Raw genomic sequence first — 135766 nt, forward strand, 5'->3', positions numbered from 1 at the left:
AAAGCATTGATTTTGGTGTCCGTGTCGTGGGATGCTGTTGTTGCCGCGATCAATAGTTCCCGAGGATCTGAGAAACTGAAGTTCGATGAAATTCGAGATGTAGTTCTCAACAAAAATATTCGCAAACGAGAAACTGGAGATTCATCTGGTAGTGCTCTCAGTGTTGACCAAAGGAGAAGAAGTAAATCGAATGACCCAAACAAAGATCGATCAAAATCAAAGAACCGTAAAAATTTTCTAAATAGACCAAACGTAATGTGTTGGAGTTGTGGAGAAAAATGTCATTTTCGGAAAGATTGTACAAGACCAAAGAGGAAACAGAATCACAAATAAAAGAGCTATTCCGAAATTTCAAGTCTAAAAATTTCGAGAAGACGTATCTTGCCGACACCAAAGCCTTGGAGATGGAAGGAAAGGGGATGTTTGCATAAAAATTCACGCAGGAAATCAGTGGACATTAAAGGATGTCAGATATATTCCTCATCTCAAGAAGAACCTGATATATATTGATCATTTAGATAGCACAGGTTATGCAACAAAGTTTGGAAAGAGTTCGTGGAAGGTTGTGAAAGATGCTATGGTGGTAGCACGTGACACAAAATCTAGAATCTTACACCACTGCTGAGTGTATGAACATGATTGTTATTGCTGAGAGTGCTCCAAATTCAATTCTATGGCATAATAGACTTGGACATATGAGCGTCAAAGAAATAAAGATGTTGGTTGCGAAATAATTTTAGAAGGTCTAAAATCTGTTGATATGAGTCCTTGTGAGAACTACGTTATGAGCAAACAGAAACAAGTTAGCTTCACAAATACTGCTAAAGAACTGAAGAAAGTGCGGTTGGAAATGGTCATTCAGACATTTAGGGACCATCTCCAGTTCCATCCCTTGGCGCATCAAAGTTCTATATCACTTTCATTGATGATTTTAGTCACCTTCAGACATGTTTATTTCCTGAAACACAAGTTAAACATGTTTGTCCCCTTCAAGAAGTGGAAAGCTAAAGTTGAAAATCAGATCGGTTTGAAGATCAAATGCTTGAGGTCTGACAATGGAGGAGGGTAAGACAAGTAAGAATTCAAGGCATTTTGTGTAGCTGAGGGAATTCCATTAATGAGAACAGCTCCTAGTAAAGCAAGACAAAATGATGTTGCTGAAAGGATAAACAGAACAATGAATGAGCGGACAAAGAGTATGAAGATTCATTCTGGATTACCAAAGAAAATATGTGTCAATGCTGTAAATTCAATAGCCTACTTGATCAATAGAGGATTGTCAGTACCCTTAGAGTTCAAGTTGATAGAAGAAGTATGGATAGAAAAGAACTCAAGTACTCTCACTTGAGAACTTTTGGTTGTACTGCGTATGTTCGTGTTGATCTAGAGAAGAGTGACATAGATAAGAAATAGAGAAAATCCGAACACTAGGGATGATGGAACGATGACGTCATCAATTTCAACGGTCAATAAAGTCAACCAATTTATAAAACAAAGCCACGTGGATCCCACTGGAACTATCTTTACCGCACAGAACACTCTCCTAACACGAGCCTCATATCCATCTGGCAACCACCCTGTCAGAACATAACGGTGACGTTTCTTCATTAATTACGGTCGAACGGTAATCCCATTGGATTTGCGGACGGCGTCAAAGCGCTGTTTGGGTGACGTCAGAAAAAGCTGAAACAACGTGTGTCCGAGGTGGAGGGGTCGAACGGAAGGCGCGTGTGTACTAACGAGAGAGCGCGTGGGGAACGCGACTTTGGATGTGTTATTCACGCCATTAATGGATGGTTATTATTATTATTATTATTTTTTTTTATTACAATAATTTTAAACTTTTACTATTATTGAATTCAATGTTTCCATTTTATTATTTAAGATTTTGGATTAGCTCGAGATCGTGCTCGTGGATTCGGTTTGACGGGTTATGACATATTTTAAACTCAATTCAATTGTTCGGGATGTAAATTTTTTTTAACTCTAACAACCTTCGTTAAATAACGAACCCAACTCATTTATTAATTCTTTTTAATAAAAAAATAAAATGTTACGGATCAAAGATCTATTTATTTATTTATAAATATTTAATTAAAATTTAAAATTTAATTTAAATATATATTTTTAAAAATTACTCTCCAAATTATTTCAAAATTAATTATAAGAAGGTAGGAGAAAAAAAAAAAAAAAAAAAAGATGTTTGTATATAATATATATTAAATACTAATTTTGATCAGTAAATTTTAAGACAAACACGTCAACGTTTAATTCTAAGGTTTTGAAGTGTTTCTATATATGGTAGATATCGAGACGTGACGAAGACATTGATAGAATGTTTGGAATATGATGGGTTGATTACAAAATGGGAGCTGGGTTGCACCAAAGATATGTTCCTACTTTTGGAGGTTCTTCATCCTCGAGGCCATTTGAATTTGATAAAACATTCTTGTTTTTGGCATCAATTTTATTGATATTTTTTATTTCCAAATCTCGAAAAGTGCCTCAACTTTTCAATATTCCAACCACGTCACTTCCATCCGTGATTTAATTATAATTAATTTAGACCGAGAAAGGAAAAACGCTAAAGAGTACCCATATAATATGGTACCTAATAAGAATAGTAATATGGTGTCGAACCACACGCTACTATTCTATGGAAAGTTGCTGAATTTCTATGTAACAACCCAAGCTCATCGCTAGGCAAATATTGTCCGTTTACCTTTGATAGAGAGAGGTTCTCACACCATTATTAGGTATGCAGTGTCATTAGTGCATCGCCGACTATAATATCATTTGTAACAGTACAAGCTTAATACTAATAGATATTTTGTTCACCTTGGTCCAACAGCCCAAGCACTGTGCTAGCGAGGACACTGAAACTCCAAGATGGGGTGAATTGTGAGATCCCACGTCGATTGGAGAGGAGAATGAAACATTCTTTAGAAGGGTGTGGAAACCTCTCCATAGTAGACGCGTTTTTTAAAACTGTGAAACTAATAGCGATACATAGCTAACCAAAGTGAAAAAAAATCTACTAGCGATGGGCTTGGGTAGTTATAAATGGTATCAGAGCCAGACACTAAGTAGTGTGCCAGTGAGGTGTTGGACTCCTAAGCGGGTGGATTGTGAGATCCCACGTCAGATGGAAAGGGGAACAAAACATTCTTTATAAGGGTGGGGAAAGCTCTCCCGAAACTGGATTTTAAAATCGTGAGGTCGAAGATGATAATTAATATATATAAAAAAAAAAAAAAAAAAAAAAAGTTTAGGGGTGGGGAAAAATCCAAAATTCCCTTATAAATATTCTAACACCTCATCGCACACATTTCACTTCCCCACTCTCTACTCCTTAAAACTCCCCTGCTTCAGTTTTCCAACACCAAAAACAGAGTCTCCTCTGTTTTCCCTCTTTAACGATCTTTCAATGTCCTCCAAAACCCCGCTCCACCCAGATTCCACCCCCGCCGACAAGTCCAATGACGGCGGTTCTCCGCCGTCAGAGGATCGGTGCTCGGTGGAGGAGGTGGCTCTGGTGGTGCCGGAGACTGACGACCCATCTCTTCCAGTGATGACTTTCCGTTCATGGGTTTTGGGGCTGACTTCTTGTTGCATTCTTATTTTCCTCAACACTTTCTTCACTTACCGCTCTCAACCGCTCGCCATCTCCGCCATTCTTATGCAGATCTCTGTTCTCCCAATTGGCCGCTTCATGGCCTCCACTCTTCCAAACAGAGACTTCCATTTTCTTCACTGGAAGTTCAGTCTCAACCCTGGCCCTTTCAATATGAAGGAGCATGTTATTATCACCATTTTTGCTAACTGTGGCATCTCCTATGGCGGCGGCGACGCCTATTCCATCGGCGCCATTACTGTCATGAAGGCTTATTATAAACAAAGCTTGAGTTTCCTCTTGGCCCTTCTCATCGTCTTAACTACCCAAGTTTTAGGATATGGATGGGCTGGTATGCTCCGAAGGTACTTGGTCGATCCCGTTGAAATGTGGTGGCCTGCAAATTTGGCTCAGGTTTCTCTGTTTAGGTACGATTTCTTCATCTTTGTACAGATTTGAAGCTCGATCAAGTCTCTGTTAAATTGGTCGGTGGATAATGATATTATGCGCTAACTCTGGTTTGCTCTGTTTTTTGTACTTCCCCTGTTTTAGAGCTCTTCATGAGAGCGAGGACAAATCAAAAGGGATGACAAGGATGAAATTCTTCTTAATCGCCATGGGAGGAAGCTTTGTGTACTACGTTTTTCCAGGTTACTTGTTCCAAATTTTATCATTCTTCTCGTGGGTTTGTTGGGTTTGGCCTCACAGCATCACGGCTCAGCAAATTGGGTCGAGCCAAAGTGGGCTTGGACTTGGAGCTTTCACCTTCGATTGGGCCGGCATTTCAGCGTATCATGGAAGCCCGCTCGTGTCGCCATGGTTCTCGATTCTGAATGTGGGTGTAGGGTTTGTTATGTTCATTTATATCATCGTCCCTGTTTGTTACTGGAAGTTCAACACCTTCGATGCTCGGAAATTTCCCATCTTCTCAAATCAGCTCTTCACAAGAACCGGCCAGAAATACGACACGACCAAGATTTTGACGGCGGATTTTGATCTCAATGTTGCTGCTTATAATAGCTATGGGAAGCTCTATCTTAGCCCTCTTTTTGCTCTCTCCATTGGATCTGGTTTCGCCAGGTTCACTGCCACCCTCACCCATGTTGCTCTGTTCAATGGCCGGTATGCTCTGTTTTTTGTCTCTTTTCTCACTTTCCTTCTACTGCCAACATTATATTTGAATTTGGTTGAGTTCTTGAAGTGATGATTGTGTTGAAGATGGTTGGGAGACCGTCAACGTTGGCTAATTTAAGAAATGATCATAAGACTATAGGTGAGCTTAGGTTCAAGGTGGACAATATCATCATGCCTTTAACCTAGCCATGTTAATAGAATCTTCAAATGTCGAACAAAGAAGTTGTGAGCTTTGAATGTGTAGTCAAGAGTGACTCAAGTGTCGAATAAAGGGTGTGTCTCACAGGGGCTAATTTAGAGGTTTTTCTTTATAAAATGAGGTCTCCCCATGGTAAAGTTATGAGAGTTTATGCTTAACGTGATAATATCATATCATTTTGGAGATTAGATTCGTGATTCTTACCCATTGTTACTTTAATTTGTAGGGAGATATGGAAGCAAAGCAGGGCAGCAATCAAGAGTGCAAAATTAGACATCCATGCAAAGCTGATGCAAAGATACAAACAGGTGCCAGAATGGTGGTTCTTGATCTTACTGTTCGGAAGCATTGCACTGTCTCTTTTGATGTCGTTCGTGTGGAAAGAGGACGTGCAACTACCGTGGTGGGGGATGCTATTTGCCTTTGCCATGGCTTGGATTGTCACCCTCCCGATTGGGGTCATTCAAGCAACAACTAACCAGGTAACTTTCGTTAGGAATAACGACTCTCACAATAGTATGATGTTGTCTACTTGAGCATAAACTCTCATTACTTTGGTTTGAACTGTCCAAAAGGCTTCATACCAATGGAGACACGTATAAACTCATGATCGTTCCTTAAATTAGCCAACGTAGGACTCCCTCCCAACAATCCTCCCCTCCAAAAAAGTACACTATAGAGCCTTTCTTGAGGCTTATGAAGCCCTCAAACAACCTTCTCTTAATCGAGGCTCGACTCCTTTCTCTAGAGCCCTCGAATCCCTCCCAACAGTCCTCAACAATCCTTCCCTCAAACAAAGTACACTATAGAGCCTTCTCTGAGGCTTATGGAACTCTCGAACAGCCTTCTCTTAATCGAGGCTTGACTCCTTCCTCTAGAACCCTTGAACAAAATACACCCTTTGTTCGAGCCTTTCCTAATGCCTCCATAGAGCCCTCGAATAGCCTCCTCTTAATCGAGGCTCAACTCATTTCTCTGAAACCCTCGAACAAAGTACACCCTTTGTTCGACACATGAGTCACTTTTAACTACACCTTCGAGGCTAGCAATTTCTTTGTTCGACACTTGAGTATTTTATCAACATGGAGAAATTAAGGGCATGACTTTAATACCGTGTCAGGAATCACAGATCTCCACAATAGTACGATATTGTCCACTTCGAGCATAAGCTCTCCTGATTTTGTTTTGGGTTTTCTTGAACATATTCCAAAACAAAAGACTTACAAATCCATATGAAATCTTATGCAGCAACCCGGATATGATATCATAGCACAGTTCATCATTGGTTACATTCTTCCTGGCAAGCCAATTGCAAATCTACTCTTCAAGATCTATGGAAGGATCAGTACAGTTCATGCTCTATCTTTCTTATCTGATCTTAAACTTGGGCATTATATGAAAATCCCACCACGATGCATGTACACAGCCCAGTTAGTCGGGACTCTAGTCGCCGGGACGGTCAACCTAGGCGTTGCATGGTGGATGCTGGACAGTATAGAGAACATCTGCGACGTGGATGCACTCCACCCTGATAGCCCATGGACATGTCCAAAATACAGAGTAACATTTGATGCTTCAGTGATATGGGGACTAATCGGACCAAAGCGATTGTTTGGACCTGGTGGGTTGTACCGCAACCTGGTGTGGCTATTCCTCGTTGGAGCTGTTCTTCCGGTGCCCATTTGGGCATTGAGCAAAGCGTTCCCAGAAAAGAAATGGATTCCGCTGATAAACATACCGGTTATATCGTATGGCTTTGCAGGGATGCCACCGGCAACTCCTACGAACATAGCGAGCTGGCTCATAACTGGAACGGTTTTCAATTACTTTGTGTTCCAATACAAGAGGCGGTGGTGGCAGAAGTATAACTACGTGCTGTCGGCTGCGCTTGATGCTGGGACGGCTTTCATGGGCGTGCTGCTTTTCTTTGCAGTGCAGAATGAGGGGCATCACTTGAGGTGGTGGGGATCACAACCGGACCATTGCCCTTTGGCGAAGTGTCCCACTGCTCCTGGGATTGCTGTGAAAGGGTGTCCGGTGTTCTAGGAGCCACCAAACTGTTTGATGATGGGAGGAACCACGAAAATGGTAACAAATATTTTTGAGAGCTGAACACTGAGTGAGTTCTTCATATTCTTGTTGTTCTTTGGTTGTTTGTTCAAGTTTACGTGGTACTAGCAGTTTGATTGTGGTATTCTCTATAATCTATAGCCTAATAGAATGTAGCTCCGAGGGACAACCTGCCCATTATAACCCATAGGGAAGACGACACTATTGACAAAGGTAAGTGAAAGAAGGTTCATGAGTTTACTGTGTTCAATAAAAAATAAGAGACCCATAGCAAAGAATCGAGACTTGAACAATGGGACCTCACCATGTCACTGACCCAAGAGGGACTTGCTTTATGGTTGGATCATTTGGATCATAAACAAATTGTTCATTACAAAATTAATGGTATTTACGATTAAATATGTGATAATATTGACCTAGTTGTAATTATAAATAACTCACGAAAAATCAATTTGCAATTCTAAGTTTTGCAATTCTAAGTTTATAGTGAAGTGATTAATAATTGAAAATTAATTAATTAAAGAGTTTAGTTAATTAATATTATGACATTCGAGCTTATAATCGGTAGGTCCCTGAGATCTCTATGTTAGTTCACGACAACATGAGAAGATAAATTTAGTTGAAGGAAAAGAATTTGAAATGTTCAAATTAATATTTAATATATTTGATATGTTAAATACATGGGAGAAAATATATATTTAGTTTAAAGTATTCAAATTAATATTTTGGAAGAAAAAATTGGAGATCCCACATAGGTGGGAGAAGGTAACGAAACATTCTTTATAACGTGTGAAAACCTCTCATAGCAAACGCATTTTGAAATCCGTGAGGGGAAGCTCAAAAGGAAAAGTACAAAGAGGATAATATCTGCTAAAGGGGATCAAAAGGAAAAGTACAAAGAGGATAATATCTGCTAAAGGGGATTTGGGCTGTTATAAATAGTATTAGAGCCAAACATGGGACAGTGGGCTAGTGAGGATGTTGAGCATTGAAGGGCGGTGGATATCGAGTAGTGTGCCAGTGAGGATGCTGAGCACCGAAAGGGGGTGGACACTGGGGAAAAGTCCAAAGAGGACAATATCGGCTAATAGTGGACTTGGGCTGTTACAAATAGTATTAGAGCTAAACATCGGACAGTGGGCCAGTGAGGATGTTGAGCATTGAAGGGGGATGGACATCGGGCGGTGTGTCAACGAGGACGCTGAGCACCGAAAGGGGGTGGACACTGGGCAGTGTGCCAACGAGAATACTGGGCCCCGAAGGGGATGGATTGTGAGATCCCACATCGATTGGAGTGGGGAACGAAAGTATTCTTTCTAAGGGTGTGGAAACCTCTCCGTAGCATACACGTTTTTAAAAACCTTTAGAGGAAGTTCGAAAGAAAAAACCCAAAAGAAACAATATATGCTAGCGATCGGTTATTACAACAAACATTTATTGTATTTTGATACATTAAATATTAAAATAAAATTATGTACACAAAATTTGAATGGATACTGAGCCTTGAAGGACGTTGAGCACTGAAGGGAGGTGGACATCAGACGGTGTGCTAGCGAGGATGATGACCCCGAATGGGGCGAATTGTGAGATCCCATATCGATTGGAGAGTGGAACGAGTGTCAACGCGGATGTTGGGCCCCAGAGGGGGTCGATTGTGAGACCCCACATCAGTTGGATAGGAAACTTCTTTCGTTCTAACACACATTTTAACAACCTCGAGAGAAAACCCAAAAGGGAAAGTCAATATTGTTGGATGATGGAAGTCCCACATCGACTAATTTAGGGAATGATCATGGGTTTATAAGTGAGGAAAACTAACTCCATTGGCATGAGGCCTTTTGGGGAAGCCCAAAGCAAAGCCATGAGAGCTTATGCTCAAAGTGGACAATATCATACTATTGTGGAGAGTCGTGTTTGTCTAACAAATATAACCTAGGAGTGAGCCGTAAAGGAATTGTCAAAAGTGGCTTCGAGAGAGTCGAAGATGGTAGAAAAGGATTGGAATCTATCAGACCCGAGCCAGATCTACGAGTCTCGAAAAGATTAAAAAATATCAAAATCGGGCCGAATCAGGTAAGAGGCAAGGCGAGGTATGTTCTGATAGTCATTTTATTTTTAAAAGAAAACATTAGAAAAAGTCCAAAATGAAAGTAAAACCGAATTGACGACGGTATCACAATGTTCTCAGAGCCAGAGCACTCCAAATCGAATTCACGACGGTATCACAATCGCAGTTCATACTTCAGCTTCTCTTTCCAGCAATTCGGCGGGCGCGACGCTCCGAATATGTCTACCAGTTCACATTACAGTAGCTGCAACTCTCGTCGGTAAATGAGGTTTCGCCTTTTTCTCTTTTTATGCTTTACTTTGTTGCAATTTTCCTCGTTCTTGCTTTTCCTTGCCAATTTTACATCTGCCTCGTATTCTAGTTTGCTAATATGCCAATTTCCCCACGATTTTGGGTAAAAATTCGTTGGTTTGTGAGGATCAAAGGTGAGGTACTTTTAGATGCTTTGTTTGTTTGGGGAATTTGTTTCGATTTTTTCCTTGGAAAAAAGATGTGGTCAACAGATTAGATCATTGGAAGTTGAATGATGGTTCTATGAATATCCCAACTGGGAGTTTCCGTGGTAATAGGGGTTGGCGTCTTAGATGGGACTTGGGAGTTCAGTTCTAGGTTTGGGTCTAAGCCTCCAAGTGGAATGTTTCTGAATGCTGGATCATTAAAAACTCTAATCCTCTGCTGGAGTTGATATTAGTTATCAAACTTGGAGATCTCTAAACTAGGCATTTAGACTTTAAAAATGCCTAGCCCAAAATTCATTGCTAGCACATATTGTCCGCTTTGGCCTGTTACATGTCGCCGTCAGCCTCATGGTTTTTAAAACGCCTCTAATAGGGAGAGGTTTCCACACCCTTATAAAGAATGCTTCGTTCACCTCTTCAATTGATGTGGTATCTCACAATCCACCCCCTTTAGGGCATAATGTCCTCACTGACACAGTGCCTGGTGTCTACCCCTTCGAGGCTCAACGTTCTCACTGGCACACCAGGCTTAGCGTCCTCGCTAGCACACCGCCTGGTGTCTGGCTCTGATACCATTTGTAACAACCTAAGCCTATGACTAGCAAATATTGTCCTCTTTGAGCTTTCCCTTACATACTTCCCTTCATGATTTTAAGATGCGTTTTAAAAACCTTGAGGGAAGACCGAAAGGGAAAGCCCAATGAAGACAATATCGTTAGCGGTGGGCTTCGGTCGTTACACAAGACAAGGATAAAATATATATAATACAAATGTACTACAAGAGATTAAAAGAACTACTTGACCATTAGTGGTCTCACAGATTTGATTCGTGAATATTTGTAAAGACCAATGATTAGGTTTTTTGTTCAACAAAACCACTTCCCTTTCTTCCAATTCTATGTGATTACCCCTTCGAAAGTTACTACATATTATTTTCAATGGGCAAATCTGTATTTCCCTTCAAGGACTCTGGTATGTTTATCTATTTCAGTAATTCTTGAAGTTCCATGTTTGAGAAAAGTTAGGTCTTGATAACTTGAAATGCACGTGTATATTTCTTTGTTCAACTCCCTCCACACACCAGGCACATTTCACATTCCAGCCTTCGATGATTTGTTTGTATGCGTATCTATGATTCAATTATTTGTCACCTGGACTGATGATGGTGCCTGTTCATTTCGGCTACTGTAAACGTGCAAAACAACAGAAATTCAATTCTGAAGCACGTAAAGATCAGAGGACCTACAACACAGTTGTTGATGAAGGATGAGAATGTAATGGAGAAACTAACTCACCATCTGTGTTCATCAACAGGTTCAAGTTCTGACGAAATAGTGATCGGGTGATTGGATTGGTTAAGAAATTCGATAGAGTCGATGCCTGTCAGGTAATTAGTCCATGGTCACCCCATCATCTCATCTTTATATTTTTATATCACTTGTCATGTCAGGATCTTGTAGATTCCTTCCTAATTATCATATCCTATTAAGTTCAGTATATATATTTGTTGAAATAAAGACATTTCTTAACGTTGGATGTTGTGTTGAGCCGAGCAGGTTACTGAAACGGCGGATTTCCAGGAAGACCTAACTCTGGACAGTTTGGACTTGGACAGGGTGGATGTAATGGCCCAGGCCCACCGCTAGCCGATATTGTCCTCTTTGGACTTTCCCTTTTGGGCTTCCCCTCAAGGTTTATAAAACGCGTCTGCTAGTGAGAGGTTCCACACCCTTATAAAGGGTGTTTCGTTCTCTTCCCCAACCGATGTGGGATCTCACAATCCACCTCATTTAGGGCCCAGCGAGTCTGCCCCCATTCAGGGCCCAACGTTCTCGCTGGTACTCGTTCCTTTCTCTAATTGATGTGGGACCATCGCTAAATCCACTCTTTCCCAACCGATGTGGGATCTCACAATCCACCCCCATTCAGGGCTCAATGTCCTCATGGGCACTCGTTCCTTTCTCCAATTGATGTGGGATCACCACTAAATCCATCCCCTTCAGGGCCCAGCGTCCTCGCTGACACTCGTTTCTTTCTCCAATTGATGTGGGACCACCATCAAATCTACCCCCCTTCGGGGCCAGCACCCTTATTGCACACCGCCTCGTGTCTACCTCCTTTTGGGGAACAACCTCCTCGTTGGCACATCACCCGATTTCTGGCTCTAATTCCATTTGTAACAGCCCAGGCCGGGCTTTCCCTTTCGGACTTTCCCTCAAGGTTTCTAAAATGCGTTTGCTAGGGAGAGGCTTCCACACCCTTATAAAGGTTGTTTCGTTCTCCTCCCCAACCGATGTAGGATCTCACTGTGGAGCTTGGAGCTTGTAATGGCTTTTGAACAAGATTTCTCCATTGAAATACCAGATGAAAATGCCTATAAGCTTACTTGCTGTGCCGATGTACAGGAGGACTCGATTCAGTCGACACTTCTGCCATATATGGTATGAAATAAATTGCTGTATTACATAAACATATCTGTGTTTATACACTAACAATACATATTTCTGCAAGCTCCATTTATCATTTTAACTACAAACCAACTCATCGTTGTGACTTCAGCGCCATCTACATGAGCCGTATATTATGGTCTACCATAAGGTCTGTTGATCACCAATTCCCTTATTTTTACAAGCTTGTAGGGGTTGAGATGTTTGGTGCTGCAACCTGAGGATACCAGAAGTATACATGCGGATGCCTCCTCCAAACGACGATAATTGCAGCTGTTTGCGACCTGCAAAATGAGCAGGTCGACAGCGTATGTTCTTTGGTGTGCGAAGAATCTTGATGGAACAGACCTTTTCAAAGCTCTGTGTTGCATGAAACCGGGATGGAATATCAATAATGAAGTCTCCAAATTCATCTGTGATTCCACGTACCCAATCAGAAGATTTGCTGTTTTTTCTAGAGTTGTGGCACCTCACACCCACCATGGCACCTGCAGTGATTGATATTCATCAGAAAGGTAAAAACCAAGCTTGATCTCATAGTTTTTCTTAAAGGCTAGCTGCAATTATAGTACCTTTTACAGGCCATGCATGAACTCGAGGTTCATCACCATGCAAACAAGCTTCACAAAGAAGAGAGCCTGTGACCAAAACTGTGGACAGTCTCTCCTCGCCATATCCTGCTGTCTGCCTCCATTCGTCTCGACTCAACAGATCGGATAACGGGGTCTCACGTTCCACAGATTCGACTACCGTCGGAAATCCATAGGCAAAAAGGAGGAAGAAGAAGAAGAAGAAGAAACAATGGTAGAAGCTGCAAACTCTGGTCAGCATCTTCTTTCTTTAGGCTTTAGGAAACTAATATGATCACACAAATCAATCTGACACCATATTAGATGCATATTCCTTGGGTTATATAATCTTTTTAGAACGAGACATCTTCCATTTTCTCGACACGTTGAAGTTACCGAAATACCCTTTCTGGGTTTGACATTGGTTACTTTATGTGTTGGATTTTGACCATCTTCCCCTCTTAGGGGTAGGCTTTTACCAGATGAAAAAGATGGGTTCTATTTTATGTGAATTTGACCAGAAGGCTGCTCCATTAAGATAGTATTTGATTCATACATCTTTGACCCACTTGGTAGTGTTATTGGTAGGAAAACAATATTGGGAAAAGGGAAGATTGGGGAAGGGGCAAAAGGGTCTTTTCAGTCATATGTTCATGAAGAAGTTGGGAATTGGATGGGGAAGTTGATAAAGTAGGTCAATATCCTTTATAGTTTGTCTCTAGAGAGCAAAATTGTGAAGTTGGTGAACAAAGGTTTAAGACAAAGATATATGGTGGAAGAGCACACACAAGGTTCCCTACCCACATCCAAAATTTCAAAGCTACTTCAACTACATGATATATATATATATATATATAGACGCTTGGGGGCTTTTTGATTGTTCTAAAAATGAAAGAAAACATTTAAAATACCCAACCACAGGAAGGCATAGTCTAGGGCCACGAATGCCTCAACCCGTCCAAAAAACAAGTAGACAAACGTAGCTTCATGTGTCCTTAGCCCAACATTCAGCCCGAAGCCCATGACACCTCTGCGAAACCTGTATTGCATGCTAGTACGTTCGAATGATTCTTATAATTATTACTTTTTAGAATTGGTTACTTATTTGAATGATGGGTGTCTTTTTGAACTGGTTTTACAATATGATAGGAACTCCAAAATTCTCAAAATTTCTTTGGTAGGTCATAGTTGAAGCAAAATTAAGGTTAGTATTAAAATTGAGAAGAAAACTAACAAACGTGCATTGAACGGGCATGAAACAGAGATCTAATGTGTCTCCACGCACGCTTGACTTGCGCACCACCACGCAGGGGTAGGTATACACTTCGAGTTTGGTAGACACAACTTACCCTCAAAATTATGTGGAGACAACACATGGCACGTGTGGAGTTGTGAGACATCATTCGAGTTGAACGCAGTTCGTCGGGTTGGACTGTCGGTTGAGTGCAGATTGGCGGTTTGAACTTGGACCTGGATGACGTGCCTCCATTGGCGAAATGACGGCTGCTCCAGTCGTTCATTAACATGTGTCCAGGGCCGACTAACACGTGCTTCCTACTCGGCTGGGCGACGCATGTTTGACAGCCAACGTGACCTGCGCAAAAATTTTCCAGATTATGATGAATTTGCACATTTCAACCTATTTTCGTAACATTTTTATAAATATTTGCTCATAACTTGGATCATATTTGCCCATAACTTGGATCATATTTGCTCATAACTTGGATCAACACGATTTTCACCGAAGTTGTAAATATCTAATCCATCTTTACGAACATATTTTTCTCGTAATTTATTTCCAATCACAACAACCAATTATTGAGTCGAAAGTTGATCTAAAATTGTTAAACTTACAATCTTGCAAATTCTTGACGTTCCCCGAAACACCGCCTTCCCGTCAGAATCAACTTTGACTTCTTTAAAAAAAAAAAAAACTTGTGTGAAATCCCTCCAATATGAACATACTAAAAATTTAGATATTAATTTAAAAAAAAAAAAAAAGTTTTGAATTCGATGAAAACGAAATAAAGAACTCAAAACGCTTACTTTCGAGTTTTCCTCGATTCTTGATGGAATTGAGTGATTCAAAAGCCCATGATAGTTACTCTCAACCTATTGAGCAAGTCTTCTAAAGAAACTCCGACAAAATTTCGACTCTAAATGACTGTTTGGATCGGATTTTGACTTTCTCTCGAGAACCATAAACCTCCATTTCATTTTATCTAATTAGGACTAATGCAGACCAATAATTAGGCAAAGGGTCGATTTACCCCTCGGGTTGATTTTAACAATTTTTCCAATTTTCACTATTTAGTTTTATAATTTTCTTGAATTCCCGGGATTTTTCTAAGAATTTTTCTCTTCTACTTCATCTTGAAATTCTGTCATTAAGGCCCTCAATAAATTCTCGAAAGTTTGACATTCTCTTGTCCACTTTTCTTACCCAAATTACTACATTGTCTCGACAAATAACTCAACTAACCCATGACTCGGACATTCACTCACTAAACTCTATGGATATTAAAGACATATCAAACCTCATAGTCCTCTTGTGAACACTTCCTCGAGTTCTCTGTCCATATACATGTTTCCAACTCTAAGGGTGCTCCTAGAGATACTTGCCTCTCGCTTGTGATGTTTCATCTCCCCTGGATTTAAGGTCACTACTAGGGCATAACCATCTATCACAGTGTGTTAACTGTTACCTAGGTTCTAAGGTTTTAATCCAAGTGCACATGTCCATCTTCCTAGCATCACATGTGCTTCTACATAAACTGAGGAGGCCTAGGTTATCTCAATCCCTAGATCTCGTACTTGGGATCTGCAATGAAGTTGTCCATCTTCATCATCTTTGTACTAACCAACTTTGGCGTTAACATTATCAGTCCGTTAGGCACTAAATCGTACTTGTTGACTATCTTCACATCCTATTTCAGTTCTAGGAAGGTTACCTAATTCTTGGGTCTGACTACCACTAGGTAGTACTTCATTAGATACACATTTGAATTGGTAGTATCTACGTCACTAAACCACTTGGTAGTACTTCAAGTTGCTTTTCTACTAAATTGTTTCATGCCTCTTAGCATGTATGTGTCACAATGACTAGATACTATATAAGTAGCTCAAATATTGGAAGGTCGTCTCTATACTCTTTATCCACGCTTATCCCGATTCCTGAACTTGATACCACATGACTAGAGAATGCCACTACGAACAACCAAACTCGTCACTTCGAGAACTTGGTGTACAACTAGTGAGCTTATAACACCATCACAACTCCCCTTAGGTGTTCTCAGTGAACTCCATCTTGGTGTGCACTGGTATATAGTCAAAGACGACTATGATGACAGTGTCAAGAAAGTCTCATCAATATTTAGTTAGTCTAAACCTAAAACTTGTAAGGCATTGATCAGATTGAAGGACTTAACAGTAATCTCTCCTTACTCATGACAACTTTTGAAAGCAGTCTTCGGTATGTCCCTCTCTTTGATTCTCATACAACGTTATCCTGACTTTGCCAAGACCTCACAGTCTTTACTGCCTCACCAAAAATAACCTTGTAGTTTCATCTCATGTGGCTAACATAGGTCTTTCCTCACAGTGAGACGGCCTGTCACATAGATCGCTTGAGTAATAATACTCACAAGTTAAGTACATACTTTTTGGGAGTAAATGATTCTTGCATAAGTCCTCTACGTCCACCTCGACCCGACCAAAAAGGGGGCCCAAGTGGTGTGCGAATCGAATGGTGGGTCCATACTGGCATGTGTGGACCATGTGTAGGAAAATTAAGTACACATCCCAATTTCCCATTAGGATAGCCGCTGTAGGAAAATAGACTGTTATGATAGGTCTCAATCATGAATTACATGTGTTTGCATTCAACCCCAATAGTGGGTCAATTAGTGAGTATTTCTCTAAATACTCAAGCCACATGCTACTTCTATTTCAGGTAAAGGCAAGGCATCCCTATACGTTTGACGATGACATCGCAACTCGAGACCATGACACATGCATAGGGTAGTCACATTTATTTTCTTAGACTTAGGCTAGAATATGATGTTTTTAATTTAAACGTTTATTTAGTATTTTATTGTGTAAAAAAAGTTTTTGAACACGTAAGTCCATGGTACTGTTTTGAAACAAAGTTTATGTTTTATGAAGAAGTTTAAACGTTATTTTCACATAGAAAGGATTACGCTATGATGATGGTAGGGACTCTAGGTAAGTAGAAATCTAAGGTCGTTATAATTGTTGCTAAGAGTGCTCCCAATTCAAGTTTATGACACAATAGACTTAGACATATTAGTGTCAAATGAATGAAGATGTTGGCTGCGAAAGAAGTTTTAGAAGACCTGAAATCTATTGATATGGGTCCTTATGTGAGCTGCGTATGGGCAAACAAAAACGAGTTAACTTCACAAAGGCTGTCAAAGAACTAAAAAAAGTGCGGTTGGAAATGGTTCATACAGACATTTGGAGACCATCTATAATTCCATCACTCGGTGGATCAAAGTTCTACGTCATCTTCATCAATGATTTCAGCAAGAAGGGAAGGATTTATTTCCTAAAACACAAGTCAGTTGTGTTCGACACCTTCAAGAAGTGGAAAGTTAAAGTTAAAAATCAAACCAGCTTGAAGATTAAATGTCTGAGGTGTGACAATGTAGGAGAGTACGACAAGTCAGAATTCAAAGTATTTGTGCAGATGAAGACATTAAATTAACAAAGACAATTCCTGATAAGGTAAGATAGAATGGTATCGTTGAAAGGATAAACAACATATTGAATGAGCGTGCAAGGAGTATGAGGATTTATTTTGGATTGCCAAAGGCATTCTAGGCTGATGATGTAAATAAAACAGCCTGCTTGATCAATAGAGGGTCGTCAGTGCCCTTGGAGTTTAACTGAGAACTTTTGATTGCACTATGTATGTTCATGTTGATCTAGAGAAGAGAGAACAACTTGACGTTGAGGCTGTGGAATTCTACTTCACAGGCTATGGTTCTAACACGTTTAGGTACAAATCATTTGGGATGACAAGAACAAAAAAGTTTCGAGACATTGTGACATGAATTTTGATAAAAATATCCGATATATGGACAAAGAGAAGAAAGGTTTCGAGACAACGAAGCAAGTGGTACTTGAGGTTGAGTTGCAGAAAAACTCACATAGTGATATTGTAATAGATACTCAAGAGACTTCTAAGGTTGTTGCTGAGGAACCAGAGGTGGAACAAATGACACTTGAGCAAGTGTTGAGAAGATCATCCATAACCATCAGAGTACCAAATAGACATCGACTGATTAAGAAGAACCAGAGTTCTTTGATGAGACCCTACAATTGGAGGATACATCTAAGTGGGAACAAGTCATGAATGATGGGATGAGTCGGGTGTCTAGATTTCAGAAACATGTTGCTCTTTCATCTAATGAGGCTAAGTACGTGACAATAACTGAAGCTGGAAAAGAGATGATATGGATGACAAACTATCTAGAAGAATTAGGCCAGAAACAGTGCAAAAAGATTCTTTGTATAAATAGTAGAGTGTCATACAATTGGTAAAAAACTCGGTATATCATTCAAAGACAAAACACATTAAAAGACAATACCATTTCACTCGAAGGTTATTGGAAGAAGGTGATATGTGGTTCGAGAAAAAAAATAGAGAGTACAAAAAATCCAACATAAATGTTGACAAAATATGTTGATGTTGGAAAATTAAGGTTGTCCAAAGCCTTAACGGGTCGGGTGGACTAATAAATGAATATAAATCTGGGAAGATATGGTAGATAGTTATATATAATACAGAACTATGTCTACTAAAACTATATATATAGTCTAGATTGTGCTTTAAAGAATGTCGGGTTTCTACATTATCTCTGTTCTCTATTATTGTAGAGTCATCCATATAAATTTTTAACCAATATTTCTCTTTTCATTTTCTCTCTCATGCTTTTTATGTTCATTTAGATTGAATGTGTTGTTGTCCGCTCCTAACAGCTTCTTTCAAAAGGGCTTCCGCTTCAGGGGTGAATGTCTTGGTGGAAGATATTATTTCTTGAAACCGAGGTTTATTCGTTTTTACGTAAGTACGTAACTCAACGATAAATTTTCTTACTTGTTCAATTTGTAATGAATCAAGATAACTATTCGTTCCAGTATAAATAGTCATTATTTGTTCTTCTACCATAAGAGGGGCTGATTGGTTGGGATTGTTTGAGCAACTCACATAATCGTTGACCTCTTGCCAATGGATTATGAGTGGCTTTATCGAGATTAGAAGCGAATTACTTTTAATTTGACACATTGAGCCAATTCCAATTTTGATTTGACGGCTATTTGTTTATGACTTTAATTTGAGCGGCAAATCCTACTCTAGAAACGTAAATACCCACATTAATAGCAAGTCTGATTTCAGCACTGAATAGGTACGCAGATAAGAATATTTGTCCATCGGTAATGGAAATTACATTAGTAGGAATATAAGCTAAAATATCTCCTAGACGTATTAATAAGTTGATTTCAAATAAACCGCTTAATAATTAATAATTTAATTATATTTAAAAATCAAATGGATAATAAAGAACAAAGGATCATTTTATTTGTTTATTTTTATTGATTACATTAAAGTTAAAAAATCTCACACTTCAATAATTGTATTACATTCAATATCCAATAATTGAGATAATAATTCTACTAAATTCCACGTTTAGAAAATAAAATTATTCAAAATTCCAGCTGTAAAATTGGACTTTCTTATCAATTTTTTTGAATTCGAAATAATATTAAAAACGACACCGTTCCTTCACCACTCATTTTCCCGCCAATTTAGTTTTATGATTATTTGAATTCAGACTACGCCGAACACAGAGCTGCAGAAGCTGCCACGTGTCAACTCTGAAGCAAATTCAAATCCTTCTCTTCGCTCCATCTTCTCCAATTCAAAAAAAAAAAAAGGAAAAACCCTAAAAATGCACTGAATCAATCTCTGCTCAATCTTAGTATCTTCCAAGTTCCGTGTGCAACTGATATCTTTCTTCTTCAAGGTCTCGAGCTTTTCATCCATGGCGAAAGTCATCAATCCTTCTTCGCGCTACAGTTCTTACGATGTGCGGTCTTCCAATTCCTCGCATTTCTCCGATCCTTCTTCTTCCTCTGAGTTCAAGCTCAAGTCTCCTATGAAGGCGGATTCGTCGTCTTCGCGCGCTATTGTTAAGAGCAAGGCGGCTGATCTGGCTAGGGCTAAGACGAAGCCGTCGGATCAGAATTTGACGGCGATGGTGAAAAAATTCATGGAGAAGCGATCTGGTTTGAAGCCGAAGACGGTGAAGCATGCGACTGGGTTGGTGATTCCGTCGGATTTGATTGCGGAGGATCTGAAGAAGACGGCGAGGAAGGGAACGAACTTCGGTGGGCTGCATAAGAAGCTGTTTGGGAAGGGAATGGTGGAGAAGAAGGAGAAGGAGAAGGAGGTGAAGGCGTTGACGGAGGTGAAAGGGAATACAAGGACATTGGCGATGGTGCTGAGGAGTGAAAGAGAGCTTTTGAGTTTGAATAAGGAACAAGAACTGGAGATCACCGAGCTCAAATTAGTCCTGGAGGAGAAGTATGGAGAGGTCAGAAGTAGGATTATCTCTGCTTTTTACATTAAACTTCCAATTCTACTCTATCATTTCTGCACTTTTTTGATGTCTTTAGCTAGATTTTGATGTTTTCATCATGAAGTTTGGATGTTTTTCAACCTGATTGATTTTATGCTGAGGATTGAATATTATAATGGTTGGATTCTTCTTAAAGATTTTTGAGCTGTGAATTATGGGGTAGTAATCTTCTACACATGGTTTGTTAACAGAACATTGTTGCTAATTGTTGTTATCAGATTGAGAAGTTGAAAGATTTATGTTTGAAGCAAAGAGAAGAAATAAAGTCACTGAAGAATGCAATATTGTTCCCAGATGTTATGAACTCTCAGCTTCAAGGCATCCTAGAGAAGCAGGACTCAGAGTTGAAGCAAGCCAAACAAATCATCCCCACTCTACAAAAGCAGGTCACTACTCTCACTGGCCAGCTTTATTCCCTTGCAGAGGACCTTGCCGAGGTATGAAAGAACGCTATGTTAAGTTGAACCTAATGCTTTTAACGGTAGATGTCACAACTTGTTAGGAATCACGACTCTTCATAATGGTATGATATTCTCCACTTTGAGCATAAGCTCTCATGGCTTTGCTTTGGGCTTCCCCAAAAGGCCTCGTACCAATGGAAATTTATTTTCCTAAATTAGCCAATGTGAGACTCCCTCCCAACAATCCTCGACACAACTTAGGTCTAGACCTTGAAAGCTTTCATTTCTTTGATATGAACTATGAAATTACAGCTTAAAACACAGCCTCAAATGAAATTTGGACACTCCGTGTTATGTTTCTGGTACCGACTAGCTTTTATTGAATAGGTATTCACTGCTATCTCGAAGGCGAGTTGATTGATTTAACTGATAGAACGACTGGCATTTTATTTTGGGCAGGTGAAGGCGGATAAGTATTCAGGAAAGGGCTGGTTACAAGGTAGCAGTTCTCCTCACACACCAACATATGATCACGAGGATGCTTCTAACCCTTTAGTAAGCACTGAAGATATCCTTGGATCTCATGTTCATCTTTTTAGTGTTGATATGTATTAATCCTGAATATAAGAGGTTAGAAAGACAACAAGGCGGGCCCTCATTATTAGAATCATCTAGGACTTTGCCTTACCAAAACAGTCAATTCATGAACTAGATGCAAATCACTCATCCAGCATTTATGTAATTCAGGAGTTCAGTGCCTGTGATCCAACGTCCCCTAGCCGTCCAGATGACTATTTGCTGAAGGATGTGAATCCCTGTCTAACACCCTATTATGCAACTAAATCCAAGGTATAACTGCCTATCTCTGCCATTAATTTCTCACTTCACGAGTGTTCATTCAGTAATGTAATTAATTGAACTCACTCCTACAGGACTTTGAGGCAATGGGATATGATTCTCCGCGAGATGAAATTTTATCCCATAACAGAATGGAATCTGGTTTTACATCATGTTCCAGGAAATTGTCCAAAAGTTCTGATTGCAGACAGAATTCCAACAAAGCAAAGACTACAAAAACAGCTCGAAGATCCGACGAGGCCAAGTACACGTATGGAAAGCCTATGCATAAATTTTACTGAACCTCTTTTTTTTTTCCAGTTGTAGTTCACATTCTTGATCCTTCTACATAATTTTTTTACCGTCACCTACTATCATTGTATGAACCAATAGAGCTTTAGGGGGGGAGTAATACCATTGTGTACATGCTACATTTGAAAAGCTCATCAATAATCGTAAATGGTTCTCGTTCTTTGAGAATGTTACTATTTTGCATTCAAGCTAAGATCTACACAGTAGCCTGTGTGCCTGAACCAATGTTCCATTGGTATTAAGATTGTGTGTTTTACTTTACTCCTTAATATTTTCTTAAAAGATGACACTAACAAGTGAATGAACAGCTTGAAAGATATTTCAGATTTGAAGGTGCATATCCCATTTCATAAAACCAGGAGGCGGTGACTTAGCCAGAAGCAACCGAATCAGGTTCTCATTTTCATCCAAGTAGTTGTATTGAAGTACTAGTGTGCCATATACATATCCCTACATGTTTTCTGGAAAACAATACTGGCAAACTTGTACAAAGTTGGGATTGGTTTTATTTTTTTAAGCAATCATACAGGCATTCTAAACTTTGATTTAGGACTTCCGTGTTGCCTACTAGGGGAGATTGAGGTTGTGCATAGTGGGGAGCCTGCCTTGGCGTAGGGATAGTCAGCTTGTTGGATGCCATTAGGGGAGCATCTGGCTAGTGCCTAGTAGTAGGCATGTGTGAAGTAACATGGTGACCTGAGAGGCTACCTATAGAGAGCACGGGCTTCTCCATACCTACTGGATCTACCCTAGAGCCCGAGATAGATGAGGGTGGTCTGACTCATCCACAGATGTTTGATGGAAGCAGAATGTGAAAATAGGTAGATTATGAAACCCTAAGTGGGTGAGCTTACCCCCTAGACTTGGTGTATTTAGGCTGAGACTTGATGAGCCCGACGAGACAAAACTTGAGAATTCTAATTAGAAGAAGATGCAATACTTGAGAATTCTAATTAGAAGAAGATGCAATGAGAGATTGTAAGTAGGTTGCTTACCGAGTAGTTTTATATTTTTGCTACTATTTGTTTTTAGGATGGTTCATAGATGGTTTTGTGGGTGAAAGCGTGCAGGCCGAGTGGCTGTAGTGGGGGACCCTTATAGATCCATGTTGAGTGTTAACTGTTTTGTTTTTATGACTTGCATAGAATATGTTTGTAAACTTTGATTTTGAATTATCTAACTGTGTTTGTTTGAAATTATTTCCATAAATCTACTTAACGATCTGTAATCAGGATTTGATTACTTAGAATTCATAAGATTATTGATTCGTATTCACAGTCCATGCAATAAGTGATAAGTATTTCTAACGTTCTCACCTTTGGTCACGTGATTCTTCCCAAACTTCTACTAACTAACATTCTAATTTCCATTGAACTGTTTTGTTTAAGAATTTTTAGTGTGCATTAGGTGATTATTATCTCTAATTTTCCCACTTTATTGGAAGATAAGCTTTGAAACAGTGTAGTTGTGATCAATGAGCACCCGATTATCTCTTCTTTCCTCCAAAATACAACAAAACATTGATTGTATTAGTTGTCCAGACGTAACATTAGCACTCCAAATCGATTCAAGTAGACAAAATGAGCACTCCCTAATAATGGCCTATCAATGGCCTATCAACAGAGACTTCACTATCGGTACAAAGAAATAAANAAAAAAAAAAAAAAAAAAAAAGGAGAGTGAGGAAAACTAGGGTTTGTAGGAGGATGAAGAAGAATTCAAATTCGTTTAATCCGACACGTGAAGAATGAATTTGGGTAAGGATTCTTCTCACGAGCAACTCATTGGATCAAGGAGAGTAGTTCTGGGCATTTGGATCGACAGATTCTACCAAGAAACAACCAAGAACTCAAGGTAAAACTGCAAGTGTTTCGGACTATCTTCAAGATCCTAGATGTATTTGTTGATATTAGGTTCTAATATTTGAATATGATAATCTAGAAGAAGATTCTCACAAGTTCAGAATCTCCTTGTTTTGCAACTGCTTGACATCACGTGCTATAATACTGTCAGGGATCTCTTCATAATATAGATTCTCTCGAAGTGGGATCGCCTCGTGCTCTATGACGTGGGTAGGATCCAAGATGTACTTCCGCAACATAAAAACATGAACACATTGTGCATAATAGCGAGGGTGGGTGGCAGCAGTAACCTGTACGCCACAGGTCCTATCCACTCGAGGATCTCGAAGGGACCTATGAACCTCGAACTTGACTTGCTCTTCTTTCCAAACCTCAGCACCCATGGCCACATTAGAGAAGATGTGATCACCCACAACAAATTTGAGATCCTTCTTGCAAGATTTTGCATAACTCTTTTGTTGGCTTTGTAGTCAGCATCTTCTGTTTGATCTTCTGCACTGATGAGTTTGTAACCTTAACTAATTTCAGCCCCATGAGCTGTTGTGTACCAACTTGTTCCCAAAACATTGGTGTCCAACACTTTCGCTCATACAAAGCCTCAAATGGAGTCATCTGCATCATCGCAGGTAGCTATAATTATAGGTGAGTTTATGAGTAGGTGCTCATCCCCCAACCCGTAAAATCCATTGCACAAGCTTTGGAAGGATGTAAAATCCATTGCACAAGCTTTAGAAGGATCTAATTCAACCTCTCAGTTTTTTCGTCTGTCTAGGGGTGGAAAACTATACTAAAATAGAGTTGCATACCCTACGCTTTCTATCGACTCTTCTAGAAATGAGAGGTGAATTTGATGTCCCAATCTGATACGATCTATACTGGCACCCCATGCAGACTGACTATCTCTCTAACTTACAACTAAGCTCAATAGTTCACACATAATGTGTCGTTGCTAGGAATAAGGTGAGTTGTCTTGGTGAGCCTATCCACAACAACCCAAATCACATCAGAACCCCACACGGTTCTAGATAAGCCAAATACAAAGTTTATGCTCACTTCCTCGCACTTCCACTAGGGTACATTCCGTGGTTGCAACAATCCAACAGGTCGTTGTTTTGGTGCCTTTAGCTGCTGATAGGCATAGGCAAATTACTTTTCCATTCTACATAACCATGTAACCCAATCCTTTTATCGAGGTTTCACTATACACCACGAGATTACCCATCACATCAAGCACAGTGAGAACTGGTGCTATCAATAACTTCTTCTTCAGTTCTTGGAAACTCTGTTTGCAGACCCGAGTCCAAACAAAGGGCTTGCTCTTCTTGGTCAACTGAGACATAGCTGTATATATTTTAGAGAAATGTCATACGAACCTTTTGTAATAGTCTGCCAACCGTAAAAAAATACACACCTTAGAGACTATAGTCGACCTTGGTCACCTCATAACTACTTTTATCTTAACTACTTTTATCTTAACTGGATTCGTAGTGAGTCCCCCTTTAGATGCCACGTGACCCACAAAAGTCACCTCATGCAAAACTCACACTTAGATGCCACGTGACCCACAAAAGTCACCTCATGCAAAACTCACACTTAGAAAAATTGGCAAATAATTGATAACCTCTCAACATCGACAAAATCTTCATTAAGTGGTCCTCATGCTTTGCTCTTAACTTAGAGTACACCAAGATGTCATCATCAAACACAGTGACAAAGGCATCAACATACTCCTTACTTACCATGTTCATCACTGCGGGAGCATTGATAAGATTGAAAGACATCACTGTAAACTCATAATGTCCCTAACGACTCCTAAAGTCTGTCTAGGGTATGTCCTCCTCCCTATTCCTCAACTGATGGTACCTTAACCTCAAGTCAATCTTGGAGAACATCGATGTGTCCTGCAACTATTCAAATAAGCCATCTATTCTCAAGAGGGGATACTCGTTCTTGATAGTGACCTTGTTCAACTCTCGACAAATGTAAAGAACCATTCTTTTTCTTTACATAATAGTAAAGAAGCTTTCCACATTGAGACACCGGCCGAATGGAACCCTTGTCCAAGAGTTCTCATATCTGATCCATTTGCCAGTAATTAAAGGGTTAAGAATAATCCTCAGAAGAGGGCTTGAGAATTTGTTAAAAGTAGTTACCGTTCACCACAATAGTCCAATAACTTATCTATTTCTCGTTTACTCTCTATTTTGCAACCGTATCTGCCACTCTACATATATTAACTCTACATATATTATCAACACACATTTGAATGACACTTAAAACTCACTTAATTTTCAGCAACAAAAGTAACTAAAAAAATATAGGTACGATATGAAATCGATATTTACTTATTACTTACTACTTGTGACAGTGTATACTTGCACTTATTCTAGTGAATTTCACTAGAATTGGGCCATTTTACTATATATCTTGGGCCATTTTACTATATACCTTTCCAAGACACCAACTGCTTGCCCCTCAAACGGTGCATATCCATGAGAATAGAGATTTGTAGGGCTGAAGCATAATCTGGAGGGGCATGGGCTACAACGGATCCCTGGATCTCATCCCTAAGACCCGCAATAAAATGACTGATCATCATCTTCTCTGTGCTCACAAACTCGAGCAAATCTAGTCCGTCTATTGCATTCAATATCATAATTCTCAATAGACCCATCACTCTCGAACAACTCATTTAATGTCGACTTAGTCTTGCGGGTCTTTAGTGGAGTGTTTGCTCAAAGAATGCTAAAGAAAACATTAGCATCTTCTGGCACTCAGATCAATCAGTTCTCAAGAATTATGTCAGATGAACCAAAATGATAAAAATTTGATCAGCCAACAAGGAACTACCAAAGTGCTCCATTTACAAGTTAAAATATGCTTTATACAAACTTGTGGATGCACCTTAAGCCAAATACAATTACATACAAATAGGCACAATGGCACAAAGAAAGAGCACATTTTGCTCAAACAACATAAATACAGATCATGAAGACCAGCAGAGGCTGACTTGTGTGAGGTGAAAGAACAATAAGAATTACATTTTTGAAGTTTTTAAACCTATCAAAACTGAGCTTTTCTTTCCAGAAGAGAAGCACCGGGTGACATTATCACAGCAACCATGAGCCAATATGATTATCATTCATCTACTAACACAAAATTGTAAGATAGGAAGTGGGAGTTTGTTACCAGTTGTGGAGTTGGGCAGTAATGCTTTTCACCACTGGGTGGTATTCAGTGTGCAGCATATGCTTCTTTGCCTTCTCTGAACCTGATTTCTCCACCCACTCCTTGTATATGTCTTTCACCACTGGGTTCTCAAAAGGATCTCTAATTATAACCTGTGGCAACATAAACACCACCCCCATCCATTTATATACAAACGGAAACGCAGGATGGTGAATCTTCACACCTTTTACAGACAAAACAATATGAATGTGACATCATATAACCAGAACAAACAAAAAGATTCTATCGAAAGACGTTCCAGATTCGGTATTGAAACGATAAACAATAAATCCTACATGAATGTACTTACATTTTCCTCATAAGCAGCTTCTAATAATTCAATCAAACCCTTTGGAGATTGTCCAGGCTTGGGTTTAATTTGGCCCCCTCCATTTAGACAACCTATTATTTTAACAACAATGATATTAAATGATCAAGATCTAACATTCATATAACTTAGTTTTGTCACATTTCTTCAGATTATTAAGCAGAAACCCACCTGAAGGGCAGGCCATAATCTCTAGAAAATGGTACTCGCATTTTCCTGTTTTTATTTTTCTGACAACGTTTTGTAGATTTCGGAATCCATAGCATAGTGCAAACTTCAATAGGGTCTTCCCTTCCACCTACATTTGGACAGAGATATGCATAAGATAACAATTCGTTAACAGGGACTAAAAGGAGAGGAAACAAAAAGATTGGATAAAAAAATCATATTCGATATGACCCATAACTTCAACAATGGTTTGAACGGCAAGAGGTTTTAACGATGCAATTCACAATATGCATAACTAGTGGAATAATTTTAAATATTAACCAATATTCTAACAATACTTTCATTAGAAAAACAATTACAGATCACTGATGGAATGAAAAAGGGGGGAAAAAGCAAACTCCGGCGAAGCTGGAGCTTATGTTTTCATCTGTTTCATACAAAACTACACAAGAATCATCTTAAAAGTTATGCTTGGACCCCTTGCCAGCAATGCTTGGTACTTTGGAAATACTCAATTACTGATAAACTCCTCAATGCCTGTAAGGTCCCACATCGTTTGAAGAGGAGAACGAAACATTCCTTATAAGGATGTGAAAACCTCTCCCTAGTAGACACGTTTTAAAACCTTGAGAGGAAGCCTAGAAGGAAAAGTCCAAAGAGGACAATACCTGCTAGCAGTGAGCTTGAACTGTTACAATGCCGTGGATTTTAGTATGCATAAAAACATTTAAAAAAGATATTAACTTACCTCTAGAGTGAGCTCCTGGAAATCTGAATTTCGAATGGATTTGAATTCCAAAGGGCCTTCAATTTCTTTTCCAAAGAGTACCTTTGCAGCATGCCTAAAAATTGTTTCTGCATAACCACCAGAACTTCCATGAACTCCAAACAGATGCCCTTCTTCATTGACATTTGTCAGTCTGTAGAAAGATAGCCAAGCATGACAGCCTTGGATAAATTTGGTGACTAAACTGTATAAAAGCTTTAAAAAGTCCTTTAGTCTTACATTCTATCCAAGGGGGATTCTTCAAGATTCTTAAAGTCGACCTCTTTCAACTGCAAGCATCGACAAATAGAAAGAAGACGTTTCTGGGAAGCCAAAACTTGAAGACATACTAACATAAGAATTTCAAGGCGAGACAAAATTGAACCTGTATCAGTTCTAGAACTTCACCAGAAGTCAGTACTGAATCTACTTCTGTAATTCTGGGGGCCTCATTCTCCCTAGTTTTGTTCACTGAGTCCAACTGAAAAACAAAGTCCTCCCTAGCTGCCTCCAGTTTCTTATCATAACAGGGCATTATAGTAACATGGTAAACATCATCTGATCTGTCAAATAAACATGAACCATAGATTTCAAAAAAGAAAAAGAAATGATTGAAATTTTAAGTATTCGAATACGACGCTACGGTGATTGCAAAAACAATCTCTCTACAGTGGCTTTCTATAAGGAACTTGGAAGCATTGTTTAAGAACTTTGAATATTTGGATATAACATGTCCGTATATCCATCCCAATAGTTGGCTATATAAAATATAAAGAAAATCCCAATATGAAACAAACAAAATAGTCTCTGCTTTCCATGCCATCCTAAGTAAATCTATTCATGCCATGACAACAGTAACCATATTTTATAGCCGAAATATAAGCACTTCTCTCCACTGTAAATACTAAGCTTCACATACCACCACAATTTCGAAACAACTACATCAGAAAGATCATGAATAATAGAAATACAGTAGTTACCTAATACCCAATTTTTGGCATATATGATGCTTGACTATTGATCCAATCATTTGCTGAGGACTCTTCACTGATGAAATGTAAGGCAAAATGTACGATCCATGTTGCTTCTCAGCATAGCATATCCATCCTGAAATCGGAAGAGATGTGTAGGTTTGAGAAGAAAAGATGGTCTACATTGAAAAAGAAGTTAAATGTCAGTTTGAACGAAAATTGTGGTCTTAAATATATAAAAACATTGATAAAACACTGATGCCAACAGGTATCCCAAAAAGTATTGAAATCAAATAAACTCGTAAAAATTACCTCAAATCACAATAAAATTAAAGAAATTCATTATAGACATTTTGACTGTATATTTCTTGACATGCCATTAACATTTCCACAAGATTTCACTAAAAAGGTATGAGCCCTCATATCAATGTCTATCCTCCAACTGAAGAAAATGACGAGCATGTAGATGAAAACTTGGTTCCATGTGCACATCTAATAAATGGAGTAAGGTTTCAAATCATATGGGGCCATAATTCCAGTCAGTTAAGTCTGAAAATTGGACTAGGTGATAAGCTTTAACATGTTACAAACGACCTAGAGTTCGCGCTGAAGCTGTTGCTTCAGTTGGACAAATTCAACGATTCAATTTGGTTAGTTCATCAGTTCAAATAAGTTTAGCGGTTCAATTCGGTTGGCTTGGTACAATCATGTTTGGTTAGATCAATTTGGTCAGCCACTTTTGTTTGGTTCAATTTAAAGGTCAGTTTGCTTCAATTTCCCTCGTTTAAGCTAAAATTACTTTGGATAAGATTGTTTTAGGTTGTTTTTAGGAGTTGACTAAGTATTTGCTTGCTAAATGGATTTGGAGCGGAGCAAGCTATCTACCGCTATTTGGATTGAGGTAAGTGATTTTCTTATTGAATGCTTTAGTGATAGTCAGATATGCATGTATTTTGTTTGTTCTGTGATTGTTGTGATGGTTGTGCAAACATAAAAATGTTATCTTCAAATGTTTATGAGACCTCTTAGATGTATTGAACGACATGGATAGAAAATACACAGGACTCTCACTTGCATCTCATGGAGTTCGTTTAAAACATTAATGGTTATGATAGGCATCCCTTACATACACTCACTAGAGAAGATCTAGCCGTGGGGGGTAGAAAGGGAAATGGAAGGACATCACGGAATTGATTAGTAGGGTGTGCTAATGTAAAACCCTATAACTACCTATTAGGAAGGGGAGTAATTATGAGATAGAGATGTATAGCCATTTTCTTAGTTTCTTTTAGGGAGAGAAGAGAAGCTCTAGATTACGTCCTTGTACCATGTGTTCATGAGATGTTTATTGTTGAAAGTAAGTGTCAAAGTTAGAGCATTNAAAAAAAAAAAAAAAAAAAAAAAAAAAAAAAAAAAAAGGGCTCCAATGATTAAAATAAGTCCTAGCGAGTAATTATGAAAAGACCTTATCACACCGAAACCAAAAAAGAAACATAAAATAAGGACCAAACATCGCTATAAGATCTCTCCCGTAAAGTTAGAGCATTCATGTAAATAACCTTTATGCTAAGTTAAATTTATTATACTTTTTTATAACATAATATGAAAATAAGAGCCTCCATTCAGAAAATTTGTGTAAAATGTCGCCTGATCTGTAGGCGGAAACGAATTGTGGTAATTTGTTCCAATCCGAGAAATAAACAAAGACAAGGATAATCTTTATAAAAAAAGGACCCCTAAAGGCCACCCACGATATACACATAAAAAGAAATTAAAGGATCGGGTTAACTAGATCTGGTCACTTTTAGGGCCTTCTCTTGGTGTATTTTACCAAGTTGTAATCTTTAGTTGTAATAATTATATGAATATTATCAACTGCACAAGTTTCATCCGGATTAATATCCCACAAGGGGATTTACACTCGGATTTTCCTAGGTATTCAGAGATTCCGCTGTTCTCCTCTCACAGATTACAAAACTATGGGCGTTGAAAATGATAATTTATTTCTCACCCACCAAACTCTACAATGCACTGTTATTATAACACTGTCAGTTTTTAGTTGCAGAAAACTTGGCAAGTTGAAAACTACAGCTCTCAAAACCACCCAAACTGACCAATTTACAACCAAATTAAATAGGAGAAATGAAAATATCCATACTAACTCTATGCTACCAGAAAAGAAAAGAGGATTAATCCTCAACCACACCAGATAATTTGGAAAAGAAAGTGTGGATTGTACAATTATCATCCAAGTACAGTAGCTAAAAGACCAAAAAGTATACCTGGGCATGCTGATGAGATCATAGGAACGGATGACTTGCATTTTTCTCCATTGACCGACTGGCTTTGTCGGTACCTTGCTATAAACTCCTTACAAGCTTCAATTAAGGTTAAATCTCTGCTGCAACTTGTATCAAATATAGCTTTTACTCCCATGGACTTCAAAAATGTCGTGAGTTTCTTAAAAACCTGACCAATGCAAAACACTATATGTAGTTATTGCCTTCATAGATATAAGCATTTCGAGCATTGTAATTACATAAATAAACTTAAAAATTCACCACCCAATCACGTTAAAAGATTTTCCTCGTGACCCTTGCCAACGAATAAAACTCATGATAATCATGGGAAATTATATAAGCAGAAAACTCAAATTTTACCTTTAGAGGGGAGATACCAAAATGTACAGCGAGTGAGGCTCTAGATTGGGGAGATAATGAGACAATTACAACCTTTCCATTATCTATGTTGGAAAGAAATTCATCTAAACTTTGCTTCTCCAGCATCACTGTCTCTGCCGATGTTACACAACCACTACAATTATGCATAATTAGGTCTATTACACACCGTCGCGAGGGAAAGATAGGAAGTACAAGGCAAATTAAAGAGCAAGAATCCATATTCAATTAGATATTCCAACTCAATACTATGAAATCAGGGAGTTCCAAAGCTCAGTTTTCATAAGTTATCTGATAAGTGGTTTATCAGAAATGTCAAAGCTGTTCAAATACATCACCTTGTATTCAAAAGGTTCCAGAAATTCCATTTTATCCAGATACATAGAGTAAAAGCAACTTATATCAAATTGAAAACCCAGTTTAAAGTTTAGACCATCAAACCAGTTAGATCCTTAAGAAAGTAGTTCACAATAGCGATTGTTTTAGTAAAAATTACCTGCATGCTAAGCAATCCTTCAGTGAAATTTTAACTGGCTCTGCTTTCAATTGCTTCTTAGAAGCCGAAACCTAGATAATATACGCAGAAATGAAGGGGAGAAACACACACAAAAAAGTAAAGAGAATCAATAAATGGAAAATTTATGAAAGAACCACTCAGTTTTTAAGCGTGGTAATTCCTACAGATTACTCAAAACCAACGGCACAAAATTCATCAACGACAGGCACATCAAATGGACAAAGTACCTCAACTTTATCCGCCTTCGTGGTCGTGGCTTTAAGCCCCTTGAGAGAAACAACACAAGCCTGAGAAGGCGCTATGAAATCATTCAGATCGCTAATCCTCAATGTTGCCGAGAATTTCTCAGACATCTCCTACTTGCCCAATTCCAAATCAAGAACTAACGAAATGAATAAAACAGAACCCAATAAATAGCCACACAAAAAAGAAAGAAGAATCAAAACTTGAAGGAAACTTCCCGAAATGAATTAGGGTTTCAAGGCACGCAAAACCCTGAAAAGATAAGGATAGAGATAAGAACAAACTGAAGCCGATCAGTCAGAGTCAGAACCGATGACCTTACCAGAAACTTGGAACGGCCTAATCACTGGAAGCTAATAGAAATGATCCCAAGCAGAGCGACAGGAGAAGGGTTTTAGGGGAAAATATAGGAAAGAGAAAAGACGGCGGATATGGACGTGTCGGAGAACGGCGGATGATGGGGCTGTAATGAGAGGGTATTGAAGGGCAGAGCAGGGTCCCGGTCCCGGTCCCGGCGCCGGCGATGAGGAGAAACGGCAAAACGGAACAAAGAGAGGAATTGCGTGACACAGAGTGACGGCGATCGGAATCGGTCCACGACGAGGATCTGCGATGGCAACGGAGAGCTCCAGAATTGGTGGAGAATCTTTATAGTTTTACACCAGAATTATTTTGAACGCTCTCCATGTGGAAACCAATTTTGATTCTTTCACCTTCAAAAATATTGGGAATTTGCCAAAATTAGGACAAAATAAATTAATAGTTTTCAACTTTTTTTTTTTAATATATTATATATAATTTAAAAAAATATATCTATAAAATTTTTAAAATAACATTAACACCTGCTTATCTTATTAAAAAAAAATAATAATTATGTCACATATATGAACAAAAAATGTCTATTTACACCTCATAAATTATCTCTAAATTTTTTTAGCTATATGATTTTTTATTTTATAGGACAAAGGGTATGAAATTACTATATTATCCTTTCTTAAAAGATCCCTACTTATAACACCTCAATTCCAACTATGATTAATTTTTCGATTTTTCCTTCCAAGTTCGAACTTTTCGCCCACTAGTTGAATACATATCACATTCTGAGTAGACCAACGTGTCTCACATCTGGTGGTGACACATCATCTGAATCCAACTCGAGGCTCAACTCAGCATCTGCAATCTGATTCGCCTCCTTTACCTGTTCTAACCAGGAGGCATGTATCCACATGCACCACGATCATGCAGGGAGCACAAATGTCCCCTTAGGCATGTTTGTACGCATGCATAGCTGCGCACGTGGGGAGCCCTTCAGACGCATGAGTGCCACTTTTTTACCCGTTAGACCTCTATTTAGACTATTTTTCATCCCAATTTTAATGCTAACCATAATTTTACTTGAAATAGGTCCAGGAAATTTGGAGCTTCCAACGAGCGAAAATGCAAGCTCGAAGACGCATGGTTCATCCCGATAAGTAGTCACATAAACTTTAGGCAAGTAATACTTGTAGTGATTGATAAGAGGTACTAGCATGGGAGCATGTTTTGGTGGTTAGAATATGCATATTTATGACTCTAATGGGCAATTTTAGTTAAGTGAACATTGTACTTTATGAAAAATTACGAAAATGCCCCTTGGATGAAAATTTAAGTTGCATGTCTATTTTAATATTTTCGGTTGTGTTAGAATGGAGGATGAAATATTATGATATGTGCTCCAGGGTGATTGATGGATGTTGTCTCCCAGTTGAGCTTACTTGTATGTTTCTAAGTTATGAATTATGTGTTTCGGTGTTTGATTGAAATATCTCTCTAATAAGTATGTAAAAAGGTTTTTAATACGTTCCTCGTCCTTAAGGTGATCAATAAGAATATCTCCTAAATAAAGCATGCTTGAACCAAGCTAAATTTAGGGCGCTAGAGATAGAGTCGTCTTTGAGTCGACCTAGGTCAATACGTTTCTATTAGATTGAGCAACATAGAATTGTAAGCAATGATTAAAGGTATAGATCTAAGAGCACCCAATGGTGTAAGCCTCAAACATCATGAAAATGAAAGACGGGATTTAAACTGCCTAGACGCCCAAATAACCTAGTAGACCTCTACGACAAGGATGACTTAGAAAGCCTAACAGGCTTATTGGTAGTAGGAACAAGAATAGAGAAATTAGAATCTCTAAGGTAATTTGAGTTACTATTGCGTGTGGGAACGAATCAAAGCTGACGTCGCGATTCCATAAACTTGTCTTAAAGATGAATTTTAGACCACATAGGTAGCTAACTCTTCTATTGTGTGCAGACATGGATCAAGGCTGATGTCGTGACTCTGTAAACCAGTCTCAAGGAGAGGGTTGAGATTATACAGGTAGTTACTTTAAGGTGAGAGCTTCTATTGTGTCTAGAAACGGATCAATGTTGAAGTTACGACTTGTTAAATTGGTCTCGAAGAGTGATTTGGTACTATACAAATAGTTATTTCAAGGTGAGTGTTTCAATTATGTGTAGAAACGGACCAAGGCAGACGTCGTGATTTCGTAGACTGGTCTCGAAGAGAGATTTGAGGCTATATAGATAGTCATTTCGAGGTGAATGTTTCTTTTGTGTGTAAAAATAGATCAAGGTTGACACTGCAATTTTATAAATGAGTCATAAAGATGGACTTGGGACTAGGTAGAGGTTGTTGGTTCAGGTTAGTTGTTCCTAGAATTTCGAGGCATCCGAGATGATTCGATAGGAGTAGAGACTAGACACGAATTTCTTAAAGCCTAAGTAAAGCCCGTAGATATCTACTAAGAATGAGATGAGAGCGGTTGCTTTATTAAGTATTTTTATACTCACCCCGATAAGAAATCACCCTAAGGAAAAGTAAAATTAGGAATAAAAATAAATAAAAATCAAATTGAAAAGAAACCCAAAAGCTTAAATCTCTCGTGCCAAATGATAAGAAATCACTAAATAAAAAAAAATGATCATGTAAAATTTTATTGATTCTAAACATGCAATCTAAACAACGTATAATTGTAAAGAAATTTAGCTTTTTAATAAAGACACCATACTCTTCTTTAGCGNGTAGTTTAGGTTGCATGTAGAATCATTCAAGCTCGACATGATCAATCTTGCTTGTGGAGTGATTCGAATCTCAAACAAGTGTTTGAGATATTTGATCAACAAGAATCATTCAAGCTAGACATGATCGATCTTGCTTGTGGAGTGATTCGAATCTCAAACAAGTGTTCTTGGCTTGAGATATTCGATCAACTAGGTAATCCGAATCTTACTTCCCTTGTAGTGATTTCCTTATCATTGGTATCAGAGCCCTTGGGCTCATTTCCACTTATCATTGCATGATTTAGATATCTTGGTTCATATCACACTCCTTTTCCCTTTTTTTTTTAGATATTCACATGCAACCGGTCAAGGTGGGAGAGCATTTGATTGCTGGAACGTCAAAAGGACGAATTGATCATCACCAATTGTAGAAATCCAATGAGTGTGTGAAATCTCGATATTTCGGGGCAATTTTTCTAATTTTCATGTTTCTGAGCGGGGATTTTTTCTATTTTAAAATTTTAGGGTCATTTTCGGGTCCTTGGATATTAAAATATATTATTTAATTTTAAAAAAATTCTCCCAAAATTCTTATAAATAGGACTCTTGGTTGAGCTAAAGAGACATTCATACACATCATGATCTATAGAAAATTGGATAATTTTCTCTATGTTTTTCTCTCTTAGTCCCTTGTGGATTTCTTCCGAGAGGATCATATAAACCTTTGGTGTTGTATTCGAGTCATAGTAAGGAAGACTCTGTGTTTAGGATTATTAAGACGAGTAGTCTTACATTGGCTAATTTAGAGTAAGATCATGAGTTTACAGGTAAGGAACACTATCTTCATTCGTATAAGGTCTTTTGGGCAAACTAAAAGCAAAGACATGAGAGATTATGCTCAAAATGGACAATATTTTGGAGGTTCGTGGATTCCTAACATGATATCACAGTCATTTGCTTAACTTAGTTGCATGCCAATAGAATTCTTAAGTGTCGAACAAAGAGTGTACTACTCTTTAAGTGTAACAAAAGATATACTACCCTTTATTCGAGAGCTCTTGAGAGCTCTCGAGAGCCCTCCAAGGAGTACTTTGTTCAAGAGAATTATCTAACTAAGAGGAAGGTCCCAATGCCGATGCTAATGCAAACGTCAATGCCAATTACGGTTTCGAGATTCAACTTTCTGATTTCTTTCGCCACATCCCGGACGAAGATTCTCACTTGGTCATTCTTATTCCCAAAGCCTGCACATCCCTCAACGTCCTCTATGTTAACATTTTTTTTTTTTATTTCCCAATACTCTTGATTATTGATTATTGAAGAACACAAAATTCAAGAAAGGGAGAGGGGAGTTAATATCTCAAAGATCTTTATATCCATAAAGAACCTTCAACAGTGTATTATGGATCTAAATTCCTAACCTAACAAATATGATAAATGAAGAATACCCAATTTTGAGCCAGATTATCAGCTTGAGCTATACGAATCAAATTGTCACAAATAAAAGTTTATCCTCAACTTATAACTTTATTTCTGAACGATGCACCATAGTTTTTTAAGAGAATTAAGTACCTGAACATACATTTCCTTTAACCAGAATCACAGAAAATCCTAACATTTCCTAGCAGAAACATGGAGTGTCCATCAGGATCAGGATATGGAGGTCTGATGGTTATTGATGAACTTGAAAAGCCTACCATCTTGGGTTATTCTTGCTCTTGCCACCATTGTAAAGGCGGAAGAGACTGAAAGCTGAAATGCAAGACAGCGCCACCATGCTCAGACTAACCACCACCGCGCTTGCAAGTCCTTCCCCAACTTGGTTGCAGAACTTTTTGTACAGATCGCATATCTTCATCCACTGCAACTCCGGCTGCCCCAACTTCCCAATCACTGCTGATTGGGCGGCCGATGCCACTGCTGCCACCGTGACATATGCCATGATCTGGACAAGTAACTTTACTTGTCAAACTGGAATGTTACTCATCCTTATATTCTTAAGAACTCTCGTAATAAGCTTATGCTCAAAGTGGACAATATCATATCATTGTGGAGTTTGTATGCACTAGAGAGCAACGTGCAGATAATCTAACCAAGGCCCTAGCAAGGATTATGTTTGCAGAGATGGGGGAATTGTTGGGAGTGAAAAATCTCGAACAAAATCAAGTTTGCAGAAGAGATTGTGAGCTAATAAACTTGAGCTAGTTGAACCAGTAACTAACTTATATAGTAACTTTAGTAGAATGGTTAGTAGACTTAGTAGAACACATTATTAACTTATGGAGTAACCTTAGGGAGAATGGTCAGTAGACTTGTTACTAACTTGTTCAGCTCATGTTTATTAGCTCATATAATTTATGAACAGCAAGTTATATTGGTCGATAAACAAGTATATGGACCAGAGTTTTAAGATATTATTTTCATTGAAAAGAAAATTTTAAGATCAGAACTAATCTTGTTTGGAAGTGCCACCATGATGTGCACGAATTTTTTTTACTCTGTTTGGAGTTGACCACAAATAATTCATGATAATTTAACTAAAAAGGACTTTCTACAAGGTTTAACCGCAAAGGGGCAATAATAAAACTTCTGGAAGTATCAGGACTAAAGTAATTTAAACTATGGTTGAAATCTATGGAGTAAAAAACTTGTGATTTAACCAAAACTAAACGACAACACGTAAAAATGTATGGACAAATGGCAAGATATCATAGAACAGAGGTTGGTAGAACCAAAGTTTACTGGAAACTTGCATTTATTCAGGTTATAGCCATATAAGAAGTGATGTTCCCCTTAGTCCATGATAATGGAATCTTTAGTCAATCACAATCCAAGTCATGAATCGATTAATCATGGTCAGAATCAAAGATTACTCGCAGCAGAAGAGATAAGAAACAAGCAAAAGCATACAAAGAACATTATTCCTGTGTAAAATGGTCATCAAGTTTATTCAGTGAAAATAGCAAAAAGGGTTAAAAAGTTTGGACTTCCAAAGGGAATTTCCCAGGTCTATATAGTTTACCTGATCGCCAGAGAAAATGATCCAAGCTAAAGGCTTGCTGAAGAGCACAGTCCCTCTCACCATGTTTACCACACATCTTAGTCCTTGTACCAAAGAGTAAGCTGCAGCTATTGCATTTGCTACCACCAAAAACCTGTGTTATATCTTAGTATCAGAGAAGCAAGAGGAAGCTCTGTAATAATTTTGTGCTAATTTTTTAGCCTACAAGGGAAAATCATCATTCTTAATCTTGTTCAATTTAGGGTTTGAGTTTAGTAATAGTTTAATTTGTAACACCAGAATCTAACAAACAAACATATTTCGATCGCTGGGTCAAATCCAACAAAAAGGCTAGTAACTGTAAATGGGCAGGACCAATATCATCTAAAAAGTTTGTAGTAGTTAATAGGTAGGACCAAACTCGGACCAAGTACAGAAACAAAATACACTGTTACTGTCAGGCTCAAACATACAAACAAAGAGATGGAAAGAGAGACAGAGAGAGAGAGAGATTACACAAGAGCTTTCATGTCCGTGAATTTGGCCCTCTTTCGAATGGAAAAGATATATTTAACTTCAGTATCAGTCCCCACAAGAACAGCAGCAAGAACTCCAAGGCCACATATCACAAACCTCAACACCAACTCAACCACTCTCACCCTCTTATCAAACACCTTCAAATTCGAGCTATGATACACAGGGACATTCCCAGGGCTAATACCAACGCCAGAGTAGCTCATTTTCTCAACCCCAACGCCCAAATCAAGAGAGAGAAACACTAACTTAAAAAAAAAACGCCTCAATTTTCAGTCAGACATTTCATCAAACACTTGTGGGGCATGCACAAAGGCACCCTTCTTATAAGCCGCTCTGCACCAGCGCCAATTAAATACGTGACAACAAACGGGTAAAATTCAATAATATCTCATATAAGGTAGCGAAAATGGCAGCCAAGTTAGCAAAATGAAGACGAGTGGCGAAAACAGAGATTCTGGAAGCGGGTTTATTAAAGATTTTACAGATGAAGGCACCTCATGCTGCGAAATAAAGGCGGGGTTTAATGGAGTCGATCTCAATCTGGTTCGGCATTGAATGACATTACACGGAGGTATTTGTAGAGAGTGAATTTAATGGGTTTTCTTAATGGTTTTCATTTCTAGGAAGAAGAAGCTTTCTAGTCCCGAGAAAGCGTGGCGACAGATAAGGTGGGGACGCCGACACTTTTATAGCTGAAATATCACCTTAATTTAATACAATTTTCAACATTTTCAATATACCTTAAAATTCACATTTAATTATAAATTAATAAAATTCTCAATAATTAATCAAACCAAATAATTCATTTTAATATTTAATATTTTAAATTATAGAGAATAAATTAAAAAATTTCAAAAAAAAAAAAAAAAAGGTAAAATTTCTCAAATTTTAAGGTTTTTTTTTCTTAATATTTAATTTATTACTCGATTCTTAATTTTTTTTTAAATCTTAATTCTTAATTTTGTGTCTTGTTTATATAATCATCATATTTTTAAATTATTAAATTTATTAAATATAAAATTAAAAAAACATCTTAATTTTTTATTTTGTGTCTTGTGGTACATAATCATCCTATTTTTAAATTATTAAATTTATTAAATATAAAATTAAAAAATATCTTAATTTTTAATTGTGTGGCTAGTTGTATATAATCATATTTTTAACTTATTAAATTTATTAAATATAAAATCTTAATTTTTAATTTTGTGTCATAATCATTATTTTTTGAAATTATTAAATTTATTAAATATAAAATTAAAAAGCATCATAATTGGGGTATATAATCATCATATTTTAAAATTATTAAATTAATAAAACTGTGTTTAATGGATCTATAATTTATTTTAAACTTCAAAAGCTTTCTAAATTAATATATTTAATTAATTAAAATGTGATTTATTTCTTTAAACCCTTGAGCTACAAAAATTGTAAATGTTTTTAACGTATTAATTATATTTAATTTGAAATTAAAAAAATGGGGTTAAAATTGACTACTCATATTTGAGAATTAAAATTATTTATGTTTTTTGAAAACTACGAACATCAATAAATCTTCATCACCAATCCTCTTTATTAATATAGTCGGTGGCGATAAAATTTGTTATTTATTTAATTTCATTTCATTTTTCTTGTTCATGTACTCTAAATATAAAATGTATTTATTTATTTATTTTCAAAATAGTGTGCATAGAAAGCTAGAAAGCCAACAAGTAGTTAATAATAATAATAATAATTATTATTATTGTGATATCCGAAGAGAAACAAAATACCCTCGAGGGAAACCCTGAAAAGGAAAGTCCAAAAAGTACAACATCTACTAATGATGAGCTTGGGTCGTTACAGTTGATATCAGAACTCGACACCAGGCAATGTGCTAGCGAGGAGGTTGTTCCCTGAAGGGGTTAGACATGAGGCGATATGCCAGTAAGGATGCTGACCCCGAAAGGGGGTGGATTTGGTGGGGATCCCACATCGATTGGAGAAAGGAGCGAGTGCCGGCAAGAACGTTGGGCCCTAAAGGGGGGTGGATTGTGATATGTTCTCTAAAGGGGGTAGACATTAGGCGGTGTGCCAATAAGGACGCAGGGCCCCGAAGGGGGTGGATTTGGTGGGGATTCCACATCTCTTGGAGAAAGGAACGAGTACCGGCGAGAACGCTAGGCCCTGAAGGGGGTGGATTGTGATATGTTCCCTAAAGGGGGTAGACATGAAGCGGTGTGCCAATAAGGATGCAGGGCCCTGAAGGGAGTGGATTTGGTGGGGATTCCACATCTCTTGGAGAAAGGAACGAGTACCGGCGAGAACATTGGACCCTGAAGGGGAGTAGACATGAGGTGGTGTACCAATAAGAACGCAAGGCCCCGAAGGGGGGTAGATTTGGTGCGGATTCTACATCTCTTGGAGAAAGGAACAAGTGTCCGCGAGAACGCTGGGCCCTGAAAGGGGTGGATTGTGATATCCCACATTGGTTGAGGAGGAGAACCCCTTGAGGGAAAGCCCCGAGAGGGAAAACAAAACAACAATAATTTTTTCCTTAAACTCCGGTATTGTTTTGTTGTAGTGAGATCCCACATCGGTTCCAAAGAAAAACAAAGTATTTTTTTTAAAAGGGTGTGAAAACCTCTCCCTAACAGACACGTTGTAAAAATCGTAAAGCCAACGACAATACATAACAGGCGAAAACGAACAATATCTACTAATTCAAATTCACACGAATCTCGACATTATAAGTATAATAAGTGGATGATATTGGTTAGGGGAGGAATGATTAAATTTGGGATGAATTTTAAAAGCATTCACATTGTTGTTGGTAGGCCATTGTATGCGGTAGGTAAAATGACTCAATTGGTCACCCTTCACATGATGTAATCAAAATTAATTATGTTAATATGGTAATTTCCTCTTCTATTCTTTTTCATTTCTAATTAAAGCAATGATCAAGTTTATTCTTTTAAGTTTCTTCCCTAAAGTCTTTGTTGTTTTTATAGGTTACGAGTCAAGGAAATGGGCCCTTCGTTTTCTAATTTTCATATAAAGGACAAGACGTGTATAAACACCCGTGGTCTTCCATGAATGGAATGTGTTTCTAAGCTTATGAATGTGACATGTATACTCAATCAATGCACTATTTCCACACATATTTTTGCCTTGGGATTTGGTAAGAGTTTGTCATTTGCTTTGCTTTACTCATTTATGGGTATGGAATAATGTGAAAATAACTTTTTAAGAAACCATCTTTTATAAGACAAAAAAAAATCATTTGAAGAAAAAAAATGGCAAAATCGGGATTTGAGGTAAAATTTCAATATATAAATATTGAAGAAATAAACCGAGAGGAGAAAGTGAGAACAAAACGAGATAGTATTGGATCAATACCCGTTCTTGGGATCACTCAACAATGCACATACTCGATCATCATGAACACAAAAAATAGGAGAGAGAAAATACAAGAGGAATGTTGGCTAAAGGTTGGAGGCTTTGCATTTTCAATTTGTACCGTATCAATTGAGGCTTTGCACAACCTCAATATTCCAACATCAACACAAAATGTTTGCTGGATTTCTTGCACCCTCTATCTTCTCCAAATACATCACCATCTTCCACTAATTTTCGAGTGAAATGGTATCGCATTTTGTGTTTTGTCTTTGAATGATAGACTGGGTTTCTCGCCAACTGCATGACACTCTAACTATCTACTTGAAGAATCTTCTTGCAGTGCTTCTTGCCTAATCTTCTAGATAGTCTGTCATCCATATTATCTCATTTCCAACTTCAGCCATTGCCATGTACTCAGCCTCAGCAAATGAAAGATCAAGCATTTCTGAAGCCTAGACATCCCATCATCCGTAGCTTGCTCCAACTTAATTGTATCCTCCAACTGTAGGGCTTCATCAAGGGGCTTTCGCTCCCCTTCATCAGTCACCAACCGATAGTGTAAAGAATGTAATACCTATCTAGTACTCTAGATGATCTTTTCAACACCTACTCAGATGTCACTTGCTCTGCTTCTAGTTCGTCAGCAACAGTCTCAAAAGTTTCTTGAGTATCTGCTACAACATCACTAGATGAATCTTTCAGGAACTCAACCTCAACTTCCACTTGCTTCCGCTACAACAGCACTAGGTGAATCTTTCAGCAACTCAACCTCAACTCCCACTTGCTTCATCTCTGATTCCTCAGCAACAGTGATATGAATCCAACAACTGATCACTTCCATGTAGCAGAACGAGCAATTACAAGAAGCAATACAAAGAAGATTCAAGTATCAAATCAAGAAAATAATGGAGTGGCTGACATTGGAAAGTGATTAGAAGACTTACCATTGGAACTACCAATTAAGACAATTTATGAATTGCCTTATTTTCTTCAATTTATATTTAATAGCATTTATTAATAGTTGGTATGAATGCCTTATTTTCTTCCATTTATATTTAATAGCATTTATTAATAGTTGGTATGAATGCCTTATTTTCTTCAATTTGTATTTAATTGCATTTATTAGTGATTTGTAGCTAATGGCTAAACCTTATTATGTTAGGGTTATCTTTTGGGCCTATTTAAAGGCATGTAATATTCATGTTTGGACGATTTGTTGAATACAGAAACNGTGAATCTTTCAGCAACTCAACCTCAACTCCCACTTGCTTCATCTCTGATTCCTCAGCAACAGTGATATGAATCCAACAACTGATCACTTCCATGTAGCAGAACGAGCAATTACAAGAAGCAATACAAAGAAGATTCAAGTATCAAATCAAGAAAATAATGGAGTGGCTGACATTGGAAAGTGATTAGAAGACTTACCATTGGAACTACCAATTAAGACAATTTATGAATTGCCTTATTTTCTTCAATTTATATTTAATAGCATTTATTAATAGTTGGTATGAATGCCTTATTTTCTTCCATTTATATTTAATAGCATTTATTAATAGTTGGTATGAATGCCTTATTTTCTTCAATTTGTATTTAATTGCATTTATTAGTGATTTGTAGCTAATGGCTAAACCTTATTATGTTAGGGTTATCTTTTGGGCCTATTTAAAGGCATGTAATATTCATGTTTGGACGATTTGTTGAATACAGAAACAAAAACCTTTGTGTTTTCTTGATACCTTTTGGTGTTATTCTTTTTCAGATTTTGCTTTAGGTTTGATGTTTAAACCGATTCACTGAATTAGGTTTGATCAAGCTAATTCTGGAGTGAATTGTCTTGGTATCTAAGAGTGACCATCATAGATTCCAAGTTCGTAAGAACTCTACCTTGGTGGAAACCCTAGCTTGCAAGACTCCTAGGAGTATTCCAACTATGTAGAAGTTCATCAACATTCCACAAGATCTTCCTTACTATGACTCGAACACAAGGTCAAGGCTTGTGGGAGCCCTGTGGAAAGAAAATCCCAAAGGGATTTGAGAAGAAGAAAGAGTTTCGAGAATTCTCTAGAGATGTAATTTCATTCTCCAAAGAAAGTGGGAGAGATTGATGTGTTTTGGCTCAACCCGAAGGTTCTATTTCTAAGGACTCTTAGGTAATCTTTGTCAAATAATATATTTGCATATTTAATATATTAGAATATAATACCTTATACAAATCATATTTAGATATCGTAAGATATCCTAATATATAATTAATTAATTTGAATCTCATTCAAATTTCAAATATATATTTATTTAATGTATCAAAATACATTAATTGATCTGAAGGGAATGAACTCTTCGTCCACACACCGCATAAGCATTGTGAACCATTTTGATTTTTATTAAGAACTAATACAAAACAATAAATAGGAGAGTAAAAACTAGTAGAAACTCTAGCTTGAAGAATTCCAACCATGCACTAAGGCTCGTGGGAGCTTCTTGAAAGAAAATCCAACCATGCACCAAGCTTGTGGAGATTCTTGAAAGAAAATCTCAAAGGAATTGGAGATTAAGAGTTTCGAGAATTCTAGATGTAATTTTATTCTCCATAGAAAGTTAGAGAGATTCGTATGTCTTTGACTCAACTCGAGAGTCCTATTTATAGAGACTCTTGGATAATATTTGTCAAATAATATATTTTCATATCTAATATATTAAAAAATAATATCTTATACAAATCATATTTAAATATTATAAGATATCCTAATATATATTTAACTAATTTGAATCTCATTCAAATTTTAACTATATTTTTATTTATTGTGTCAAATACAATAAATATATTTTTCATTTAATATATATTAATTTGAATTTTTCAAAATAATATATTTTTCTCCATTTATATTTATTTCAACCCTTCAAATTAAATATATTTTCTCTATTTATATAATATTTTTAATATATTAAATATTAATTTAACCTTTCAAATTTATGGAACATTTTAGCGTTACTATCAGTTAGGAAGGAGACCTTATGAACCTACAATTATAAGCTCCAATGATACAAAATTAATTAATTAAACTTTTTAATTAATCAATTTACATTCATTAATTATAGGTCACTCCACTGTAGACCTAGAGTTACACTCTTATGCACTACAGGACAAGTTATGTTCATTGATATAATCATTACAAGCAAGTCGATCATTCACGAGTTATTCATAATTACAGTTGGAACAAAAGTCTGTTTTACCTATGTAATTACATCTTACACTTTAAGTACCATTGATTCTCTATGAACAATTTGTTTATGATCCAATCATAAACCAAGTCACTCTCGGGCCAATGAGAGGGTGGGGCCCCATTGTTCAAGTCTCGAAATCAGTACTTAAGAGAAAACTCATCTACTCTCCATATAGAGAGAGAAGTGAATTCCATCTCATGATATTATATTCCAACTCCCTATTTGGTCAAGTCCCCAAAATGGTAGGCATATTGAATCGGCAAAAGAGTCATTCTCACCCAGGTAAATTAAAGGATAAGCCCTCACAGGCAAGAGTTCATAACTCACTCAAGATTAAGATCGAGTCGCATATGATCCTCATATAAAATATTAATCTTCTCAATTAATGGATTTATAAAGAGAGATTAAATATTTCTTGGTCCAGTCTTATATAAACTCATTGTATAGGATACCCTCACTTACATGTCTCCACATGAATGATTTGGATCAAATCATTTGTAACGATTACAAGGTGGGCCGTATAAATAGTGTTAACAGGATAAGGCACCCAACCTTATCCATATAGACTTTTAGGTTATTACTTGAATATGCTTCTCTTGCATGTCAACTGCATATTGTTCAAAAGTACATTAATAACCTTGGATTTTCATACCATGAATAACCATTAAATTACGAATAAAATAATAAAATTTTAGTTTAAAAAACTAAATAATTAATTACTGGACTTTAGGGCAAAAATCCTAATAAGATCATGATAAGAACTCAAAGTCAAGAACAAAACTAAGAGGCTAAGTACTTCCAATAAAAACTAGAACAAGACAAGAAAGAGTGTGGTACCCTAGCATATCAAGGACACGATTAAGAGCCTACAAGTAGGCTATTTATTGAGTCTTATATTCGTTCCTTATTTTTTATTTTTTTTTCAAGTAATAAGGAGCTAATCGAGGTCGGGACCGGACTCTAGAGTAGGTGTCATAGACAAGTCTCACCCGTCATCCTCAACCCTGTTGTTTTAAAATGTTTTGTGTCTATTCCTTCCTTTGTGTTTTAATTGTTATGTTGTGTTTTAAATGCTTATGTATAAAATTTATTTTGATATAATATAAATATAATGTATACTATGTTTTAAATTCTCTTTGTTTTATTTCACGAAAAAATTACAAGTCTTTTTGGAGTCATCAAGTCAGCCCGGTCCTTATAATAAGGATTCATTCTAGATTGCCAAATGCATCCTGGATCAATGCTATAAATACAGCAGCCTACTTGATCAATAGAGGATCGTCAGTACCCTTGGGTTTCAAGTTGACAGAAGAGGTATGGACAAGAAAAGAACTCAAGTACTCTCACTTGAAAACTTTTGGTTGCCTTACATATGTTCGTGTTGATCCAGAGAAGAGTGACAAGCTTGATGTTGTGGCAGTGAAGTGCTACTTCATAGACTATGATTTTGACATGTTTGGGCACAAGTTTTGAGATGTCAAGAACAAAAGAATCTTGAGACATTGTGACATGACTTTTGATGAAAATGTCTTGTACAAGGACAAAAAGAAGAAAAGTTCCAGGACAACGAAGCAAGTGGAGTTGAGGTTGAGTTTCAAAAAAATTTACCTAGTGATGTTGTAGCAGATACTCAAGAAACTCTTGAGACGGTTGCTAAGAAACCAGAGGTAGAGCAGGTGTTGAGAAGATAATCCAAAACTATCGGAGTACCAGATAGGTGTTTACCTTCGTTACACTATTTGTTATTGACTCATAAATGAGAACTAGAGTTCTTTAATGAGGACTTACAGTTAGAGGATACAACCAAGTGGGAGCAAACCATGGATGATGGGGTGAGTTGAATGTCTAGGCTTCAGAATTGTGTTGCTTCTTCATCTACTAAGGCTGAGTATGTGGCAATAGCTGAAGCTTGAAATGAGATGATATGGATGACATACTATCTAGAAAAATTCGGCAAGAAGTAGTACGAGAAGATTCTTTATACAGATAGTCAGAGTGCCATACAGTTGGTGAAAAATCCAGCCTATCATTCAAAGATAAAACACATTAGAAAGTGATGTCATTTCACTCGCAGGTTAGTGGAAGAAAATGATATGTGTTTGGAGAAGATAAATGGTGCAAAGAATCCGGCAGACATGTTGACAAAACGGGTTGATGTTGGAAAAGTAAGGTTGTGCAAAGTCTTAATTGGTATGGTGCAGATGTTGATTGGAGAATGAAATACGAGAATTATTGGGTTAGGGAGTTTGTTGGTTATTTATACCTTACTTAAGGGTTATCATTAGAAGCTATATTTGGTAAAACTCTATATAGATAATTATATTTATATAGTTATATCGGGTAAAATTATATTTAGTAAACGGAGTGATTTATATATATTATATAGGTAGTGATCTCTTGTTGTTCATCCCTGAATTCTTTAATATAAACTTTTAGCCAATATTTTTCTTGCATTTTTCTCTCTCCTATTCTTATGTTCATCTAGATCGAGTGTGTGTTGTTGTCGATCCTAACACACCTCCACTAAGCTTGACAAGGAGGAAAAAGATAAATTTGTGGACACTAAATCTTATCGAGGTATGATTCGATCTCTACTTTATTTAACTGCTAGTAGTCCCGATATCATATTTAGTGTTTGTCTTTGTGATAAATTTTAATATTGTCTTAAAGGAATCTTATTTGCTTGAGACTATTTATTTACGGTTGTGGTATCCTAGAAATGTTGAGTTGCAGGAGGATTTTGTTCGCAGCTTACTTGACCCTAAAAGTACGTAACTAAAAGCAAAATTTGTTGTCTTATCTTCCACCAAAGTTGTTCTATGGATGAAACAGTCTCTTCGAGATTTTAAATTAAAGTTTGATAATGTGTCTATATTTTGTGATAACACGAGGACTATTACTTTGACCAAAAATCTTATTCATTATTGTAGGATTAAGCATATTGATATTAAGTATCACTTTATTACAAAGCATGTATTATTTTTTCATTTTGTGAGCTTTAGTGACAATACAACCCTAATCTTCAGACCAAAGATCCAAGTTTTTGTTGAGGTAAGAACATTAAATTAATGAAAATAACACCTCGTTATACAAAATTCAGATCAACCAAGAGATAAAGCTAGAATTAGATTATCTCTTAAGATCAAAGGACAAAGATCTAGAAACAAGATTTGGAACCTTGTTCTAAATAGAATCACACCACAATTGAAACATGATCAAGGCTTGATTGAATTGCTCAGATATAATCTATCACAAGAATTGCTTATTGAATTGCTCAGATACAATCTATCACAAGAATTGCTTAAAACTTAGAAATGACAAGGATGATGCTCAAATTTCAAGGGTGAAAGTCTCAATTTGAGATGATATGAACTAAGAGACATCAATCATACTTTATGTTTCAATGAAGATGTGAAGAAAATATGATTGAAATTATCAAAAGATATTTCAATTCATGCCACATTGAATGTAACGACTGATCTTCGAAAATACCGAATCACGGGTGATATGAACTGAGAGACATCAATCATACAATATACTTCAATGAAGATGTGAAGAAAAGGTTGTCAAAATTATCAAAATATGTTTCAATTCATGCTACATTGAAGAAGAATAAAGTTTGATTGTTGTAAATTTTGGGTGGGTTATAATTTAGAGTAATTTAGAGTTATTGTATTTTAAGACTTTTTATTTAATTTCGGTTACATTTACATAATGGCTAATTATGGCCATAAAGTATGAATGTTACAACTATTGGAATACCTTTAGTAGTTTCATTTTTGAGGCTATATAAAGCCATGTATGTTGTATTTGTAAGGAGGACTTGGAAAATATAGAAAGAAGCATTTGTGCTTTTCTTTAGCCAATGGCTAAGTTTCTTTGCAATTCTATGTAGTTTAGATTGCATGTAGAATCATTCAAGCTCGACATGATCAATCTTGCTTGTGGAGTGATTCGAATCTCAAACAAGTGTTTGAGATATTTGATCAACAAGAGTCATTCAAGCTAGACATGATCGATCTTGCTTGTGGAGTGATTCGAATCTCAATCAAGTGTTCTTGCCTTGAGATATTCGATCAACAAGGTAATCCGAATCTTATTCCCCTTGTAGTTGATTCCTTATCTTATCATTTGGTATCAGAGCTTCAGGCTCAAGATCGGATATATGTTTCCTTTGCGTTTCTTTTCAATTTGATTTTTATTTATTTTCATCTTTTTAGTTTTTAATCGACCCAGAGTTCAAAATTCAATCTTTGCTCTATTTAAAATTTTGAGAGGTGAGAATGAGAGCTTCATTTGTGTAAATGAGTGCAAAAAGAGTGGCCTAAAATTCCTTGAGCATATACTCTTGAGAGAGTGTTGTGAGGTCCGTCGTATTTCCATAACTTATTTTTTGCAGCAAAGTTACACAAATAGATTCGAGGACGAATCCTCTTGAAGAAGTGGAGAATGATATGAACCAAGAGACATCAATCATACAATATACTTCAATGAAGATGTGAAGAAAAGGTTGTCAAAATTATCAAAAGATGTTTCAATTCATGCTACATTGAAGAAGAATGAAGTTTGATTGTTGTAAATTTTGGGTGGGTTACAATTTAGAGTAATTTAGAGTTATTGTATTTTAAGACTTTTTATTTAATTTCGGTTACATTTACATAATGGCTAATTATGGCCATAAAGTAGGAATGTTACAACTCTTGGAATACCTTTAGTAGTTTCATTTTTGAGGCTATATAAAGCCATGTATGTTGTATTTGTAAGGTAGACTTGGAAAATATATAAAAAGAAGCATTTGTGCTTTTCTTTAGCCAATGGCTAAGTTTCTTTGCAATTCTATGTAGTTTAGATTGCATGTAGAATCATTCAAGCTCGACATGATCAATCTTGCTTGTGGAGTGATTCGAATCTCAATCAAGTGTTCTTGCCTTGAGATATTCGATCAACAAGGTAATCCGAATCTTATTCCCCTTGTAGTTGATTCCTTATCTTATCAACGGGTCACCACGTGGACTCAAGGGTAAAAAAAACCTTTCAATACTTCTTGTTGTTTGAACAGGGGACTAAAAGTTAAAAGTTGTCCAATATACATTTCAAAAAAAAAAAAAATACTACAAAACACATAACGAGAACCCGCGGAGTTACTTAAAAAGAAACGATTCGTAGGTTTTCCAAAAACGTCAAAATCATAACCAAAATGACATGGGAGAAGAGGACTCAATCTAAGGGTCCCCTTCTGCAGCTGCACGACTCCACACGTCCCCACCACCGACCCAGATCTACTTTTCTCTTGAAGAAACAACACAGAATGAGTATATAAACAATACTCAGTAAGTAACCTGCTCGTAAGCTCTTGTCGAATTTAGCCCTATTCACGGGATCCTAAGTTTTATGCTCGAATAGTCGCTAGCCAGAGACCTAGTGGTGCCTGACAACATTTAACTGTTCCTAAGATTAGTAACTACCTGCCACTGTGCCTCGCTAGGCCGGGTCAGTCACTACCTGTCTTACGCCCTTGTCGGCTCAAATCAGTAAAACTACCTGTCGTAGGAACAGTAACTACCTATCACTATGCCGCTCGGCTAGATCAGTAAAAAGGCCATGACTCGTCCCACTAAGCACCTCTGACGTGTTACCACAGTAATTTACTGTGATTACCCTTAACCCCTTGTGGGTGACTACAAAAACGGTACACTGTCATCTATGTGCTTCATAACTTATGATAACTAGCACCTAATAAATGATCCAACTCACAAAGGGTAACAATGTGCTACCCAAGCCCCACACCCAATGCCTAACAAAGAACCACGGTACGTCACCATGCTAAGTCACGTAATAACCATCTAGCTCAACATAAAAACATACCATCCCAAACGCCTATAAGAAATTTCACATTCATGCCAACGAAACTATATAACTATAACGACAATCAAAGTACAACCACACACATTATCGAAGTACCACCTCCATGAACTAACTTTATCCATTCCTAAATACGGTACTAAATTATTTGGCCACAAATCCAAACCGACTCCTACAAGCAATTACTAAAAAACTTGCTCTAGATGGTTACTTACCTGATTGTAGACTTCCCAAAACTTTATCGAGTCTTCAAGTGTCCCATTGACTAAGCTAATTGGAACTTTCCTATAATAAGGCATTATGGAATGTGTGAGTCAAGTACCTAAATCTGAATAAAGACGAATCAAATGGTGTGGAATGGGGAAAAAAATCGGGTTTGGGTTCTGTATAGGTGGGTTGGGTCGGGTCGGGTCGTGCCCCCTCAGTTTTCGGCCTCTTCTTCCCACCTTCTTCTTGATCTTTCTTTCCTCTCAGCCCCCCATGTCTTCTTCTCCACAAGGACTCACCAACTTCCCTCGACAATAACCTAGGTACACCGATTCAGACAAATGTATAGGGTTTTGGAAAGGAACAATGAAAATAACACCATTAGGGCTTACCGTCAGCGTTCTCCCTTCCTCAATCGTTCGGCCCACCGTTACTGACGAGCACTTCAAGCTCCGTCATTCGTCTCCTCCGCTCCACCCTCTCNTTTTTTTTTTTTTTTTTTTTTAACTCTAGAAGAGTAGTACAACTCGTCTTTCTCTCTCCTCATTTATTGCCAGCTATACGGCTAAGAATGAAGTTTCATGTTATAAATTTATACGGCTTACATTGAACAAGAATGAAGTTTCATGTTATAAATTTTGGGTGGATTATAATTTAGAGTAATTTAGAGTTATTGTATTTCATTAATGTATTTTAAGACTTTTTATTTACTTTAAGTTACAATTCCATAATGGTTCATGTCTTTAATAGTTTCATTTTGAGGTTATATAAAGCATGTGTTGTATTTATAAGTAGACTTGGAAAATGTAGTTAAAAAAAAAAAAAAACATTTGTGCTCTCTTTAGCCAATGACTAAGTTTCTTTGTAATTCTATCTAGTTTAGGTTGCATGTAGAATCATTCAAGATTGACATGATCAATATTGGCTGTGGAGTGATTCGAATCTCAAACAATGTTCTCGCCTTGAGATATTCGATCAACAAGGTAATTTAAATCTTACTCTACTTGTAGTGATTTCCACATATAATTCAATATACAATATTTTTTTCACGTCTTCATTAAAGCATATTGTATGATTGATGTCTCTTGGCTCATACATGGGAGCTCAATTTCATTCTTCCAAAAACTTAATTTTTTTAGATAGTAATTTGTGAGTATTTATATTTATCCACCAAAGAAACTTCCAACTTTTCAAATGTTGAGTAGAGGAGTGAGTGGATATGATTTACTCCCATTGCCCTCTAAATCTCCACAAAAAAAGTACGGTCACTTTGACCAATAATTTCCTACTACAATAAATTATGAAATTAAAATAATAAATAAATTTTTTTAACAAATTATCATCATTATAGCAACTTCATCTGCTACTTTAATTGTGCAAATATTCACCTTTAAACCTCCAAATGGTCCTTCGTTAACCGAATAAGTGTGTATAACATGAAATCTGAATCAGTAACACATGAAATGTAATAGCCCAAAAAAAAAAAATAATAATAATAATAACAAATAAAAATAATTATAAAAAAATATATACATCAAAATAATAATAATAATAATTCATAAATAAATGATTACTTAAAAATAAAAATAAAAATAAAATTTACCCACCTCTCTCTCCACTAACCTCTCATCCCAACGGCATCCTCTCCCCTCAACCCCACAATATCACACTTCGTACAAAAATAAACTGAAAAAAGTTAGAATTCGTCCAACAAATAAACAGAAAAAAGTTAGAAAAAGTAAAATGACGTTTCAGAAGTATGATGAAGATTTACCCAGAGAGATTTTGGTCTGTTATTACGGTAAAATATTATCTCATCCTTTTTCCTTAATAGTTATGGTTATAAGAAATTAATTTATGATCAAATTTCATCCATATTTTACTAGATACTATAATAAGGTTAGAATCAATAAAATTTTAGTGGGCAGATCTATAAATTTGTATGATAGTATCCATTGGCCAATAATATTTGTTTATGAAAATAAATATAGGATTAGAGATCTTGTTTACATCATTGAAAATGTTTATCTAATTGAAAATCTATTTACAGAATGGAGAGAGAGGGAAGATTGAGGAAAGATTTGTATAACAGAATTAAAAGTCAACAGATAGAACAAGAATAAGATGAATTAAAAAACCACAAATTAAATAGAGAGAGGTAAATACAGAGAGTGGTAAAGCCTAGAATAACTTGAAATAACTGTATCTACTCTTTTTTGTACAAAAGTAACGATGAAAAATAAGATTTTCAATAAAAATATAATTACAGACATATAACATTTCAAGACTTTTAACCATGGACGTAAGTTNAAATTACGATAAATGGCATGAAATATAACCCCGTTAGAATTATGTATGATTTGAGAACTGAAGAATGAGAAACAATATGACATGAATGATGAACGATATCTGAAACGATATGAAAAATGATATGATATGTACATAAAGCTAGAGGGGTTGTATTAAAGGACCATGAAAATGGAAAAGTTTTGGGACCTCATGCATTATGTGTGCTCATGCATTTGGGGGATACCCCTATCCCATCACGAGGGTACGGACACGTACATCCAATGGCAGGACAACGATCGTTATGCTTTGCATAGCGCTGCTGTGACGATTACTAGTTCTAGCGGGTATCCAGCCTAAGAGGCTCCCAGAGTATGCCCACCGGATAAGGAAAGTGGCCCAGTGGTATGCGAACTAGCTGGCGAGCCCATACTCACACGTATGGGCTGTGTGTAGAGTATATGGTACACGTCCAAAATTACCCGTTAGGATAGCACCGTAGGGAAAACGGAATGAAAGATAGGTCCCATCATCTCATTGCATGTGATTATTGCATTTAATTTCAATAGTGGGGTCACTTACTGAATATTTCTGTAAATACTCAAGCAATGTGCTACTACATTTTTCAGGTTAAGGCAAGACATTCCTGTACGGCTGACGACAACATCGCAACTTGAGATCATGGCACATGCATAGGATAATGGTATTTATTTTCCTAGACTTAGGCTAGAATAGGATGTTTTAAACTTAAACGCTTATTTATTTTATTTCGGGTCTTTTGTTATGTCGTTTTAAAGATGTTTTCGAAACACATAAGTCCATGGTTGTGTTTTAAGTTAAAGGTTATGTTTATGGAATTTAAATGAAGTCTTCCGCATTCAATGTTTATGGTACGTATACAGTAGCGACCTTAAATTAAGTAGAAAATTTTAGGTCGTTACATGAAATAATGGTTGAACCGAGTNCGATATCTGAAACGATATGAAAAATGATATGATATGTACATAAAGCTAGAGGGGTTGTATTAAAGGACCATGAAAATGGAAAAGTTTTGGGACCTCATGCATTATGTGTGCTCATGCATTTGGGGGATACCCCTATCCCATCACGAGGGTACGGACACGTACATCCAATGGCAGGACAACGATCGTTATGCTTTGCATAGCGCTGCTGTGACGATTACTAGTTCTAGCGGGTATCCAGCCTAAGAGGCTCCCAGAGTATGCCCACCGGATAAGGAAAGTGGCCCAGTGGTATGCGAACTAGCTGGCGAGCCCATACTCACACGTATGGGCTGTGTGTAGAGTATATGGTACACGTCCAAAATTACCCGTTAGGATAGCACCGTAGGGAAAACGGAATGAAAGATAGGTCCCATCATCTCATTGCATGTGATTATTGCATTTAATTTCAATAGTGGGGTCACTTACTGAATATTTCTGTAAATACTCAAGCAATGTGCTACTACATTTTTCAGGTTAAGGCAAGACATTCCTGTACGGCTGACGACAACATCGCAACTTGAGATCATGGCACATGCATAGGATAATGGTATTTATTTTCCTAGACTTAGGCTAGAATAGGATGTTTTAAACTTAAACGCTTATTTATTTTATTTCGGGTCTTTTGTTATGTCGTTTTAAAGATGTTTTCGAAACACATAAGTCCATGGTTGTGTTTTAAGTTAAAGGTTATGTTTATGGAATTTAAATGAAGTCTTCCGCATTCAATGTTTATGGTACGTATACAGTAGCGACCTTAAATTAAGTAGAAAATTTTAGGTCGTTACATGAAATAATGGTTGAACCGAGTCTATCCAATTTTATAGATGAAGAATAAATGCTTGTTGAATCTTTTTAGCTTTGGATTTTGTAATAAGTCGAGTTGGAACATTTGGAATACCCTAATCCTTATCCTTTAGTAATCAATTAGCTTATATTTTTACCAAGTCGTTAAACGAAGAAATGTTCTACAATAATCTTTGTTATAACTTTTTTAAAGACATGTTCGTAGTGAAAGTATTATTTTTTCGATTATTCTTTTTTATGATTTAAAAAGAGGAAAAAATTAAGAAAAATATACCGATGCATTAATTTACGAGGAAAATTAATTTTTGAGTGAATTTTAAATATGAAATTTATGATGTGAATTTAATGTAAGTTTTAGGGTGATATATTAAAGTATATTGTTCTTGTTACTTGAACACGTATTACTTCTTTTAATGAATTTTATAATTATTTTTTTAACTTAATTTGTCCGTGAAAAAATAAAATTGTTGACTTTTTTACCATTATTTTAAATTAATTAATGTTATTTATGATAACAATTTTTTTTAGTTAAAATCATTTGATTGGGTGAATTTTGATTGTCTTTTAAAAAAGAAAAAAATTAATTATATATAATATATGAAATAATAAAAATTTTTTAAAAAAAATCTGATGTTTGGAGTACCCTTCCGACAACATTTAATTAAAAAAAAGATTGAAATATTTTTATTATTATTATAATAATTATTATTTACTTTTTACTTCGGTTGCTTTTGAACTCGCAACTAAAATGTAGTAGTTGGGGTTTGATCGGTAAAAGAGTCAAGAAAGTTTTTATTCAGATTATGAAGAGGCGCTGGTAAAGTTAATAGATTGAGATTATTCAAATTCTCGAGAGGTGTTTGAGGGTGGAGTAGATTGAGATTGACCGAACAAATTGTTTAATGTTTTGATAAAATTAATTTTCATATTTTATATCGATTTTAATGGTAGTAAAAAGTTTAATAATTTTTTATTAAGTGAATCCAATACAATCGTTCGTGATATTACACGAACATGTGCTCGAACAATCTTAGATGTTTTATTATTTAAATTATTGTCTAATAGGTTAATATTTTTTCTCTCAACATTTATTTTTAATAATTATTTATTATTCTCTAAATAAAATTGGGTGTTAATATTCATAATAGTAAGATCAAACAAAAACACTCAAATTCATTATATTAAAATTTGATCAGTACATTTCAAATTTTGCAAATCAAACACATTAACGAAAGACCATAATTCTAAATTATCATTTATTCAAAATTTGTAACCATCTGTAGTTCATATTATATGATTGAGATATCTTCATCCATATCAAAAACGTTGAATACTCAAGTTATAATTAGGTAGCCTCTTCGATGATTAAGTCATGCTCTTCTTCAAGGTACATACTCAAACTTGCATGAACCATGACCTGCCAAGGAAAGGAAGATTAGTTTAAGGAAAATGTATAAGCAACTTCACCAATAAAACTGTGAGATCCACGTTGATTGGAAAAAGGAACGAGTTTCAACGAGAACTCTGGGCTTCGAAAGGGGTGGATTGTGAAATCCCACATTGGTTGGAGAAGAGAACGGAACATTCTTTATAAGGGTGTGGAAACCTCTCGGGGGTGGATTATGAGATCCCACGTCAATTGGAGAGGGGAATGAAACATTCTTTACAAGTGTGTGGAAACCTCTTGGGTAGACTGTGAGATCCCACATCAGTTGGAGAGAGGAACTAATCATTCTTTATAAGGGTGTAGAAACCTCATAGGATTGGATCGTGAGATCCCACATCAATTCAAGAGGGGAACGAAACATGTTTTACAAGGGTGTAGAAACCTCTCGGTGGTGGATTGTGAGATCCCATATCGTGGTTGGAGAGAGCAAGGATGTTGGGCCCCGAAGGGGGTAGATTGCGAGATCCCACATCGGTTGAAGAGAAGAACGAAACATTCTTTATAAAGATGTGGCAACCTCTCCTTCCCAGACACATTTTAAAAACTTTAAGAGAAAACCCGAAAAGGAAACCCCAAAATGAGTCTGTACTGTTACAAAAACTATATAGAAAAACTCAAAGAGAACAATATCTACTAGTGATGAGCTTGTACCGTTACAAAAATAATACAAAGATCAAGAAGATGGGTTCAATTAAGGACACTTACTAGGATTGAGAGCGGTGACCATGGCAGCGGAATTGAAGAAGCAAGAGGCACCCTTATGCTTAAACTTTTGATAGTAACTATTAAAAGCATAAGAAGCATGATCCCTAACAGTGTTTGGGTAAAAACAAGGACGCTTCACTTGAATATCACCACAATCCGCTCCTCCTTTCCCACAAGCCCAATCAAGAGCTCTTTGCAGCTCATCATCCGGCACTTGCTCATCAGCTATGCACCACTCCTCCAATTGCCCCTCTTTCATAACCCAACACAAAAAAAAAAAATCAAACCCATTTTCGAGGAATACTATCTCCACTGGTATGAGGACTTTTGGGGAAGTCCAATCTAAAACAAAGCCACGAGAGCTCATGCTCAAAATGGACAATATCATACCATTGTGAAGAGTCGTGATTCCTAACAAAAACAAGACAAACAAAAGAAGCTAAGTACCTGATCTTCGTGGAGCTACGATGAAAGCGAGCAGCACAGACAGGTGGAGAATGGTGAGCCGAGTAGAACGAGAAGACATTGTAGTGTTTTTTTTGTTCTAAATGATCTGTGTGGCCATGTTTCAACAAAGGTTTGGTCTTTAAGAAATGACAGGAGGAGTTCACAGCCTTGGAGAAAGTTAAGATTCATTTCTTCAAGCTTACGTCAAAGAAACACTTGAAGCTTTCTTTTTTGGGAATCATTTAGGTTTAAACATAGATTTGGAGTATAATAATTGTTTGAACTCACATGCTTAACACTTTAGTTGTGGGAAGAGGGGAATCAAGTTAGTGGATGTAACATAGTGGAAGGTGTGTAGATGACAAAGGCTAACATGTCTCATTAACATTACTTTATTTGGATGTGTTCTTGAAATCAAATATATATATATATATATATATATATATATATATATATGCATGTGTTGATGCACTTTGAACTCCCTTTGTTTTTTTTTTTTTTTAAAGTTATTATAATCGATCCATTTTTATTTGTCTTGGCTTGTAATCGATCCAGAGTTTAAAAACCAATCATGACTCTACTAAAAAATTTGAGCCATGTATAAAGTCGCTTCCATATGGCCATAGAGTCACTATGAGTTTGGAGGAGTGACCATGGTGCTTATCAGCTATTAGGTTACTTGTGTGGTCCCATACACTAGGATAGGTTTACAATGTAGATGCCCTCAAGAGAACCCTGCTCATTTCCACTAGATAAAGACACATGGTCGCCTCGGAGCGTTACACTATCCAGCTTAGGTCTGGCTCGATAGTAATGTGCATGTTCTCCTACCGCTTGGAAGGGTGCTAAAAGTTCGATCTAGGTTGCTAGTAGCCCTAATAGCATACCCGAGGAGATATGAGGAATAAACTCTGGTGATACCATTCACACTGCAACTAGGCCTGTTGAGATTTCTTAGTCATCCTTGTCACGAAGGTTTACTAAGTTTTTAGGGTGTATATGAGGTTTAAATCTCATCTCACATTGCTAAAACACTCGAGACTAACCCCTTGGGGCTAAGGTCTAGACCTCTGATCACTACTTATGATCCTTGGTTGTTTGGTCTACTAGAAACATATTGACCTAGGTCAACGTTAAACTACTCTAGTTCTCATCCAAATTTTCTTTCTAGAGTCTTAATCATGCATATTCTAACCACTTAAGGTAAGATATGCTCGCATATTAGCACGTTCTAACAATCTCTACAAGTAATATTGAAAAAAAAAAATTGAATGGTTACTTACTTCGGTAACATGCATGCATAAGCTTGCATACATTCATCATTTATAATCTCATAAAGGTTGTGTACCAGAAAATTTTTTATCATAATACAACATGACATCTCATACATGCACATCATCGTAATATGAAATATTATTATATTATGTCGTATCAGCATTATACATCTTATGTCATCATGTCATAATAAATCATCACTCCAACGTACCATCATATCAACATAACATCATCATAATGCATAATCGTATTGTATCAATTCATGTCATCGTATCATCATACATATCAATTCACATCATCATAATACATTATCATATCATATCATATCATCATATTATATAAGCATACATGACATGTGCGAGAGTCATTGAGCACGTGTTACATAAGATAAGTCTTCCAATCAAGCTGATAGTAAGACCACTTACTTGGTTGCCCTTAGCTAAAGTTCTATATAACTCCAAATTTGCTTGCTTTCGTCCTTCGGTAAAAATCAAATTCCATATTTTCATGGATTCTCAATTGTGTTAAATAGTAAAACTTAAATTAAAAAATATGTTATTTTGTTGGTTGTTATTAACAATTTAATACTTTTTCAGATCTTCTATTTTCTCTCTTCTGTTCACAATTTTTTTAATTAAGGTTTTTTTAGTTTCTCTCCTTTTAGTGATGTTGGCAATGAGTTTTTTAATTTATTTTTATTTTTAAAAAATGCTATCGTGAACTGATTTCTTAAAACTTATAAAAAGATTTTCGTCATTTAATTTCTAACTCAAACTTAATTAACTGTAACAAAATTAATATTATTCGATAAACGAAAAGAAAAATGTAAAATATGACTTACTATTACGGTCTCTTCGTAAGACAAGCAAAATTTTACTGTAAAATAAAATCAGTTTTGCATGAGAAGTTTTGCAAGTTTTGCGTGATTAGGGTTGGTTAGGGAGAGATTGTTTTGGGTTAAAAGTTTTGCCTCTAAGTTTTGTGTGATAAGGGTTCGTTAGGAGAGAAAGATTTGGGGCGACGACTTCTGAGAGGTTAGTAGAGAGGAGTTGGACTGTTACATCTTTTTATATGTAACCCGAACTCTCGAACTTCCGGCTTTCCAAACCTAAAACCCCCCTGAACTCTCGATCAAACCTAAATTTTTTATTTTCACAATTTTTCTAAATATAAAATTTTAATTTCTCATATATATATATATATATATATAGATATATATATATATATATATTTAAATATGGCCCTTTATCCAGATGTCTCATTTTTGTAATGGGCCGTGGCTGATGTAACTATTTTGGGCCCGGCCCATGAAAAGCCCATTCAATCACTCACACTTTGCATCGTCTTCAACTGCAGCGATTCGGCAACCGAGTTTTTGCAGAGTCCCACAGCAATATAGGGAGAAAGAGAGCCGGCGGAGATCAGATTCGGTTTCAGTTTCAGTTTCAGTTTCAGTTTCAGCTCCGGAGAAGACAAGATGAACACCGACATTACTGCATCGACCAAGCCGGAGTACCCGGTAATAGATCGGAACCCTCCATTCACCAAAGTCGTCGGCAATTTTGACACTCTCGATTACCTCCGTTTCGTTACCATCACCGGCGTTTCCGTTACCGTCGGCTATCTTTCCGGTGCCAATTTCTTCTTTCTTCTCTTTTTCTTTGTTTCTCTTCCTTTTTCTTTACTAATCTGGAAATGTGTTGTGTTATTTGCGTTTTAGGGATTAAGCCCGGGATTAGAGGACCGTCAATGGTGACCGGCGGTTTAATTGGACTGATGGGAGGCTTCATGTATGCTTATCAGAACTCGGCTGGTCGGCTTATGGGGTTTTTCCCCAATGAAGGCGAGGTAGCTCGTTACAAAAAATAAGATTGTGCGTTTTAGGGTTTTTTTTCTTCTGAATTTCGAGTTCCATTTGTGGACATTTTTACGATGTTCTACTTATTAACCATGCGACCGGGTTGTGTCAATAAGCTAAATGAAACTTCACTCTGTTTCTGTTTTGCTCCTTTTCGTCTAAATGAAATAGTTGAAGACTTTACATGATTCTTTGTTTTTGATCCATAAACAAAGATGGCCGTTAAGGGGTTTGGAGAAATGAACCATATACTTATCTTTGTGCAATTTGTATGTCCATTTTTTATTTCCTATGTTAGTTGGTATGGTTAGAATATAATATCTCTTGCCAGATTATCATAAACTCGAGTTGATTTCCAGAGTTTCAGGGTGCGACCAGGAAATTGAAAGTAGTACGCAGTAGCTTTAAGAGGGAGACAAATGTTCTTTATTATCCAAACAGTATTACACCAATGAACTTCAAAAGAAAAAAGTTCTCACACATTTTTCTGTGATGCTCTTTTATGTGATCTTTTGTGCTAGCATTTCAACTTTCAAGCAGTCTTGTTCTGATTAAGTGATTGTCATCCACAAATGTTAACGTTTTTCCTAGTAGGCAAATTTTGCTCTTCCTGATGTGGCTGTGATAGATCCTAGATATCAGATTCTTTGTTACTTTTCCATTGATGGCTGTCACAGCATTTCAGCAGGTAGAATATTTGGAAAGTTGGCTGACAATCTGTTGGATTATGAAATTTGTTTGTTTGAACCTTAGATGTTTTTAAGCTCCTGAGAAAGTTTAAGCATAATTTTTGCTCAATTTCCTTTTTCTTGCTTTGCTTGTTACTTTCTCATTGTTTTGGCTGTATGGCCTTTTGTTTAAACAGATAAAAGGTTCAATGATTTTTCTTTTCATATGATGAAAATTGGAAATGATTCATGATGTTTTGAATGCTTTCTTTAGTCTCATAAAAGGATAGCCTTCATTGTAAGTTCCGCTACTATTTTGTGCTCGTTGGATGGCATGATGTAGATTATATATCATTTTATCACCAACAAATTCTTTCTGATCTTACTCTTGCAGTTATGATTTCTTCTTCCTAACAGGAGGGATTGAGGGTTATAAATTAAAATTTTAATTTTTGTATGGTTGTTTGTGGGATACCCTTTTGTTTCTTACAGATATTTGATCAGACTAGATTAATGTAGGCTCTATAGGTGACTGCATAAACTTCGGTGCGGTGGAGGGTTAAACCTTCGATTTTAAAGAAAGAAATAGATATCGTTATAAACTTGGAATGTATATGATGTGTTTACCTTGGTCTTTGTGGATACTTTATAAACTCAACAAATAATTGAACACTTAGAATGGTTTGGATCATCCGGTGGTGGGATACTCTATGGTTCATAGGATGCCTAAATAATGTTGTTTCTTTTTTTCTGGAGTATAATTGTTTCTGTTTCTGTTTCTGTTTCTGTTTCAGATTCTTGGAAAATATGTATTTATGTGTATATGGAGAGAAATTAGAAGTGAATAAGTTATTGAGATACTCTGTTAGTGAGACAAAACTCCATTGGCAGTAGGAAAATGATGTGAGTATTACATGATTGATGACTTACCTCATGCCATTAGGTTGAGTCTTGAGGAAAGTGGTTTGTCAACAATGCTTCATTTTGCATCCCAAGATCCAACGATTGACCGCTATTTCTCACCTTTCTTGTAATAGACATTGAGATTAACTTCTTTATTCCGGTTTGTCTCAATTTTAGTGAAACTCTTCCTCAAGCAAGGCAGTCGATAAGTCATTGAAGGGTTTGTGTGAATAAAGGAATGGTCTCCATTACTCATTTTAAAGTGTCCCACGGTGATCTAATATCTTTCCAAGAAAATGACACGAGAATCCACAGTGAAGAAATAAGGAGACAAAGCCTACTGCTAGCAGATATTCTGCACTTTTACCTGTTACGTTTCAAGGAATGTTTCTCTCCAACAGGTATGTTTTGTAACACATCCACTAAGAAGAGTTGTAAGGAATATTTTGTTTCTCTCTCCAACCAATATGAGATCTCACGATCCTATCACATGCATTCGAAGAAAATATAACTTTTCTTTTAACTTTTCAACATGTATAGGTCAGACCCAAACAACTTTTTCATTAATTAATTATGAAAAGTAGTTGCTATATTGCAATGGAAACTGAGAATACAAGAAACAGGTGTGTGATCAACAACTTACCCAATAATACACACATGAATGTCTCCTCCTCCCTCAATAATGAATTGAGTTTTCAACTAACACAAATACATATGACATACCATTCACTCCTTTTTCCCTATCATCCAATCCATGAAAACAATCCCATTTTCTAAACCTACAGCACAACGCCCTCCCTCCCCCTGCTGCTACACTCTTCTCTTCAACTCTGACTAAATGCTTACCGTAATTCCATCCGTTCCCAAAATCGCCCGTTCCTTGTTTACCATAGTCGTCGGGGCAACCGAACAACTGCTATGTTTCGGCATAGGCTGCTGGGCTGTATGTGATTCTGCAGACCTACTACTAGGAACAACTATGCTGTGGTCGTAAACTCAACCTTGTGTGCTTCTTCTACTACAGTTCTTGCTGTCTCTATCACTACTTGCCCGCTAACATAATGTTGTCGACATACGGGCATATACGTGTCAGCACCACCAATCAGCTCCGTCTCTTTTTCTTCTGTCTTCCTTAATGTAAAGAAAGCTCGATTCCCGCAGATCTCGCATCGAGCAGTTAACTTTGTTACAGAATCGGCAAGCGGAATTATATCAAGAACTGAACCAAAGCTCCTCCTGTTCATGTTTTTCAGATAAACCCCAACACAAAAAAGCTTTAGCTGAGTTACTAATGCGTATTCAGTTTAAATCAATATGACATTTTATTGAATGTGTACAGGCCATCAGTTTTGAAGAAAATAATTCAAATATTTCGAATGAACGAACGAAAACTACGCCAGTAACTTTGATAATACCTCAAGTAATCCCCATCCAACCCAGCAACTATTACTGTTTTGCCATCCATATCAGCAGCTTCACGACAGAAATCGTAAAGATCATCGAAGAATTGAGCTTCATCAATTCCAATCACATCTAGCTATCATACCATTATCAAAACCGAACTAAAAATTTAGTTTACAGGAAAATCAGTATGCCCAATTAGTCAGCTATCTGCTCATTCTAACTGCAAACCAAATCTTTAGCCTCATAGAGAGATATCAAGCTTTCCTTAAGAAGGTAGGATTATCATACCTTGTCATAAGCACCTTCACCAAACTTTTGTTTGAAAGACGATAAGTTCGGTAATGCCCAGCAAGGCAACTTCATGCCATCGTGCGTCACAATCGAATCCAGTCCATATCTTGTGTCTTTATTCGACTTAATAATGGCTACACTTCTGTAAAAAATAATAATTCTTATGAATTGTACCCAAAAAAGAGGCTTCTACACCAATCAAGATACATCATAGCACAAATTCAATCCAAGTTATCAAATCCCAAGTAGGTGATCACCAGTGAACTCTTGTATCATCTCCAAATTATAAGATCTAACGCCAAATTGTACAATCCAACTGAACTGGTGCATACATTTGCAAAAGCCAAAAGGCATTGTGAAAATGCAAGTCGCCTACTTCTTGAATGTTTCTTTATTTTACAGTTCAAATGGAAACTGTTAGACCTTAGAACTTGGTGCAACAATGTCTATGTATCAGTAGCCTTGTTTCAAAGAAAGAGTCAAGGTCATATGGTCTAATGTTAAAAGGGCTGCCTTCTAGAGTGTTGAGAGCTACGTTAAAGGGGAAATTCTTTCAAAAGAGCTAAGGAAAACTAGGGAAAGCTTGGGATTTAGTTATTTTTTGTGCTTCTTTTTAGAGCATTTCCCCCAAAGAATCATAACTCAGCTTGTCAATTCCCCCGATTAACTCATTCGTTATCAAGAGGCCAAAACCCACATCATATTTCAGCCTAACCCCTCGGTTATCACCAATATGCATGACTCTATTATTGAGAATTTGTACGCATAGACAAGAATAATCATATTAGAACCGTTCAAAACTGTTAAGAAAGAGAGATATAGGTTCATTCTTAACATGGTATCAGAGCGGGAGAAGAGGAAGAACGGAAGAACGGAAGAAAGTGACAGAGAACGGAACAGAGGACTTTCAATCCCATTTTTGTTTCTCATTCTTAACATGGTATTAGAGCATCTTAACACAACCTTAGAATGCCAATTTCTTCTCATTTCTTATTGGATACCCTCATGCTATTATTGAAGCCAATACAAATTCTCCCAATCTATTAGCAAACTTACCACCTACTATCATACCAATAAGCCCCATTTCCATTAATCGTAGAAACTTAGAAATACAAGCGAGACAAGTCCAAAAGAGACTAGAGAAAACATTACAATAAACACTCGCAACCCATTAGATTAATGAATAGAAGCACAAAATCAGAGCATAAAATACCTGCCATTGATGCTCTCGGACTGAATCCGCCGAAGAAGGGAGGTTGTTTTCCCAGCAAACATCGGCCCTACTATCACATGAACCTCGCCGGAGGGCAGTGACAAAGAAGCTACCATTCGGGCACTTCGTTTCTGGGTTGAAAACCCCTGGTTTCTGGGCGTTTTCAGAGAGAAAAAATTGGACAACTGAGTGAATATAGGGTTGCATTGCGTCGATTTAGAAGCCAAAGAGAGGGTTGGAGAAGCGGTAATGGGGAAATAGGGCGAGAGGGTTGAGAAAGATGATGATGATACGAAGGATTTCATCTTAGAAATGGGTAGCATAAGCGTATTGAGGAGGGTTTTGATGGGGTTTTGGCAAAGGGTTGAGAAAGGTCTGTAAATTTTGATTTGGAGAGCGGAGAGGTTGGGGTTTGGTTTGCCCCAAACTCTGCTTTGTTGAAGCTACGTTCCCAGCTCAGCAATAAGAATTGAATTAAATTATACAAAATTAAATGTTTTTTTTTTTTTTTTTTAATCTAAAATTCAAATTAAATTAATACAAATACCCTTTTTTAACTTTACATTTTTTCAAACATATATATCTAAATTTTTAAAAGTTTAAATAATATTTTTTTTAACTAAAAAAAATCTAAAAAATACCATTAAGTTAAAAAAAAATAATAATAAATAAAAAAACGACATTCGCCTTGAAAGACCTTTTCTCAAAAGAAGACGTCTGAGATGCTTATCTTGTGACACTCGCCTATGCTATGACACTCATACATGCCACAAGATAGCTCACTTAGGCCATAAGGCCTAAGGTGGTGGAGAGTTAACACCATGCCTCCTGAAAGCATTTTCAATTCTTCTTGAGTAGACGTCATTTTTGGCGAGCAGACATACATCTTTGTGCATAGTCTGTCAAGTATTCGATTGATACCAAATTGGTGAGCTTTCATCTTTCATATCGACAGACTTAATTCGCGAGCCGCATACGAAACTCATATCGAAACTCCAATTTCTTAGGTTATGGTTCGGGGCCCTACCCAGCCATTTTTTAGCTTGTCTTCGACACTCATATCGCCTCATTCTCTGGAACCTTGTATATGCCTGGACTTAGTTTCATTGCGGGTGATGCACCATCATCCTCGGTCGCAAATGACCCTTCTCAATCTTGTCCCTCACGTAGTCGAATGGTCTCCCCTTGTTTGTCTTATGTGTGGGGATCACAACCTACTTTCTGTCAGTGAAGTTGTGACACTATGCATACATGACTCATGTGTGTACTATGACATGAATGAAATAAATAATGAAATGATTCGTAGTATATGCTTTGATTTTAAGCCATGGGGACCTCATTTATTTATATATGTCATGTGCATCGGGATACTTCTCCATTATGTTATGTTAGTACGGATGCATACCTTTGATACCTATGTTCGCCATGATATCATGCGGGCATTTTCCTCCGTGGTGTCTGACAACGCGTGTAGAGAAGTAGTATACGAAAATGAGGGATTTGCCTAATGGGTCTACCTGCATGTGTAGAGAAGTACTATACAACCAAACCCACTCGAGAATAAATTTTGAACCTAAGGTTGTAGACATGATTTTAGGTCACATTAAAACGTGAAACTATAGTTACATATGTTCGCATTTTTTCAACCCCAACAATGACATCACTTACTAGTATTTTTAAATACCTGTTCTATAATTATTAACTTTTTTCTACATAAATGCAAGCGACTCATGTACGGATGATGACATCTGCTAAAGAGGCCATGAAACAAAGTCATAGATAGTTTCTTCCGCATTTTAGTTATTGCTATGAACCACGACCAAGAAATTTCCATACCTTAAGGTCCAATTACAAGGACGAGAGTCATGAAGTTACAACAAGCTTTAATCACTTATATTCAAGTTATGGTGAGCTCATCAAATGAAATTTTTGAAGACGTTCAAGTTCTTCCTTGTGCAAAGTCGAACTTCAAGATAGAGATACATTAAATGCATTTTAATTTGCATTTAATGAACTCATAACTGAATTTATGGAACTTAATTAAAGGATAGTTACTAAATAACACATTTCTTTTATTCTATTATTTTAATTATAATTTCAATATTTGTTTGTCATTTAAGTTATTCTTAGTAGGAGAGTTAAATTATATTACAACGGTTGTCATATTCCATCATTAACTAACTATTTTAATAGGGAGGTTAACTATGTACTCAACTTACATAATTTCAATATTTGTTTGTCAGTGTATCGAGCTCATTTCATATTTATTCTCGTTCTTGTTTCTTTTTTACGCTTATTATTATCTGATCTAAAATTACTTTTAGTAAAAAAAAAATGCATTAATACTATTTTAAAAAGCAATATCAAATTTCATCATGCTTGAAAGCTAAAGTTAATGTTAAAAAATATAATTAAATCTAAAAAAGCCATTTTAACTCCCGATCTTTAATTTAGGGGATGATCATGGATTTATAAGAAAAGAATATATCTTCATTGGTATGAAATTTTGGGGAAGCCTAAAAGCAAAGCCATGAGCGCTTATGCTCAAAGTGGATAATATCATACCATCGTCGAGAGTCAGGATTCCTAACCGACCCAACAGAGTCATGATTCCTAACAAACCCAACAAAAAAAGTTTACCAACAAACTGACCCGAATCTTTTAGTTTTCCAAAAGTTAAACCCAATCATTTTTGTAGTTTGAATGGAATAATCTTAGTTGATATTGAGTCATACGAACCTCGCATTGACAATGAAAAGAACGATTAGCATTAATAGGTTTTGTTTATTTAAATGTTGTCCTCTCAAGTTGTTAGTGTGATATCGAAGATTGTTGTGTTATGTGGTTGGTAGCTATTGTTTTGGCTTCATTTCATATTCTTTTTTTAATTAAAATTTATAAATTGGTTTCATACATATAAATACTAATTATAATCGATATACAATATAAAATTAAATAGAAAAATATAGAAAAATAATCAAAATAAAGCATTAGGAATTGTAATATATATATAGTCATTTATTTTATTTTATCTAATCATTTAAATATTATATTTATCATCAAATTCTAAAAAAAGAAAAAAAAGAATAATTGAACTTTTAGTATTAATTTATAAAATACAATCACATGCTTTAAACATTTAAAGTAACTTGTTATAATAAGGTAGGTATCAAATTTTCTAAATAAATTTGAGCTTTTAATATATTATTAATTAAAAACTATAATAACCCTATGTATAATATATATTTGTTACGCCCACATCCACCGCTAACAGATATTGATCCCTTTGAGTTTTCCCTTTCGGGCTTCCCCTCAAGGCTTTAAAACACGTATGCTAGGGAAAGATTTCCCGACCCTTGTAAATGGTGGTTTGTTCTCCTCCCCAACCAATGTGAGACATCACAATCCACCCCCTTTGGGACCCAACATCCTCACTGTCACTCTTTCCTTCTTCCAATCGATGTGGGTAAATAATATAAAAAAAGAATTTCTGACTGTAAAGTTATCGTTGAACTATGCTTGATTGGGTTCGGTTCTGTAAATGAATTTTAATAAATGTAAATATATATTTTAATAAAAAAAGTGAAGGGAATACAGGGAAAACTTGTGAAATTGTAGCTTTGTATTCCATGTGTGTGACCACAAGCAATCCCTTTAGTCTTTACCCACTTTTTCTTTTCCTCTGCTCTCTATTTTCGTACTAAAAAATTTTGATTCGAAAAGAATTACATGGATTTAAATAATTTAAATGTTCTCGATCGAGAGGTTAAATGTTTGAATTTATCGTCGAATATGTTGTTGAACTAAAAATATTTGTATATACTGTTTATGTATTTGGGAGGAAAATTATCTCTCTAACTAAGAAATTAAATGTTCGAATTTGTTACTTATTTCTGAACTAGAATCTTTTTAACAGGTCTGTGACACCTATAATTTAGATTTTTTTTAATAAAATATTGATTTTTTGTGTTACACGTATGAATTAAATAATTAAATAGACTAAATTTAAAAAAAAAAAAAACTTGTTTAATAAAATTTTAAAAAAATTATACGTTTCAATTAAAAAAAAATCCTTAAAAATACTTATGAACTTTTAAAGGTATGATTAAAAAATTTAGAGATAATCCATGAAATGTCAGAATTTTTTTTTTTTTTTTTTTAAGGTAAAGAGTGTTCCCTTAATATTTAATAAATATTTTTTTAAAAGCATGATACTAACCTATAAAAATATTTTTAATTTCTTAAAAAAAATTAAAAAAATATTAATGAAATTTAGTAAAAGAAATTAAAATAAAAGATTAGTAACGGTCTTCCTTAATTATTATAGATTTCTTCTTTAAAAAAAAAATATAAGAGTAGAAAATAGAAAATTTAAATTATTTTTATTAATTTAATTGAATTAAAAAATTGAAAAAGAGTGGATAAGCTAAGTTCATCCTAAAATGGCTTAATTTGGGCAATTAACACTAAAAACTTCATTTTTTTTTTTTTTAATTCACATTGACTACTTCCAATCCACAAAATCAATAATTATTCTCAAATAAAAAAAAAAATTAAAATTTAAAAAATTTAAAAAAATTTTAAAAAATAAAATCAGCCAGGTCTGGTTTTTTTCTCTCCCTAGCTAGATATATATATATATATATAAATGTATAGCAAATATTGGGCATTTCAGATGCAAATTCCTTTTCTTACACAAATATCCTTCACCTCTCTGTTTCATATATACCCTTGGTTACCTTACTTGATATTGCATATTTATGTTGAACATAAACCAAAACAGTAACTGGAACCGAAGGAAGAGATAGCAAAAAGGAGGGCCTCTCGCCCTCTCTTCTTATTATGCCTTCTCTTAGATCTTAGATTCTACACTTCCCACCTGGGTCCTTTTCATTTCGGTAAGTTTTTTATTCTTTCTTCTTTTCTTGCAATCCTTTTACTCCAATGCTTTCTGGGTTTTCAATCAAAACTCATTTCCTCTCAATTTTGACCTCTCCGCTCATTTCCCTTTTCTTCCTTTGCCCTTTTGAGCATTTCTGGCTTCTAGATCCATCCTGGCCGCTCCGATGTTCTGAGATCGAATCTGATTTCAATCATTTGTTTGTTTAATTTAGCTTGCATTCTGAGGCTTCCCCTAATCAATGCTTCTTTGGATTGTTTGTGTTTAAGATATGCTATTGGTGTGTGGTTTGTGGATTCATTTTGTTGAATGGTATTTGATGGGGTTAGTTGGGATGGATTTGTAGAGTGGGCTCATGGATCCTGGCAAGCTTTTTATTGGGGGTATTTCGTGGGACACAGATGAAGATCGACTTAAACAGTATTTTCAAACCTATGGAGAAGTGGTGGAGGTGATGATCATGAGGGATCGGAACACTGGCCGTGCTCGTGGCTTCGGTTTCGTCGTGTTTTCTGACCCTGTTGTTGCAGCTAGAGTTGTATTGGAGAAGCATGTTATTGATGGAAGAACTGTAAGTTTTTTGAATTCTTCTTTTGATTTTGCTAATCAATATGCTCATGGAAGGATCATGGTTTTCTTGATTGTTCTTTGGTGTTCATCATGATTGAAACTTGTCAGAACTCTTCTTACATTTACATTTTTTTGAGTTCCACAACTCGGGGATGAGAATTTGAATATCTTGTTGAGGATTGTTGGGAGGGAGTCGTACATTGGCTAATTTAGGGAATGATACTGAGTTTATAATTAAGGAATACATCTCTATTAGTATGAGGCCGTTTTGGGAAGCCAAAAGCAAACTAACGAGAGCTTATACTCAAAGTGGACAATATCATACCATTGTGGAGGTCCGGGATTCCTAACATGGTATCAAAGTCATGCCCTTAACTTAGCCATGTGAATAGAATTCTCAAATGTCGAATAAAGAAGTTGTGAGCCTCGAAGGTGTAGTTAAAAGTGACTCAAGTGTTGAACAAAGGGTGTGTCCTACATTGGCTAATTTAGGGGTTTATAAGTAAGGAATACATCCCCATTGGTATGAGGCCTTACGGGGAAGCCCAAAGCAAAGCCATGAGAGCTTATACTCAAAGTGGACAATATCATACCATTGTGGAGGTCTGTGATTCCTAACATGGTATCAGAGTCATGCCCTTAACTTAGCCATATCAATAGAAAGCCTCGAAGGTGTAGTCAAAAGTGACTCAAGTGGTGTGTCCCACATTGGCTAATTTAGGGGTATATAAGTAACGAATACATCTCCATTAGTATGAGACCTTTTGGGGAAACCAAACAGTACACAATCATACCATTGTGGAGAGTCGTGGTTCCTAACACTAGTTAACGTCGAATCACTTTTGTGTTGAAAAACATATAAACTATAATTTTCCTTTGGAGCTTTGGATGGGAAGATTTGGCTGTCTGCATTTTATCAGGGTGAATTTTGTTTCATGTGGCTGTTCATATTTTTGTGGAAGTACAATGCCGCCTGCATTTGCCCCGAATTTCAATCGTTTCGGGAACCGATTGTTTATACATGTTCTAGAAAAGGTAATAAGCACGATGACAGTAAAGGAATGGTTTGAAACTAGTCCAAGTGAGCATAACTCAATGGTAACTAGCTATACCCTCGACCGAGAAAGGACATCGGAAGAATTGAAACTCAGATTTGTGAAAATTCGGGGGCTCGATATCTTATGGAGTTCGTGGATGCACGGACATTAGGATTTACATGTGATGTTCACTGCTTATATTAAAATGATACATTTTGTTGCGTCAAGATATATCTATTTGTATCGTAATTAGAGTAAAGTTTATCATGTTCATGTTTCGATATTGATTTTTTTGTTTTAGGTTGAAGCAAAGAAGGCTGTTCCTCGAGACGATCAGAACATTTTGAGCAGGAACAATACCGGTATCCTTGGGTCACCTGGCCCGACTCGCACAAAGAAGATATTTGTAGGGGGTTTGGCATCAACGGTTACGGAGAGTGACTTCAAAAAATATTTTGATCAGTTTGGAACGATCACAGATGCCGTGGTGATGTATGATCACAATACTCAGAGACCGAGAGGCTTTGGATTTATCACGTACGAGTCGGAGGAATCGGTGGAGAAAGTGTTATACAAAACATTTCATGAACTCAATGGTAAAATGGTTGAGGTTAAGAGAGCTGTTCCAAAAGAATTATCACCAGTGCCAAATCGAAATCAATTAGGTGCATACCCTTACAGTTTTGGTAGAGTTGGTAGCTATTTAAGTGGTTATAATCAAGGATATAACACAACCTCAGTTGGGGGATATGGACTGAGATCTGATGGTAGGTTTAGTCCTGTTACGGTCGGTCGGGGTGGGCTGTCTCCAATTAGTCCTGGTTATGGAATAGGTCTAAATCTCGACGCAGGGTTGAACCTGAACTATGGGACCGGTCCCAATGGCAGTTCTAACCTCATTTACGGACGGGTAATGAGTTCTTCCTATGGTGGAAATTTAAATAGGTATGGTAGTCCAAGCCCCATGGTATATGGCGGAGGCAGTGGAGGTAATGGTTCTATTTTAAGCTCGTCGGTTCAGAATCTGTGGGGAAATGTCGGTAACTCGGCTGGTACGAATGCCTCGCACCTGAGGACGTTTCCTGGCTCTGGTGGTGTGCATACGGGAACGAGTTCATTGAACGGTATTGGAGGGCTTTGGGGTGTAGGTCATGGCGAAAACGCAGGTTCTTCTCCATTCAATGGTGCTGGTAATGTCGAGTTTGGAAACGGAGGAAGCGTTGTAGGTTATGGTAGAAGCATTAGAAGCAATGTTTCTTCAGCTTCTTTGTACTCTGCACCAAATATTTATGATGAAGTTCATGGGAATAATGAAGAAGGAAACTCATTTTATGGGCATTCAAGTTGGCAGTCATTGCCCACAGAGCTTGAGGATTCTTCCTCAATTGGGTTTGGGCTTGGCAATGCTGCTTCAGATGTTATTAGTAGAAACAATGCTTCTGGTTATACTGTTGGATATGGTGTTTCTAATACACAGTCGAATAGAGGTGAATCTCTCTCTATCTCTTTCGTTCTTTTATCGTCGTTACATGTGAGATCCCACATCGGTTGGGGAGGAGAACGAAACACTCTTTATAAGAGTGTGGAAACCTCTCCCCAGTAGACGTGTTTTCAAAACCTTGAGGGTAAGTTCGAAGGGGAAATCCTAAGGAGGACAATATCTGCTAGCGGTGGGGTTGGGTTGTTACAACTGATATCAGAGCTAGACACTAGGCGATGTGCCAATGGGGAGGTTGTTCCTTGAAGGGGGTAGACACAAGGCGATGTGCCAGTAAAGACGCTAGGCCCTGAAGGGGGGTGGATTTGGTAGGAGTCCCACATCGATTGGAGAAAGGAATGAGTGCCAGCGATAACGTTGGGCCCTGAAGGGGGTGGATTGTTTGAGATCCCACATCAGTTGGAGAGGAGAACAAAACACCCTTTATAAGAGTGTGGAAACCTCTCGCTAGTAGATGCGTTTTAAAATCCTTGAGGGTAAGCCCGAAAGGGAAAACCCAAAGAGGACAATATCTACTAGCGGTGGGAACGGGCTATTACAAATGGTATCAAAGCCAAACATCGGGCAATGTGCCAGCTAAGAGGCTGTTCTCCGAAGGGGGTAGACACGAGGCGGTGTGCCAGTAAGGACGTTGGACCCCGAAGGGGGTGGATTTGGTAGGGGTCCCACATCGATTGAAGAAAGGAATGAGTGTCAGCGAGGACGCTGGACCCTGAAGGGGGTGGATTATGAGATCCCACATCAGTTGGGGGGGAGGAGAACGAAACACTCTCTACAGGGTGTGGAAACCTCTCCCTAGTAGTAGACGTGTTTTAAAATCTTTGAGGGTAAACTCGAAAGGGAAAGCTCAAAGAGGACAATATCTGCTAGCGGTGCATTACATCTCTACAAACATTAGATCTTCGAGCTTATTGATATCAGTTTAAGCATGATTAAAACGCAACGACGTTACTTGAACAAGATCTGTTTATGAATGGTGAAATGTTTGTTTGATTCAGGAATTGCTGCTNCGAGGGCTTGGGAGTTAGCAAACTCTCTATAACAGTATTGACACTCGTATTTCCTCTCACCGGATGCGGCGGCGGCGCCTCCTCCTCCTCCTCCTCCACCTCCGCCTCCTCCTCCTCCTCCCCCTCCTCCCATATGATAATATGATACTGTGAGAGCTAATTTGTTTTCTGTTTTGAGAAAGTGTCCCATAAAAGAAAGCAGGTTCCAGAGGGTTTGGTTTTTGGATTGAGCTTGAAAATATAGGTATTTTCTTCCTTTCTTTACTTGTAATTTGATTTGATTGATATGTATAATTGGATTGTGGGTAAGGTCTGATCATACGTTACTCCGACAAAGAAACGGTGTCACACGAACGAATCGACATCATATTTTTTCTTCTTTTCTTTGGTTTCGGGTTCGTTTTAGAACAACTCATTCAGGCTTTCTTCTTGTTGTTTCATCTCTTGTTATTATTATTAGCGGTTCTGGGTTTTTACTTCTCATGTGATTGATTGTATGAAACTGAGGTTGATTTATTTAGACATAGATCATACTCTCCATCTACCTTCCTTCCAATTCTTTCTTACTTTACAGCAAAAACGGATCTACAAATTATCTGCGATTACTTTATGCATGTGCTATGGTTTTTATTTACAATGCTACCATCAACTGGGTGCAATGGTGCGTTGTCTTTACCTAAAACAAAAGAGTAGCATATGCTTTGAATATTTTAACGGTTACAGGGTGCATTGCCTTTATCTAAAATATAAAAGCAGCACGTGGTTTGAGTATTTTAAGAAATATTCGGTAAGTGATCCTACTTTGGGGTCAAGGAATGTAAACATTTACCTATCCTTTAATACAATAATATTGGAGTAGTGAGTGACCCGCTTTGGGGCTAGGGAATGCAAACATATGCAATCATAATAGGTTGAATTAGGGAATGCAAACATATGCAATTATGATTATGGACCTATCATTTAATACTATCATAGAGGTGACCTTCAGTTCAGACAAATTGGATGTGTAGAACTTTCTTACACACGACCTCCACATCCGAGCGTGAGCCCACCAAGCGCACACCCTTTAGACCCATCATAGTCAAGTGTCCAGAGAGGTACATAGTAAGAGTTCATAACTCTTATACTAAAATCGAGTCGCATGATAATCCTGTGAATATTAATCTTCTCAATTAATAGATTGATAGAGAGGTAAATACTTTATTGTCCAATCGTATTATACAAACTTATTGTATAAGATGACCCCACTCACATGTATGAAAGACTTGGACTATGTAATGAAAACACGTGCAAAAGAAAACAATGAAATTCACTCAATTTAAATCAAAGTAAGAAATGTAATTCTGTGTACACATATATCAAATTACTACAATTTCTATGCATACATATAGGTAATTGTTTTAATTTTTATGCATGCTGATAGGTCATGTCTCTGACGCAAATCCAGGGTAAACAGGTCTTAAAAACGGATCAAGAGAAAAACTTGAATTTAATCGATCCAACTAAACTGTTGACCGTTAATTAATTGATTGTTGACCCGAACCAAGGCGCATGTTGAACCAAATCGAATGCACAAGCTAGCATCCTTGCACGTTTCCTTTCGTTATTCTCTAGTGATCCACACCAACTCACTGCAGCATAGCTCAATGGCAGTGGCCGAGCTACGGTGGTTATCCTAACACCTCTACCAATTTGATGGTTGCACAACCCATGCTTAATGAAATCTAACATAAAATAGCCACCAAACTCATAAAAATTCATATCAAGGACTTACCGACTTAGCTGTGGTCGACTAAGTCGATGACAAACTAAGACCAAACAGGGCAACAATACCCCTTAGTTTCAATCAAAATGCCAATCAAAATGCAATGACGATCACTGAATCATAACAACTTTCTGACGAGTGTAGAATTCAATTCCTTTATTCGAGTTAGAGAGTGAATAAGAACGGAGAGAATGAGTAAGAACAGAGTTGATGAGCAATGAAAATCATGTGATTTATAACGACTTGCAAGAAATTGGTGAGATTTATCTAGAAGTTAAAAAATTTAACCGGCATGGTTATATATATATATATATATAGATTTATATATGCTTTTATTTGCCCATTTTGTTTTTTTACTAACGGGACAGGTTGAACGGTGTAAAACTTACCTAATACAATCACACGATAATCAGACTTTTCAATAGGTCAATTATTTTAATTAAGCGTGCAAAACATATCTAAATTTTTATTATTAAGAACTATTCTTTATGTTTCATGTTTTCACGCGTGAGAAGCGTGCGACCCACTCTTCATAAGGATGGAATGTAATTTATTATATGATTATTTTTTGGAACGTTTTGTTAATTAATTTTTTCCCGTCCGCTAAACCAGTACGAGAACATATTCCTGCCCCCGTCCCTGGAATCGTTTTTGAGTACAAACACGACTCCTCCAGCTAATCAAATCAAATCAAATCAATAACTCCTACTAATTTTCAAGTACAAACATGAATATTGTTTACAGAGAAGACAACATAAGATACAGAGTTTCAGAGCAATGGAATATGTAAAGTACTAAGATGAGCAACAGCTACCTCTTTTGGCCTCCTCTTCTACTTCCTCCTTTCCATGTAACACTACGGTACTTCTTCCATTCTCCATCCACCTCCCATCCTTCTTCTTGTGTTCGTCAGATATCATAACTTTTCGGCTCAGTATGCTGTAGATCTCCTTCACGACTGTCTGGAAAGCGTTCGTTACGTTCGAGGAATCGAGGGCCGAGGTTTCTATGAAGAACAGACCTTGAGCTTCTGCCAGAGCCTTCCCTTCAGCAGTACCTACTTCTCTACCATCCTTCAGATCACACTTGTTGCCTACCAGTACGGTTACTACGTTCATGTCGGAATGAGCTGTTTAATAAAACATCGATTACCCAATCAGTCCTTTCAGGGTATAAACACGACGAAAACTTCCCGACATAAACAACCTAACACCGTGACAATATCATTACAAATAAAAAGCGTATTGTTATTATAATACTCACTGTGAAGTTCATTCAGCCATCTTCCAATGCTGTCAAAGGTCGGACGCCTGCTAATGTCGTATACCACGAGAGCTCCAACTGCTCCTCGATAATAAGCAGATGTAACAGCTCTAAATCGCTCTTGTCCAGCAGTGTCCCATATCTGAGCTTTGATTTCCTTTCCATTTATTTCCATCTTTTGGGTTTGGAACTCGACTCCGATGGTTGATTTCGAGTTAGGGTAGAATTCATCTCGAGCAAATCGAGCGAGCAAATTCGATTTTCCCACGGCTGAATCACCAATTAAAACAATCTTGAAAAGATAATCCTCTGTTTTTTCCTCCTCAGAATAAAAAGCCATTGCTCAGACCTCACACAAACTCTATAGAACCATAATAGTTTCAAAATACCTTCTGAAATCAGGGTTCTTCACAAACTCAAATTCAACATCAGGATGCAATTCTTCCCTATTCACAATCAAAGAAATAGAATTCGTGAAGATACAAAGGGAAACTTGAAAGGAAGGGAAAGGTATAAAATAGGCTGGCAGACACATTTCGTGAGTACTTACTTACTTGATGGAGTAAAGAAAGAATCTATGAGCTACCTATATTCTGAAGCCAATAGACAATATTATGACATTCTATTATTAAATGAGTAACATATCACCAATAGACCAGTATACATGTATAGGATACTATTGCCAAGCAAGATTAAACTTAATACCTTGAGAGCAATGCGTTTGCACGTGACCAGCGGGCGACCAGCCCAGTTTTATCATCCAGTAACCGATATGAATTCACAAAATAAGCTGTATTTTCCTCATCTTTTATATACATTCAAATACTTTATAGAGATGGAACAACATACAAGATTTTGGCACCAGCAAAGAATGACTTTCTCGAGCGAACCATTGGAACAGACACACAAGCACAAAAAAGAGTAACTACCAATGTCACACGTGACGATTGGAGTCTCTTTATGTAACGTCCCAGGCCCAGGCCCACCACTAGCAGATATTGTCTTCTTTGGGCTTTGCCTTTCGTTCTTCCCCTCAAGGCTTTAAAATGCGTCTGCTAGGGAAAGGTTTCCACACCTTTATAAAGGGTGTTTCGTTCTCCTCCCCAACCAATGTGGGATATCTCACTTTACGACCAGACTCAAATATTAATTTACACAATTTCATCGTCCACAGAGAAAAGTGACATGACAAGATCAATTCATAGTCCACATGCAAAGGATGCAACAAAAAGCAATCACATGATCAGATGTTTTTCTTTACTTGCCCATTTGCTGGTGAAAAAAGAGAAAAGAATCCCCCTTTCCTTACAAACTCTTCTAACTAATAACATCACTCACATAACTTATATTCTCAGATATCATCGTCTTAAAAGGAGAGGACGATCTCGTGGTCTTCTATAAGAGCTTTTTTTGTTTTGGTGATTTTGGTCGGAAAGCGATATAGGAGAATCTACATCATAAATCCTCTTCAAAGATCATACAGAAGCAGAAATACTATGATATCTACTTTGGTGCAAATTATTATATCATGAAACTCTTCAAAAGAAGAAAATAAATCGATAATCGAGCAAAACAGTGAAAGTAAGGGACTCAAATCAAGCAAAGTCAGGCTAATATGAACAAGGCATGAACACACACAAAACTTATTCGATCAAGTGAAAATTTCCTTAGCTTCGTAATTTTGTTTCTAAGGGCGTTGGCAATTCGCTAATTTACATATATTTCTAAACATTCTGATAAATGTATGCTTCACAGAGAGAAACTGAAATGTCTCAGAAAACACTTTTCAGTTATAAATAATGACAAGAGAAGAGTAATTACCAGAAGAACATCTAACACAACACGAGCGCATTTTATCATCAGAACTCATCTGACACGAAAAACAAATTCTCGTGACTTTGTTTTACCAAAGTATTGACCAGCACATTCCAAGTCACATTACTAGGTACAAAACCATTCTCTACACCTCTATAAAAAAATAAACAAGCATCATTCACCATGCCTTCTTTACAGTGCCAACTGATAAAAGTATTATACGTAAAAGCATCAGGGTGAACACCTTCGACTTGTAATCTATCAAATAGATTTAAGGCTTCCCTGATACGTCCAACCTTGCAAAGTCCATTTATAACGCTGTTATATGTGACTATGTCAGGCGCGAAACCTCGATTAATCGCATCTCTTAGAAACTCAAATGCATGGTCCACTTTTCCAACTTTACAGAGCCCGTTGATGAGAATATTACATGATATCGTATCAGCGTTAAGTCCATCCATTATCATTTTCTCGTATAATTCCAATCCTTTTTCAACATTCCCAGCTTTGCAAAACGCTTTTATCAGTCCATTGTAAGTAATCTTATCAAGGATGCATCCTCTGAATAACATATCGTTAACAAGTGCAAGTGCTTTTTGGAATGCACCCCTCCTCAAAAGTGCATGAATCAGTGTATTATAAGTCACGTTGTTGGCAACTAAACCGTCCAATAACAAATTATGAAACAACCTGAAGGCTTCATCAATCTGATCAACCTTGCACAATCCAAAGATTAGAGAATTATATGTAAATAAGTCGGGCTTGCAACCTTTCGTGGGCATTTCACGAAACAGATTTAAAGCAGCATGAACCTTCTCATTCCTACATAGGGCGCATATCAAGCAATTGTATATAACTGTATTTATAGTCAATCCCTTTGTTGACATCTCATGTAAAACAAGACCAGCCTCTTCAAGACAACCAGCTTTACAAAGCCCATCAATCAATATTGCATATGTGATCACATTCGGCTTGCACCCCCTCCTAGACATCTCATTAACCAAATCACGAGCAAAACCAAGACTCCCCTCTTTGCAAAGCCCGTGCATCAAGATGTTGTATGTAAAAATATCAGGGTCAAAACCAAAGTTTATCATAGTCTCATTAAGAAAGCTTTGAGCTTCCTTAAGTCGTCCACTCATAACATACCCCTTGATTAACGTATTCAAGATTGCATTATTTGGACAAGGAACTTTGTTCAATAATGCTCTTGCTTCATTGAGTTTTCCAATCCTACATAATCCATGCAACAGAAAACCATAAGTCATACTATCTGGGTTGAAACCTCGAAGAAGCATCCGATCAACCAATTTTGCTGCATCTTGAATTTTATTTACCTTGCAGAGGCCATGAATAACATCATTGAAGGTTTGAACATCAGGCATGCATCCCATAACAAACATTTCTTCTAAAAGCTTTAAGGCTTCACTAACTTGGTTATTTTTGGATAGCGCATGTATTAACGTCTGATAAACTATAGAATTCGGTACACATCCATGCTTTGTCATGTCTCTAAGGAGTGAGCATGCAGAGTCGACCTCATTAATCATACAAAGAGCTTTCATCACAATGCCAAAAGTAAAAACAGTGGGAGAAATACCCTTACTCAACATGTCATAATAAACATTTGTAGCAACTTTTGGACAATTGCCCGTCACGAGTGTTTCCAAAACTACGTTATAAGATTCAAAAGTCGGTTCACATGAATAGACAGCTCTCATATCTAGCAGCAATCGAATTGCCTGTCCAGGTTGTCCAGCTTTCCCATAATGTTTCATAATGATCATGAAAATGGACTCTCGAAAAACAATCCCTTCTTCTTTCATCTGTGTTAACAGTTTATCTATAACCTTGAACTCCCCAATTGTTCCAAGCTTATTTATTAGCACATAGTATACATCAAATGTATGGCAATAAGCCTTTTGGGCACCCACCCGTTCAAATATTTCCAACAATGTGGGCACATCAAGTGGAAGCTCAAGCAATTTACAAAGTTGAACAGGGGTAATTAGAATGTGGGACTTTCTAAGCTTTGTGAGATCAAAAGGTTCAAGTAAACTCTCCCATTCGGATTCACGCTCTGATTCAATATTCATCTTGGTTGAACAACCACTTCCATCTCCAATATTCCCAGCTAAGAAGCTAGATTTGCAAGAGTTCTCAATATGATTAATAATCTTAGGCTCCAATGAACAAAGATTTTTGGTCCGTTTAACAATGTTTCCAAAAGAAGTATACATTAATAGAAGATTGTACAGGTGGTTGACTTTAAATTGCTGTTGAATAATCGCTTACAAATATTGCAAGAAATTTTGATTTTTCCCACAGAAAAATCACCAACTAAAACAGAATCATAATATCTTAAGCCATCGTCCAAGCCTCACAGAACTCTATAGAATCATACTATCTTAAAATACCTTCTGAAATTTGGATCCTCCAGGAAGTCAAATTCTGAAATTCCACCTAAACATCAACTCTTCCCTATCTACAATGAAGAAATAGAATTCAAGTATATAAGGGACATGGGAAAAGAAATAAACAGAAGTCCAGAGAATGGCACCGAAACCCATAAATCTTAATAAGCTCAGACTAGAATAGCACGATGAATCAAGATGAGTTCACTCCAGAATCGAACAACACAAAAGTGAAAGGAAAATGAACTCTATTTCCATAAATCAAACAGCTCATTGAAACCAACAATCATGTTTCCCAACATCAACCAAAACCCAGAATTGCAGAAAGCAAAAGTCCCAAGAAAAACTTAAAAGAACATGAAACTCCAACAGAGTGGGGGTTAGATTTGGAGATGAGGAATGGCAATGGGTAAGTTCGTCTTAATTTGAATTTGAGTTCTAGTGATCAGAATGAGGGAAAAACAGAACGGAGTGGGCACGTGGGGGCAGCAAGTGAAGGCTGAAAGCGAAAAAACTGCAAGAAGTTGAAGAGTAAGAAGGGATTGAAATGAAAAAGGAAAAGGGGAAGATCAATACCTGAAATGAGAGTTAGGGTTGCAAATTACGGGGAGGAAGAAGCAGCTTCGTCAACGTTCATCACTTGGTGAGATAATGATAATGGGAACAGCAAGAGCAGTGACGTGAATCCTGATTCTTCGTTCGAAGCGGAAGCGGTACTAAAATCAGAATGGATTGAATTGGAAACTGAAGCAAGAATCTGGGCTGAGCTATAACAATAATGGCCCGCTCGCTCAAGTTCCTTCAACAAAACAGTACAAAATTTCCGATTTCAACCATGAACAAATCTCAAAGTTCTAAGATAGAAATTAAAATTTTCGCCCAATCAAGAGTATGACTGGAATTTGAACTTTTGTTTGAGTTGTTGGATGAGTCAACCCTAAACTTGGTTCTTTTACAAAATAAACATAATAATAATAATCAACTAAAAATGTCGAGAAAATAAAAAATAATAATAATAATAATAATCAACTAAAATGTCGAGAAAATAATAATAATAATAATAATGTTCATTCTAAAGAAGATAAAAAAGCATTCATCTACAAAAGTATACGTTTTAGGTCAACATATATGTATGTGGATACCATGAGGCGGGCCTTGGAAAGTCACGAATTGTAACGGCCCAGATCCACCGCTAGCAGATATTGTCCTCTTTGGGCTTTCCCTTTCGGGCTTCCCCTCGAGGCTTTAAAACGCGTCTGCTAGGGGAAGGTTTCCACACTCTTATAAAAGGTGTTTTGTTCTTCCACACAAGGGTGTTTTGATCTCCTCCCCAACCAATTTGGGACATCACACGAATCCTCTTGAAAGAAAGGGGTGCCTTCGGGAACGCAGCCATAGGTGGTACATGGTTGTCATCAGCTTGTGCCGTAAGGTGTTGGGTTAAGTCCTGCAATGAGTGCAACCCTCGTGTTTAGTTGCCAACTATTGAGGTTGGAACCCTGAGCCTGCCGGTGATAAGTAAGGACTTCTATTTTCTTGCCCGCCCTCACCCCTAATTGGCCTAAAACGCTTCTAATCCTATGCTTAAACTAGGGGGTGTACATGGTCCGAGTTGGGTTAGGTTGAGGGATTTTTTTTGACCAAAAGTTCGGGTTGGTTGGATTGGTAACCCAACCCAACCCGAAACTTTTCACAACCCGACCCAACCCAATCTATATTTTCGGGTTGGGTTCAGGTTGGGTTGTTAGTTTTTTTTTTTTTTTTTAAGTTTTATTTATCCACAATTTATAATTATTCAGATATAATCTTATATAAAATATATTAAAAATTTACCAACAAACACAAATCAATCCATAATTATTAAAAAAATAATAATAAATTCAATAAAAAAAATAAGCGAAAATTGTAACATATTAACATAGTTCGAGTAAAAATTATGACATATTAATATAGTTGAACATGTCATAAACCTAATTTAAATAAGGTTAAGTACAGACATTTCTTGAAAATAGGTTAAAATAGAAAAAAAAAAATATAAGATATATCATCAAATTAAATAAATAATAATCAAAGTACCAGGCAAACCTATTATAAATAAGATTTCTTAATTTATTTTATATATTTAAATTTAACTCGGGTCAACCTGAAGGTTTTACCCACGAACCCGAAACCGAACTAATTCAGCTCGGGTTTAGAAAAATGAACCCAACCATACCCAAAATGCTAATTCAACCCAACCCTTGTAGTTCGGGTTGGGTTGGTCCGGGTTGTCGGGTTGTCGGGTTGAATGTACACGCCTAGCTTAAACACACAAACTCTTCTATCCATATCAATACCACTATGTAATATGCTTTCTCCAAGTATCCATAACTTTTTCTTTTTTTTATCTTATTATTATTATTTACTTATAAACATAAAATAACATAGGGGCTCAATATTGAACCAATAAAAGCTAAACGGCTGAACGAAACCTAAGGCGTACTTATGCAACACTCAGACACAAGGAAGTTTTGAGAATAAGTGATATGGAAATCAACCCAAGGGAAAGTATGGAACGGATTACCTTGATGATCAAGATCAAGAGTAAAGAAAACTCGTTTCTAAACTCGTGATTCGAATCACTCCACAAGAGGTTTGATCAATACCACTTGAATGACTCTACATGCAAGTTCTAAACACAAGAATTTGCAAAGAAAGTTTAGCTCTCAACAAAGCTAAAATAGAAATTCTATTCTCAATTCCAAAATCTGATGTCTAATCAAAGAAAAGAAGGCTTTATATAGCCTTTACAAACCTTAACCTATGTGATACATAACTCCAAAATTAAATGGGCTAGTAAATGAGAAATACCCATAACCTCCATATTAAAATGGCTAGTTAATGGTGGAATATAGTAACCTATGTGGGTTACAATATAACCTTAACTCCTATATTTAAAACTAGCTTAAATATGAAAACAAATAGTTAAACTATAATTAAATAATGCAAATAATAAAATGGGCTTATTAGTCATCCTTGGACTATTGATAAATTCAGCGGAGTTCATTAAATGCAACTTAAAGTGCATTTAATTCATCTCTGTCTTGAAGCTCAACTTTGCATAACATATAAGGGAGGTCACCAACGTCTTCTAGAATTTCCTTTGATGAGCTCACCATAGCTTGAATATAACTGTATAAGGTTTGTTGTAGCTTCTTGGCTCTCGTCCTTGTAATTGGACCTTGAGGTATGGAAATTCCTTGGTCGTTGTTCATATCAATAAGTAGTTACACGAAAATCATATGTAGTTTTTAGAAAGTTGAACTATGGAACATATATAACAATTATGAAGTTGATTGGGCTGAAGTGATAACTAAACTCTATGGAGTCGAGTTACGAGAACAATTAAGCACAATAAGTCTTATTTACAACAAACAACCTACGATCGGAATGACTATAGCATACAAATTTTAACCACAAGAATTTATAAAGTAAAAACTTAGCTCTCAACAACGTTAAAATAGAAATTCTATTTTTTTTAATTAAAAAATGTGATGTCTACAACCAAAGAAAATAAGTCTAAGTCTTTGACGACCTTAACCTATGTGACACATCACTCTCATCTTAAAATGGAAATATTCCTAACCTCCATATTAAAATGTCTGGTTAATGATAAAATGTGGTAACCTATGTGAATTACGATATAACCTTAACTCATAGGTTAAAAACTAGCTTAAATATAACAAACAAATATTTAAATTATAATTAAATAATGCAATAAATGAAATGTACTTATTAACCATCTTTGGACTAGTTTCATAAATTCAATTAAGTTCGTTAAATGCAAATTAAAGTATATTTAATGCATCTGTATCTTGAAACTCGACTTTGCACCACATATAAAGAAGGTCTTCAACGTTTTCTAGAATCTCTTTTGACGAACTCACCATAGCTTGAAAATAAGTATACAAATCTTGTTCTAATTTCTTGACTCTTGTTCTTATAATTGAACCTTGAGGTATGAAAATTTCTTAGTCGTAGTTCATATCAATTTACCTTATTTTGTAAATGATTATCCGACAAAGCCGTGATTAGAAATGGTTAGTAAACCCAATCCATGAGTTCATTAAATTACCTTTTAGCCCTTCTTTTTATATATTTATTTCATTTAAAATTACAAACTTTTTAAATAGGTTCATAATGTTATGCAAGTTTGGGCAGGAGTGACCTCGTTCCTGTCGACTACTAAATACCTATATGGTCCCTTCCCCATCTTGCCAACGTTGACTTGAGTCTCTTCAACATTACTATAGTTTTTACTGTTATCCTTTTCTAGTGGAGAATTATACATTTGATCTTCTTAATATAAAACCGTTTGCGATTGTCAAATACTGCTCATACCAAAGGTGCAACAAAATAATGTCATGGTCCATTTGATATATAAGTTTATACGGTCTTTGAATAATAAATTTCAGACTTTTCAAAATTAAACTAAAATTTATTGAATAACTATCTAAAATAGAGCTGCCATTCAAATTATCTAAAAAATTAATCTTTAAAAATTATATAATAGTATTTTATCTCGTAAATTTTGTATTTAAACTTTCAAAAATATCAATAGTATCCATAGAGTTTACGTTAAAAATACCCTCTTTTAATAATTTAATTAATATCCTTACAATTTTTAAAAAATTTAAAAATATCCTTAATATTATGTTAAAAATACTCATAAAAGTTACTTTAACATTATACAAAAATTAAAAAAGAAATTATTACAGATAATTGTTTATCAATCTCTCTTAAATTATTTCTAAAATTTTTAACTTATTTTTTAAAATTCACGAGTATTTTTTTAAATATGACGGAAAATTTTTGAATTCTTTTTTAAAAAAAATTAATTTTTTTTTGAAATTCTATTTTTAAAGCATTTTTAAAAATTAAATGTTATTTTTGAAAATCAAACGTATTTTAATTTTTCTTTTTTTGAAAATGTGAGGATATTATTAAATTTTTAGGAGTTAAAAGGTAATTTTGAGAAGAAATTATATTAGCCTCCTTTATTTTATTGTTTGTTATTATTATTATTTTTTTTTTAATTTTAATTTTGTAATTTTATATATTTTTTATTTATTTATTGGTTTTACGTGTGAATATTTTCCTGGAAGGACCTTCCCTCTCCGTCTTCTCTGCACGACTTGTTCCATCTTCAGTCTCTGGTTCTTTCTCCTGGCGATCGCAGAGATCTAAACACCTCGCGGGAAAATGGCGGGTCGCTTCGGGCTTTCCTCAACTGCTCCGGCCACCATGATCGTTACCAATACACCGGCGGCGGACCTCGCCCTCACTAATCTTGCTTACTGCTCCGCTTCTGATCTGCAAAACTACGCCGTCCCTGGCACTAAGCTCTTCCTTGCGTTGGTTGCCGATTCCTTTGTTCTTTCCCTCGCATATCCTTTCCATTTCTTTACTTTTGCCTCAATCATTTTCAATCTTCGGATTTTGATTCTTATTTTCTCGCTTTACTCTTCCTTCTCTTAGCTGTATATCCTGTTTTACGGTGCCTTAATTTTTAATTATGCCTTATTTTCAATGAGCATAGTTCATTAGCTTGGTGAGGTTTTTAGCTCGTCTAAAGGTTAATCTGTGACTAATTTAGAGCGTATAAGGCTATGGATTATCCTACTTCTAAATCAGCTTAGATTATTGCCTGTTATTTGAGAAAACCACTGTGCTCTGTATGAAAAGTTAGACATTTATGGTACTGCTCGTATATTAATTTTTTTTTTTATTACTGCTTTTGTTATCTACTAAATCAAGCAAAGGTTGTAATGGAAATTGGTAACTAGAAAAATTCAATTATACTAGGTTAAAAGGGAGAGTATGTGCACATTCTATGGTGAGGGTTCTCTTTCATTTTATTTTATTTTTGTGTTCTTGACTGAGAAAAACTCCTCACGGAAGCATTGGCAGTGGCTACATTGCTTTAAATGCTATTCAGCGTCGTCATGCTAGAGTTTCAACTGGGGACAAAATATCTGCGGCCAGGTCTTTTCCCGTACCGTACTCTATTTCTTTTCTTTTCTTTTCTTTTGCAGCTGTTTCAGTAATCATAATGCTTTCAAACTGATCTTTTCTTAGATTTATCCCGCCAGATGATTTCAATCTGGCATTACTCAGATTGGAATTGGAGTTTGTTAAAAAAGGGTCCAAAAGTGAGCAGGTATGCAGAATGGAATCAAATTTGAACTATTCTCCCCTGACCTAGGATAGTTTCTAAGCGTATCGTCAAGGAAGTCTATTAATGTTTTATTCCTTTTATATTTTTGTAGGTCGATGCTGTTCTCTTGTCTAACCAATTGAGGAAGAGATTTATCAACCAGGTAGGATTTTGAGCTTAACTTACCGGATTTGCATGTTTTTCTTACTTGGTAACCTTCCAGCTGATAATTTCTAAGTTTTTTTTTTAGTAGATTGTGTTAATTTCCCCCCATTATAACATTTCATAAGGTTTCTACGGTGATATGGTGATGGCAGATGAATTTAGACATCTTTTGAAAAATTTCCTGATGATTCATTGATCTTTCCCATCATTATTTTATTTTAAAACGTACTAAATAATTAACTTATCTGCCAGGGCAATATTGATTGTCTAGAATTTAGTTTATCTTGAGTTACTCATCTACGTGTTGATAACATATGATATCTTTCAGAAAAAGGTTGGAAGGCCATACCTTACTGAGTTGCTGGTTATGCTTGCATGCAGATAATGACAGCAGGGCAAAGAGCTTCTTTTGAGTACCATGGTACTAACTATATCTTCACCGTTAATCAAGCTGTTGTGGAAGGGCAAGATAACTCCAATGGTGTTGAAAGGGGGATTATTTCAAATGATACGTATTTTATATTTGAAACATCAAATGGAAGTGGTATAAAGGTCAGATCACCTGTTAGGAAAAGCTCATCCATTTCCTTCCAAGCTTTTTTGTTTGAGAATATTATACCCATTTCATTTTAAGCTTATCTTCTTATTCCTCATCCTTTACCCTCTTATAATTAATTAACTGACTCATTTGATTATAAATAATTAATTAACCAACTCTTATAGATTGTCTTAGAAGGAGCTACATTTAGAGCCATGAAATGGCATGAAGTTTGCATCCCTGGATTGTTGTATTTTATGGATTAATAATATTTACGTGGCTGCTACTTGGTGCAAGCTTAATTATTCTTTCTTTGCATCAGTTAGCAGTTCTTCCTGTACTTTCTATTGTGCAGGAAATTTTCTTTCCACTTCTCTGTGCTTTTAATTTTATCAACGTTCTCGTTTCTAATGCAAAAAGTCAATCCTAGATTTGTAGTATAGAAATGTAGATATAATTATTAATAAGTTCCTATTATGTCATCACAAGTCTAGTTTAAAACTACGTTGACTGCCCTCATTGTCTGTACTTTTAATTGAAAAAATTACCTGAGTACAGGTCCTAGATATTGTAGTTAGGCTGGAACTTTTTTTGGTGCCTTCTTCATGTGTTGGCTTAAATTCTCTAGCAATGGAAGTTTCCTTGCTTCTCCGTATGTGTTTTCTGTTTCCTCTTTGCTCATTATAAACTGTAAAGGGAGTCCTAAGGACGTTGACATGATATTCATCTATATTTGATTTCTTTAGTGTACTATTCATGGATGAGTAATTTTTTTAGCTGTCTATCTGACTTGGATGCATTCCCTTGTACTCTGCAGATAGTTAATCAGCGTGAAGCTGCTAGTAGTAACATTTTTCGGCAAAAGGAATTTAACCTTCAGGCACTTGGTATTGGTGGATTAAGTGAAGAGTTTGCTGACATATTTCGAAGAGCTTTTGCCTCTCGTGTTTTTCCTCCTCACGTGACCAGCAAGTAATAATCTAATAATGAAATTTACTTCCTTTTCTTGTTATTACCATGTTTCTAAGCAGATACCTGGGACAGGTTGGGCATCAAACATGTAAAAGGAATGCTGCTTTATGGACCACCTGGAACTGGCAAAACTCTGATTGCCCGTCAAATTGGAAAAATGTTGAATGGGAGAGAACCAAAGGTTAATACACACCTCAACCATTCATTTATGTTTGAAGCATATTTTATTGATGTTTGTATATTCTTTCATTCTCCTTGATGAATGCTTGGTTTCTTAAAAAAGAAAAAAAAAAAAAACATAAAAGAGAGTATTTTTTGCCTCCTAGGTTCATATCATTCTCCACATTTAGCATCCTTATTCTCTTTTCTCTCTTCCGATATATACTTTAGTGCATGAGATCTCTTATATTTTGGTATTGCCAAAAGGAAAAGAATGAAAAAATAACAATACGTTGACTGTTATTGGTTTGAAAAAATAAAGAAGTGAGAACTAAGACCTCGGAGGCATAAATACCCACTGTGCTCAAGCATAGTCATTCTTGATTTTGCATGTACAAAGTTTCTTCCTGCATTTGCAATCGTCAATATTGACATCTTTTCAATGGTCAATTTGTTTATGGTCTCTGAATGCTACGGCTCTGAATCTTATTCTCTGCCAATTGCCATCATCTATATTAAGATCTGATCAAACTTTTTTCTTTCTTTCTCCCTCTCTCACACACATACAAACACATGTTCTCAACTTTATTAGATCGTCAATGGCCCTGAAGTTTTGAGCAAGTTTGTTGGTGAAACTGAAAAGAATGTGAGAGATCTTTTTGCTGATGCTGAGAATGATCAAAGGACTCACGGTAATGGTGGTGCTATAGATATTTGGATACTTCAACACAAGTATTTCAATTTTGTTAATTTGAAGACGGCTGTTTTTCAAGACAGGAGACCAAAGTGAGTTGCATGTCATAATCTTTGATGAAATTGATGCTATTTGTAAGGTATGCGTTTGTTTTAGTATATTGTAGCTTTCTTCCATTTTTTCTTCTGTGTAGATTCACAAAGAATTAACTTCCCTGACTGAAAAAAGGCACTAGATCTTTTTAATTCCTCTCTCATAGTTGAAAAAGCTATGTTGGGTAAACAAAGAGTTGTCTCATGGTGTTGGCTATTAATGAATCTAATCGTCTTCTGTAATTTTATTTCAATGGTTAAAACTATTAATCTAATTTAATCTATAGAATAGTAACTGAACACAGATTGTAATCAACAATGCACTCATTTTCCAGGCTTGGCTCTCTTTCATTTGAGCATTTGTTTTTTTATATATCGGGATGTATGCCAAAAGTTACATGTTCACTTTCTCGCACTATGTTTGCAGGCAAGGGGATCAACTAGAGACGGAACTGGAGTTCATGATAGCATTGTCAACCAGTTACTCACAAAGGTTTGTGTGAACTTTTGTGTTGCATATTTAATTTTAGTAATACGTTTTGAGGACTTTCTTTTATCCTTTTTTATCACAATGATGACATCATGTCTAAGAGGCATCGTTTTGATGCAGATAGATGGTGTAGAATCACTAAACAATGTGCTACTTATTGGCATGACTAACAGAAAGGATTTACTTGATGAAGCCCTTTTGAGGTTTCTTTCTCTTAAGCATTAATTTTCTTTTCTTCAAAGTATTTTGTTAATGATTCTATGATTAAGCACATCTGCTTCTACAGGCCAGGTCGACTGGAAGTTCAAGTTGAAATCAGCCTGCCGGATGAGAATGGCCGTTTGCAGATTCTTCAAATCCACACTAACAAAATGAAAGAAAATTCTTTTATTGCTCCTGATGTGAATCTTCAAGATATTGGTATGTTCAATCACAATTTTTAATCTTTTAAGGTAAATATATAATTTAGTTCTCTAAAGTGCACTATTTTTTAAAATTATATTTCTATTATTTTAAAGCTTTTAATTTTTAAATCCATCGTCAAGTTAAAAAAAGTTTCAACTCAATAAGTTAGTTGGAATTGAATAAGGAAATGTGCAACATATTAAAAATATTGTTTTTTATGAGACGACATGTTTTTGATGTTAAATTGCATTATTTTTGGTTGGAATGTTGAACATTGAGAATAAATGTAGGAAGATGGGGAGATATAAAAACTAACCCCTCAAGAAAGAGGCTGAACTAAAACAAAAATGGGCTCCGATCGAGCAAAATGAGACTTAGAGGTAATTATGGAAAGACTTAATGACCGAGGCTCAGAAAGAGACATGGGAACTTAATAAGGGTCCATACATCCTCCTTAGACCTCTCAAATCCTTTGAAAACTCAACTGTTCCTCTCTAACTAAAACCACATAAAATTGCACAAGTCACTGCAAGACACATAAAAAGGCAAGCAAAAAGGAACACCTCAACCATCGAGTAGACTTCTCTTTGTCAGATTGCTTGAAAATTGGACTACTCGAAAAAAGCAATCCCAAGTTGAGCCAGCAATGACAACTCCCAATGAGGTGATCAAAGTCCTCACCTGCACCCTTGCAAAGTATGCAGCACTACGGACCCATCAAACTAGATGAATCCCTCAACTCCTCGAAATATGATCTCCTCAAAATATGATCTAAAGTGTTAATTCCTAAGAAGTACATATACAGGTATGAGACATGGACACAGACACGNTTTTTTCTTTATTTTTTTATTTATTTTATAAATCTAGGACGCAGACACGACAAAGACACATTAATTGTAATTTATATTTTCATAATATATATCATTTTTATACCAAAAAGAAATTAAGTCACTAAGTTTATGTATTTATATGCTTAAAATAAATGAGTTTGATGTATTTTGCTTTCAAAATTTATTACTTTATCCTATATTATTGTGTATCTATTTAGTATATACTTAACAAGTGTTTGACATGTGTCTAACAACTGTTAGACTTATATTGACTTTGTACCACTAGTATCTAACAATATCTCTATTATGCTAACAAGTTTTTGGTATGTGTCTAATAATTGTTGGAGTTTTCAAGTGTCCAACATGTGTTGGAAATGGATTCGTTAGCCAAACTAAGTTATCTGTGCTTCTTAGGTTAATTCTTTTGTGAAGGATCTGCCTAAGTAAATAACTTCACCTTTTTTGAGATTTTAACCTCCCACAACAAGGAAAAGACCAATTGATTGGATGGCAAAACTCAAGATGAGGGCGAGATAATTTTTGAACAAGAAATAACGGATGCCACCGGATCATTCCTTATTGATGAATGATGGTATACTCCAATGTCTTATCTTCCCAACATTAGGTATTCCTCTCATCACCCTCCACACACTAGATATATGAAGAGAAACAAGGAAGAACATTGGACATAACTTTCCTTGAGTTTTTGGAAGTACATTTGACAGTTCTATTTGAAGGCGACTCATGGGGACGGGACCATATTTACTTGTGATGACCCTATGCCATAAAGAATTGGGCTCACGGGGGAAAACACCATAGCCTAGCCAATAAAGCCTCATTTANCCCCCCCCCCCCCCCCGAGGTCCAGAAGTTTAGCCGCTACCTCCCACCTTACTTGATGAGACCTGTTCCCTCGTCAAAGCTCTTGCATAGAAATTCCCTCATAAGCTTCTCCAAAGTTTTGCTAACCAACACTGGGATCCTAAACAAGGATTGAAAGTAGGTCAGAATGTAGTTTAAGACGGGCTAATAAGAGTGAGCCTGTCCCCTTTAGATAAAAAAACTCCTCTTCCAAGAAGCTAGACATTTCTGAATCTTAACAACAAGAGGGTTCCAAAAAGATAAATTGTGAAGATTGTGACCAAGGGGGAGACCTAAATAAGAACAAGGAAGCCAACCTCACCCAATATTCACCGAATCAAAGTTGATGCCTAGAATCAAACTCTTTCCTTTGTTTATCTTTAAGCCAGAAATAGACTAAAAGGAATGACAAGGAAAAAAAAAACAGTTTGGGTTCACAAAAGCTTCCTCCCTACTCGAACAAAGGAAGTAAACCAGCAAAAGATGAGTCCATGAAAGCTTATCCCTCCCTACCAAAAAGCCATCCTGAATGTTGCCTCCCTCCACAGAAACGACTCTAGCATATCATCTAACACAAGAAGGAATAAGAGGATGGAGGTAGAGGGTTATCTTGACACAGTCCTCCAGTATGAATTCTAACCCAGTTTTCCATTAACAAGAGTGGAGCATGTGACAATTCTAATACAACTCCAAATCTAAGATCTCCGTTTATCCCTTCTTTCCAGGACTTTATCCAAAAAATATCAATCCACATGATTGTAGGCCTTCTCAAAATCAATCTTAAGAGTAATATCCTCTTGCTTACTACTCTTATAACCAGGGCCTCATTTGCAATGAAGACTTGGTCCAGGATTTGCCTATCTGCTAGAAACGCCCCTAAGAATCAGAGATTGTCTTGGGAAGGACCCTTCTTAACCTACTGGCTAGCACTTATCCATAATTTTATAAATTGTCACAAGACTAATAGGTTTGAAGTCCTTAATCCTCTTTGCCCCTTCCTTCGGAAAAAGACAAACAAAAATTCAATGAAAGGGCTATCCAAAATATCTATTTCATTGATCCTCTTTCACACAATCCCAATTATCTTGAAAAAAAGCTATAGTAAATTGCTTCTTATCCTACCCATTTTAAATTTGTTTATGGTTGGTTTAGAATCTTTAATCAATCAGTTGGGTTTGAATGAATTTTTTAATTGAGGTATGTGAAGTTCAGTCATGGATTTTTCTTTTTTAAATTAGTTGAACCGTGACTTTTGCATAGACACGTTCTTAAATATTTAAAGTTCTAGAAAAAGATAGGACTGCTTTAATTGGATACTCATACCTTGTGGAAAGAAAATTTCGGCCAAATATTGCTGCTTGCTAAATCAAATAGTTGGCATACCTATTAAATCTCTTCTCTTGGAAGCGTTTCTATTGGAGTCTAACCAATTGTATGTTCCTGCATAATTTATTAAATCCTATATGAAAAGTTGTTGAATCTTGAATGAAAAAGACCGAGTCAATTTTTTAATTTTTTAATTTTTTTTTATGAATACCAAGGTGGGAGGTGCAATGTTGAAGTTTTGATTTGATTGTTTCTTGACTGTACTGTTTAAACACACAATAGATGGTTGAGGATAATAATTTTGAAGACTTCTGAGTTACTTTTATTTACTTTGACAGCTGCTCGTACAAAGAACTACAGTGGTGCTGAAATTGAAGGGGTTGTAAAAAGTGCAGTATCATACGCATTGAATAGACAATTAAGTCTTGATGACCTCACAAAGCCAGTTGATGAAGAGAGCATTAAGGTTACTATGAGTGACTTTCTAAATGCAGTCCAAGAAATCGTTCCTGCTTTCGGTGCTTCAACAGACGACCTTGAAAGATGCAGGTTACTTTACAAATTGCCTTTCGTTATTATATTCTTTGAAATCAATGTCATTTGTCCATAAATAAATAATTACAAGAGAAGATGGCGAATCCCTTGGGTAGAATACAGGAACTTTGTGAAAGAAATTATGCATCTTGACTACTTTAAGGGATAAGACCAAATCTCAAAAGTTTAACATTTTTTCGGTTAACCTGAACATAATTTAACTAGTTTCGACATTACAACTCCAACGAATTGGTCAGTAGCTTGAATTCCCATCCCACATAGTGTTTAATTAAATAAAAAAAGAAATCGAACAATAAAATTTTGTTCCAAATACTTCTGAAATTGTCAGAATACAGGAACTTTGTGAAAGAAATTATGCATCTTGACTACTTTAAGGGATAAGACCAAATCTCAAAAGTTTAACATTTTTTCGGTTAACCTGAACATAATTTAACTAGTTTCGACATTACAACTCCAACGAATTGGTCAGTAGCTTGAATTCCCATCCCACATAGTGTTTAATTAAATAAAAAAAGAAATCGAACAATAAAATTTTGTTCCAAATACTTCTGAAATTGTCAGACTATTTGATAAGACACCTAGTCCTTCCCACAAAATTACCCACCATTGGTAAGCACATATGGTGGGGGAAAAAAAATCTTCAATGGAAAATTTATAACTATTTGGGATCTTCAGCCACAACTTAATTGAGTTGTTTTTTTAGCTCTCCTTTCGTAGGAAGGGGACTTCTTGGTCTCCTTGGCCTTTTGGTTTTTCTTTAATGAAGTCTCTGTTTCTCATTCAAATGGACGCAGACACACTACTTATCCTGAAGTTGAAACTGAACATTTCCAAAATGTCGTCTTTTTTGGAATTACCAAGTGGATACTAAATTGATAAAGAAGCTCAAAGCAAAATTGCATAAAAGGAAAAGATGAGAAAACTATTCTTATTCTTCTACCAAAGATACATAAATATATGAAAGGGAACATGAAAGCCTTTCCTTTTTGACCACTCAAGTACTTTCTTCATTGTAAATCGGAGGTTAGTTCTATTGTTATTTGTGGTTTCAAGTTATAAGCTTCAGGTGTTCACGTTGAATTTCTCATGTAGGATGGTATCTATTATGAGTTAGTCCTGCTTGATTTTTGCACAAGTATACAGTGCATCAATCTAGAAACTCTAATTATGGGTCTTGTATTGTTGATACTCTTGCGTAATGGTATTGACATTATTTTTCATAATTGTCACCTGAGACCTGGATAGATCCCTTTACTGGCACCTTACAGTTCACATTGAGATTTTCCGATTGCTCATATTTGATAGTTGGGGGGAAGATCTCAACCATTTGTTTTCAGAAGTAATTGATAGGACATGAATATTTAAGTAAATTATGCGCAGTCAAATACTTTTGTGGTAGTTTAACATCTGCTTGTTGCATTTAAATGAATGATTTTTGTATTTGACTTTTTTGTATTTGATAAGGGAGAATTAATTCCATTACTTCTGTCTCTTTCTTTTTTCATTTCTGGGAGGAGCGTCGACCTCTTGTATTGCTAATATGTTTTTCTAAGTTATTTAAAACCCTTAAACCTTGTTGGATTCTTTTATAAAAAAAATTTAAATATTAGTCCTTAATATACTATGTTAATTGAATTGTAGGCTTAATGGAATAGTTGAGTGTGGTGGACGACATAAACACATTTACGAAAGAGCGATGCTACTTGTAGAGCAAGTTAAAGTGAGCAAGGGAAGTCCTCTCGTCACTTGTCTTCTTGAAGGCCCAAGTGGCAGGTATGCTTTATCGAACCTCGTAATTATTCATTTATTTATTTTTCTGTAATATAATTTTTTTAGTGTATACAAGTTCTATTTGTTAATTTTGGCTGAAAGACCTTACCTATCTACAGTGGCAAAACTGCAATGGCAGCCACAGTTGGTATCCGCAGTGAGTTTCCTTATGTCAAAATTGTAAGTTATTATTTTCAAATATGTTGAGTTTTCCATTCCTTGTGCATGCATTTACATCCTTCTGTTCTGTCTCATTACCTGATTTTCGGTTAACTATAATTTATTTATTTATTTGATGATTAGATATCAGCTGAATCAATGATTGGCCTTCTTGAGAGCACCAAATGCGCACAGATTGTCAAGGTTCGACAGTGTTTCTAGGGCTGTTAGCTTGTTACTCACCTTACTGTTATTGAACAAAGTTTAAACTGAAGCAAACTTATGCCTACCCGATAGTTATGTAGTCTGTTCGATGTTGTATGACAGTTCTGTTGAATTGTTGGCTAATCGCCTGCACAATTTTTCTCGGAGGGACTTATATGATGTTTCACTGTTTGATAGGTTTTTGAGGATGCATACAAGTCTCCATTGAGCATTATCATTCTCGATGACATTGAAAGGTGACTGATGCTGATTCTAACAATCATCTCTCTACATTTCCCTCCTAGTGATTAACTTATTAGTATCCTCGCCATTGAGTCCTTGTATTAAAGTGCCTTATTACAGATTACTGGAATATGTTGCCATTGGTCCTCGTTTTTCAAATTTGATATCTCAAGCACTGATGGTTCTTCTCAAACGACTTCCTCCCAAGGTTTCTGTCAACTCTCTGCATCTGAAGTTTTTAATTCACAACTATTTCATTTTCATTGGAATGCAATATTAGTTAGTGGTATGTAGATATCCTGAAGCTGGGAGGTAAAGTTAATATTTCATGTGAATACAAATGTACAAATCGCCTTAAGGTTTTGACTTTTCATCCGTGACAGTCTTTTATAACATTACTGATAGTTACTAATCGATATATCATTTGAATTACATTTCCAGGGTAAAAAGCTTCTGGTAATTGGAACAACTAGTGAAGTGGGCTTTTTAGATTCAGTTGGTATTTGTGATGCTTTCTCAGTCACTTACCATGTTCCGACATTGAAAGCGGATGATGCAAAGAAGGTAAGTTTTGAGTACTATTGCACCCTTTTTGTTTCTTTTCATATTTGCAGCCATTTTTTAAATATACTCGTAGTATTAAAGACAGGTGCTGTACCATGTGGCATGAATTACTATTTTGCGGTTCATGTTAGTTCTCAGAAGCTTCTACTTACCTATAATCATGACAAATTGTGCGACAAAAGAGTGAAAGTTGCTAGTTGTGCGTGTGCCTATTGGAGAAATATTGATTGAAATATTAGTTTAAGTATACTTCGTTTTCTAAGTCTGGAAATTATAAAATCATACGCAGGTTCCTCTTCTTTGGATTGAATTATTTTGATTTGTATTAAACTCTTAATGCTCTCTGTTTCATCTTATCATAGGTGATGCAACAACTGAACGTTTTTGCTGACGATGACGTGGATGCTGCTGCAGAGGCTGTCGGTGATGTATGTTCTTCTTTGATAGTTATTTACGTCCCGTTTGATAACCAATTGGTTTTTTAAAACTGTGCTTGTTTTTATCATCATTTCTGTGCCATGGTTTTCATCTTTCTAAAGAAAACATTTTAATTTTTAGCCAAATTTCAAATTTCAAAAACTAGTTTTTTTTTTTTAAAAAACTACTTTTTTAGTCTTCAAAACTTGAATTGATTTTAGAAAACATAGGTAAATGGTAGTTAACAAAACAAAGAAACCTATTGGTGCAAGTAGCATTTATAAACTTAATTTAAAAAAAAAAAAAAAAATCAAATAGTTATCGATGAGACCCTAACTTTTTATTTTTAGAAAGTTGGATAGGTTACTAACTGGTATTAGTTTAGTTCCGTGGAAAAACTGTTTGTGTTGTATATATATATATGTGGCTAGGACTTAAGTGGAACTGGTTCCATTATCCCCCCTCGATTAGTGTGAACGAGATCCTTGGGTTTGATTAGTTCTTTGAGAGAAGTCTAATAGTTCCATATTCTCTTTCCATCGCTGAGTGAATTGTTGTCAAATTCTTAATCGATGTAAAATAAATCTCCTGTGAATACTGGAAATAATTGAATGGATATTATTTCAATGGAAATCATCATTTTATGACACCTTTTTAACTCGAGCCTTTACTCTGCCTTAGATGCCCATCAAGAAACTGTACATGTTAATTGAGATGGCTGCTCAAGGTGAGCGTGGTGGAGGAGCAGAAGCCATCTATTCTGGTGCTCAGAAGATCAAGATCTCTCACTTTTTCGATTGCCTCCAGGACATTGTTCGGTACTAGATTTTGATTCTTTTATTTGTTTTTGCACCTTATAATTATAACCCGTTTTTTGGTATCGTGCATGGGGCTTTGATTTCTGTTTGATCCCATAAGTTTGAACTCCATGGTTGACGATGGCCGGCTGGCTGTTTCTTGAAATTGTGTAAGATGATGAACTCTACTCCATAGAATGAAGAGTTGAACGATTGGGACTAAGCATTGACCTGAATCATGTTCTTGCTCAATCAAAACGCTGATTGTAACAACTGAGTGTATTATTATTACTATTATTTTTAGACGATGAATTGGAGGAGTTACTGTGCTGGATTCTTTGGAAAATACTTACATTGTTTGTTCATCTCATATTCGAATGCTTTCCAGAATTATTAGGAAATTGATAGGTTTCAGCTTGCTGTGGGAAATATCTGAAGCTTCTCATTCTCTATATGAAGTTTATTGTTATTATTTCTTGTCTTATTTCTTTTTAAACACGTCTACCAAATCGAGTCGAGTTTTAATCCATCTTTTGTCTTTCCAGGAATATCAAATAATGTGCAATAGTATTTGCTCATACATTCTTTTCAATGAGTATCACATTTTGTGAAGATGCTTGGACATTCTTGATATCCTTTTACAGTGAGTGCACCACATAAATTTGGACCCATGAAAATCATCAACAATCTACAAGTGATAACTTTGAGTGTTGAATAATGCTATTGATGTACATGATAACATTCAACCTCATCATTTTAAAGTCCGTCAAATAATCAACTAATGAAGCAAAATACAGATTTATAGATTCTCATAACGATTGAGGCTTTGAATCATGGATTGCCATGCGACTCTGTGGGTAAAAAGGGCTATAAATTTTGTTAATTCTGTAAAACCAAGGCATGAGAAAATTGAAGTCAAACATAAAGAGTAAACGGTCAAAAAGTTTTAAAAGTTCAAAATATTTCCATGGAGTCAAAAGACAAAATAATTTACAAAATAACACGAGTTTTGAGAAAGTGACATTAAAATACACGATCTAGACATTGCCCTATAGCCACATGATTTCGCTCCTATCATTAAATAGTGCCTACCGCTCTATTTTTAAACAAAAAATAGCAGAAATGAACATAAAATACTTAATAAGCACTTGTAGACTCTCATCAAACCTTCTCCTATTCAATATTTCTTAAGCTATGTGCCCGGGATCCTAGGCTTAGCCAATTGCATGGCTCAGATTCAATTTTGGTCTCATAAGGTTCATATACACTACTTACTCCTATTCCAAGGATGCAAGTCACCCATCAGAGTGCTCAGATTCAATTTTGGTCTCCATCAGAGTGCATTCGGGTTTCAAAGTGCACTTAGCCTCTCATTGCCTACTTATCATGGTGCACATGTTATCATCATGCTTATTGCACAAGTTAGGGTGCCCTCGTACGTCTCGAGCTCTAAGAAGTCTAACAGGCATGAAGGAGTTGTTGCTCACTATAAAGTGACCCATTAATCTCCCTAGATCTCTAGCGTATCTAATATTGAGCACTGGTCAGAAACTTTCCTAACCAACGAGGTACGTTCAATCATAATAGTATTTAAATCAATCAGAGTCAAATCATGGAAGTCCTAAAATGTGCATTCTTGTTAAACCACTCAAAATCCATAATCCTAGACTTAGCTATCCATTTTCGTACTCAATTCATTCATAAATCATGCTAAAAGCATATGCCCGTGTCCTAGTTGATAAAAGCATATGTTCGAGACCTCTTGAACTCCAAGTTCTTTGAAATGAGTGAAGATTAAGGAATGAGAGAAAATTGAGAGAAAATGGGTCTAAAAGCGATCCAAAATGGTTTAGAACCTTCTCCATAAATTGAATACTTGTTTCCTCAATAGTATGCTCGCAGGATGTCTCATTTATAAGATCCTTACCTTATTAAAGGAAGGATTTGTGGCCAATTTGGAGCAACTCTTACAAGGCTTTCCATCCCTAGGCTTTCATCTTAGCGTTATCAAGCTGAGTTTTGGAGAGAACATCTGTCATTTGTGGTTGTTTACTCCCAAATATGAATGCATTTAATATATATATATATATATATATATATATAAAGAAATTCTGCTTCATAACTACGAGGGGTCTTCCCCTAGAGATGATGAGTGCAGACGTACATAATAAAACAATGAGGGTGTTTATGAGGTGCATGATGAGATTATTTGCTAACTACCACGCTTAAATGATGGTGAAAGTTCTCTATATATAATTATTTACAAAAAAAAAAAATTATGGTAAATTACAAATAATATGGAAATAACAATATAACGAAAGAATAATAAATGAATATATAATACATTTGCATTTAATAAAAGGGCAAATATGGTAAGCCGTAATGTAAGTCAAATATCTAGATATTTGCTTATAATAAATAGTCAAATATCCTTAACACCCTTTCACAATCTGAGCCTCGGATTTGAACAAACGTGAAGCTTGGATCTGAAAAATTCAAAGAGAGGTCGAGAAACACTTTTTGTGAAGATGTCAGCAACTTAGAGATGGGAAAGTACATATTGTGTGCGAAGTTTGCCAACGATGACAAGTTCTCGAACGAAATAATAATCTAGTTCAACATGTGTTTGGCCCACTTGTGAGAAACGAGATTAGAGCTAAAAAAAAAAAAGCACTTTTGTTTTTCACGTAAGATTAAACCTACTAAATAAGTTTTGTTGTTCATGAAATTTTAGGAGAAGAATCAATGTGACATGATAAGGTTATTATGAAATTTTGGTGACCATTAAACTATGATAATGGGCTCAACAAGGGTAGGTGTAAAATGACTAAAATGCCCCTATAATTATGTACCACCAGCATCAATCTCTAAATAGCATGAATATTGATAAATAGCATGAAAATGTCATGGTACAAGACCATTGAAATATGAGGAGGAATTAAACCCAGATTTGAGATAGTAAATGACCTAAAATACCCTTACGAGAATTCTGAGATGTTTTCAAGACCTTGAAAGACTCAAAATACTATGAAAATGTATATGAGGCTCATTTACCATATTTAGGGTAAGTACGAAAGATTTTAGGAAATTATGACAAAAACTACCCCTCAAGACCGTTTATAAGAAATCAAGGTTTTTATGAATACCAATTAACAAGATGCTTATGCAAGATTTATATATGCAGAGAAGTGTTTATGATTCATATGGATGAAATGATGGCGTACTTGTTAAGAATTTTTCCTTAGTTGTGTTTCAAGACTTAATAAAGAACTCTTAGAACGAGAACTCGAGTTATTCCGAGATTAAAGCACTTTCGAGGACAAAAGTTTTTTTTAGATGTATATGATGTAACCACCTCAATTTCTTACTACTTCTTTTCCAAATATCTCTCCTCAACTACTCCTCCAGCTTGAGAATGATGGTTCTCCTAGAGAGAAAAAAGGACCGCTGTTGTAATTATTTAGTTTTTTTAATTGAAATTCAAGTTGTTTCTGTGGCCTAATTATCAATTAGAAGATTTAGGAAAATAAGTCGGATCAGTAGCATTTTTAAATTTTTAGTTATTATTGCATAAAATCAGACAGGATCCATAGCATTTTTTTTTTTATAAATAAAAGAAGTGAGTAGGAATCCATTTAAATTGCCCAAAACTTAAGCATGAACAGAATTAAATGTTTTGATGGTAGAAAAGGAAGATTTGGAGATGATTAAACTATTTTTTAAAATTATTTATGCGATTCAATCTGTAGAATGATGATATTGGTATATATATATATATATTTCGAGATAGTCTCTCATGCTTGTAGTCTACTGCATGAAATATTGTAAAATATAGAGAATTGAACTTGAAATTGATGTCACGGGTCGACCTAAGTTGATTTGGATACAAAGGACAAAAAACGAACTTTCATTAAGGATAAATTGGTGACACCGACCAAAGCTAATGTAACGACCCTAAATTTCCACATACTCAGAGTCGCTACTAACGTCTCATGCTCATCTATAATGTGAAAATATAACTCTTACATGAACATAATTGATAACGTAAACTTAAAAAAAAAAACGTTTAAAACAACTTCTTCTCTCGAAAACATAGCCATGGTCTTACGTGTGTAAATATGAAATACTGAAATTTAGAGAAAACAAAAACAAATACAAAATAATTTAAAACAATGAAATGCAAAACAATCTATTCTAACTTAAGACTAGAAATTTAAATATGAATCTACCATATGCACGTGCCACAGTCTCTGCTCGCGATGCCGCCGTCCACTGTACAAGTGCGCCTTGCCTTTACCTGAAAAATGATGTGGCATACGGCTTGAGTATTTAAAAGAATACTCAGTAAGTGGCCCCACGATAGGGGCCATGCAAATGCAAACACATGCAATCATGATTTAGGGACCTATCTCTAATCATCTTAGGGGTGGCCTCCAGTCTCGGACAAATTGGATGTGTAGTACTTCCCTACACACGACTCACACGTGCGAGTGTGAATCCCCAGGGCGCTCGCACACCCCCTGGACCCTCTGGTCAAGCTAATCTGTAGCGACGTCCGGAGGTCAGCGGAACCCCATAGTGTCATGCACCTCATGAACACCCTCATCTGTGTGCTTTCGCACCTGTGCGCATTCGCGCTCATCATACGGTGCGCGTCCGCACTCATCATCTCTAGGGGAAGTAGCCCTATGCTTATGAACATACAATATGCATGAGGTCCCTCTAAATCCATCATAATGTCTCTTCTGACACAACCCTCTAGTCTCATCTCTTTGTTACTCTAGGTAACACATACTCGTGGATATTTATATTAATATCATTTTCACGCTCTTAGGGTTGTGTCCTATGTCGATCTAACGACATGATGCAATATGGCACTCATCATCATATAGCATGCTCAATATGGAAAACATCATCATATTAAGGTAAACGTCACGCAATCATCATACTCATCATATTGCCACAAAGTGCATCAAACATATCAAGTACGACATTCATCAAAATATATATATACTGAGCACATCATCAGGTATCATAACCCACACATCATCATAACTCATACATCATCATAACTCATATACCGCATCGTACGACATAGTTTATACATCATCATAACTCAAACAATTTTTTTAGCCTATCCTATAGTAAGACCACTTACCTGGTTGGCCTTAGCCGAAGTATTCCCTAATTTATTTAACGTAAGCTCCCGTTCCTCCAGAACTACACCAAATGTTGCCAAGGTTTGCTTCCTATCGCATCGTTCGTCACCTTTTGTTAGTATTTCACATTTTAATTAATAATCCAACTAACTGTGTGAAATACGGCTCTAAACGGTCTCAATAAAAATCGAATTCCATATTTTCATTGTTTCTAAATTATTAGGATAATAAACTTCTTGTTACTTGATCATTCAATCCAATAATATTATATTTAATGGGTACAAATTATAATAATTTTCTCATATTTTCCACTTACCTCCATCACTCCGTTCATCTCCTCTATTATGGAATATGATTTTCTTTTCTTTTCTAAAAATATCATTATGATTTTCTTTTCTTTTCTTTCCTCAAATATCATGAATCATCATTTTTTTTTTTGTTAATTCTGCTTACCGGCCATTTTCAATCTAATCTCATTTTCCTTTCTTTCCTAAAAAATGTATATGCAATTAACAAAATCATTTTCAATCTATTCTAATTTTCTTTTCTTCCTTCAAATCTATTAACTGAGCCATTTTAGATTGATTTAATTTTCTTTTCTTTCTTACCATCTTCCTCTCTTCCATTTTTTCTTTAATTTTTTTTTCTTTCTCAAAATTTTCCTCTCTTCCATTTTTTCCTTTTAATTCTAATTCTTTTCTAATTCTATTCTCATATCTAATTCTTTAACTCTGTTCAACAGTCTAATTAATCATTTCCCTCTATTATTTATAACTATTGTATTGGAACTCTGTTCAACCGTCTAATTACAGATTTAAGATTTTCTTGGTTGTTTCTAAATCTTTCTCATTTAAGATTTTCTATCGATTTGGTTGTTTCTAAATCTTTCTCTCTCTCACCCTATATGTTTTTTTCTTTTATTTGGAAATCTCTTTATTTCTTTCTGTTTTTTTTTTCTTTTCTCTTCCCTTCTTCTGATTGTTTGATCTGTTTTCACAGTCTTTCCCTCTTTCTTTTTATTTCTTTTCTCCCACCAAATTTTAATTGGCTCTTAGGTTAAGATATCATCGGTTCTAACTCATATCTAAGTAATTGCAACATATTAATATCCTACCAAATTTTAATTGACTCTTAGGTTAAGATATCATCGTTTCTAACTCAGATCTAAGTAATTGCAACGTATTAATATCTTTTCATATAGGAAAAAAAGGAAAAGTTAAATCTGAGTACTAACCTTTTCAAATGACATCTCTTTTCAATGATCTGCCTAACCATCTCTCCATTATCTTCTTTTTTTTTTCCTCCTAGAAAATCTATCTTTCTTTCTTCTCCCCAGAAAATTGCCTTTCTTCTCAGAAGATCTATCTGCCTTTCTTCTCCACGGAAAATCTTTTCTTTCTTTTTCTCTTTTGGTTGTAAAATTATTGATGACGGATGAGCAGGCATTCTAGGGTAGGGTGGAGATATTGAAGGAGAGTTGATCAGTTAATTTTTTTTTCTTGCTTATTTTATTATTTTTATTTTATTATTATTATTATTATTATTATTATTATTATTATTATTATTATTATTATGATTATTAACCTAACGGGGCGTTACAGCTAATTAGATAAGTGGTCTTACTATAGGATAAACTAGAAATTGTATGACTTACAATTTACGATGTACGAGCTATGATGATGATGAACGGTATCGTACGATGCTGTATACTAGTATATGATGTTGTATGAGCGACGTCGCATGATGTCGTATACTAGTATATGATGATGTATGAGTTATGATGCATGATGATGTGCGTAATATATATGTTACGATGTATGACGGACTTAATATGCTTGATGCATTTGATGACAATATGATGAGTATGATGAGTATGATGATTGCATGATATTTATCTTAATATGACGATGTTCTCTATATTGAGCACGTTGTATGATGATGAGTGCCACATTGCATCATGTCGATAGACTAACACAGGACACAACCCTAAAAGCATGAAAATGATGTTAATATAAATATCAAATGAGCATGTGTTACTTATGTAACAAAGAGATAGACCAGAGAGTTGTGTCAGAAGAGGGATCTCATGCATGTGGTATGTTCATAAGTATAGGGCTACTTCCTCTTCCTCTAGAGAAGATGAGTGCGGACACGCACAATATGATGATGAGGGTGTTCATGAGGTGCATGACACCAGGAGTTTCGCTGACCTCCGGACGTCGCTACAGATTAGCTAACCAGAGATGGTCGAGGGGGCGAGCCCACCTGAGGATTCATACTTGCAGGTGTGAGTCATGTTTAAGGAAGTACTACACATCCATAGTTGTCCGAGACTGGAAGCCACGCGTAGATGAGAATAGAGATAGGTCCCAAGAGCATGGTTTGCATTTGCATGGGGGCCACTTCCTGAGTATTCTTCGAAATACTCAGGCTGTGTGCCAAATCATTTTTCAGCCAAGGTAAGGCGCACATGTACAGATGGTGGCGGCATCGCGAGCAGAGACTGTGGCACATGCATAGAGTAGACTCATATTTAAATTCCTAGTTTTAGGTTAGTATAAGTTGTTTTGCATTTCATCGTTTTAACTTATTTTATATTTGTTTTTCATTTCTCTAAATTTTAGTATCTTGTATTTAAACACGTAAAACCATGACTGTGTTTTCTAGAGAAGATGATGTTTTAAATACTTTCGACATTTATACTATAGATGATGTTTTCTTTTAAGAGTTATATTTCCGCATAGAAGAAGAGCATGAGACATTAGTAGCGACTTTGAATATGTAGAAATTTAGGGTCGTTACATACATGGTTTTGGATAAAGCCTTTAGAGTAAAGATTGCCCGTGTCTACACTGCTCGGAGAGGTGTTGTTAGCATAAGAGGACTCAAAGGCTAGAAAAGTAGAAGTATCCGAACAATATCCCGATATAGTCCTAATCGTCCAAGATATTTGTGACTTCGATATAATACTTTCCTTTGGATGGTTGGTAGAGAAAAATGCCAACATTAATTATTGTGCTCAATCGAGAAGTGATATCAAGTCACTCACTCAGCACAGCATTAAGTTAGGGAGTGAGCTTTGAGGGTATGTTGAAGGTTATCTTTGCATTGATGGAGAACAAGCTAGTTAGCCACAGGGCTTGGGACTTGTTGGCAAGATGTATAGAACATAAGAGGTAGTGTAGCTTTAGTGCCAATGTACAAGAGTTTAAAGATGTCTTTCCCCATGAGCTACTAGAATTATCTCTAGTGAGGAAAGTTAGTTTTATGATTGAGCTCAAGCTCGGGATGACCTCAATCTTGAAGACTCGACCTCAATCGAGTCGAAGGAAATTAAGGAGAGGTTGTAGGAACTACTCGAAAGGGAGGCTTCATAGGACTCAGCGTGTCGCTCTAGAGAGCATAGTGTTATTTGTTTAAGAGAAGGATGGTTCCCTACCATTGTGTATATAATATTGGGAGTTGAATAGGGTAACTATTAAAAATAGGCATCCACTAGCACAGATAGATGACTTATTTGATCAGTTGTAGGGAGATTTGGTATTCTCCCAGATATACCTATGTTCGAGATACCATTAGTTGAGGAATTAAAAAGGAAGATATACCCAAGACTGCATTTAAGAAAAAATACGAGCATTATTAGTTCATGATAACGTTCTTTGGATGGACTAAAATCTCTACAACACTTACGGAACCAAAAAACTTAATCTTGGACCATTCATGAATAAGTTACAGAGGTGAGATTCTTAGTTTTTCTAAGGGTTTTAATGGCAATATCACCCTCCATTTTAAACCCTTCTTGATGAATCTTGGACCATTGTATTCAACATGACGAGTACTATAAGAACAACGAAGAAAAAAATATGTTCGTGAGGCCTATAAGAGAAGAACCAACTGTTGGGTTTTATGTCCTAAAACTCATAGTTTGTAAACAAAGATATATTATATTTTCAATAAAGTTATTATTGATGTTTATTCAGTAAAAAATTGTTATTGAATAAAGTGAACTTTACGATCGTTAATCTAAATCCAATAAACTAAGAACACTCTGGCTATAGTATGATTACTTGAACTATATGTAGAGACATAAGAGTGGATCAAGTTCAAGTATATAGTCAAAATGATCTATAGTATAAGGATAAGGCTGAGTACCTTATTCTGGGGACACTATGGATGCGGCCCACTTTTGTATATGATATAAACAATGTGATCACTAAATTGTACATGTGGAGACATGTGAGTGGGGGCGTCCTATGCAATGAGTATTGCATAAGATCGGACCATGAAGAAAACCACTCTCACTTTATAATGTCGTTTACTGTTGAGACTGATTTTCTTTTCATTCGATAACCTAGGTAACTCGGTTTTAATCCTGAGCTAACCATGAACTCCTGTTTATTCGGAATTATCCTTAGATTTGCATGGGTGAGAGTGGCTCTAGTTCGCCGACTCAACAGGCCTCCCATTTCAGGGGTAAGACTGGGTGAATGGCTGGGGACGTGGGGTGCAAGACGGAATTCACTCCTACCCACTTTTAGGGATAGAAGAAAGGTAGTTCCCTTAAGCACTGACTCCAGGTCTTGAACAAGGGGCCCCACCCTCTCATTGGCCTGAGAGGGATTCGGTTTACTGGTTGGACCACAAACCAATTGTTTATTAGAGGATCAGTGAGACATAAGGAACAAGAAGTAACTTCAGGGGTAAAACGGTAAATTGACCCAGCTCTAGTTACGAACAACCTGTGAAGGATCGACTTACTAATCATGGTTATATCAGATGGACAGAAATATATCTATAGTGAGGGGAGTGCAACTACTAGGCTATAGTGGAGTGTCCTAGTAGTTAACGAATGTTGGTTAACCAGGTTAATGAGTTTAATCGGTTAATCTTGAATCGTTGGAGCCCATGATCTATAGGTCCATTAGGTCCCTCTGCTAGCTCATATCGGACTAAACCATAGAACAGTGTGACGAGTGAGTTCGAAGTGTTCGAATTCAAATTAGGGAATATGCGTTACATATATACGATATATTTAACCGCAATTTTATTTTATTTACGAAATAAACGAAAAGAGAGAATCTGAGATATTTAAATAAGATTTAAATATCTTAATCAATTATGTGTCGGAATTGACTGGGATTGGCATTTGAATTAATATTAAATATTAATTAAATAGTTTAATTAATTATTTAATGTTACTTTAATTTGAAATTCATTATTCAAATTAATTGTTGAATTAAAATGAAGAAAGTCAAAATGTTGACTTTCATCTAATTAAAATGAAGAAAGTCAAAATGTTGACTTTCATCTAATGGAAAAATCATGTTAGTGGAATTTTGAGGTGTCAAAATTTGGTTTAACCAAACTTGCATGTTTGCCAAATAAACCCCACAAGTTTGAGTGGAATTTTGAGTGTCAAAATTTGGTTAACTCAAACATGCATGCTTGCCACATAATCCCAAACATTTGAGTGGAATTTTAAGTGTCAAGATTTGGTGATCTCAAGTTTGCATGAACATGCAAACTTGACTCTTTAAATAGAGTGATCATGATACTTGGAAGGGATTCTTCATCTTGATGAAAAACCTCTCACAAGCACTCTCTTTCACGTATACAAAATCCCTCCCAAGTTTAGTCACTCACCGGATTCCACAATCCCGTTCTAAGGCCGGAGAATAGTGGAGAAGACACTAGTGGTGGTTCGAAATCGGTTCGTGAGGCAAAAGGAGTTTGAACTACAAAAGGTTAGTATTTAAACTCATTAAGTTTTAATACTTATGAACATGCTAGTCATTTACAATAATTGATGTTCTAAAAGTGCCTAAGATCTAAATTGCTTCCGCATGTGTTATAGTAACACTATCACCAACATGAGTTATCGAATCAGTATGCATAATTTAACTTTGATTGATCTAAATATTTTGTTGAGACTCTGACATGATATGATTTATCGTACCCTACTTGATTTGTATGTACCTTGCTAGATATGCATGATTTTTACGAATTAATATTGTTTAGGCCCTAGAAGCATATTAGGATATTGGAATACCTACTTATCACCTTATCTATGTATGGACTAAGTGGTATGGTACCTAGAGGATATGCATGACTTATTAGCGAGCCTTATTCTATGACTTATCTTTCCTTGGTCCTTGACCGATATTTAAGATTGATTATGACATTATGTGACGACTAGGTCTATGTAGGGACAGTTGATGCACAACAATTAATCGTGAGCTCATCTCGAGTAGTGAAGGTCTACTTAGCATATGTGAATGCAACTTCACCCACTTAGCGCTCATGGCACACTAAATGGTACTATTGAGGGAGCTACAGGTGCGCTTAGTGGGGGAGCTTGTCTTGCACAATTTAAGGCCTAGAATGGCAAGAGAATAGGGAGCTTATTAGGCATCATTAGGGGATCTTCCGACTAGGAGCGCTCAAAAGTTGACACATATTAAGATATAGGTGATGGGAATGAATGTTTCGTTCATGCAAGAAAATTACTGGTGCAAGAAAATTACTGGAACATGAGGCACTCCTTCTTCAAGAGGATTTATCTTATGAGAAGAAACCTACTAGGATTTTGGCTCGTGGCTCGTGGTGTAAAGTGGTCGCACAATAAGGAGAATTTACTGAACAAGTGCGTAAGCTTTCCAAGCCTTTTCTACTTTAATTTTGAAACTTCGAGAATTTACTGAGAGTCAGATTAAATTTGAAGTGAGCGTAGAAGGAAAAAAATGTTTGAGATTAAGTTACTACTCTCCCTTGATACCTTGATACTGATGCTAGCTTAACGTAGCTTCTTGGAATTGTACTACGGAAATTGATTTCCCGAACTTTGCATAAAATAATTTAAACTTAAATTCAAAAATTTAGATTAACTAAAAAGTAGGCAGAGTAACCTTAAACGCGTCCGAAGAGTTGAAACTAATAGGAAAGGGTTCGAGCATGCCATATCAGCCAAGGAACTGCGGAGCCGTGAGAAAATGTATTCTCCGACTAGCTATAAACCACCTCAATGGATGAAGTGGGACAAATTTTATTTTTTATTTTGGGTTATTACAAATTTTTTCAACGTTTAGGGCCTTGCCAATTTAACCAATGAATTTCAAGCATTATATTTAACCTTTTTGCAATTTCTGGAAAGTATATGAGCCTTTTTGCAATTTCTGGAAAGTATATGAACCTTTTTGCAATTTCTGGAAAGTTTATGAACCTTTTTGCAATTTCTGGAAAGTTTATGAACCTTTTTGCTATTTTTCTATTTTTTTTAAACTTTGATCGAGCATTTTATGGATTCTAATAATGGTAGGATGTTGCCAATATTCTTATATTTTTCACTCGACAGATAATATTAAATGGTAAATAAAATAATTAAAATTATTATTAAATTTTTTTTAATAATTAATTACTCGATTTTATGACTAAATTCTAATAATCTCTCACTTGCACTATAGTTAGACACGTGCATTAAGGCATACTCTATACATATCTATACATTGTATATTCTTCTACTTGCTCTATAGAAAATTAGACATATCTTGTAATTCTATACATTCTAAGTGACTCTTAAACACTTCAGCTTAGAGATTCTTTTTATATAAATCAAAACAACCGTTATTAAAGTTATTATTCACTTTCATGATATTTTCTCGAAATCATTACCTATAGATTATTAAAAGCCATCTTAATATTAGTCTTAAGGAGAAACTAAGGATGACGTATGTGTTCACAAAGCTAGATGATTCATAGAACTTAATGGAGTAATAGTGACACCTTGGAAAAGGTTCCGGACGTCTTGATGCATAATGACAAAGTGAAGAAATACGAGTGCAACTATATAACTCATGACTTATAGTTGGTATCAATTTTTTATGTTGAATATATATCTCCATTGTTTTTATGGAGAGAAAATATTGATCTTCACCGACCATGAAAGCTTGAAGTATTTATTCACGCAAAATGAGCTACACATAAAGCAGAGGTAGTGGCTAGAACTAGTCTCCTGATTACAACATCGAGATCCTTTACCATCTTGGTAAAGTGAATATTGTGGTCGATACCCTGAATAGGAAAACGACTCACACATCAGCATTGATTACAAGGTTGGTAGAGATTTAGGTTGACCTAGAGCAAGCTGGGATAAAGATGTCTGTTAGGGGCATAGCTCACTCAATTGAGCATCTAGCCAACCGTAAGAGAGCTTGTAATGGATTCTTAGAGGGAGGATCTCAACTTGGGTCGGGTTTGGCGACAAGATAAGGTAGAAAAGATAGATTGATGGTAGCTTACTTTGGCGTGATCATCTATAGGAAAGGTACTTTTTGATGTAATGACCTACTTTTCGAGAGACTCAAATCATAATTTGTCAGGTACTAACATTGGACTTATAAAACCACAAGACATCGTGAATTCAAATAGGTAGATATAATGTTACTCAAAATAATGACTTGAAAACTCGAGACAAAAAGAGTCATTGGCAGACGATCCTATTCTCAAACTTATGATCTATTAAAAAGGTTGGGTTGCATAATTTCTCCTTTTAGTGGATCCTCATGATGACAGTAATCTAATTGAACTGTATTGTGAAAACACTCGAGTAAAACAAGAAAGAATGACCAACAAATAGAAAGCTGAAGAACTCATGAATTTACTAAAGCCATTACATTCTTACATCCCCAAAGCCTCCACAAATGCATCTTTCACAACAGGATTGGAAGCTGCTACCCTCTGTGATGTTATGTCAAAATCCTTGCCAGATCTGCCATTACAATTAACATCCATCCATCAAGACCAAAGTTTACAAGACTTCCTTCTTTTCTCACAATTTGTTTACCAACACTTTCACAGTTTTCAAAGAAACACAACTTTTCTAAATTTAGAAGGTAAATAACAAGACAAAGAAATACATAAAGTGAAAGTAGTGTTTAGACGCTCAAATTTCAGAACATAAAGAACAAAACAAAATAGTTATCAAATAAGACTAGCCACAAAAGAACTCCATTACTCGAGCATCAGCTAATTGACAAAAAATTCCTTTTTTTTGTTTGTATTTCTGTATTTCAGTTAGAAAAGTGTTTGCTTGTCGGAGTAGCCTTAAAAGTTTAACAGACAGGACTCAAGTTAATGCTACTTACGGATCAAACACGAGCCCACCAGCTTCGGTGACAATAACAGCTCCAGCAGCGACATCCCTGAACAGATAATGAAATATTATGATGATTGTGATGTCTCAGACAAGCAATGAACAGATAAGTTAGTATGTTGTACCAGGGACCTCCAAAACCAGTTTCGAAAAACAAATCGATCCTTCCACAGGCTACCCCACAGAGGTTCAGTGCACAGGAACCACTCATCCGAATTGATCTCACCTACATACAAAAAAGATGTTGACATAAATGTGGAGATCACAGAATGTTATAGGGAACAGAGTTAAGGTCTCACTATACCTTCAAAAGCAAACGATTAATTCTGTCTGTAGTAGCATCTACAGTCGACTTGTCACGTTTGGTCCCAACCTGTACATATTCATTACGATCGACTTTTATTTTGGTCAAAAGTCTAAGATTGGCCAATTGTAGACAAAATTATCAAACATTGTATATATTGATTAATGCAAGTATATGCTTATAGATATGAAACAAAGAAAATCACTACTTGACAGAGAACTCGAGGGCAGCATTTGAATTGTGTTTTTCCCTACGCTGTCTCGGGTGGATAAAATTAAGGGATGGTGAAGGATTTCAGAGATGAGAACTCAAGGAGATGGAAATGGCCAATGAGAGAAAATTGACAGAGGACCCTTTACAGGGTTAAGAAAATATTTCTACAAACTAAGGTTTTAGAACATGATTGCCATATTCATTGCTATCGTACTTATCAGATAAGCATTTGGCCCAAAGATAATCCATAACAGAACATCAAGGTACAGATCATGAAGAGAGTTAGTAGAAATGTGAATATAGGGACTGAAGGTTTTGCAATCTATTCAGAACGTTGAATGCAGTTTTACAAACTTTAATTCATTTCCACAAGAACTGCAAAGTAAAGAAGTGCCTGTGATGCCCATGGCAGTGTCATAACCAGTAAAGACATTGACTAATGTAACCAGTTTTTAAGGAGATACAGATACCTCAGATACAAGAAGAGACTTCAACAATTCGTCTTGGGAGGATACTGAAAAATAAGAAATGAGGCGTTTGAGAGAAATATATAATATAAAATTTCAAAGTTTCAGAGAGGTTTGAAATGCCACATACTCACCTTTAATAGGCCTACCATTAAGGAAGGCACCTTTTCCACGAATTCCAGTAAAAAGCTAGAGACCATGAAAGCAAAAAAAACTAATACAATTGGCTCAGCAAGAAATGGATAATAAAACAATGTAAAAGTCTCTTTGATAAGGATCATGGTGTTCCAAATGTTCAACTGAACCTATTACACGATTCAAGACCAAGAAGATTCAACGAGCATTTATTCTTCATCTACAAAATTGGATAGACTTGGTTCAACCATTATTTCATGTGTTAGAAGCTTGTTTTGAGGAAGGACCATTTGGAGCTTCGGAAGTGAATATTTGCACCGTTTTAGTAGTGGATGAAGTTGCTATAAATTGCACTTGATTAATAATTTGTTAGAAAACTTTATTTATTATTTTAATTTCATAATTTCTTGTAGTGGAAAAAAGGGTGGAAATTACTTGTCGAAGTGGCCATAACTGTTTTGTGGAGATTTAAAGGGTAGTGGGAGTAAATCATAGCCACTATCTTCTTTAGTAGGCATTTGACGAGTTAAAAGTTTTTTTTGTGGAGAAATTATAAATACCCACAAATTACTATGTAAAAGACATAATTTTAATGAATGAAATTAAGCTCTCAAGTTGAGACTTTCACCCTTAGAAATTTGAGCATCATTTTTGTCATTTATAAGTTTCATACAATTCTTGTGGTAGATTGCATCTGAGCTATTCAATCATGCCTTGATCAAGTTCGATTGTGGAGTGACTCAATTTAGAACAAGGTTCAAAATCTTACTTCTAGATTAGATCTTTGATGTTAAGAGATAATCTAATCCAGCCTTATCACTCCTAGAAGAAGATAAAGATATTTCACCTATTTGATGATAAACAGGTCAATTTGATCATATCAAAGCCAACAGCATTTACGTAAGATTATGCAAACTGTTTATCAATTGATCAAACGGTAGAAAAATGTGCAACATTGTGTCCCTATTTGGCAATATAAGATTATCACAAAGCTGAACTTTGCCAAACAAATATAGGAACCTGGGATAGTATCAAACATCATTTTCCTGTCATGCGAGTCTCACCTCATCAATAATTGGATTGTAGACGACTCCAACCGTGGGAACCTTTCCAATGGTCAGACCAATAGAAACACACACAAAAGGGAACCTACAAGTTGTCATGTAGCAGAATTAACGTCAGCAAAAGCGACAGATACATAAAGGAAAGGAACCTAAATTGCAGGCAAGGATGGGTACCCATGAACAAAGTTCGTCGTTCCATCAAGTGGATCGACAATCCACGTTGGTTCATCGGTTAACTCAGTATGACCAAAAGCAGCAGTAGTTTCTTCCCCAATGAACTGAGTTAGTATGTTTGGAATAATTCAGGAGTATGAACAAAAGTATACTTTTTCTTCCTACATAATGGGAAAGTTAAAAGGAGTTACAAGAACTAGACCTTATGTGAAGGGTAATGGTCCTTGAGATAATTAAATATGAGATCTTCACAAGCCTTGTCAGTTTCAGTGACCAAGTCAACCTTTGAACCATGTGAATTACCAGTAAATTAATGGTCAATATTATAGTGAACAATCGAGCATTCTAAAATAGTATAGTTAGGAATTTAATTACTACAAAAAAATTTAGCTTCATTTCGATCCCTCCCCTGTTCTCCATGAAACCATTCAGATGACTCACAACATTCTAAAGAGCATACGAATTTGAATAAGATTTCAATAAGTGAAAGAGTTCAATAGCAAATCATTTTCTCCACAACATCAATCAGTGATAAAGTTCAATAGCAAATTACTTCCTTCGCATACAACTCTACCATCCAGATGTGCCAATAAATAATTCAGTACACTAAGCAATTTTGACAGGAAAAAGGGGGAAAAGGGACAATGGATCGATAACCTGCCCTTTGTGCTCTATATGCTTGGTCTGATAGAATCCCTTACGAATTACCTTAAAATAACCACAGAATCAAATGGAATTGAAGGAATCATCAGCAGATTGAATGAAGCAAATGGAACAGAGACGAAGAAAGAAAAAGAAAAAAAAAAACCTCTCCGGCTTTCTTGGCGGCATCGACTGCAGTTCCTAGGAACTCCTCGAGAGAAACTAAGAACAAAATCAAACAACCTTTTAACAAAATATTCGAATAAGAAATGAAATCCATTATCTCAAGGAAAAATGGACTGAATGTACGAATCAAGGATTAAAGCATTACAACAAAATTGGATTAAGCGGGTTTATACCATTTTCCGCCATTGCTTGTTCTATCTTCCGAATAAACCTCGCTTGAATCAGAGAGAATGAGCAGAAGAAATTGATCGAATGAGGAACAAGTGATTTCGATTTTCGATCAAATAGAAGACACAAATATGTGACGTGTGAATGCCACTACTGCCTTCAAATCGAATTTGAGTTTTAGAAGTATTGAAAGGTAGAAATTTCTATGGGCGTTCTAAATGTGAGATTAAAATCAAGTTTAACAATAACGGCAAATATGAAAGTTATAATGTGAATTAAAAATATTGAACCACAATATGAATGAGGTTACGATCATGCATGATTTAAGATTGATTTAGGGTAGAAATTGTCTATAAATCAATTAGAAGTCCCATGGTAATCTCCCATATACCCCTGTACAAACACATTCCAATACCACGGTATAAACTAATTTTTGTGGAAATTAATGTTGGATTGTTCTAGCCATGACAAGATGTTTCAAAAGTAGTATCGTAGTTAAGGTTTTAAGATTCTTATTTGAAGCCAGATTTTTTAAGTATCTAAATGTTTTTTTACCGGTAAGAATATTCACTATGCTTATGCAAAATCGAGTTTTGTTAAGCTCTTCCTTAGTGTTACAAAAGAGTTTGAAGAAACAAACCCCCTTAGTTGCCATGCTTTTCTGTATGGTTATATGAAGATTGTTAAAACGAGACTTTGAAGGTATATAGGCAAAGAGGTCAATTATTAGACCTTTAACAAGGTTTGAAGAATTTTACTTAGAGGACAGTGTAATAAATGAAACTAATTAATCTGGTTGATGGAAGGAAGCAAATCATCTCGAAGAAAGTGATAAAGTTGAAATGAAGGCTGAGATAAGTATTTAAGGTTTTCCAACATTAGTATACATGTGAATGTTGATTTCCATGAACCACCTTAGCCACAAACCCTCTACATGGACTCTGTTGCTTATTCAGTTTTAAGGTCTTAATATGATTGGACAAGAGGCTAAACCAAGGGTAGGTGTAAAAATGACAAAAATGCCCTTGTAATTATGTACTACTGACTTCCAAACTAAGTGGCCTCCAAATGACATGAAATTTAATAAGAAACCTTATGTCATGGTTTAAAGAGATTATGAAAAGTCTCAAGGCCATTGGAATATGTTAAGGACGTAAATCAACATTTGGGGTGATAAATGACCAAAATACCCTTATAAGAATTCTAAGAAACTCCCAAGATATCACAAGAAATTTTATATGAGACTCATTTATGACCTTTAGGGTAAGAAATCAAGGTTTTTTGAATTCCATGTGACAACGAAAGATTCAGGCATGTAAAGGAAATATTTATGACTCATATGGATTAAGGCTTACATGTTAAGAATTTTGACTTAGGACAGTAACGATAGTGATTTACAAAAGGAGGGAGACAAATTAGTGTAAAAGATGTTAAAAAATTACTGATGTGTCAACAAGTGAGAGCCACGTGACAAATGCTTCACAAATTGTAACCAACATAGGATTGAAGGTGTTGCAACCAGTCACAACTCATTTTTCAATGCACTGAAGTATGGATTGTCACGATGAAATGGGTTATAAAAAGACAATAAAATTTTTCGCTTTTAATATGGAAGACATCAAGCGTGCTATTTTAAACACAAAGATCATTTACAAATAAACATAAGACTCAAAAGAATCAGGTTGACGAGGTCCCCTCTACAGGTTCACGATCTAGCATACTCTCACTATGAGGTCCCCTCTACAGGTTCACGATCTAGCATACTCTCACTATGACCATTGCTCTACTGCTCACCTGAAAACATGAAAGGTAGCAAGAGTGAGTATAAATATACTTAATAACAAACCTACTTGTATGCTCTCGTCGAACTAATTTCTATACATGAAATTCGAAGCATAGCATCATCCAAAGCATAACTGGGCCTACCTATCTTCTTCTTCCTCGTTTCTTGAAGCAATCGGTTGATTCAAGTGCCCAAAATAAATCTTTTGTAACAGTAAAAATAATAATAATAATAAAAGTGTAAGTGATCTCATCTCTCCACAAATCTAACACTAATTCCTTCCCCAAACATCTCTCCTCAACACCCTTCCAACTGTATTATGTATAGACATTTCGGGTAAATTTCCGGGATGTTACCATTGTTGAAAAAAAAAAAATAGAAACCGCACAAACATAGTCGAATTTACTTAGAGAGAAAAAGTAAAAGAAAAATAGGCACACATTTAATAGGAGGAAAGAGATAGAAAAGTTGAGGGTAACTTAGATCTCTTTTTCTTTTATCTCATTTCAATTATTCAATTTCAATTATTCAATTATTTAGATTTTTGCTATCCTTTTACTTGTTACAAAAAATAAGATTCAACAACATTAAAATTATAAAAAAGAAATAAAATAGATTAAATTGACCCAAGATAATTGTGAACAGAATTAAAAGAAAAACCAGACAAGAAAAAATGGGAGATATGAAATTGATTAAATTGTCTTTTATTGTGGGTGAAATTAAGTAGCTCAATAATGTTGGAAATTTTTGTATGTGTATTGGCAACATAACTTAATTTCAAAAAATAAGAATTAGGGACGATAGACCTGTTGTAAATTGTATAAGGTCCTATTCTTTAGGACTGTTTAGTCCTATCCTCTCGGATAAGTTTTTAGGTTTGGTTAGTTTCGCTCATATTTTTAGGTTCAACAAAAGGGTATATAATGCCATTATTTCTACGGTTGAAAACATAAGTTTTGTGTGTCACATTGTATTTCTTGAGTGACATGTTGGTGAGAGTCTTTGTAATGTGATAGTGAGGTATTCACTTATAACACTTTGTTTACTAGTGATTGGTTGCTACCCGTGGATGTAAGGGAACTTCTTCTCTCCGAACCACGTAAATATCTTGGTGTCTCTTTGTGTAATTTTGTTCATTGGTGTTGTGAGTACATTTGATTCGTTTTCGGCACACAACAAGTGGTATCAAAGCCTGATTGTGGTATTTGGGGTATTGTGAAAGTTTTGGCCTCATCGACCACTAGACGTGCTCACAATCGTGCTTATTCTCTTGAAAATCAATTTTCAAGAATTGTGTTTTTAGTTACATCCAGATTAATTATTGCAAATGGCAGAATAATCACGGCGTGGATCGAGATTGTGGAGTTCCAATCTCGAAGTAGAGAAATTTGATGGAACCAATAATTTTAGTGTTTGGCGAGGCGAAGTTAGCGATTTGCTGGTCATGCAAGACCTTGATGTTTCTCTCCAAGAGGAGATGCCTGAAGACATGACAGAAGCAGAATGGACGAAATTAAATCGGCAAGCCTGTGGAATTATTCGATCCTGTCTTGGCAAGGATTAGAAATATTCATTTATGAAGGTTACCATGGCGAAAGAATTATGGGACAAGCTTGAGGCGAAATATATGAAGAAGAGGGTTGAAAATAAACTCTATTTGAGGAAGAAACTCTTCTGTTTTGACTACAAGGAAGGTATCTCAATGGCCGAGCATTTGGTTTTAACAAAATCATCACTGATTTGCTCAATCTTGATGTTAAGATTGATGACGAGGACAAGGCGTTGTTGTTATTAAATTCTTTGCCGGAATCCTACGAGTTTTTAGTAACGACCGTACTACATGGAATCACTAATATTGATTTTGAAGATGTTTCAAATGCCTTAATGAATAATGAGATGGGGGAGAAGGAAAAGGAGACATATCAAGGCTCTAGCTCAAATGTTCTCACTGCTCATGGAAGGACTTCTACTTGGAAAAAGAACGAATGTGGAGAGTCCGGATTAAAGTCGAGAGGTAGATCTAATAATTGGAGAAAACTCGATAAAAATGAGTGTGCATATTGTCGACAAAAAAGCTATTGGAAGAAAGATTGTCCGATCTTAAAAGAGAAGGGGTCGAAGTCCAATGTGGTTAGAGATGACGACACTGATACAGATGATGCCTTGACAAATCTCCCTACCAGTCAGCCAAACCAGTGAATGGATTCTTGATTCTGGGTGCTCATATCATATGTGTCCCAACAGAGAGATGTTTTTGGACTTCAAAGAGTTCAATGGTGGAGTTGTCTATATAGGCAATGATAGTACTTGCAAGACGATGGGAATCGGCTCAGTACAAATCAAGATGTTTGATGGGGTTATACGAAAACTCAATGATGTGAGGTATGTTCGTGACTTGAAGAAAAATTTGATTTCCCTTGGCGTTTTGGATGCAAGTGGTTATTGCATCATTTTTNCGTTTTGGATGCGAGTGGTTATCGTATAATTTTGGAAGGAGGGAATTTGAAAGTAGCTCGTGGAGCTTTGGTGGCAATTAAAGGAACTAGAAGAGGTAGCATATACTATCTCAACGGAACCACAATAATTGGGCAGCTGCTGTGGCAAGTTCGAAAGAACAAGACATATCGAAATTATGGCACATGCGACTCGGGCATGCTGGTGAGAAGGCGCTTCAGACATTGGTGAACCAAGGAGTCCTTAAGGGTGCCACAACTGGAAAAATTGATTTCTGTGAACATTGTATATTTGGTAAACAAAAAAATGTGAAGTTTGGTACAGCTATACACCAAACAAAGGGTATTTTGGATTATGTTCACACCGATGTATGGGGTCCCACAAAGAATGTCTCATTGGGAGGAAAGAGATGGTTTGTCACCTTTATTGATGACTACTCGAAGAGAGTTTGGATGTATCCCATGAGGCACAAAAACGAGGTTCTCCAAATCTTCCTAGAGTGGAAGAAGATGGTAGAGAATCAGACGGACAGGAAAATCAAAAAGCTGAGATCAGACAACGGTGGAGAATATACTTATGATCCATTCCTTAAAGTATGCCGAGATGAAGGGATCGTTCGACACTTCACTGTTCTTGGTAAGCCACAACAAAATGAAGTTGCTGAGAGAATGAACCAGACATTAATAGAGAATGTTCGATGCATATTGTCTCAAGTAGGATTGAGTAAGGCATTTTGGGTTGAGGCTCTCAGTTATGTAGTTCACTTGGTGAATCGTTTACCTGTTTCTGAAAATGGTGGGAGAACTCCGCTTGAGGTATGGTCAGGTACTCCTATTAGTGATTATGATAAATTGCATGTGTTTGGGTGTTCTACTTATTATCATGTGACAAACTCAAAGCTGGATCCTAGAGCAAGAAAAGACAAGTTTATGGGCTTTAGCAAAGGTGTGAAGGGCTATAGGTTATGGTATCTAGAAACAAGTAAGATTGTTAATAGTCGAGATGTGACATTCGATGAGTCTGGAATGTTTTTGCAGAAAATTGAAAATAATGACGAGGCATTGAAGTAGGTGGAGAAGGTGGTGTTCTCTCCTGATATGGTTGCTCCTACTGAAAAACCTACTGATCAGGTAGATAATAACTCTGATGTCTTAGAACAGGAGGAGCAAAGCCTTGAGGAGAAAAGCCTTGTAAATGAAAGAGTGGAGGAACCTGAGTTTATCGCCAAGAATAGACCACAAAGGGTAATTCGAAAACTTGCAAGGTTTGATGATACGATAGCATATGCTTTCTCTTTGATTGATGGAGTTCCTAACAGTTACAAAGATGCTATTTAGAGCTCGGATAGCTTACACTGGCAAGAGGCTGTGAATTAGGAGATAACATCATTGGAGATAAATCAAACTTGGGATTTGGTACAACTTCCAAAAGGTAAGAAGGAAATTGGTTGTACATGGGTTTTTGCAAAGAAAGAAGATTCTTCAGGTATACGTTATATGGCTCGACTTGTGGCTAAAGGCTATGCACAAAAAGAAGGTATTGATTACAATGAAATTTTCTCACCTATGGTAAAACATTCTTCCATTCGAATTTTGTTGACTTTGGTTGCTCAATTTAATCTTGAGCTTGTACAACTCGATGTAAAAACTGTTTTTTTACATGGAGATTTGGAAGAAGAAATATATATGGAGCAACCAGTTGGTTTTTAAGTAGTTGGACAGCAACATTTAGTATGCCGATTGAAGAAATCTTTGTATGGGCTGAAGCAATCTCCTCGCCAATGGTATAAAAGATTTGATCATTTCATGGTAGAACATATGTATACTCATAGTCAATTTGATCATTGTGTGTATTATCGGTGTCTCGATGATGGATCGTTTATCTATTTGCTCTTGTATGTTGATGATATGTTAATTGCTTCAAAGAGACAGGTGGGGATTAATAAGCTCAAAGATCAGCTTTCTAAAACATTTGAAATGAAAGACTTAAGCAACACAAAGAAAATACTTAGAATGGAGATAGAGCGAGATCAGAAAAAAGGTACAGTCTGGTTGACTCAGTCTCAATATCTACGCAAGGTATTGACAAGATTTAGTTTGAATAATTCAACCAAACCCGTTGGTACTCCACTTGCTCCTCATTTCAAGCTTAGTGCTTCCATGTGTCCAAGTTCTGACGATGACAAAAGGTATATGGAGAATATTCCTTATACAAATGTTGTTGGTGCTTTGAGGTATGCTATGGTGTGTACTCGACCTGATCTTTCACATGTAGTAAGCATATGGTGAGTCGTTATATGCATAATCCTGATAAAGAGCATTGGGCTGTCAAATGGATTCTTAGGTACATTCTTGGTACTATTGAAGTTGGTCTTAAGTTTCAAAAACAAGAAATGTTTAATCTTGACAATCTTGTAGTTGGTTATGTGGATTCTGATTATGCTGGTGATTTGGATAAGCGACGATCTACTACGGGTCATTTATTTACTATGGCTGGTGGACCTGTTTGTTGGCGTTCAACATTGCAGTCTACTGTTGCATTGTCTACCACCAAAGTAGAGTATATGGCAGTAACGGAAGCTTTTAAAGAAGCGATTTGGATGCATGGTTTGATCAATGACTTGGGTATTTTGCAGGAACATATAGATGTGTTTTGTGATAGCCAGAGCACTATTTGTTTGTCAAAAAAATCAAGTCCATCATGCTCGTACTAAACATATTGATGTTTGTTTTCACTTTATTCGAGAAATTATTAGCGAATGGGACATTCGTTTATTAAAAATTGGAACTATTGATAACCCTGCTGATAATGTTGACAAAGGTGATCGCTCGTGAAAAGTTATGGAATTGTTTGGATTTCATCAACCTCAGAAGAAAGGAGTAGTGTGTTGACGTGGTAGCAACCAAATCAGTTATCAATTTGGAGATCTTATGACAAGGTGGAGATTGTTGTAAATTGTCATAAGGTCCTATTCTTTAGGACTGATTAGTCTTATTCTCTAGGATAAGTTTCGCTGTTATTTTTAGGTTTGGTTAGTTTCGCTGATATTTTTAGGTTCAACAAAAGGCTATATAATGTTATTCTTTCTGCAGTTGAAAACATCAAGTTTTGTGTGTCACATTGTATTTCTTGAGTGACATATTGGTGAGTCTTTGTAGTGTGATAGTGAGGTATTCACTTGTAACACTTTGTTTATTAGTGATTGGTTGCTACCCGTGGATGTAGGGGAACTTCTTCTCTCCGAACCACGTAAATATTTTGGTGTCTCTTTGTGTAATTCCGTTCATTGGTGTTGTGAGTACATTTATTCCGTTTTTGGAGCACAACAAGACCATGAAAAAAGAATTGAATTTTGAAATATTAAAACAAAGAATACTCAACTTAAAATAATTCCATCAAATTCTTTCACACAATAGTAGTTTTAATCTCTCTCTCTCTCTATATATATATATAATAGCTCATAAACTCTACTCATGCAAAGTTTCGGGTGCTCGCATGAAGTCTAATACATGGATATACTAGAAATTACAGTAAGAAACAAACAAAAATTAAAATACTATGTAGTTTAGATTGCATGTTTAAAATCATTCGAGCTTGACATGATCGTCTTACATTGGAGTGATTCGAATCTCAATCAGTGTTCTTACATTGAGATATCTGATTGAGATATTCGACGTCTAGATCAAGCTAATCTGTAGCAACGTCCGGAGGTCAACGAAACTCCATAGTGTCATGCGCCCCATGAACAGCCTACTTGTCATACTATGCGCGTCTACACTCATCATCTCTAGGGGGAGTATCCCTATGCTTATGAACATAAAATATGCATGAGGTCCCTCTAAGTTCATCTTATCATCTCTCCTGACACAACCCTCTAGTATCATCTCTTTGTTACATTAAGTAACACATGCTCGTTGTATATTTATATTAATATGATTTTCATACTCTTAGGGTTATGTCCTATGTTGGTCTATCGACATGATGCAATATAACACTCATCATCATATAACATGCTTAACATGGAAAACATCAACATATTAAGGCAAACGGCATGCAGTCATCATACTCATCATATCACCATAAAGTGCATATAACATATCATCATATCGCCATAAAGTGCATATAACATATCAAGTGTGTCATTATCAACTATATATATTACACACATCATCAAGTATCATAACTCATACATCATTATGTACTCATACATCATCATATACTAGTATATGACATTAGACGATACAACTCATACATCATCATAACTCATACAGTTTCTAGCCTATCCTATACTAAGGATACTTACTTGGTTGGTCTTTGCGGAAGTACTCCCTAATTAGCTAAACGTAAGCTCCATTCCTTGAGAGCTGCTCCAAGCGTTGTCGGGGTTTGTTTCCTATCACACCGTTCGTCACTTATCGTTAGTATTTCACATTTTAATTAATAATCCAACTAACAATGTGAAATACGACTCTAAAACAACTTCAATTACCTTAATCGGAGACAAAAATAGGTTCGGGAGGGTCAGAACGGTAGAAAATGGGCTAAAAATCGCAAGCCAAGGAGCCGCGAGAAAACATGTTGGAAAAGTCACCGGGAAGCTGCTAGAAAGCTCCCGGGAAAAGCTGTCGAAAAATTCGTCAGAAGGCCGCCGAGAAGCTACCGTGCCGTCCAAGCCTCTCAAGCCAAAGGGCTGCTTGCACCACGGTTTGGGTCGTGGTTCGTAGGACGTGGGCTCTGGTTGTAGGCTGGCTATTGGGCCAACATGAGTTTTGGGCCTCGATTTTGTAGGCTGGACCAGATCCGACTTGGGGTGTGGGTATCTGATCCGGATTCGACCCGGATCCATCAGATTCTTTTTTCTACAAGAGGATCGTGTTCAAGTAATAACCTAAAGAGTCTATAGTATATGGATAAGGTTGAGTGCTTTATCCTGGTAACACTATTGATACGATCCACTTTGTAATCGTTACAAATGATTTGATCCAAATCATTCATGTATAGACATGTAAGTGGGGGTATCCCATACAATGAGTTTGTATAAAACTGGACCAAGAAATATTTAATCTTTCTTTATAAATTCATTAATTGAGAAGATTAATATTTCACATGATGATCATAACCCTGGGTGAGTTATGAACTCCTGCGTCTGTGGGCTTGTCCTTTAATTTACACTATTTTGGAGACTTGGCCAAATAGGGAGTTGGGAACATAATATCATGAGATGAAATTCACTCATTTCCATGTAAGGAAAGTAGATGAGTTGTTCTCTTAAGTATTGATTTCGGGACTTGAACAATGAGGCCCCACCCTCTCATTGGCCCGAGAGAGACTTGGTTTATGATTGAATCATAGAAAAATTGTTCATTAGAGAATCAGTGGTACTTAAGGTGAAAGATGTAATTACAGGGGTAAAACAAACTTTTGACCCAGCTGTAATTATGAACAACTCGTGAAGGATCGACTTGCTTGTAATGATTATATTAATGGACATAACTTATCCTAAAGTGCATAAGAGTGCAACTCTAGATCTATAGTGAAGTGAGTTAATGAATGTAAATTGATTAATTAAAGAGTTTAATTAATTAATTTTGTATCATTTGAGCTTATAATGTCCATAAGGTCCCCTTGCTGGCTCACAATTACACTAAAATGTTTCCTTTATTTGAAAGAAAATTTGAAGGGTTCACATTGATATTTAATATATTAGATATGTTAAATATAAAGGAGAAAATAAATTTAATTTGAAATGTTAAATTAATATTTAATATATTAGATATATTAAATAAATAGATAAAATATATTTAATTTGAATGATTCAAATTAATATTTAATATATTAGACATGTTAAATATAAATGGGGAAAAATATATTCCTTTGAAGGGTTAAATTAATGTTTAATATATTAGATATATAAAAAAGAAAAAATATATTTATTGTATTTGATGCAATTAAATATTAAATTATATTTTGATACATTAAATACAAATATATTTGAAATTTGAATATATATTAGCATTAGATGTCTAAATATGATTTATATAAATTATTATATCCTAATATATTAAATATATAAATATATTATTTAGCAAAGATTCTCAAAGAGTCTATAACTAGGATTTAGGGTTGAGAAAAAAAGATATCAATCTCTCCCACTTTCTCAAGAGAATGAAATTACATCTTTAGAGAATTCTCGAAACTCTCCTTCTCCAATTCCTTTGCGATTTTCTTTCAAGAGGCTCTCACAAGCCTCGACTTTATGTTCGAGTCATAGTAAGGAAGATCTTGTGGAATGTTGAAGAATTTCTGCATGGCTGGAATACTCCGAGGAGTTTTGCAAGCTAGGGTTTCTACAAAGGTAGAGTTCTTACTCTCGTATTTATTGTTTTTCTTTTAATTCATAATAAAATCAAAACGGTTCCCAATGCTTCTGCTACGTGGATGAAGAGTTCATTCCCTTCATTTGGTATCAGAGCCTATTGTTTTTTATTTCAGATTAAAAGTAGTAAGGTGGATATTTTTTTTCTCATATATGTGATATATGCAATATTGATTTGCGAAATTGATTGTTTTTGGCATATTGGTGTGGCATTAGATTTACCAATTTGTTAGACAAATGTATATGATTAGGTTCATTGTAAATTGAAAAGAGATGGCGGTGGCAATGACGATGTTCATCAATTCGCTGTACAATCTAAGGTTTTTAAAACCTTAATTTTCTACCTTTGGAATTGTTCCAATAGAAAAAATTATCGATTTAGAATTGTTCCAATAGGAAAAGTTCTTGATTTGGAATGTTCCAAAAAGAAAAGAAAAAAAAAAAATTTACATTACATTTGGAAACGTTCCAAGTGAAAATCTTAATATTGGATGGATTTTGAATTTTCCAAGGTAAAAGATAATCTTAATTTTATTACATATGGAATAGTTCAGGAAACATTTCAAACCCTAATTTTATTACATATGGCATAGTTTCATATCATAAAGATCTCAAACCCTAGTAATTTTATTACATATGGAATAGTTTCATATCGGAAACATCTCAAACCCTAATTTTATTAGATTTAGAATCTTACCCGGAAACATCTCAAACCCTAATTTTATTAGATTTAGAATCTTTCACGAAAGATCTCTAAATCTAATTTTATTAAATTTGGAATTGTTCTAAGCAGGATTTTTTTTGAAAATCAAGATATGTCTTGGATTTAAATTATTGTAATTTAATTTATTTTCAATAATAGGATAGGCCAGATATACCAGTCAATTTTGCTTTAATGTATGTTTTAAATTAATTGATTGAAATGTCATTTAGGTTAAAATCCCACCATAGGCCTTATAATCACGAATTTTAATTATTTTTTTAAATATAAATGTTATATTTAGAAAATTTTGATTAGGTTAGTTTCCTAATATAATTAAGATGATTTTCTGATTAGCATGTATTTTCCATATATAATTGAGTATAATTGTTACGCTGGTAAATAAAATGGAAAATTAAATTAAGATATTTATTTCTTAAATTGAATGCCTGAATTTACCTAATAGAATTAGGGTATGTTCTAATATAATTAGAATTTTCGGTTAAATTTGATTTTAAAAGGTTTAAAAGGCTAGAATCTTAAAATGAATTAGTTTTTAATAGGATTAAAAACAATCTAATTCAGGTATGTTCATTAATTTATCGATTAATAGTTAATTAAAGATTAATAAATTTCAAATAAAAATTGACAACTCTATTTATGAAAGGTTCTGGCTAGGCTGAGGTATTTAAGCTGACATAAATGGAACACCTCTATCTCGGAGTTGAATTAGTCAAATTTTATTTAATTTCATTAATCATGCTCACAATCTGATAATTTTTTTTTATATTTTAATTTTTTTAATTTTTTTTATATAGTTTAAAAATTTGGCAACTCACATTAAAAGCAATCCAACAACATAAGAGTTATGAAAGAGTAGATTGGAAACTTAGATAAATGAGATTAACCTAATTTGTCTGAGTAATAGAAAACCCTATTTCAAAATATTTAGTGGGAGAAGGACATCTGTCAATATAAAGATATTAAGGACGCATGTTAGGATATCCTACGTTCTCTATTATTGATTCACACTGTGAGATTCATGCGGGGTCTCGTGGCGACTTTTGGACTGTCCCCCTACGGAAGGTGTTTGCATGAGTCAATATGAAGGTGAATATCTTGAGAAAGTATTTATAATAAATGAGAGAAGGAAATGTGTCAACATATCCTATGGTCTCCATCATTGGTTCATAACGTGAGATCCATGCGGGGCCTCGTGGCGGCTTTTGGACCGTCCCCCTACGGAAGGTGTTTGCATGGGTCAATATCAGGGTGAACTCTTGAAAAGGATAAGATAGTAATTTTATTTCCAATGCTTGACCTACCATACAGCGGCACTTGTTGGGATAAAATTACAAGATCTAAAATGATGGGCTACATTTACGAAGAGATCATTAAGGTTGTTAATGATGTTCTTGACCGAACTAATGGTAACTAAATATTATAGGAATAAGAGTTATTCTGGTATAATGTTTGGTTGAGATTGTCATTTTAGTGAAGGAACACTTGACCTATCCTACGACAGCCCTTTTTTAGTGAAGGAACACTTGACCTATCCTACGACAACCCTTTTTTAGTGAAGGAACACTTGACCTACCCTACGACAGCCCTTGTTTTAAATCACTAATGTATCATAGCATTAGAAATGATTTATAGGATTCATTTTATAAAATTGTTTGTTCTTATGCTGAAATTGAATGGATAGTTGATTGTTCGTAATTAAATAATATTTTATATATTTCAAATATTATGTTCAAGATCTCTTAATTGTTTAATTTTCACAAGTGATAAGTCATATTGAGAAAATTTTAATACTTGGAAAAGAATATTAGCANTTTTTTTTTTGTCGTCTTTATTGAGAAATGTTCTCAAGACCTATTGTTGATGTGAATCGAATTGTTCGAAGAGCACATGATTGGTGAATTAAAAGATGATGAGAAAGCTTTGTTCATATCTTCCAGTTGACATGTTGGATGTCATGATAAAGATAAGCAAATGACGAAAACATATATGATGTTTAGGTAGATAGAAACTAAATTTAGATAATTATCTAAATGATCTCTAAATTAAGTATTATAAAATTTAAGAAAAATCTTATTATCTAAGCTATGGATAGGAAATAGTTCCTCACTAACGAGACAGTTATAGTAGGAGAAATTTTTTAAATTACTCTCGGGAAAGAAAAATCTAAAGCAAAGTAAATTTGATTTACTAAATTTTTGGTGGAGACTAGGTGACACACCTGATAGTTGATTATAAGATCTCCTATCAAGATTTGTTTTTCATTAGGTAATTCTTGGAAAATATTTGATAATGTAGAATATATTATACATGTTGGCACTAGGAAATCAATCTCAGTTGGTGTAGTGGGAGACATTGAGATGTCGTTAAGAATTGTTATTAAATGTGGAATATGGTGTTTTTAATAACCATAAGAGAAATTTAGTTCATATAGTATGAATTACTTTGTAATATTGAAGTTTATATTTTCAAAATTGTTTAAAAATATGTTTAGCTCAAATGAAGTACAATTAGTATGTGTTAAAATGTTAACACTTACTATATTACCAAACATTGAGATATTCATGATTAGAGAATCAAGAATAAAAAGACAAACTGTTTTCTCCCCAAGATGATACTTGTCTTGGTAGTTCATTTGATTAAATTCAAATTGAATACATTGAAGAGACTAGTAAAAGGTAATTCTCTAAATGTTAGAGTTAATTACTTTACATGTCTATAGATCTCGCTTTTCATGCAAGATAAGTATTGGGCTTTTATTGAATAAGGCTGCAAGATCAAAGAGCGTTTTGGACTTATGCATTTTGACCCAAGTGGTCTGATGAATGCAAAAGTCAAAGAATATTGTTAATATTTTATCAATCTAATTGATGATTTTTCAATATATAAGTATCTTTACCGAATGTAACTTACTCTATTTTTTTTTTCTTGAAAAGTTCAAGAAAAATAGACTAAAGTTGAAATTCATTTTGGTAAATCTATCCAGACATTATGATCCGATCATAATGAATAGTACGAGAACATTGTGTACTAAAATTAGTTGATAGAAAGTGGAATTGATTTCAAACTCTAAGCATAATATAATTTTGTAAAATTGTGATGTAAGGGGAGAAAACAAGACTATTTCACATATAGTCACCTATTAAAAAAAAAAAAATTATACGCTATTATTGAACTCTTATTAGGATATGCAATAGGGATTGCATAGTGAACATTATTGCCTAGAGACAATTTTGGGATTATGGAAATGTAGTAAACTTAGTTTACAACACTTCAATAATTGTAATCAAGCATATATATATTGAGTTTTATGTCCTAAAACTCATCGTTTATAAATAAAAACATATTCTATTTTCAATAAAGTTATTATTGATGTTTATTCAGTAAAAATTGTTATTGAATAAAGTGAATTTTACGATCATTAACCTAAATTCAATAAACTAAGAATACTCTAGCTATAATATGATTACTTGAACTATACATAGAGACATAAGAGTGGATCAAGTTCAAGTATATAGTCAAAATGATCTATAGTACAGGGATAAGGCTGAGTACCTCATCTTGGGGACACTATGGATGCGACCCACTTTTGTATATGATATAAACAATGTGATCACTAAGTTGTAAATGTGGAGACATGTGAGTGGGGGCATTCTATGCAATGAGTATTGCATAAGATCGAACCATGAAGAAAATCACTCTCACTTTATAATACTATTTACTGTTGAGACTGATTTTTTCACTCGATGACCTAGGTAACTCGACCTTAATTCTAAGCTAACTATGAACTCCTGTTAATTCAGAATTATCCTTAGATTTGCAATGGTGAGAGTGACCCGAGTTCGCCGACTCAATAAGCCTCCCATTTCAAGGGTAAGACTGAGTGAATAGTTGGGGACATAGGGTGCAAGATAGAATTCACTCCTACCCGCTTGTAAGGATAGTAGAGAGGTTATTCTTTTAAGTACTGACTCCAAGTCTTGAACAAGGGGCCCCACCCTCTCATTGGCTCAAGAGGGATTCGGTTTCGTGGTTGGACCACAAATCAATTTTTCATTAGAGGATCAGTGGAACTTAAGGAACAAGAAGTAACTCCAGGGGTAAAACGGTAAATTGACCCAGCTCTAGTTACGAACAACCTGTGAAGGATCGACTTACTAATCATGGTTATATCAAATGGACAGAAATATATCTATAGTGAGGGGAGTGCAACTACTAGGCTATAGTGGAGTGTCCTAGTAGTTAACGAATGTTGGTTAACAAGGTTAATGAGTTTAACCGGTTAATCTTGGATCATTGGAGCCCATAATCTATAGGTCCATTAGGTCCCTTTGCTAGCTCATATCGAACTAAATCATAGAACAACGTGACGAGTGAGTTCGAAGTGTTCGAATTCCAATTAGGGAATATACGCTACATATATACGATATATTTAACCGCATTTTTTTTATTTACGAATTAAATAAAAAGAGAGAATCGAAGATATTTAAATAAGATTTAAATATTTTAATCAAATGTGTCGGAATTGATTGGGATTGACATTTGAATTAATATTTAATATTAATAAAATAGTTTAATTAATCCTTTAATATTGAAATTAATTATTTAAATTAATTGTTGAATTAAAATGAAGAAAGTCAAAATGTTGACTTCACTCCATCGAAAAATCAATGTTTGAGTGAGTGAAATTTTGAGGTGTCAAAATTTGGTTTAACCAAACTTTCATGCTTGCAACCCCACAAATTTGAGTGGAATTTTGAGTGTCAAAATTTGGTGATCTCAAATTTGCATGAACATTCAAATGTGACTCTATAAATAGAGTGATCATGGTACATGTAACCTATTGGAAAAACCTTGAGAAAAACTCTCACAAAATCTCTCTTCATATATACTTCATATATACTAAATCCCTCCTATGTTTAGTCACTCACCCGATTCCACACCTGTTCTAAGGCCGGAGAATAGTGGAGAAGACACTAGTGGTGGTTCGAAACTGGTTCGTGAGGAAAAAGAAATTTGAACTACAAAAGGTTAGTACTCAAACCCCTTGAGTTTTAATACTTATGAACATGCCAATTATTTACTATAATTGATGTTCTAAGAGTGCCTAAGATCCAAATTGCTTCCGCATGTGTTATATTAACACCATCAATATACTGAGACAAATATGTTCAAAATTATGCCTACGTGTAGCCTACTCTTAAAGAGAAACAAAATAGTCATTTATTTAATTCTAAATAGAAAAACATACTTGTATGACAAGTGTAATTTTCTAAAAAAGTTCAAATAAAAGGACATACACCTTTAATAAGGTGAGATGGTGTTAATTAAATAGTTCAAGTGAAGCTGCTAATAGTTAACGAAAGTTGTTAACAATTTAATTTCACTTGAGAGTCAAAGTGGATCCTGATCATTAATTCGATAAGTCTCATCGTAGCGAAAGAATTATGAGATGATTGAATCCTACTAAAATTCAAATTGTCATGTTAGATGACCAATTTGAAGGTTTATTACCCTCAAAATAGTTATGAGGGATGATGACGAAGGATAAATAAGTTAAAGTCATAAAATCCAAGAATTTATAGGTATTGATGAAGTTAAACTCATAGGATATGAATGGATCTACAAAAGGAAAATTATATATATAGACAAGAAGATACAAAATTTTAAAACACGACTCGTGATAAAGAGTTGAACTTAACTGAAGAAAGTAGCTAGGAGTAGACTTTCTCTTCTGTTGTCTCCATTTAGAGTATATTATGGTTCTCTAATTCATTTTTATATGAGATAGGTTAAATGAATGTTTTGTCAAAATAAATCTAAGAACATGCATCTCCATACTATTATATGGATTTATTATTAAAGATAAAAAGGTAAAAGTTTAGAGTAAAATTCATTTTTGAAATGAATTTTACCTATAGATTTTTTAATAAAACTTTTAATAACCTATGATTTTAATAAATTGTAATGAGCTTGTTTTCACAAGAAAATTACTAATGGATGGATTTTCTCAATATTTTTTATGTTGATGACATATTATTCATGATGAATGATGTAATTTTTCAATCTAATATAAATAGATGACTATCTAACCAATTCCAAATAAATGATTTGGAATAATTATGTATGTCCTTGTAACGACCCTAAATTTCCACATACTCAGAATCGCTACTAACGTTTCATGCTCATCTATAATGCAGAAATATAACTCTTACATGTACATAATTTATAACGTAAACTTCAAAAAACGTTTAAAACAACTTCTTCTCTTGAAAACACAGCCATGGTCTTACGTGTTTCAATATGAAATACTGAAATTTAGAGAAAACAAAAAACAAATACAAAATAATTTAAAACAATAAAATGCAAAACAACTTATTCTAATGGAGGACTAAAAATTTAAATATGAATCTACCCTATGCACGTGTCACAGTCTCTGGTCGCGATGCCGGTGTAACGACCCAAATAAAATAATAATAATAATAATAAAATAATTTAAATAATATTTTCCCTAAACTACTCTCCACTAACCCCTTCCTCTCCCAACTATCTCTCTTCAACCAATTCATGAGTCAAAATCCCAAATCATAATACAGGATTCATCTGTGGTTCCTACAATGAAAAAAAAAAAATACGAACAACCAGATTTACAACGGAAGCCAGAGATTTAATTATTGGAGAGAGATCTTGCTCTCTGGTAAGTCATATTTCACATCTCTTTTTCATTTATCCTATCGATTTCCTTTTCATTTGTTTAATTATTCAGAACCAGATCTATTTTCTGTGTGCATCTATTTAGATTTTGGTTATCAGGTTATAGAAAATTAACTATAATTGAGGATAATATATCTGTCAATAGAATAAAAACAAAATAGAGAAAAAGATGGAAGATAAGAAGTAAATACAGAACAGAGAGGAAAGAAAAGATTCGATTTTAAAAAAAAAATAACAAGTAAATAAGAAAGGAAAGATTT

General features: G+C 35.7%; 12 protein-coding genes and 2 long non-coding RNA genes across 22 annotated transcripts; 7 read left to right on the top strand and 7 right to left on the bottom strand.

Moving 5' to 3' along the window:
- The first annotated feature begins 3427 nt into the window (after positions 1–3427).
- LOC111802353 (oligopeptide transporter 3-like) lies at positions 3428–7185 on the top strand. The gene is made up of 4 exons (XM_023686683.1): positions 3428–4041; positions 4166–4735; positions 5173–5428; positions 6195–7185. The coding sequence occupies exons 1-4, from the start codon at positions 3428–3430 to the stop codon at positions 6990–6992; spliced, it is 2238 nt and encodes a 745-aa protein (XP_023542451.1). The 3' UTR covers positions 6993–7185.
- Positions 7186–9121: 1936 nt separating this feature from the next.
- Positions 9122–11563, top strand: LOC111801440. 2 transcript variants are annotated; one of them, XR_002816138.1, is made up of 3 exons: positions 9122–9352; positions 10750–10929; positions 11099–11563. It is a non-coding gene; the product is annotated as an uncharacterized LOC111801440 (long non-coding RNA). The 2 variants fall into 2 exon arrangements; XR_002816137.1 differs by having other exon boundaries at positions 9132–9352; positions 10857–10929.
- A 199-nt stretch (positions 11564–11762) lies between these two features.
- Positions 11763–13113, top strand: LOC111801439. Its single transcript, XR_002816136.1, has 3 exons — positions 11763–11983; positions 12175–12504; positions 12571–13113. It is a non-coding gene; the product is annotated as an uncharacterized LOC111801439 (long non-coding RNA).
- A 6375-nt stretch (positions 13114–19488) lies between these two features.
- Positions 19489–21948, top strand: LOC111802113. 3 transcript variants are annotated; one of them, XM_023686372.1, is made up of 6 exons: positions 19528–19545; positions 19592–20177; positions 20441–20659; positions 21083–21178; positions 21371–21472; positions 21556–21948. In XM_023686372.1, exons 2-6 carry the CDS (start codon positions 19626–19628, stop codon positions 21760–21762), a joined length of 1176 nt encoding a protein of 391 aa, XP_023542140.1. In that variant the 5' UTR covers positions 19528–19545; positions 19592–19625; the 3' UTR covers positions 21763–21948. The 3 variants fall into 3 exon arrangements, with proteins under 3 accessions (XP_023542139.1, XP_023542141.1, XP_023542140.1); XM_023686371.1 differs by having other exon boundaries at positions 19489–20177; XM_023686373.1 differs by having other exon boundaries at positions 19489–20177; positions 20441–20608.
- A 4512-nt stretch (positions 21949–26460) lies between these two features.
- Positions 26461–33261, bottom strand: LOC111802112 (protein NAR1-like). Of its 5 annotated transcripts, none has more exons than XM_023686366.1 (12): positions 32856–33259; positions 32518–32785; positions 32270–32340; positions 31756–31909; positions 31378–31564; positions 29105–29231; positions 28510–28687; positions 28365–28414; positions 28107–28278; positions 27362–27488; positions 27173–27264; positions 26461–26975 (listed from the first exon to the last, which is right to left on the bottom strand). In XM_023686366.1, exons 2-12 carry the CDS (start codon positions 32641–32643, stop codon positions 26820–26822), a joined length of 1440 nt encoding a protein of 479 aa, XP_023542134.1. In that variant the 5' UTR covers positions 32644–32785; positions 32856–33259; the 3' UTR covers positions 26461–26819. The 5 variants fall into 5 exon arrangements, 4 of the variants coding, with proteins under 4 accessions (XP_023542134.1, XP_023542136.1, XP_023542135.1 ...); XM_023686368.1 differs by having other exon boundaries at positions 32518–32672; positions 32851–33259; XM_023686367.1 differs by having other exon boundaries at positions 32518–32672; positions 32856–33258.
- Positions 33262–37068: 3807 nt separating this feature from the next.
- LOC111802749 (CASP-like protein 2B1) lies at positions 37069–39759 on the bottom strand. Its single transcript, XM_023687231.1, has 3 exons — positions 39095–39759; positions 38600–38732; positions 37069–37522 (listed from the first exon to the last, which is right to left on the bottom strand). The coding sequence occupies exons 1-3, from the start codon at positions 39316–39318 to the stop codon at positions 37271–37273; spliced, it is 609 nt and encodes a 202-aa protein (XP_023542999.1). The 5' UTR covers positions 39319–39759; the 3' UTR covers positions 37069–37270.
- A 17267-nt stretch (positions 39760–57026) lies between these two features.
- On the bottom strand, positions 57027–58597 carry LOC111802402 (PLASMODESMATA CALLOSE-BINDING PROTEIN 5-like). The gene is made up of 3 exons (XM_023686750.1): positions 58478–58597; positions 58031–58282; positions 57027–57295 (listed from the first exon to the last, which is right to left on the bottom strand). The coding sequence occupies exons 1-3, from the start codon at positions 58554–58556 to the stop codon at positions 57261–57263; spliced, it is 366 nt and encodes a 121-aa protein (XP_023542518.1). The 5' UTR covers positions 58557–58597; the 3' UTR covers positions 57027–57260.
- A 2507-nt stretch (positions 58598–61104) lies between these two features.
- On the top strand, positions 61105–61859 carry LOC111801719 (NADH-ubiquinone oxidoreductase 20.9 kDa subunit-like). Its single transcript, XM_023685836.1, has 2 exons — positions 61105–61383; positions 61473–61859. The coding sequence occupies exons 1-2, from the start codon at positions 61230–61232 to the stop codon at positions 61619–61621; spliced, it is 303 nt and encodes a 100-aa protein (XP_023541604.1). The 5' UTR covers positions 61105–61229; the 3' UTR covers positions 61622–61859.
- A 1889-nt stretch (positions 61860–63748) lies between these two features.
- LOC111801720 (thymidine kinase a-like) lies at positions 63749–66536 on the bottom strand. Its single transcript, XM_023685837.1, has 4 exons — positions 66090–66536; positions 64874–65018; positions 64597–64718; positions 63749–64417 (listed from the first exon to the last, which is right to left on the bottom strand). Exons 1-4 carry the CDS (start codon positions 66410–66412, stop codon positions 64159–64161), a joined length of 849 nt encoding a protein of 282 aa, XP_023541605.1. The 5' UTR covers positions 66413–66536; the 3' UTR covers positions 63749–64158.
- Positions 66537–71344: 4808 nt separating this feature from the next.
- LOC111802088 (heterogeneous nuclear ribonucleoprotein 1-like) lies at positions 71345–75136 on the top strand. Its single transcript, XM_023686335.1, has 3 exons — positions 71345–71560; positions 72898–74083; positions 75093–75136. Exons 1-3 carry the CDS (start codon positions 71345–71347, stop codon positions 75134–75136), a joined length of 1446 nt encoding a protein of 481 aa, XP_023542103.1.
- A 2409-nt stretch (positions 75137–77545) lies between these two features.
- Positions 77546–83198, bottom strand: LOC111801734 (ras-related protein RABA5a-like). 2 transcript variants are annotated; one of them, XM_023685858.1, is made up of 4 exons: positions 82938–82963; positions 82365–82432; positions 78133–78578; positions 77546–77998 (listed from the first exon to the last, which is right to left on the bottom strand). In XM_023685858.1, the coding sequence occupies exons 3-4, from the start codon at positions 78470–78472 to the stop codon at positions 77664–77666; spliced, it is 675 nt and encodes a 224-aa protein (XP_023541626.1). In that variant the 5' UTR covers positions 78473–78578; positions 82365–82432; positions 82938–82963; the 3' UTR covers positions 77546–77663. The 2 variants fall into 2 exon arrangements, with proteins under 2 accessions (XP_023541626.1, XP_023541627.1); XM_023685859.1 differs by lacking the exon at positions 82365–82432 and having other exon boundaries at positions 82938–83198.
- Positions 79966–82371, bottom strand: LOC111801733 (pentatricopeptide repeat-containing protein At5g64320, mitochondrial). Its single transcript, XM_023685857.1, has one exon. It carries the CDS (start codon positions 82185–82187, stop codon positions 79992–79994), a length of 2196 nt encoding a protein of 731 aa, XP_023541625.1. The 5' UTR covers positions 82188–82371; the 3' UTR covers positions 79966–79991.
- A 4297-nt stretch (positions 83199–87495) lies between the features above and the next one.
- LOC111801908 (vesicle-fusing ATPase-like) lies at positions 87496–100168 on the top strand. The gene is made up of 21 exons (XM_023686136.1): positions 87496–87787; positions 88290–88385; positions 88479–88560; positions 88670–88720; positions 89104–89274; positions 90078–90232; positions 90305–90413; positions 90984–91083; positions 91169–91224; positions 91605–91670; positions 91788–91870; positions 91954–92087; positions 95428–95638; positions 97286–97417; positions 97534–97594; positions 97718–97777; positions 97976–98034; positions 98141–98228; positions 98462–98584; positions 98947–99012; positions 99683–100168. Exons 1-21 carry the CDS (start codon positions 87603–87605, stop codon positions 99824–99826), a joined length of 2232 nt encoding a protein of 743 aa, XP_023541904.1. The 5' UTR covers positions 87496–87602; the 3' UTR covers positions 99827–100168.
- Positions 100169–113450: 13282 nt separating this feature from the next.
- On the bottom strand, positions 113451–117645 carry LOC111801415 (inositol-phosphate phosphatase-like). Its single transcript, XM_023685411.1, has 12 exons — positions 117464–117645; positions 117271–117326; positions 117120–117170; positions 116665–116745; positions 116463–116566; positions 116289–116373; positions 115224–115278; positions 115093–115136; positions 114410–114478; positions 114231–114331; positions 114098–114154; positions 113451–113721 (listed from the first exon to the last, which is right to left on the bottom strand). Exons 1-12 carry the CDS (start codon positions 117474–117476, stop codon positions 113631–113633), a joined length of 807 nt encoding a protein of 268 aa, XP_023541179.1. The 5' UTR covers positions 117477–117645; the 3' UTR covers positions 113451–113630.
- Between the last annotated feature and the right edge of the window lie 18121 nt (positions 117646–135766).

The sequence above is a fragment of the Cucurbita pepo genome, chromosome LG09 (genome assembly GCF_002806865.2).
Source record: "Cucurbita pepo subsp. pepo cultivar mu-cu-16 chromosome LG09, ASM280686v2, whole genome shotgun sequence".
Lineage (NCBI taxonomy): Eukaryota > Viridiplantae > Streptophyta > Magnoliopsida > Cucurbitales > Cucurbitaceae > Cucurbita > Cucurbita pepo.

What these genes read in the sequence shown, in the direction of transcription:
- LOC111801720 (XM_023685837.1), bottom strand. Translation starts at nt 66,412, where the DNA reads ATGCTACCCATTTCTAAGATGAAATCCTTCGTATCATCATCATCTTTC. An exon ending in TCCGAGAGCATCAATGGCAG is followed by an intron (nt 65,019 to 66,089) that starts GTATTTTATGCT and finishes TATTTTTTACAG; the next exon opens with AAGTGTAGCCATTATTAAGT. An exon ending in TTGGATGGGGATTACTTGAG is followed by an intron (nt 64,418 to 64,596) that starts GTATTATCAAAG and finishes AAACATGAACAG; the next exon opens with GAGGAGCTTTGGTTCAGTTC.
- LOC111802353 (XM_023686683.1), top strand. Translation starts at nt 3,428, where the DNA reads ATGTCCTCCAAAACCCCGCTCCACCCAGATTCCACCCCCGCCGACAAG. An exon ending in GCTCAGGTTTCTCTGTTTAG is followed by an intron (nt 4,042 to 4,165) that starts GTACGATTTCTT and finishes CCCCTGTTTTAG; the next exon opens with AGCTCTTCATGAGAGCGAGG. An exon ending in GTTGCTCTGTTCAATGGCCG is followed by an intron (nt 4,736 to 5,172) that starts GTATGCTCTGTT and finishes TTTAATTTGTAG; the next exon opens with GGAGATATGGAAGCAAAGCA.
- LOC111801908 (XM_023686136.1), top strand. Translation starts at nt 87,603, where the DNA reads ATGGCGGGTCGCTTCGGGCTTTCCTCAACTGCTCCGGCCACCATGATC. An exon ending in TGAATGGGAGAGAACCAAAG is followed by an intron (nt 90,414 to 90,983) that starts GTTAATACACAC and finishes CAACTTTATTAG; the next exon opens with ATCGTCAATGGCCCTGAAGT. An exon ending in ATTCTCGATGACATTGAAAG is followed by an intron (nt 98,035 to 98,140) that starts GTGACTGATGCT and finishes GCCTTATTACAG; the next exon opens with ATTACTGGAATATGTTGCCA.
- LOC111801415 (XM_023685411.1), bottom strand. An exon ending in ACGACGAACTTTGTTCATGG is followed by an intron (nt 116,374 to 116,462) that starts GTACCCATCCTT and finishes GACAACTTGTAG; the next exon opens with GTTCCCTTTTGTGTGTGTTT. An exon ending in GGTGGGCTCGTGTTTGATCC is followed by an intron (nt 113,722 to 114,097) that starts GTAAGTAGCATT and finishes TTGTAATGGCAG; the next exon opens with ATCTGGCAAGGATTTTGACA.
- LOC111801734 (XM_023685859.1), bottom strand. Translation starts at nt 78,472, where the DNA reads ATGGCTTTTTATTCTGAGGAGGAAAAAACAGAGGATTATCTTTTCAAG. An exon ending in ATGGCTGAATGAACTTCACA is followed by an intron (nt 77,999 to 78,132) that starts GTGAGTATTATA and finishes TTTATTAAACAG; the next exon opens with CTCATTCCGACATGAACGTA.
- LOC111802112 (XM_023686366.1), bottom strand. Translation starts at nt 32,643, where the DNA reads ATGTCTGAGAAATTCTCGGCAACATTGAGGATTAGCGATCTGAATGAT. An exon ending in AAGGATTGCTTAGCATGCAG is followed by an intron (nt 31,910 to 32,269) that starts GTAATTTTTACT and finishes GCATAATTGTAG; the next exon opens with TGGTTGTGTAACATCGGCAG. An exon ending in TGCCAAAAATTGGGTATTAG is followed by an intron (nt 28,688 to 29,104) that starts GTAACTACTGTA and finishes TTTATTTGACAG; the next exon opens with ATCAGATGATGTTTACCATG.
- LOC111801733 (XM_023685857.1), bottom strand. Translation starts at nt 82,187, where the DNA reads ATGTATACTTCTTTTGGAAACATTGTTAAACGGACCAAAAATCTTTGT.
- LOC111802749 (XM_023687231.1), bottom strand. Translation starts at nt 39,318, where the DNA reads ATGAGCTACTCTGGCGTTGGTATTAGCCCTGGGAATGTCCCTGTGTAT. An exon ending in ACGGACATGAAAGCTCTTGT is followed by an intron (nt 38,733 to 39,094) that starts GTAATCTCTCTC and finishes GATATAACACAG; the next exon opens with GTTTTTGGTGGTAGCAAATG. An exon ending in TCATTTTCTCTGGCGATCAG is followed by an intron (nt 37,523 to 38,599) that starts GTAAACTATATA and finishes TTACTTGTCCAG; the next exon opens with ATCATGGCATATGTCACGGT.
- LOC111802402 (XM_023686750.1), bottom strand. Translation starts at nt 58,556, where the DNA reads ATGTCTTCTCGTTCTACTCGGCTCACCATTCTCCACCTGTCTGTGCTG. An exon ending in CGTAGCTCCACGAAGATCAG is followed by an intron (nt 58,283 to 58,477) that starts GTACTTAGCTTC and finishes GGGTTATGAAAG; the next exon opens with AGGGGCAATTGGAGGAGTGG. An exon ending in GGTCACCGCTCTCAATCCTA is followed by an intron (nt 57,296 to 58,030) that starts GTAAGTGTCCTT and finishes TTTCCTTGGCAG; the next exon opens with GTCATGGTTCATGCAAGTTT.
- LOC111802113 (XM_023686371.1), top strand. Translation starts at nt 19,626, where the DNA reads ATGGCGAAAGTCATCAATCCTTCTTCGCGCTACAGTTCTTACGATGTG. An exon ending in TGGAGGAGAAGTATGGAGAG is followed by an intron (nt 20,178 to 20,440) that starts GTCAGAAGTAGG and finishes TGTTGTTATCAG; the next exon opens with ATTGAGAAGTTGAAAGATTT. An exon ending in AGGATGCTTCTAACCCTTTA is followed by an intron (nt 21,179 to 21,370) that starts GTAAGCACTGAA and finishes TATGTAATTCAG; the next exon opens with GAGTTCAGTGCCTGTGATCC.
- LOC111801719 (XM_023685836.1), top strand. Translation starts at nt 61,230, where the DNA reads ATGAACACCGACATTACTGCATCGACCAAGCCGGAGTACCCGGTAATA. An exon ending in TACCGTCGGCTATCTTTCCG is followed by an intron (nt 61,384 to 61,472) that starts GTGCCAATTTCT and finishes TTTGCGTTTTAG; the next exon opens with GGATTAAGCCCGGGATTAGA.